The sequence below is a fragment of the Diceros bicornis genome, chromosome X (assembly GCF_020826845.1).
Source record: "Diceros bicornis minor isolate mBicDic1 chromosome X, mDicBic1.mat.cur, whole genome shotgun sequence".
NCBI classification, from domain to species: Eukaryota; Metazoa; Chordata; class Mammalia; order Perissodactyla; family Rhinocerotidae; genus Diceros; species Diceros bicornis.
Genome location: NC_080781.1, coordinates 121,444,999 through 121,589,177, shown reverse-complemented (window position 1 = coordinate 121,589,177; position 144,179 = coordinate 121,444,999). Strand labels below are relative to the sequence as shown.

General features: G+C 41.5%; 2 protein-coding genes and 1 long non-coding RNA gene across 3 annotated transcripts; all 3 read left to right on the top strand.

Annotated features, from left to right (window-relative positions):
* Nucleotides 1-5,057: 5,057 nt before the first annotated feature.
* On the top strand, nucleotides 5,058-5,429 carry LOC131401445 (small ribosomal subunit protein eS12-like). The gene has a single exon (XM_058536776.1). The coding sequence runs from the start codon at nucleotides 5,058-5,060 to the stop codon at nucleotides 5,427-5,429; it is 372 nt and encodes a 123-aa protein (XP_058392759.1).
* Nucleotides 5,430-32,164: 26,735 nt separating this feature from the next.
* GPC4 (glypican 4) lies at nucleotides 32,165-138,635 on the top strand. Its single transcript, XM_058536775.1, has 9 exons — nucleotides 32,165-32,838; nucleotides 104,518-104,676; nucleotides 117,675-118,066; nucleotides 128,960-129,125; nucleotides 134,218-134,348; nucleotides 134,441-134,587; nucleotides 135,462-135,598; nucleotides 136,289-136,464; nucleotides 136,559-138,635. The coding sequence occupies exons 1-9, from the start codon at nucleotides 32,679-32,681 to the stop codon at nucleotides 136,759-136,761; spliced, it is 1,671 nt and encodes a 556-aa protein (XP_058392758.1). The 5' UTR covers nucleotides 32,165-32,678; the 3' UTR covers nucleotides 136,762-138,635.
* Nucleotides 95,077-101,249, top strand: LOC131401446 (uncharacterized). The gene is made up of 3 exons (XR_009217680.1): nucleotides 95,077-95,740; nucleotides 100,513-100,790; nucleotides 101,020-101,249. It is a non-coding gene; the product is annotated as an uncharacterized LOC131401446 (long non-coding RNA).
* Nucleotides 138,636-144,179: the final 5,544 nt, after the last annotated feature.

The following is a 144,179-nucleotide window of genomic DNA, read 5'->3' as shown; positions in this document are numbered from 1 at the left end:
TATTGAATAGACAGTTCACACAGTATCAGTAAAGCCATAAGCAGTTTCCTACTATTAAAGACATGGTTAGTCTCCCTTCTTCTTCACTGTAAATACATGGAGGCTTTAACCAGTGTGGCTGAGGGAGGTGTCTCAGAGCCGGTCCCCAATGGATCATATCATATGTGCCTCAGGGAGGTCTTGCTTCGTGATGATGTCTGATTTGTACTGGAATGGTGACTTCTCAGGGCCATTTTTTACTAAAGATTAAATTTTGCTTTTGTGCTTGTCCATAAGGGGTACACGTGGACCCCTGGACACCCATAAATGTCTAGATTTATCTAGGTTTTAACATATGAATTACAGAGAGAACTCAAATTAAATGTGTCTGTTAAATTTTATTGAATTCAAAAGGAAGAAATAAAAAATATGATGAGAATATTTGAAAACAATTACAAAAATACTTTTAAAACAATACTGAGAGAATTGTGGTTAAAATGTTACCTCTATACAACGTTAATGGAAATTGGTTTAACCTTCTTGACAAGCAAAATGTTATCAAGAACTAAAAAAAATGTTCATCCCACTCTTGGAAATTTCATTCATTGAAAAAAGTCACAAGAAGCCCTGCATATGAAGGTACTCAAGTCAGTCTAATTGTGAATAGTGTGGGGCCGAAAACAACCATTCCCAATAAGAGGAGAATGATTAACCAAAAAACTGTCTGTTAATGGAATAGAATATTAGGAAACTATTGAAATATATTATGTGAAAAATAAATAATAGTATGTAAAAATGTGCATACTCTGATGCTCAGTAACAAAAGCAAATTACAAAATTACATATTTATCATAGATTATGACTATGCACATACATGTATTAATTCATCTCAGAAACCCTGTTGAACACTTACTATGTACCAGGTGTTGTGCTATGTAGAGGAGACACAAAGGTGAAAAGATATGGTCCCCTGCTCTGGAGGAGGTTCAGTCCAAGTGGAAGTCATATAAACAAACTAAAAGGTGTTGTAATTCACAAAATGCTTTTGGAGGTCTGAAGGAAAACTAAAGCCTGCTGAAGATGTAAGAAAAGACTTCACAAAGGGGCTAAGACATATGTGGACAATAATGAAAGGGAATATGAAGAAAAGAAATCAGTTGTATTAGGGTAGAGAGATTGAGTCATTTATCTTGGCACTTTCAAACTTCTTATAATGTTAAATGTCTTGATAATAAAAAATTGAAGATGTAAAAGTGAAATCTTCTATATCTGGCCACTGTGGGAAAGCTTTATGTGAAATAAACCACAAATATACTGTGAAAATAAAGAAAGTTAATTTTAAAGGAAAATTTAAAAGGCTCTCTGGACATCCTCTCCCCCTCTCACTTCACTTAGGGACGGGCCAGGCAGCTCCCCTGAGTGGGCAGCAGCATCTCCTGGCCCCCAGCATGGCACCACACTTAAAATAACCAGCCCAGAAGATGGCTGACTTACCCCCTTGCGCTGGGATTATTATTGAAGGTCTGGAGTCTTTTTTTTTTTTTTTAACCTAATGCTAGGAAGTGGCCATGCTAGCAGAACTCCCTAGATTCCATGGAGGAATACCACTTTAGTGGGTTGAATGGTGGCTTCCAAAAACATATATATCCATATCCTAACATCCAGAAACTGTGATTGTGACCTTATATGGAAAAAGGGTCTTTGCAGATGTAACTAGGCTAAGGAACTTGAAATGGAATCATCCTAGATTTAGGGTGGTTCCTAAATCCAATGACAGGCGGCTTTACAAGAGAAAGGCAGAGGGAGATTTGGGACACAGACACATAGGGGAGAAAGCCACGTGGAAATGGAGGCAAAGATTAGAATCACGTACCCCCAAGACAAGGAACACCTGAAGCCATCAGAAGCTGGAAGAGGCAAGAAAGGCATGATGGTTAACTCCATGTGTCAACTTCGCTGGGACATAGGATGCCCAGATATCTGGTCGAACATTATTCTGAGTGTTTTTGTAAGGTTGTTTTGGCTGATATTTTTAAATCAGTGGGCTTTGAGTAAAGAGGAGTGCCCTCCATAATTTAGGTGGGTTTCATTCAATCAGTTGAAGGTCTATATAGAACAAAAAGACCGGCCTCCCCCAAGCAAGAGGGAATCCTCCAGCACACGACCTTTGGACTTGATCTGAGACATTGGCTCTTCCTGGTTCTATAGCAGACTGCCTTCAGACGTGAACTTGAAGATTGACTCTCCTGGGTCTCCAGCCTGCTGGCCCACCCTGCAGATTTTGGACTTGCCAGCCTCCATATTCCTTATAATAAATCTCCTTATCCCTCTCTATATAAATCCTATTGGTTCTGTTTCTCTGGAGAAGGCTGACTTACACAGGATACTCCCCTAGAGGCTTCGGAGGAAGCACGGCCTTGCCAACACTGATTTCAGACTCCTGGCCTCCAGAACTGTGAGAAAATGTATTTCCATTGTTTTAAACCATCCAGTTTGTGGTAATTTCATACGGCAGCCCTAGGAAACTAAGACAGTCACCACGGCCTCTGATTTTCAAGGACCTAGGCCAGGGGGCCTTTGGAACATTTTCAGAAACATGGACTTCCCTGGGTATTTTTAAGCCCAACATTAGTCGGGGACATGTGCAGGAGTAAGAAAGCATAGTGTCGTGGAAACACCCACACAGATCTGGAGTCAGATTCTGGTTCTAGCACTTACTATCTGGGTGGACTCAACAATCTCCTTTAACCTCTATGAAGCTATGTCCTCATCTAAGCAATGAGGATACCTCCTATCTTTCTGGGGCCCTGTGAAGAATAGAGGTAATGTAGGTAAAGTGCCTGGCCCACAGTAGTAATGATCAATTGTGTCTCTTCCAATCCCATCTGGCCTGACATCCCTTTACTCCAGCCAGAATGCCTTAATCCATTTCTCCCAGCAAGCACAGCAGTGAGCACCCCATTCCTGCCTCAGTGTTTTGCACCCCTTTATCCCACCTACCAAAATCCTATTCTTCCTGAAAGGCATCGGTCATGCTCCCCTGCTCCAGGAAGTCTTCTGTCAACACCCAGCCCATGGTCCCCTCTCCCACTTCTGAGCTCCTATAACACATATTCTCTGAACAGTTCCTTTGACTCTTAGTAAGTACTACCTTACATTGCTTCTCTTCATCTCTGTGCAGCCAGTTCCCAGCACGCAATAAGACATTGTTTGGGAATTGGAAACCATTCCCCATAGAAACAATGTTATGGATGGCAGTCAGACTAGCAAAAAGTGTGCTCAATACTCTGTTGGGCTTTGAGCTTCTGGAAAGCAGGCCCCACATACATTCCAAATATTATAATTATGATCCATTATGCATAAGGAGAAGCAATATAGACGGCACCCCTCTGTTCTGGCTGCACCATCTTGCATAGCTGCCTCCTGGGCTAATATCCATGGTCCCAGCAAGGCTGACTGTTCTCCAGAGCCATGGGGCCCTCTGGGGGCCTGACTCACTGTGCTAGAAGGGCCTTCAGAGACTCACCAAAGCCAGTCCTCTGCTATCAGGCAGGTCCAGGACAAGACCACCCAGACAAGTGGCTAAAGCTGTCAAGAGAGAGGTCACCAGCCCAGCTGGGCTCCTGGCACAGAGCTGACCCAGCCTGACAGGCAGGAAGTGCTTCCCCAGATCCATCAGGGAGGAGTGGGCCTCCTAGCCCTTGTTTGTGGCCTGGGGGTAGTGGCATCAGGCTGCAGAGGGACTGGAAGCAGAGCGGGCCTGGCACCCATTGAGACCAAAGTGAGCCCGGGCATCTTTCCTGGGACAGGGCTGCCTTTTCAGCCTGGACCCAAGCCTGGACAAGCACTTGCCCTTTCCCTGGGGTGAGCTCAGAGATGGCCAATCCCTCCCTCTGCACCTCTGGTCTACAGGGAAATAAAGAGCAACTCAGCACTTTGCCTGGGACCGGATAGACACAACTGAAGTTTAGGTCAGGGTTAGCTCATTTAACTCCTTAGTGCCTGCTGCCCAAGCCTCAAACTAGCATTATCAGCATCACCTGAAAGCTTATTAGAACTGCAGACTCTCAGCCCCCACCTCCACACCTACTCATTCAGAATCTGCATTTTAATAAGACCCCCAGGTGATTCGTATGCGCATTAAAGTTTGAGAAGAACTGCTTTAATTGTTGAAGGCAGAATGGAATGAAACCTAGATTTGCAAGCTGATGATTTGGGACAGCCATGGTGGATTCCAGCCGTGGTCAGAGCATAAAAACTTCAGAGGCACGGCTGGTGTGGATAAAAGCCAAATTCCCGGCTGCCCAGCCTAGCCTTCCAAAACACCCAACAGGTGGAGTTTCCAGATGGGATACACAAGGGACTTCTGTCTGTGATGAGTGGCCATAAACCAGGGACTGGCTGCATTTGTATTATCTGTATCTGTGTTTGTATTATCTTAGCTTCTCAACTAGACTGTAAGTTTTAAAAGGCTAGGAATCATATTGAATATATATGAGTGTATACATTATGGGAGAAGAACAGTATATAATTAATGAGCACAAGGTCTGAAGTAGGCAGACCTGCCTTCTGAGCTGAGAATTTCCATTAACTTACTGTAAGTTTCCACTAATTTACCTGTGAAGTATGGTCTCTTGGAGCCTCAGTTTTCTCATCTGTATTATTAGTACTAGTGAAAACAAACCTCCCAGGATTGTTGGAGGATGAAAAGAGTAAACATCAAAAATGTACCTGGTAAATAACAGGCCCTCAATGAAACAGTCATGCCTTTCCCTTTGAATCTCCCCACCCCCCAGTGCCTAGCTCCAGGCCAGCACATTTTAAATGTGAAATAAAAATATGCCAGGTGATTGATGACCTTGATGGGCCTGAATAAAATGCATTTTAAATAAATAACTCTTACTGTTTACTTCTGTTTTTCCAAATATCAAAGCAAATCATTCTTGTTATGGAAATTTTTGGAAAACACAAGAAAGTATAATGAAAAATCTAGTTGTTTCTCTGCTGCTGCCGCCAAGTCACAGGGAGGTAGAAGCACGGGTGCATTCAAGATTGGGCTCCACCTGTAACCCACCGCCATGGCAGAGGAACACATTGCTGCTGGAGGTATAGTGGAAGTTAATACTGCTTTACAAGAGGTGCTGAAGACTGCCCTCATCCACGATGGCCTAGCACACGGAATTCGCAAAGCTGCCAAAGCCTTAGACAAGCGCCAAGCTCATCTTTGTATGCTTGCATCCAACTGTGATGAGCCTGTCTACGTCAAGTTGGCAGAGGCTCTTTGTACAAAACACCAAATCAACCTAATTAAGGTTGATGACAACAAGAAACTAGGAGAATGGGTAGGCCTCCATAAAACTGACAGAGAAGGAAAATCCTGCAAAGTGGTTGGTTGCAGTTGTGTGGTAGTTAAGGACCATGGCAGAGTCTCAGGCCAAGGATATCATTGAGGAGTACTTCAAATGCAAGAAGTGAAAAAATAAAAAACTTGGCTTTTGTTCCTCCAAAAAAAAAAATCTAAAAGATTTGCTATAATACCACCACCCAGCAACATAACATGTTGATGCTAACATTTTGGGGTTTTCCCTTCCATAAATAAGTAAGTAAATAAGTAAGTAAGTAAGTAAATAAATAAATAAATAAAATAGAATATGAATATGAAGACCATAATATTACTGTTGTTTTACACAAACGTTTGTTTGGTCTCTGAAGACAATGGGCCAGCTGGGTTTCCTTCCTTGCTGAGTGCTGAGTGTGGCAGTTCTGGAAACCCAGGCCTTGAAACCAGCCAAACGAAGACATTTCCCTGGTTCCATGGCTCTCCTCTGTTACTCAGATCTCCAAATGATGTGTGCTGCACAACCATACTTTTGAAAACTCTGTGCAGAATAGAAAGTGGTAAAATAGGAACACATTTGTATTGGTGACCAGTCAAACCATCTATGTTTCAAACCCGACAACATTTTTGAGTGAAATAACGAGTTGAAATAAGGGGCTAGGAGACACGTGCCTTTGAAAACTTAACCCTGGCTTTGTGTACCACAAACCCTCTATGCTCTGCAGAGTTCGCACTTTAACTGGGAGAGAGGAGGTACTGGAAATTGAGTAGGGGACACATTCGGTCATTGATTGAGGGGAGAGTAAAGCGTGTTTCAGCAATCTCACATTCACTATGCTGGTCCTAAGAGGAGATGGCATCCTGAACGAGACAGTGGCGAAGCTTTAAGAGACCCAGCCTTCAGACAACTGAGGATTTAGAAATCAGAATCCTTGTTAGGCCTTGCTCAGAGGCCTTCAGGGACAACCTATTCAAATTCAGGCTGGGATTCTGGCAGCCCTCAACCCCCACTCCCAAAAGAATTTGGGGATGTGGGGCATTGGTCCCTCTGGCCTTTCTCTGCCCAGGCCTGATCCCCAGGCTTTCATGATCTGGATAAATGCTGTTTCTCTTTCCTCCTTTATTCAAACCTTGTTCTTGATCCTGAAGGTGCTAGGTTTGAAGTAGGAAGGCATGGTTGCAAATCCTCGTTTCTGCCACTTGTAATACCCATAAGGACTTGGTTGCGACACTGAACCCCTTGGACACTCAGTTTCCACATCTGTAAAATGAAGATAATGATATTACGTCTCTCCTTGGGTTATTGTGAGGATTCCTTGAGACAGCCTCCAAAAAGTGTCTGGGCACAGGGAAAGCGTTCAATAAATGAGAGTCAGAGTGGAGGATTCCCTCCCCCCATACCTGATAGACTCTGTCATTTCTTTAACTAATCCAAAATTCACTTCTATTTCATCTCTTCGCCAAATCCTTGATGCTGGTTTCATGTCTGGAGTCCAGCCTCTTTTGCTTTCAATTGGTCCAAACCGCTGCTTCTAAGTACAGCTTTCTCACACCTGCAGCTTGGACCACATCAAGGGGCTTGGTTCCACCATTTAGCCCCTCCCAAACTCATCCCCTATTCCCCCTGTCCTTTCCTGTCCATGGAGAACTTTCATTCACTTCTTCCATTGCCATTTCTCCTTCAACATCGTTACTGGGACCACCTCCCAGTTTGTATTCACTAAGCCATCTTTCTTCATTCAAATCCCACTCACTTCAAAAGGCTTGCTTGAAAAAACAAAAATAGAAAAAACTAGTAATCAAACTCAAGGGCGGAAAAAAGTGTTCCTCTCACTATAAATCAAAGCATAGTTACCCTGAAAAAAACAGCCAGCATTTTTAAAAAGATGATAGCCTGCGCTGGGAAGGGTGTGATGAAAGGACGCTCACACCCACTGTAGGTAAGAGTGTAGATTGGTTCAACCCTTTGGAAAGCATCTGGGCAGGATTTATGGAACCATAAACATGTTCATACTCATTAACCCCATATTCCAATTTCTAGATGACTTTGTGGAAATAGTAAGAAATTTGAGTGAAAAGGCATTATGCTAATATATATTCATTGTAGTGTTAGTTACAAGAGAGAAACTTTAGAAACCACCTAAAGAGGCCCACAGCGAGAAAACTGTAAAATAAATGATACTGAATCTTCTAGATGTAGTCTGCAGTTACTAAAATAATAATAACTATTAAGTATCTACCCAGAAAAGTTTATAGTGTGGAAATCAAGGTACAAACAAGTGTGTGTGTGTGTAAACAAATACACAAAAGCATTGGGAACAAAACTAAAAAAAATAAAAACAGCAAAATACTCCAAGTGTCTGCATTTAGGAGTTGTCATTATGAATAGGGAGGGATTTTTCTTTTTCTCTACTTTTCAAAGCTTCTGTAATGTGGTTATATTACAGTTATAAATATATATAAATTATATACGTTACTTTTATAAATATATATCTGAAGCCTCCCTGGAATTAAGGAGTTCCCTTCCCAAAGAAGGGCCAGCACGCAGCAGCCCTTTACCCATGTCTCGTCAGGCAAACCACCAAGAAACCAACCCCCTAAGGGACCCTATTTTTGGACCCACTAATCCCAAAGCCAGAGCCTGGAAGATGGGCCGGGTCTGAGCTCTTCCTACGTGGGAAACACTGGCTAAATCTTGGGCTTGCAACGCAACACCTGGAGGAGCGGAAATGGGAGGCTGAGGGGAGCTCGGTCCTGGGGCAGTCCCTTTTGCCCTAAGCTTCGCTCCGCCACTGCCGGGGGAAGGGAAGCTGAAGTCGAGTCAGGGAAGAAAAAACTGTGGCTACACACTTGAAGAGATGGTGAATTGGGGCAAATACTTCCCAGGAAGAAAGTTTTAGTGGCAATTGGGAAAAAAAAAAAAATGAAAGAAGCAATTCAGGTGTGTGTGCTCCTGCGGTGATTGGGAATTAGAGGTTTTTCTAAGCCATGGACTGGATTTTGAAGACAAAGGAACTGGATTGGGGCCAGAGTGTTTTTGGGCTGGAAGAGATTTAAAAAGGAAGCCGGAAAGGAACTCAAGTTTCCTGAGCGCTGCCTACTATGTGCCAGACACTTTAAAAACACTATCCCTTTAATCCTCAGGACAGCTTAGTCAGGAAGGTATTATTTTCCTTGATTTTACAGGGGAGGGAACTGAGGCTCAGAAAATAACTGGCCAAGGTTACACACTGGCCAGTGGCAGAGCCAGGAGGCAGACCTCCAGCTGTCAGACTCCAGAGCAGTGCTTTTCCTCTAGGTCTAAGCCAACCCCTTTCTTTTGAAGATGAGGAAACTGAAAGCCGGGGAGGGGAAGTGTTTATACCTTGTTGCAGAGCTCATCAGAAAGAGGGTAGGACTTACAGCCTAGTCCTAGGATCCCCAGCCCAGTGCGCTTTCCACCACCCCCCAGGGGCAGCCGCCCACCTTTGCCAGGCGGCCTCTGCCCAACTTGCCAGTTCTATCAAGTTCCCTTTTCTGGGGCAACTCGTGGTTGACTCAGAAGCCTAGGTTGATGTTTCTCTGGGTTCTTTGCAATTTGGGACTCCTTGATACTAACATCACTATTATTTTTATTTCATTTGATTGTTCACTTCTGTATTTCCTCCCAAGCTGGGAGTTATTTGTGGAAAAACATTATCTGTGAAGTAAAGAACATGTAACTGAATACATAAAAGCTGTTTGCCCTGGGGCTTTATGTTTGAAACTGAAGTCGCCCCACCATTGAGTGTATTATCTGGATGATATCTAATACCACCACTTTAGAGTGTGAGAATGAACCCTTTTCTTAAAAGAAAAAAATCAGAAAAGAATATTGACCTTCCTAATGTTTCCCAGCACAAAGAAATCCATCTACTGTAGATTCCAAGACAGACCAGACCAATATGTTGACACGCTGGGCTCAGATTTCATTCCTGAAAATCTGGAACCTTATGCTGTATAAATAACATGATCTTTTCCTTCGTTCAAATCAAGGGGGAAAACAATTGCTGGCAGATCTCAGAGTCTGCTGTCCCCCCAACTGTCCCCACAAGTCCTAACTTGCTGCCCACAAGTCATGACTCGCATATTTTCATTTGAGGAGTTTTGAAATGTTCTGGAAATCATAGGGGGAAAGAGAACCAAATCCTCCTGAGAAATAGAGTAAGGGGAAAACTTTTTAAAAAATAAAAAAGAACATAAAAGAAAATGTCTTGCATATACAAGTGTATATTGAAATAGTTAATGGGACTTGATAGTAAACTTTCTAGCATAGCCTTGTCACATGTAGAAGCTCTGTTAGATCTGTCCTCATTTTTCAGAAAAACAAACTGATGTACAGAGAGGGGATATGCCCAAAGCCATAGAAGGGACTGCTAGCTTGGACTTCTGGTCGTGTTCTCACGTCTCTGGGCCAATCAGAAGATCTAAATATCATATTTTAGTCGTGGTAAAACAAATTTCCACCTAAACTCATATTATTTCCTTGTAGAAGGATTTTTATTAGCAAAGTTATTATTAGAAGTCGTTATATTTCTAAACATGTTGAGATGTCTTAGTGTTATATTCGCTACTGTTTAAATTACAGTCAAACCCTCTGATATATTTCTAGATTACTCAGAAAGCAGGAGAGTTGAGGGCAGTGGCCATGCCTTACTCTTCTTTATATTTCCTAGTACCGTGCCTTGCACCTTGTATCATTCATATAAACCAGTTAAATGAATGGAAATTAGCCCATTGGCTAATTCCTAGGCTGTTACCTGCCATATGTTCTCAGAGACAGTGGAATATACTGTAGAGACAGATAGAACTGGGTTGGAAGCTGAGTGACCTTGAGTGAGTGATTCAAGTAATCCCACGTAAGTGTCTTGGGAGTAGAAACAGGGCCTCTGGCACTCCACTGACTTTTTCCATCCAGACTTATTCCCCTCTAGTCTATCCTCTCCAGTATGCCTTCCAGTGTGTTCCCATGGTCATCAAGATCAAGTCAAAACTCCTCATAGTGTCCTCCGTAGCCTGGCATGCCAACCCAGTGACCCAGGTATCCTCTACTTCTACCCACCTCTGCTCTGTGCTGGAGCCACAGCAAACTGTTTTCAGTCTTTGCTCCTCCCACCCAAAGCCAGACTGGTAGATGCCTCCATGCTTCTCCCTTGAACACCCAACTATCACCCCTTCTTGGCTAGTGAACTTCTACTCATCCTTTACTGAGTCCTCATGTCATCTCCTCCAGGAATCTCCCCTTATTTCTGCATTCAGAGTGCGGCATTCCCTTTTCTATGCTCCCACAGCATCCTGTACATGTCTGCACATAGCACCTACACACTGGGATGAAATACATTGCTTAGATGTCTGTGTCCTCTTCTAAAGTGTCATCTCCTCGAGTGCAGGAACTGGACCTTACTCATTTCTGAGTCCATAGTGCCTAGCACAGGGCCTGGCCAAAGTAGCTTAGCCCTTTAATGATGTTTAAACTGCCCTAAGGAGTTTTAATGGGTGAGACCACAGCAAGAATCCAGTAAGGGTGTTCTCTCTTATTAGGGGAGGGGTCAGAGGGAAAGACTAGGATATCTGGGAGCTCCCAATCTCCTTATAAAGAGAATTTTTTTTTTATTTCATAGAAGCATTAAGATAATAGTCAAATCCCTCTGTTGCCTGGGCTTCTCCCTACTTCCCACCCCTCCACTCCACCTCCACTCTGCCCCATACCCCAACTCCCCACTATAAGGCCTAGTTTTCTGTGAGCAAGGTGTGGGGGCAACAACTAGCTTTGGAATCCTATCAGGCATTTCAAGATTTACCAGATCTCACCCATCCTGCAAAATAGCAGCCTCGCAAATGGACTGGTTGTCTAAAGGAATGATGGTGAAAGCTGGAGTCCAGAAGGATGAGCCAAGATCATTTACTACCTTAAAAGCAGTCATATCATGCTTTCAGGAATTATGGTTTTATTACTTTCAGTCGCGCAATAATAGTAACAGCTAACAAAGTGTTGCCCAAAGAGGTTGAGTTTACCTCTTTGAATGAATATAAGAAAATAAAGTAGAACAATCACATTACCATAAGCAAAGGATTCCAAGTAGGTGCTTTAAAGACATTTGGTCTCTTTAGTAGGGCTAGTATACCATTAGCACACCTTTGATATGACTTTAGCTTTCAAACTTATTTTCATAGATGTTTCAAAGCAGCACTATCCGGTAGAACTTGCTGAGATGATAGAGAAATTCTATATCTGTGCTGTCCAACATGGTAGCCACTAGCACATGTGGCTGTTAAGCACTTGAAATGTGGCTAATGCAATTGATGAACTGAATTTTTAATTTTTCTTAATTTCAATTTAATTTACATTTAAACAGCTACATGTGGCTAGTGGTTAGCATATTGGACAGTACAATTCCAAAGTAAACCTCAGCCCAGTCAAGGCCCCAGTCACCTTGTTGCCTATAGATCCTGGCCCCTGGCAAACTTTCTTCTGGCAAAGCAATTGTTAGAAAAATTAATATAGCCACCTTCCTGAAAAGTTGGAAAATAAGGAAAAGGGAAAAACTTCACTATCCCTAATCTCTGGTTTGTTACAACCACTGATACATTTTGGTGCATTTTTTTCCCACTCTGCCCTGCTTGCTCATTAGGTTCTTGGGCCTTTTGCTGTCAGGTCTTTGCAGGGCAACAATAGACTTGTGCTCTTCAGTGGGCCCCAGGGAGCCTCAGGGGCAGCCATAGCTGGTTATCTGTGGCCTCACATGAGTGCTTCAGGAGGGCTGAGCGGTGGGGATGAGGCTGCTCATCATGACAGCAGCAACCACCATGGTGTCCCAGTTTTGACTCACCAGGGAGAAGAGTCTTCTGTGTGTTCCAGTCTCATGTTCTGTCCTATCTTTTAACTTCTAGAAACTCTCCTCCGGAGGTATGTTTTGGAATATTGAAGCTGAAAAGGTCCCTAGCAATGAGCTAGTCCAACCCACTTAGAGTATAAATGAAGAAAGACACAGGGCCAGAGACTGGAAGAGACTGGATGCCTAACTCTTGACTGCTAGTCCAGTGCTCCTTCTCCTCAATCACTGATCCTTTCAGCAGCCTCCCAGGTCCAGTGACCAGGACTCACTCCTCCTCCTCCTGGTACTGCCATACCACAGCTGCTCTGGAAAGGCAAGAGAGGGGCAGAATGTGATACACTTTCCCTCTCCCAGTTCTACTCCTCTGTTTCATTTGCTCAGCAAAGTAGGAGCAAATGCCCATAACTCTACCTGGCCTATGTCCTTCGGGAAGCCCCAGCCAGATAGGGAGGCCGCCATTGCCTCTTCTTGTGCCTGCCACCATTACAAAAGGCCCTGGTTGCTTGTTCCCACCATTCCCTTCTTTCTGGGCCTTCTCAGAAAGGCCTGGTTGAAACCTGAGTCCAGTTCTTTCCCTCACAGGAAAGAAAGGTTCCCACAATGGAGGCAACCTTTTTAAAGGCTCCCATGGCACGCCAGAGGGAGGGCCACATTCCTCCAGGTGGCTGTCCTGGTCCCAGGTAGGGTAATTTGCCCACACTTTCCTGCCTCTTGGGGGAATCCCTCTGGTTAGGGCACACCTGCACGACTCTCCTCTCTATGCCCTCTTAGTTTCTCTAAGAGCCCTGGCCACCACATGGTCTCCAGTAACTTGGAAGTCTGGACCCTATTGCTACTTTCCAAATCCCCCAGCCCCATTTGCTCCCAGTAAATTTAAACAACTGCATGAGTGGGTCTAAACTCCCCTTTGTGCTATAATTAGTCTGGAACAAGGCTCACCCCAGGACAGAAATACTGTATGGGCCGGGTTATAGACTGCTGCTGGTCCCCACAGTAGGGAAGTAGCGACCTTTTGAATAGGAGGATTAACACATTAGCACATAGATTCCTGCTTCCGGGGAGGGTTGAATTCTAGGATAAGAGCTCCAGCTTGTACGAGAGGGGGGAGGGGAAGGGGGAGCCACGCACACTAAAGACTGTGTGTTCCTGGGGTGCCTGGGGGGTCAACACAGGAAGAAGTGGGCAAGCACCAATCAGAGGAGCAGAGCAGCTCCAGACCATGGCTGTCTGGGTGTTGTGCATGGAAACTGCAGAAACCTGGGAAGGAAAAGCATCTCCTGTCATCTCCTGTCTCCTCTCCTTCCTCCCTCTTCCTTGTTGGATAGTGTTGGGGCAGCTGGCATGCTGCAGCAAAGCCCAGAGAACACGAGCGCTGAAGTTCCACACACAGGAGTATCCAGAGAGGCAGCTGTGTGACCTTGGGCAGGTGCCTGCCCCTCTCAGGGCCTCTGTTTCTTCATCTGTACAATAGGGGTAGTAACATCTATCTCATGAGGTTGCTAGGAGGAGTAAATGAGATAATGTAAGAAAGCACCTAGAAGCAAGTAGCACCTAGCAGGCCCTCACCAACTGGTGATGCCTCACTCGCAAACATCCTCTCGGTCACTCACATTGGCAAGAATTTCCTCAGTAGATTCTCCTTCTTTTTTTTTTTTTTTTGCAAGAAAATCTCAAATTTTATTTGTCAAGTTTACTATTAGTGGTAATGTTGATGTTATTAGTTTGAAATAATTTAATGCATTTTTTTTTTAATTTTTTGTTTATTGCAGTAACATTGGTTTACAACATTGTAAAAATTTAAGGTGTACATCACTACACCTCCACTTCTGCACAGATTACATCATGTTCACCACCAAAACACCAACTACAACCCATCACCACACACATGTACCGAACCATCCCCTGCACCCCCTTCCCTCCCCCTCTCCCCCCCGGCAACCGCCAATCCAATCTCTGTCCCTATGTGTTTGTTTATTGTTGTTATTATCTGCTACTTAATGAAGGAAATCATACGGTATTTGACCTTCCCCTCTGACTTATTTCACTTTGCATTATACCCTCAATGTCCATCCATGTTGTCACAAATGGCTGGATTTCATCGTTTCTTATGGCTGAGTAGTATTCCATTGTGTATATATACCACAGCTTCTTTATCCATTCGTCCCTTGATGGGCACTTAGGTTGCTTCCAAGTCTTGGCTATTGTGAATAACGCTGCAATGAACACAGGGGTGCATGTACCTTTACAAATTGGTGTTTTCAATTCCTTTGGAAGATTCTCCTTCTTGACTCTGTTTCCAGCTGTGCCCCAAGACAGCTGTCCCATTACTGTCCCCTCTCCTTGCCCATTAGTATATGGGGCAGGGTAGAAGTGGTTGTGGCCACCCTCCCAGCTCTCCTTCAAAGGGCTCAGCCCTGGGACGGGTTTGGCCTGAGTTGGTGATCAGCTTAGCCCTGCTACTCTCACAGGAACTCATGGAAAGGAAGCTCTTGATGTCCTCAAGGGCATTGCGAAGGTGGTGGTGGCTGGGAGGGGACCCACAGGGTCTTTGTACCCACTCATGGAAGTGCATTGAAGTGGGCCCTGACCCAGCAAGACAGGAAGTAAAAAATCAAGGGGCCTAGGTGACAGGTTTATTTAAAAGACAGCCAGAGAAGTTGGGACATTACCAGATTTAGAGTCTTCCCTCTTAAAAAAAAAAAAAAGAAGAAGAAAATCTTAAAAAAAAAAAAACTTAAAAAAAACCTTTAAAAATCAAAAAGAACCTGACAATAATATATATGCTTTCTCAAATCTAACAAGAACAGCAAAGAAACTCAGGAAAATATCTGGGTTATTGAGTTACTAAAATAACAAAAAGCAAAAAAAATAAAATAATGAAAAGCTTTTCCTTTACCTTTATGGTAAGATTTGAAGGTGGCAGAAGACGTTTCAGACTCCAAAATTCCTGGACAGCCACAAGCCTGTGGCTTAGATTTGAGGCAGGGTGCAAAACAATAGGAGGGGACTGTAGCGAAGCCTCATTTGCCCCCCAATGGATTTGCCTTATACAGAACAGCACGAGAGGCTAGCTCAATTTCATGGCTTCTGCTTTCTCTGTTTAGCTCAAGATTGGCAGATGAGGTGAGATGATGACTCAGTGAACATCCGTAGTCCTCAGTTTCCTCATCTGTAAACTGAGGGTGGACAATACCTAATCTACCTACACCTCAATGGGACAGTGGCATCTGAGTTTTCAGTTGAGATCTTAACATTCGTTGAGCACATATGTTCCAGGGGTGTGCTGAGTCTCTGCTCCTTTAAGTCCAGGTTCTTGAAAATGCTTTGTAAATTATAAATGGATACTTCCCCAAATGTAAAGTATTATTATTGAAAGTCACACTCAAATGTCTTGAATGCTTCCTTTAAAATGAGTATTCACTTAAGGGCTGAATACACTTAAAAGTTAGATGAAACTCCAGATTTAGCTCTAACTCTGCCTCTCAAAGGCACGTCTCCAGGTTGAGTCTATCTGGCCTGAATGGCTGAATTCGGCTTTGTGAATAGCCACTCTTTCAGGGAATGATGATTTTTGTAGGGTCAAAGGTCAAGAATGCTAATTTCATGTCTTTTACTGTTAGAGTACCTTTAGGGGACTGGCAGGCTAGTGAAAAATGGTTTGGAGTTTGTAAACGTTTTGCATTTACTTGCCAAGCTTGCTTGGTGGCAGCTCTTCCTTGGGGCAGAAGAACGGACTTGCCTCAGAGAGTGGCTGAACAGGTGGGATGCTACAGCTGTGCTTGGCCTGGCTGGCCCAGCCCCAGAGGGCCTGCCTGGCACCCGGGAAGCCCAACAACAGAAGGAAGGTCCAACACCTGGAGTGCCCAACTCCCTAAGGGTCAAAGTGAAACATCTTAACTCACCCCAGGAAGTGCTTGGTCTGGAGTCATGCCCCCTCCAGAAGACAGTCTTGGGGGACCCTACTTCGATTTCCAGGAGAAGAAATACTCATTTCAGATGGGACTGGCAGTGGCCCTGGACCTAACAGCCACTGAGGTTAGGATGCCAGGGTCTCATATTTAGTTACTTTAAATCAGGGGCAGTTAGGGCTTTGGTTTTGCAAATTTGGTCAGAGAAGCAGGATATGTGGTTAGGAGGACTAAATCAGAAACTTAAACACTTACCCACATGGAGAACTCATTACCTCAGCAGGCAACTCATTTAGATTTTAACAGCTCTAGTGGGTTAGACAGCTCTTTCTTATATAGAGAGTTGAAATCTGCTTCCTTATAACTTCTACCCTTTGTGCCCAGTTCCTCCTTAAGGAACCATGTGGATTAAATCTGCTCTCTTCTCCCAACAGGCCTTAGGGACATTGTTCCCCGACTCTCAGATTTGGCTATAGTGATATTTAGTCGGTTAGATGCCTTTCTATCCTATGATTCTATGTGGGGAGGAAATTGACCTTAAGAGGAGACACGACAGTCCCTAAGTCACATAGTATCTCAGTGGTTCCACTAGGAATCCGTCCTGACTCTAGGTATGCTCTCCTCTACCCCACAGAGACAAAAAGGCTGCCTTGAACTTCCATTATCAACCAGAATGTTGTGCTTTGGCTAATATGGTCAATGAATCCTTAGCCAACAGAAGCAAATGTCACACAAAACCCCATAGAGCTAGTGCCTTTGCTGTGGTGGTGGCAGTAGCAAGCAAAAGATATCAGATGTTTACAGTATTAAATATATCTTAAAAGGTCAGGCTTTTCAAAATATCCCCGCCCCCACTCCCGCCTCCAATCCCTTTGGCTTCTATCACTTTTAACAGGCAGTTTGCTGTCCAAGACTCAATTCTGCAGAAGGTATCTGGGCACATGTTGTAGAGGTAATTATATCCAATCTACTAAGGAGATGACTGAGCCACCCCGCTTTGCCACCTCCCCCACCCCCATCTGCTCGCAGCCTGGCTTTCTCCGCTGAACTGCCCTTGGCAAGTTTGCACTTTGTGGTTCCTTTTCCTCTGTCTGCGCCAGCCACCCAGCCAGCCAGCCACAGTCACCAGTGAATGCCACTTAACACAACTTAAGCTGGGGCTTCTAACTAGTCTGTTGACCATGTCCCCAAGGTCAGACAGTCAGCAACTTCTATTGAGGCTACGCCATGTGCTGAGTACTGTTCTAGTAGCCGTGAGAGGGAGAGGGAAATAAAAGAAATAAAAGCCAGGGGCCCTTGTCTCCGATAGGTTTACAGGCCTAATTAGCGATCTCCAAGCGACTCTCTTGAGAAAAGACTTAAGGACACTTCCAAAACAACATACAAGTGGGTATAATAGGGAGGGAAGTGAGCCAAGGGGAGATTCTAAGTTCCTTGAGGGGAGGGCCCTGGCTTTGTGCTCCCCCAGGAAGGGCCTCTCCACTTTCTCATTAACCTTTTGTTTGGAGCGATTAAAAAGAACTTGAGGCTGGCCAGCCCCCTCTCTCTCTCTGGTCTCAGGCTCAAGGATCAAGTTGACAACTATGGGGACTTCATTGACTTCAGATGGGGGTATTTCAATATCTTGCTGAGATGACTGAATAGGCCTTTGATGTAATGTATATCCATTTGGAACTCAGCATTCCATCAAGGAGAGGAATGATAAAGCTTTCCTCTGGAGTGTCTTCCCTTATCATCTCCTGCTTTATAATAATAATAGAAGTAATAATAATAATAGCAGCTGCTAATTATTGGATACCTACTCTATGCCAGCTACTTTACATATGTTATTTCATTTAATACAATAGAAATGATTATTAAGTTAAATGAAGACAATTAGTATTATCAGTCTTTTGTTTGTTCAGAAACATTAATCTGCCAAAACCAGGCATTCTTCCACCCCACATGGCACTGGCCACTTACTCAGAGGCCTGGGTCCAACTTGGAGCTCTTCAGCAGGATGGTGAAAAATAAATCTGAAGAAGACAAAGAAAAAAAGACATCGAAGGAATAAAAAGTTCTGAATATACAGATAAGATCCTACTATAAAACATGCCATCACAGCCATATCTCCCTATAGCAAAATGCTGGCTAAACCTCTAAACAGTGGTACATTTATTTAAAGCAATCTTTAGATAGATCAACAGAAATTGAGATAGATCCATGTTTTTCGAAATGGATTTTTTTAATCGGTATGGCACATCGAGGTAAAAAGTGAAGGGAACTAATATTTGTCATCTGTATATTAGGTTCAAGATATTTTTAATCTTCACAACCACCCCCTGAGGAAGGCACTATTTTTATTCCCATTTTCCAGATGAGGAAACTGAGGCCTAGAAAGATTAAATAACTTTCCTGAGATCACATATCAACAAAATGGCAGAGCAAGGATTCAAACACAAGTTTATCCAATTCCAAATCTAAGATTCTTTCCACTATATCATATTGCCCTCTAGCAATGAATGAGTTAACCCAGACCACCAGGAGACAACAGAGGACAAACCTCAGTTATGTCTATCCGGCCCCAGGCAAAGTGCTGAGCTGCTCTTTATTTCCCTGTAGACCAGAGGTGCAGAGGGAGGGATTGGCCATCTCTGAGCTCACCCCAGGGAAAGGGCAAGTGCTTGTCCAGGCTTGGGTCCAGGCTGAAAAGGCAGCCCTGTCCCAGGAAAGATGCCCGGGCTCACTTTGGTCTCAATGGGTGCCAGGCCCACTCTGCTTCCAGTCCCTCTGCAGCCTGATGCCACTACCCCCAGGCCACAAACAAGGGCTAGGAGGCCCGCTCCTCCCTGATGGATCTGGGGAAGCACTTCCTGGCTGTCAGGTTGGTTCAGCTCTGTGCCAGGAGATCAGCTGGGCTGGTGACCTCTCTCTTGACAGCTTTAGCCACTTGTCTGGGTGGTCTTGTCCTGGACCTGCCTGATAGCAGGGGACTGGCTTTGGTGAGTCTCTGAAGGCCCTTCTAGCACAGTGAGTCAGGCCCCCAGAGGGCCCCATGGCTCTGGAGAACAGGCAGCCTTGCTGGGACCATGGATATTAGCCCAGGAAGCAGCTATGCAAGATGGTGCAGCCAGAACAGAGGGGTGCCGTCTATATTGCTTCTCCTTATGCATAATGGATCATAATTATAATACTTGGAATGTATGTGGGGCCTGCTTTCCAGAAGCTCAAAGCCCAATAGAGTACTTTAGTTTTTCAGTCAGTCTCTCACACACAGAGGCGCACACACACACTTTAAAGAGCAGGCCAAAAAGTGTTATAAATAAAATTCTAGAACATGAGTGGGAGGAATAAACAGGAAAATTTCACTGTAAGAGTTGAAAATGCACCACTCCTTGCAGGATGGCTTCACTCTGACAACCCACAATTGTGCTATTAATCAGAAACTGGGCTAGATATATTGTTACTTTGCTCAGGGTTTTTCTTCTTCTCCTTGTCAATACATGTTAAAGATGGTATAAATACTGTCGGCTTTCAGGGTAAGGCTAAGATAAAGAAGACAGTCTTCATCAGTACAGTAAGAGACCATAACCTGATGGGTCACACTTACATTGCCCAGCATCCTTTCCTTCCAGCCAGACAGGGCTCCATGCTGTCAACCCTGTAGGTTCTGCTCACATGCTCCTCCCTACCTGTTTCCACTCTTCCCCTAAGCTGAAGTAGCTCCACTCTCCTCCCTCTGCCCATCCCCAAATGCCCCTCATCCTCTAGGCCTTTGTTCAAGGCATTCTGTTTATCTGACATGCCCTCCACCCTTCCCCTATCCCTTTGAGGTCTCTCCACTGTGGATATCTCTCCTTGCCCGGACCCACTCCCAGGAGGCCCAGTGACCTCATCCCTCCTCTGATCATGAGGACCACTGGCTATCCGGATCTATCACACACTGTCTGCCTTGCGAGTTAATATTTTGGTCCCTACCAACAGTGAATGCTCCTGGAAGGCAGGCCAGGTCTGTGGTTTATTCCCTGTTCCTAATACGTGGTTGACGCGTAACTCTTTTCAAAACTTTAAAAGCAGAGGAGTTGTCCAGTAGGTAGTCCTTGTTTTGATGACTTTAATCGAAACATAATTTACTTTACTAAATGGCCGCGTACATGATTCATAACTCCCGTGACAATTCCTCTATTGGCTCATTCTTCTCTTATTCCTCTCTTTCCTCTACATAACCTCTCCCTGCTCACATTTTTGGCTTAGTGTTTGTGATGGACTAATAATTCACATCTTTCAGGCCAAGGTTGTATTTTCTAAAATAACGCAGGAGCCAGCTCCATAGCTCTAGAATTTCTTTCAGCTCTTATATTCTAGAAGCCCAGGAAATACACACACAGAAGTTGCTAGGAAGTAGAGAGGCTTTTTCGTTGGGCCTCCATAAATTAGAAATTAAAAAGCCCATGGGAAAAGACTGGTGTTGAAAGGCTCGGAAGAACACTTAGTGAATCTGCTAAATAATATTTTTGTCTGCTGTTTGTAAATGTGACTCACTTTGAAACCATCTGTCATGCAGTCCTTTGGAGAGAGCTGAGGAGTATTTAAATCTGTGAAAATGAGTATATTTTTGTATATACCAAAGCAGTGTTTCAATAGGTCCCTGTTGCATGTTGTCCAGTGCATTCTTTGAAATATGATTTTATCCAATTGTCAACTAACATTTAAAATGGAATTCGGAGAAGGGACGTGGCAACGAATGGAGAGGCTGCAATGCAGGTGCTGGAGCAGTGTTTCTTCAATGGTCTGGGTAGTGGTGCAGTTTTTGCTGCTTTTCCTTCAGTTTAGAGAAGCAGCCATTCTCCAGGTTGGGGGAGGACTATGGCCAGCTGCTCCTCGTTTTCTAGTAAAGGGCTAGCTGTGTGCAGCCAGAATTGGGCATCGCTGACCGATCAGCACTTCAACCTTTATAACATTTCTGTTTTCACTGCTGCCCTTGGTCCCTATGGGTAACATCCCAACTTAGCAGTGTCTAAGACATTTAAATTACTGGCAGCAGCAGCAGCAGCTGTTGCAATAAGAAATTTGAAAATCATTGAAATGGCTTCCTCATGTTGGGTGGAGAAGGTAGACACAGAGAAAAACTCCTTTTTCCAAACACCTGTAAGACTAATTACTGGTATTTCACACAAGCTGTTGTGGATCATCAATTGTCTCTTGGGGGACATGTCTTGTTTGCTCAGTAAAACTGTAAGTTTCTTGAGGGCCAGGATCTTGTCTAAGGCAAAAATCAAGTATCAGAGCTGGAAGAAACTCCAGAGCTCAAATATCTGAGATGAGAAAATTGGAGTCAAGAAAGTGGTAAGTGGCAGATTTAGGACTCAATCAGAGGTCTCCGGATTCACAGCCCAATGACTTCTCACCATGCCATTCTTCAAGATCTGCCGAAGACAGACTACTCAACTACTGCCCCATGGAAGGCAACAGGATAGAAACTTCTCTCATAATACCTGTACATAATCTATGATAAAGAAAGTATGTCAACACCCAAAAGAATTGGTGACTGGTACTCAAATACACATGCGTGCATGTTCATAGCAGCGTTACTCACAACAGCTAAAAGGTGGGAACAGGATAAAGATCCATCAGAGGATGAATGGATTAACCAATTGTGGTATATACACACAGTGAATATCCTTATAACTAATTCTTTATGCATCTCCTTGGTTATTTCCTTATGATAAATTCCTGGGCATCTAAAAAATGCAAAAACCCAAATGTCCGTGAATTGATAAATGGATAAATAAAATGTGTATATCCATACAATGGAATATTATTCAGCCATAAAAAGGAATAAAGTATTGATACATGCTACAACATAGATGAACCTCAAAAACATTATGCTAAATGAAACGAGCCAGACACAAGAGGACCAATATTGTATGATTCCACTTATATGAAATGTCTGAATAGGCAAATTTATAGAGACAGGAAGTAGATTAGAGGTTCCCAGGGGCTGGTAGGAGGGGGAAATGGGGAGTTATTGCTTAATGGGTACAGAGTTTCTTTTGGGGGTGATGAAAAGTTTTAGACCTAATTAGAGGTGGTAGTTATACAACATTGTGAATGTACCAAATGCCACTCAATTGTTCACTTGAAAATGATTTTATGTCATGTGAATTTTGACTCAATTAAAAAAAAGGAGAGAAAGCATCTCAGCATCTTAGCTCATGGGTCTAGGCCATGACTGACTGCTGGCTGCCCGACACCAAACAGGGTCTCACTAGGATGCACATAATGTTGTACGGCAGGCATCATGGTCAAGAGCACAGGCTTTAGTATCAGAATCGTGCACAACTCTCAGCTCTGCCACTGACCATCTGGGTGCCCTTGGGCAAGTGATTTAATCTCCCTGAGCCTCAGTTTTCTCATCTGTGAAATGGGGATGCCTTTAGAAACTACCTCATGGGGTCGCCACAAAGATTAAATAACACATAGCAAGTGCTCAAAAGGTGATAAATAATATTTTTAGGGAGGGTATATAGATGAGAAGAGCTCAAAAAATAGTAGCTATTATCTGGTATAGTGCAGCAACCTCTTACACCAGCCAGAGAGAAATAACAAAGGAGCCAAGTGAGTATTGGGCCTTAAAAGTGCAACCTCTAATGGTATTCAGCTCAGAGTAGGTGATCATCTCACCCTATTACCTTTAAGCAGTCTGACAGCCAGGAATCCAGCTTCTCCTGACTAATAAAGATGGGCCATGCCCCTCAACAGAATTTGTAGCTTGTACTCTTGACTTTCCTGCCTAGTTTCCAACCAAGTTTTACACTTAAGTAGTTTCTACCTGGTTTTCCACTTTGGGCTCCATAGCTGGTAATGCCACCAGTTTGGCCCCATGATGCTTGTGTATATAGTCACTTCTCATTCTTGATCCTCAGATCTCCCCCCAGGACTTGGTTGCATTCACTCTTCCAGCTCTAGTAGCTTCTGAGCATCCTGAGCAGGCCTTGATAACTCAGCACTGCATTCTAATCATCACCCATACCCATGCCCACCTGAGAGCCTCCAAGGTGATGGATTTGGAGTATCTGCTTGGTAAATGTTTGGGAATAATGCAAGAAGAAAGAAGACTTTTGTTTAAGTGAGCTGAGATATGATGTAAGTAAAAGACAGGAAACATTAGGGAGGAAAGAAAAATGAGAGCTTCTCTTCACCAGTGAAGTTCATTTAAAAATATATATATTTATTATTTTTGAGACTGTGAAAGTCACATATATTGACTGTAAAATACAGAAAAGTCTCCAAATTTTATACACACACACATATATATATATACACACACACACATACATATGCATGCATGTGTATACACTACCCCTAACCCTTCTTCCACTGAAAAAAATCATAGTTGTGGTTTGTTGTATCCTCCCTTTTTGTATAACACACGTACAGTAAAATGTATAAATCTGAAGTATATAGCCTGATGAATTTTTATATATGTATACATCACATAACCACCACCTGGATCAAGATATAGAACATTCCAACACCCCATGGGGTTTTCTCAAATTCCTTTATTCATAGTAACTAAAATATTGACAAAAACAGCAAATTTTCAAAATCATATCATTTGTACATATTTATTAAAGGTAGACAAACTCATACGAATCCATAATTGAAAGGAAATAAATTTAGGAGTCACAGAAATTACACTAGAATCTTTAAAATCAGAAGTTTGACTTATGAAAAATTGTTCTTGATACGTTTTTTAGATGCCTCCTTACCTTCACCCTGAGAAGTCAAGAAAGAAAGGCAGGGTTCTCTTGGGGGTGGTGGAAGTAGGAGAGCAGGGAAGAGCCTCTTCCTCATTTCTGCCAACTTTTGTGCATCCTCCCCTGCCCCTCAAGCCTTGTGCATGCTGGAATAGAGCACTGCGTCCTCTGAGAATTAAGAAAATGTCGGTGAGAGTTATTGCAAGTCAGTCGGAGTAAGGGAAGCTTGTATATGTCAGCAGAGAGGGACATGGGAAAGGCCAAGCTCCCTGTGCTGTGTGTGCGGCCTGGATTCAGCTAGATGCTTGGAATGTCTGTCCAAGTTTCATAGTTTCTTTGCTCATTTGAATGTGTTATTGTTATAGCAGCAGTAACAGCAGCAGTTCCTTAGACATCGCCCATCAGTGGTTAGAAAATGACAAATGTCAAACTATGTCTGACCCTGACTCTCTTCAACTCTTTTTATCTGCGGTATCTCTTTGGAATAAAAATGCCTACTCCCTGCTGGGTCTTCTTAAAAATGCACATTGTCTTTTCACATAAAGGCAGGGATGATGGTGCTACGGCAAAAGAAGATGAAAAAGAAAAGGAGGAAGAGAAGAAAACAGAAGAAAAGGAATTCATCCCGACTTCTCAGGTTTGAAGTGCAAGTCCAAAAAGCTGTGGGGCTAAACCAGCACTTCATTAAGAACTTGCTTACATCAGTTAAAACTGTTCTGTCGCTTTCTAACTGGGCCTTGGTTTTGTAGCTCAGTTTCCTGATCCTCACAGAGGGGGAACAGGTTCCATAATGTTCAGGGCCAGAGTTGGGGAGGTGCCCTTCAGCTGCTTCAATCCCTGCAACAGTGAAGCTGCCACCAGACAGCTTGTGTGTTTTTCAAACAAGGTTAGAGAATGAATATGAAATGCAATATACAGTACCACCTGTCACTCGGTGTCTTTTGCAATCGTGAGCCACAATGTGCCTGACACCTAGGAGCTCTTGTTCTCAGGTGAAATCCTGAGTAAAGCAGCAAGGTTGGAGGACACCATTACTACTGTTACTGTTCTAGTCAGAACCTATGTTTTGCCTACACGGTCTTTCACATGCTTGAAATTTCAAACAAAAAAGGAAAGGTCAACTTGGAGGTGGATTGACTAGACAAATGCCACGGTCCCTTCCAGATCTCATGTTCTAGAAGCCTCTGCTCAGACAACGCTGGGTTCCCTGCCTCTACCCTGTTGTTTTGCCTGTGCAATTTTCTCATCAGCTAGTTGAGACAAAGAAGAGAAATATAAACATTTTTGAAAAAAATGAATGTTCCAGAAGTGCCTTCACAATCTAAGTGCCAAACACAAAGTTTCAATGTTTTCATTTAATCAAAAAGATAGGAAAAAATAATTTTCTTTCCGTGAATGAAGCATTTATGTCCAGCAGGCGAATTAGAGAAGGCACTATCTCCCAATTATACTGAAATGCACATTTTACATCTAAAGCTGTAGGTCAAATCATGTGCAACAAGCTAGAGTAATGAATAACTATGGCAACCGTTTTGCCATCACATAGAAGTGTACTCACTGAAAAGTGGGTTCTTTTTTTCAGTAATTAGAAATGTTCTTTATAAATTAGACTATAAATAAAAGCTTAGGTGTACAGAAGAATAATCAGCTCTCTTCTCATACTGCCTTTGGTTTTTGTTCTCCTATGAGCATGAGACATGAGTTGTAATTTTTTTTTTTTAAGTGAGGAAGACTTGCTCCGAGCTAACATCTGTTGCCAATCTCCCTTTATTTTATTTATTTTTTTTTGCTTGAGGAAGATTAGCCCTGAGCTAACATCTGTGCCAGTCTTCCTCTACTTTGTATGTAAGTTGCTGCCACAGCATGGCCCGATGTGTGGTGTAGGTCTGCGCCCGGGATCCGAACCCGCAAACCCAGGCCACCGAAGTGGAGATTGTGAACCTAACCACTACACTACCGGGCAGCCCCAATGACTTGTAATTTTTACAAAAGCTATGTACTGCATAACACTTTTGCCCCAGTAGTAAAGTATGAAAAAATATCAATACCAGTAGATATGTAATTATTGCATAGGAATGTCCATGTTACCCTTTGGGCCTCAGTTATCTCATCAGGAAAATGTGGATAATAAGAAATGCTTTCCCTGTAGTGAGAGAGCCATATTGTATGAAAGTAACTCAGATCCCTCCCTGTTCTACAACTTGTATAATTCTCTGCTGATTATGAACCAATACACATGTAATTCATGCATCCCAATGCAAAATTATTGGACCAATATACTATCACACGAAATAGCATTTCAGTGCTGGCAGGGCTGGGTTTGAGCAAATTGTGAAGTAGATGGAATTTATAATAACCATAATAACAATAGTATTAGCTAATATTTATTGAGCCCCAACTTTTAGGATCCATGAGAGAAGAGACATTGTTTTATTCATAACTATATTCCCAAAGCCTAAAAGATTGTTGATCCTCAATAAATATTTGAATGAAGGAATGAGTGAATGGATAAATAAACGAATGCTTTGTACCAGGCAGTATGCTAAGCGCTGTCTGATTACTTCAATATCTATGTATTTTCTCCTCCCTGCCTGGTGCTAAGGGCACAAAAAGGAATTCGACATGCTCCGGGCCAAGAAGAATGCTTTTCATATATCTTCTCTTGTAATCCTCATAGTGCAAGCATGTCACATGAGAAAAGGAAGGCTCAGGGAGGGTAAGTTACTTATCTAAGGACACACAGGCAGTAAAAGGCAGAGCTAAGATTGAATTCTCCATCTGCCTGACCCCATAGCCTAGCCCCTCCACTGGGAAACCCTGCCTTTCTTCTTTCTGTCTGTCATTTATTTATTTTCTGCTCCTCATACAGAATCCCCGGATGAAGAAATGTTGGGCCTTCATCACTTTGTTGAGAAGACTGCAGTGGCCTAACTTGCCTCTTTTCAGTCCATCCAATGCCTCCTCACCTCCCCAGGTCATCCTTTCTAATGCACTGCTTTCATCTTTTCACTCTCTGCTGATAAATCTTCATGTTGACAGGATCAAGATGGCACTGCCATCCCAGGTTAACATGCCCCCATTATCCAGCACCTTATTTCATGATAGTCTCCCAGATGAACCTGTACTCAGTTAAGAGTGTCTTCACTGGCTTACAGTGACCTCACACATTCCCGCTCCTTCTCTCTGCCTAGTGATTCCTCCCCATCCTTAACGTCCCAAAGAAAGTCCTACCTTCTCCACTCCTTTATCCATCAGTCTTGCACTGTCTTTGAAGTTTTCCTGGGCATGTTTTGGGCTTGGGGCATAGTGAGAAGTGGCTGTGTCATTGAACTTGGACTCAGAGGGCCTCAATTTAAGACTCTGAACCAGTTTCCTCACCCATAAATTATGGAAAATAACACATACTTCACAGATAATACATGTGGAAGCAATTCCTAAACTCTGCGGTACTAAACAAATATCAGTTATTACTGTGAGATTGTCTTCCCATGGAAGATTTTTTAACCAAGGAGTGTGACACTTGCAAATGATGCTATAGGAAGATTGATTTTGTGACAGTCCCTGCATGAATGGATGGAGAGAGAAGTTGGAGGCCAGAAGACCTGTTAGGAGGTTGGCTCTACAGTCCAGACAAGAGGTAATGCAACCTAGACAAGGACTGATGGTCACAGAGTGGAAAGGAGGACTCAATCTGTCCAGGTGATTAATGAAGAGAGAGGGAGTATGGCAGCTATGGCCCTGGGAGAACAGTGGACAACAATGGCACAAAAAGGAAGTATGGTGGCTGGTGCCTGGAGCTGGTGGTTAAAGCTGTGGACACACACGAGCTCTCTGAAGGAAAAGGAAAGATAAGGCAAACTTAAGGCATTAGAGAAAGAATACTATGGAATTAGGAGACAGGAACAGACTACCCACATCAACTCCTTCGAAGTGGCTAATCCTTCAATTACTGGTACTTCTGTAACAATTTCCAGAAGGACAAAGAGAAGACTGGCAACTATGAAACAAAGAGCAAACTGGAATGACTGTCCTGGGGGACACGCATTGCCTTGTGTTATCTTTGCCAGTATCTTTCTCCACGTCCATATGGATCCTACCTCCCCAAGCAGGTTGTCAGATCCTCAAAGGGCTCTGGTCATTCAAGTTTCTAGGGCCTTCACAGAACCAAACTTTGTACACAGCAAGTGGTTAGAAGACACTGCTTGCTTGGTTGCTTATAAAGGAGAGGCATGGGGTGAGAGAGGAAAGTTACTGGGTGAAATCTAGGCTGAAGACAAGCTGAGTTTGTTCAGTAAACTTTTAAGAATGCTGAAGTAGTCACTAATATTTAAAAATCAGGAAATTTCAGATACTAATCTAGGTCTTTTATTCCCCTGGGAAACTGCCCATTGAGTGAACGTGTACTCTTGCTGGCACTAGGTATGCAAATAAAAATAAGGCTAAAAGAGCTCTTGGGGGCTAGGGTGCAGGAATCCTCAGAGTAAGCATGACCTCTGCTGTGGGGCAAGTGTGGTAGCCATTTTGTGCAGACACTGCTTTGGAGACCTAGAAGCAGGAGCCATTAGCTTTGCTTGGTGGAATCCAGGAAGGTTTCCCAGAAGAGGTGATATCTCAGCTGAGTCTTGAAGGATGAGTATGAAGTTGTCCAAGGAATGGAGGGGAATGAAAAGGTATTCCTAGCAGGGGCAGGGTAAGGGTGCAAGGAAGTCCATGGCATGATGGAGAATGATGACGTGTTCTTATGGGGCCAGACAGAAGATACATGGTTGGGAAAGGCCTGTAAGAAAGCTGGTAATGTAGACTATATCCTGATAGCAAAGATCCAGATCTGTTGAACGAGTCGGGAACTGATCTGGAAAGCAATGGGGTGCCACGGGAGAGGGAGGCAGGGTTAAACAGGGGAGGGACATTGTTCAGGTGATGTCAAAGGCTCACTCTGGTGGCTTATGGGAGGCATGGATTGGGTGTAGGGAGAGACAAGAGGGCTGCAGGCCAACCACCTCTCCTAAGGGAGGAAGTCACGTTCTACTCCTCATCGCCATATTTGGCAACCAAAGTAGTTCCCCAGCAGGCCAAGAGTAGTGCCTCTAAAGCTGAGAGAGTGCACCTGATTTAACTAGGTCTTGGCTTGGAGGACAGCAGCAGTGAGTGCATACTTTGTTCCCTCTGCCCACCAGCGAATGTACCCCAGTGCTGCATCAGGAGAAAGGCCTCACCTGGGAAAACCAAGTATACCGCAAATGCATTCTATCCAAGCAAGCCTTTGCATACAGGTCTTACCCACTACCTTAAACTGTAAACTCCTTTTGGCTTGTGCATCGTCCTTCCCTCTAGGGCTGAGCAGCATCCGACACATAGTAAGTGCTCAATGAACATTTATTAATCTGAAGCAGGGACACTTCTACAAGATCTGGGCAGTTGCACATTCACTGCTGACCCCAAGTGAGACCCAGAATATTGTGTTTTCTAACAAAAAATTACATGAGATTTAGTCAGAGGTCTTAAATTTATCAATCTTGGTTCAGCCACTCAAGAGCTCTGTGTCTGTGGACAAGCCACATAACTTCACTGAGACTCAGTTTGCTTATGTATTTTTAAAAAACACTAAAATTTTCTAGGAGTATGAGAGAGTACCTGGAAGCACTTTGCAAACTGTAAAGTACTCAATGACCAAAAGTTGTATATCCATACAATGGAATACTATTCAGCCATAGAAAGGAAGTACTGATACATGCTACCACATGGACAGATCTTAAAAGCATGATGCTAAGTGAAAGAAGCCGGACAGAAAAGGCCATACATGGAATGATTCCATTTATATGAAATGTCCAGAACAGGCAAATCTATAGAGACGGAAAGCAGATTAGTGGTTTCCAGAGGCAGAGGAGAGAAGGGAATGGACTTTGATTGCTTAATGGGTATGGGGTTTCCTTTTGGGATGATGAAAATATTCTGAAACTAGATAGTGGTGATGGTTGTACACCATTGTGAATGTACTTAATGCCAGAGAATTGTACACTTTAAAATGGTAAATTTTATGTTTGTGTATTTTACCACAATAAAAAAAAGCCAAAAATAAAGTGCTATATGCGAGTTGATCATCGTGAGGAGTTGTCGATTCTTGCATTCTATGTGCAGCCCCCGATCCACTTTTTGGCGTTCAGATAATTTACAGAATAGGTGCATCTCCACTAAGGAGCCTCTTTGGAAGAGAAGAGCTGGAGTAGGGTTGGGAGGTGGGAAGGAGGAGCTGCAGGCCATCTGAAAAGGGAAGCTGGATGGTATTTGTTTCGTAGATTGCCAGTTGTTCACCCTGTTTGTATTTAAATGAAAGGAGGCTTTGAAGTGGGAGCCGCCTCTGAGCAGGGCTTGGGGTGCCTGCCTGGTGTGGTAAAGTTCAGACTTGTCCAGATCCGTTTCTAGCCAGAGGTTACTGTTTCTTGTGGAAAAGCCTCAAGTTTTGGTTAATAATACATGAACAGGAAGAGCCGGAGTAAATTGGGGGGCAAGGAATGAGTTTCCCCCCGGACGTGGTGTGAAAAGAAGCTTTCTGATTTGGGCCTCACGTTTTGGGAGTATCTTTTTCTTGCTATGGTCACTGGATTTCATTTTATTATTAATGCTGGTTGCATCTCAGATCATATTCTCTTTGGTAAAGAACATCTTTAAGTAAATGCATCAATCAATGAAAGTTAAAGGTGCTGGACTAAGCCCTAGCAATGCTTTGAGGACATGATGATTATCAGTTTCGAGAATACCTGGACTATTTAAAAGTCCCTCAAAAATGGCAGAAAATTCATTTGTTGTTGAATTTGCATATTTAGAAAAACTCCTCTCCTAGTTAGAGTTAAATGTTCTGCCAACCCACAGAAGTTCCACGTCCCACTTATAGATGGGTCGCAATTTGTCTGTTTATCCTGATGATCTCCAAGAGTTAATAAAATGTAGAAGAGTCTGCAGTGGGCATTCAAAACAACAGCTACGCTAGTTTCTATGGCTCCTCAGTAAAGGACGTCTCAACAAACCCTATGAGGGCGATAATTGTAGTGATGGTTCATATCTTCACCCTATGTAATTTTATGGGAATTGAGAGTCTTGCCAAATAATAAGTTCCAGCCCCTTTTATCTGCCCAGTTCCCAGCACACTCCCGAGGTGTCTGAGGCACTTCTCACCCTAACCTCTTAAAGCAGATTGTAACAATAACAACGGTAATGACAAGTTTCCAATCTGCACAGTTCCCTTCATTAAAGGAGCCCGGGGAGCTTCAAAAACACTCATTAATGGAATCTGACAAAGCTTGGAAGGTGGGAAGACTCGCCCATTTCCAGTTTTCTGGTGGCTAAGTAGAGTCTGGGTCCCAGGGAGGTGTCTCTCTCAAGAGGCTTGAGGGTGGAGGGGAATTGAGGGTCCTGGGCTACCATTATTCCATGTGATGGGGGAGTAAAGTTCCGGGTTCTGGACCGACCCCCCCTAGCTGCGTGCTATTAGCAAGTCACTTCCCTTCTCTGGGCCTCAGTTTCCCTACATGCAGGAGGGTTTGGGCCAGAAGGTCTCCAAGGGCAACCCTGACTTGGTCCCATCGCCTCGTGGTTGAGGGGTTTCTCCTGCTTCAGGGTTTGGTTAGAATGGAAGCTGAACCAGGCGGGGGAGGGGGTGTTGGAGGGGGAAAGCGGGGGAGGAGAAAGCCTGCTAGGGATCCGAATAAGTCGGCGCTCCATGAGCACCGTTTGCTGGGAAGCAGGTCTGAGGAGGCCAGGTGAGGCCCTAGAGGGCCAGCTGGGAATCCCAAGTCCCCATGGTGCCTGCAGCGAAACAATGCGAGTAATGCCAGCGCCTTCCCCTCCGAGCCCAGGAGCTGGCGGTTAGGAGCGTCCTCCGGGCTGCGGGACGGCAGTGGGGGAGCAGGTACTGAGGCGGGAGGGCTCTGCCCGGCTTAGGCCGGCGGGCAGCGGGTCAGGTGGCCGCGCGCAGAAGGCCTATAACTCGGACGTGGGCTTCAGGACAAGTTCCAAGGCGCTCGGTCCCCCAAGACTTGGGCCCTTCGCCCCAGAGAAGTTAGCCTTTCCTCCCCCGATGGGGGGCGGCGGGCAGGCTCCCCGCCTCCCCGGAGGAGGGGAGAAGGGAGGAGCCCAGCGGGGCGTGTCGCGCGAGGGAGCGCCCGCGCGCCCGGTGCGGCCCCCTAGGAAGTGGATTTGGCCGCTCCGGATCCAACCCCGCTTCCAGGTTTTCTCCCGTCCCGGCTCTGCGTGCTCCCGCCTGTCTCCTGCCCCCCCGCCGCCTCCCCCTGAGTGCCGCCCGCTGGGCCAAGTTTGTCGAGCGTCGCCGCGCACGCCGGCCAGTCAATCAGCCGCAGAGCTGAGGAGGGTACAGCCGCGCGGCCGAGGGCAGAGTGAGCGGAGTCTAGTCGAGCCGGGGGAGCGGAGCAGCGCCGGGCAGCCCCAGCAGCGCGCAGCGAGCGCCCGCCGCCGCCCACACCCTCCGCGGCCCCCGCGGCGCCTGCCACCTTCCCCTCCTTCCTCGCGCCCCTGTCCCGCCGGCCGGCCAGCTTGCCTCGTTCGCTGCCCCCGTGGAGCCCCGAGGTCACCGGCCCGGCCTCCGCTCCCTGGGGCCGCGCACCGCCTCCACGCCCTCCTCCTCGTCCTCTCCCGGCCGGGCGCCTGGCACCGGGGACCGTTGGCTGACGCTCGAGGCCCAGCTCCACTTTTCGCCCCGCGTCTCATCCTGCTGCTCTCCTCCTCCAACTCCAGCTCCCTCGCCCTCTCGCTCCACTCTCGAGCCCTCGACTCCGCGCCCCTCGGCCCACGCCCGCAACTTTCCGTCCGTCGCAAAGGTGGGAGCGCGTCCGCCCCGGCCCGCACCATGGCACGGTTCGGCTTGCCCGCGCTTCTCTGCACCCTGGCCGCGCTCAGCGCCGCGCTGCTGGCTGCCGAGCTCAAGTCGAAAAGTTGTTCGGAAGTGCGACGTCTCTACGTGTCCAAAGGTTTCGACAAGAACGATGCCCCTACGCACGAGATCAACGGTAGGTGGGAGCCCCCGGGAGGCGAGCGCAGAGACTGGCACCCCGGAGAAGGGGCCGCGGAACCCCTCTCGCCCCGCCGCCCCCCGCGCCGCACGCAGGTACCCAAGAGAGAAATGGGCAGGCGAGCGAGACAGGGAGCGCGAGAGTGAGCCCCCGCGCAGAACGTTCCCCGCGGACGCGGCGGCCCCTGGCGCGCTGCGAGTTGCCCGGTGCCACTCCCGCGCTCTGCTACCACCGCCCCCCTTCCCCCCCGCGGTCTGCCCGGTCCCAGGAAGCCCCAGAGGACTCTGGCCCGCAAAGTGCGTGTCACTGGCTCCCTCGCCTTTTCCGGGTTGAACTCCTTACTGGGCTCCCCGCTTTGTTGCGTGGGTGACGAGAGGCCGGGTGGGGGTGGGGGGTTGCCAGTGGGGTGGGGGAACCTTCTAGAGCTTGCCAGATTCCGGGGGACGCAAAACGTGGAACATGAATTGATGTTTCATTGATGTTCTTTAAAAACCCTCTCTCTGCCTCTCTTCCAACCGCTGACACGGATTAGGAATTTTAGTAGCTACAGCGGCTTTAGAAGTCGCCTTTAAAAAGCAAAACGACTCTCCACTCCTCCAAACCCTGACTTTTGGGAACTCTCCTGCTTTCCGGAAGGTGTTGGATGAGAAGGGTATTTTTTCCCCCCTTTTTTCTCACCTCATTTTAAGGGTTAATTGCACGTTCAATTACAAACCTTTGAAAGGACTGATTACAGGAAACCTGAATCTCGGTTTGGAGATGGTTATGCAAATGCAGACGGCTTAACCTGTGAAAGAGTTCACCGGATTTTGGTGCTGGCGGGTGCGTGGGGTATTTGTGAGAGCCCTTATTGCATCGTTGGGGAGGCAGCTTTCCGGCAGGCGCTCTTCGCTCCTCCCCTCGAGGCCGGCGGCGGTGGCCGGGCCGGTCCCCTCCAGGTCGCACTCTCCCGTTCGCAGAGGCCAACTGTTGCGCGCAGCCCCGCGGGCCGTGCTGGGGCCAGCGGCAGCGCAGGTAGCCCGTTCGCCCCGAGGGTTCAAAAAGAACCACGGATGGAGCTGGCTGGTGGCCAGCAAAACCTAACAGTGAAGTGAGCGATTCGAGCCCCGGGGGCCAAGCCTCCATTCCGAACCTTTCATGGAAGTGAGCGGAGCGCGCCTTTGCCTCGCGGTGTTGGTCACACGGGTGGGGCGGGCGGGGGGCCGGCAGCCAGCAAAGGAAATACTGTAATTTCAACCAGGCGCTTCCAAAGGCTTAGGAAGACTTGGGGGTCATTTTTTGGAAGGGCTATTAATAACCTTGGAGATTAAGTGCAGTCATTACATGTAAATTACAAAAGTAAATTGAGGGAAGTTGCTGGGCACTTTCTGACTGTAACCGGCATCTGTCTAGAAATAGAGCCGAAGAAATTGTTGGAGCAGCCTAGCAGCCCACTGCACCTTGGCAGTTACCAAATAACTCGCACACTACTGATTAGAGACTGTTTGCCCTTGAGCTGCCTGTCTTTTTGGGAGCTCAAGTATGTCCTCACAGCAGTACGATTTTATTGGTTGTAGAGCCCTGAAAAGCCCTCTTTCTTTCCCTCTCCCTCCTGCCCCGCCAGAAGAAGTGAAGTGAACCAGCAACCACTGAAGCTTGGGGGCTCCGCGGGTCAGACCTGCGGTCTTTGTGCCCTGCACGGTTTGGGCCTGGGCCCAGGGGAGATGATTGGCGTGAAGGTTACAGTTGTCATTCCCACATTTTGAAGGGATAGCTGCAGCGATGCCCTTAATGGGGATGTGACAAGTTTTCATCTTCTGCTCATGCAAACAATATGTGCCTTTGAGATGAACTAGAGGCATTCAGGGAGTAGGTTGTGAAATTGCCCTCCCCACTTTCTCCAACTTTACTGTGGCCAGGCTCACAATGGCGGGACATCTTCCCCAGCCAGCATCTCAGGAGAAAGGAAGTTTGAAGAGTGCTCAAGGACTGTGCTAGGTGTTCCCTTGGATTGCCATGGTTCCCAGAAAACACCTGAGGAATATTTTTGCATAAATGTCTATCTGGACATTTCCCCCCCAAAGATAGGAGAGTTATTAGTGACCAGCAGCAGGAAATGGAAGCTAATGTGCTCACACCCAAAACATTTTATTCTTTTTGTCTTGTCCTTCATCTCCCTCCCAGGGCTGCTGCTTTTATTTCCCCTTTTGAATGACCTACTGGACTGCATTCTCCTGAGGAACAAAGGAAGTGCCTTTTTAGCTGGAATCCTTGGAGGACCACCAAGGACTTTAGCTCATGCAGTGCAATTTCGCACCACTTTCAACAATAACAAAAATGCATGACTGAAGGGCTCAAAAATGTGGAGCGTTAGAGGCATTCATTGGAGTCTAGGACACTGTCACAACACAGACAGACCCAAGTAAATACCTTTAGACGGCCAGTATAGAAACAGGGGTAATCTTTACCATCACCCTGGCCTCTCCAGATGCATACATTAGCCTTGTCTTCCTTGGGCTACGCTCAGATAATTTTGGTCATTTTGGGAAGCATAGTCAATATATAGTGACTTGTATTCAGCCTGTGTCTGAATGAATTAATTGCCAGGCCCTTTCCCTGGTGGGAGGGATATACTTTTTTAAATGCAAAAAGTCCAGGATTGTTTTCCAGGCAAAGGGTCACAGGCTTAGCCCAAGTTGAAGGTTTTATTCCTGATGGCCTTGCACTTGCCTTCTAGAGGTTTGAACAGGCTTTAAGAATACTCTTCGTTCTTGAGGAGTCTCAGTCTTTTTAGATCATAATGAAGATAATTTGATGTGCTCTCAAGGGTGTCTGGGAGTACATCATGCTGACAGGGCTTCCAACTGAGGTCCTGCATTGCCTATCCGCTTGACCCCTATACTTATGAAATAATGGGTAGCCCAGATGCCCTGATCAAAAGGGATCTTTAACACAAAGGATAGGTTTTTGTTTAGCTTTCAATGGGCATATCATTTTGGAGTGCCTACTATGTGCAATATTCTGTGCTCAGCATTGTGGAGGCAGCAAGAAGGGCAGGAGGGGCCTCTGCCACCAGGACCTTTCCAGGTAGTAGATAAGCTGTGCGCACACATAATTGTAATACAACATGGTGTGTGATAAGTACCGTATGAGTGATACAACTGAGGAGAGAGGAGAGCCTAAGGAGTTCCAAGGGAGAAGGGCTTGGAGACTAGAGTGTGAACTAGGTAATGCTAGTTCACTAGTAAAAAAACAGTATTAATGATAATAAATTTAAAAATCTAACCGTTTTCATTGGGCCTCCCTGCATAAAGACAGGACAAAGGATATGCAACAATTGGCATTTTATTACTAATCTAATCTTTTCTGAAATTAAGAGTGAGGCAGTTGCTTAGAAACCTTCTTAAGCTTGCCAAAGGTCCCTTCGATAGTGACATTGAATGATACCAAGGAGAACTTGGTGTCATAGTTGTGATTTTGGAGTTTTTGTTTCCTGTTCCCATTTATGTTCAGGAGCAATGCATTTGCGAGCATGCATGCAGGTGCGTGCACACACACGTGCACATATGTGTACCTCAAAGGATTCTGGGAATTACATAAGCTATGTTAGGATTACATGGAAGAAAGTATATGTGTGTGTTGGAGAGGTAGGAATACTTTCTGATATTGAGTTGATTATTGTATGTAAGAGACACAGCATATAAGATTTGTATTCCCTCTTCCCCACTTAAAGTAGATGGGTTGGATTTTGCAGAGAACTGGTGATCTTCTATTCTGTTGGAATCATTAGTTTGGCTCCCTGTGTTTCAGTTGAGAAGAGGGTCTAATTAAGCCACAGGGCCAGTTGGTACAGCAATTGTCCCAAGTAGTGTAGGAACTATCTCCTGGACATGCTCAGAAAAGAACTTAGTAAAAGTTCTGGCTACTGCAGCTCAATCTCTAGTTAGAACATACAAATATAAAATGTTTGATTCAGCATAATTACTATTTTCCTTTTTTATTTGACTCACAGTGGGTTGCGTGCAATTTCGGGATTAGCTGGAGACTAGACTGAGGAATGAAAAAGGAAGGTTTTTGTTGCCTCTACAAGGGATACAGCATCAGTGTTAATCTAAATCAATTGGAAGTGAGTCTCTGGCTCCTCAGTAACATTAACTGTTTTGGCACTGAGGTGGTTCCCATATATGTTCACAAAAAATGCATTTTGTCTTCATGAAAAAAGCTACTGAATGCTTTCTCTGGGCCTGGTCCTAAACTGAGGGCTTTACGTGATTGTCTCATTTAAAGTCCACAACAAACATATGAAGTCAGAATTATTATTATCTTCATCATCCCCGTTTTATAGACAAGGAAACTGAGATTCAAAGGGATTTAGAAATATATTCACAGTCTCACAACTAGGGAATGGTAGAGGTGGGATTTGAACCCAGGTCTTATCTGACCCAGAGCATAGTCTCTGCTGTGTTGTACAGATAGTAAGACAAGAAAGTACCTTCCCAACTCCCAGAGAGGGCTGGTTTTAGAAATATAAGCTATGAGAGGACCATCAACTAACTAGTAAAAGACCATCATCACAGCACTATTCTGATGCTGTAGTTGAGAGGATCCAATCATGTCCTTTGCAGGTAAAGTGTTACACCTGGACATAGACAATCTAGTGTTAACAGTGGAAGGAATATAAATTGTATTTCCTGGGCCATGGGAAGCCGGTGATGGTTTCTGAGAAGAGGAATGTCATTAGTCAAGCTGTTTAAGGAAGGTAACTAGTGGCACTTGGAGTGAAAGGTTGGCAAGGCAAGGGGAATAAAGGCAGGGAGAGCTGTTAAGGGCCGTTTTAAATAGTTCTTGACTGGTCGACCTGACTCTCTTTTGTTACCCTCCCATTCCACCCTGAACATTGCCGGCTTCATTCCCTTACAGCAGTGCTTTGAATGGAGTTCGTCTACTTTGAGCTTTAGTGGCTCCAAGTATCTCAAATGATACTTTCATTTAGTCACTTCTGAACTCCCCAAGGTTATGTGCCCTCTTCCTCCTAATTCCTTGCTTGAATCAGATCCCTGGTCTTTGCACATAGCTGTCTTGTATTATAGTTACAGGTGCGTCTTCTCCCTTCAACCGTAAGCAACCTGAGGACAGAGATGACAGCTCCTGGTGTTTTGTGTGCCCAACAGTACCAAGTGTGATAGTTCAATGCAATGTGTTAACCAAGTAGGGGGATGACATAGACAATTCTGTCGCATTCTCTGCCAGGACACCAGTGCTATATATAATGGAATTATACTGCCTTGATGATAGATTGTCATCCCATGGTCTCTTGCTCTCCTGGGGATTTTTTGGATCTAAGCATTCTCAAGTGAAATAAATTTTGAGTAAATCTCCATGATATGTCAGTACAACTTGGAGAATGCTTTTATTCTTTTGGGGGAGTACTTGTCTTTACTGCTTCATTAATAACTGAGTGCTATAGGAATTTTTCAGAAAGATTCAGAATTCGCTTTTTCTTCCCGCTTCGAGATATACTTTAAGGAACAATTGAGACTTTCGTGATTAGGCAATTTAGAGCAAATTTAGAAGAGTAATTTAACACGTTAGATTCAGCATATAGAGTTGTTCGATGCACATCAGTTACCTTTTAAAAAAATAAAATCTTAAGTTTATTGTCTTTACGAAGCAAAAGAACACAAGCTTAAGGATATCAGAATATTTTATATAAGCAGACACACTAACATAGGAACAGGAAGAACTAAAGTTTTTAATTCCACTTGGTTAAACATCTGTTGCTTACTATAGAGAACATGCAAGTGCAGAAAATTCATGAAGCGATTCCATCCTGGAGGTAATTTGAAATATATTTAAGTTCTGATGCATTTAATTCAGCAATCTGGTAGGAGAGAAAAATCAAAGAGATCCATCAGCCAGGTATTCAACTTTTGAAAAAGAAACTCTAACAAATGTTAGAAATTAGGAAAAAAATTGAATGGAAGAGTTAAAAAAGTCAATAACCTCCAGGAAGGCTGGAAACTATGTAAAAACATCTTATTGGAAGCCCAGATAAATGTGTGCCAGACATCAAAAAGACCAGCTGCTTGGGGGAAGAAAAAAAAGAACCCGGCATGACTAACTGGCAGAGTAAAAGAGGCTGCTTCAGGGAAAAAGGCATCTTTCACAAAATGGAGAGTTTACGCCAGGAGAAGAGGGAAGTCCATGAGGTATGGCAGGGCAGGTACAAACTAGAAATTAAATGAGCTGAAAGAGAATTGGAGGTGAACCTTGCAAGGGATTTGAAAGGCGGCCCATGTGATGATAATGGTGAAAAGGGTGGGCTGAGTCCAGCCTATCAGAGGAAAAGCAATATGGCTGCTTTAAGGGGAAACCATGCTTGAGTAACCTCCCAGAGTTCTTTGAGAGAAAAGAAGCAAGTGGATACAGGGAAACAGACATCCTTGAGGTTTTCAAGAATTATGCAATGGGATTCCAAGGCAAAGAATATTCAGAAAATGCATTTACTTTGGGATAAGTGGGCATGTTGGTTTATTGAGGGGAGAAAATAATAGAGGGGAGAAACTCCACTGTCCTGGATGGGTTTTTTTGGAAAGACCAGTTCTAGCCTAGGTCTGTGACAAATTAGTTGTCTGATACCTTTGGTGAGGTTCTTTTTCTTTTGTCTGAAAAATGGGAGTGGGGGTGTTAGAATGCTGGGTTAGATCAGGGATTCTCAACCCTGGCTACACATTAGAACCACCTGGAGAGCTTTTAAAATCTAATGCCTTGGCACCACCCCAGACCAATTAAATCATACTTTCTGGCAGTGGGGCTAGGTCATGGTAATTTTTTAAAAGCTCCCAGTGGTTCTAATGAGCAGCCATGTTTGAGAACCACTGCCCTAGATGATCTCTGAGGTCCCTTGCATCTCTAGATCCTATGATTCTAAATTGTCTAGTGAAGTTCATCACAAAGTGTTGTCTCAGAAGAGAGCTTTAAGTTAGACTCAGTGCATGCTTGTTTTAATTTTGGCTAACTTGAATTTAAGAGGAAGGTCTGTTAAACTTGGAAAAATATTTTTTTTTTTTGGTGAGGAGATCAGCCCTGTGCTAACATCTGCCAATCCTCCTCTTTTTTTGCTGAGGAAGACGGCCCTGGGCTAACATCTGTGCCCATCTTCCTCCACTTTATATGGGACGCCGCCACAGCATGGCTTGCCAAGCAGTGCGTCGGTGCGCGCCCGGGATCCGAACCAGCGAACCCCGGGCCGCCGCAGCGGAGCGCGCGCACTTAACCGCTTGCGCCACCGGGCCAGCCCCGGAAAAATATTTTTTAATCAAGATGCAAGTATATGCCATAACCAGTGATGCTTTGCTGAGAGTAGAGAGGTAAGATGAGGACGTTGAGAGTACTTTGGAGAGAATTAGAAAGGAATCCAGCCTTGTTGTCATTTATTGATTAAGTGTCAGTGTGCTAGGTGATATTTCTTCCCTCTCTCTATTGGTAAAATTAAAAAAAAATCTTTATCCCTTACTTTAATGTTCTTTTTGTCATGTGTTTATTCTCTTCAAGTATCTTATCAAGAAATAGAAGTACAGTAAATCCCTAGGCTTCTGGCCTGCACAGCTATCCAGAACACAGCTGGGAATGTGGAAGTAAGCAGAAAAGCTAAATGATAGAAACAGCTGTCATAAAGCCCATGCATTCTACCTAGAGAAAAGGCCTTCTGAAATTTATCATCGGCAATCATTGATTGAATAGCTTTCCTATGAAGAGCAGAATGCTAGGTGTTGGGAATTCAAAGAGGTTTAAAACAGAAATCAAGCTTTTGAGGCGCTTACACTCCAATTATGAGTAGATAGGATTTAAACGTGAGATGCTTTGGTTATCTGGCTTCCCAGTCCAGGGCTGATTAGAAGTAGCAAGTGGTGCTGGTTGGGGAGTAGAGAGGTCAGAGGAAGGGATGGCTTTAGAGGCAGGCAAGACTTGACATCTGGGAGAAGTGAGAGATGACAGTGTGAAACAGGGTGAGGAGGCCAGAAGCTGAACAGTAGACCCAGCACTTGCTGATCTTGGCAGTTGGAGACCTTTTAGGATGGGGTGAATGCCCAGAGGCATCTCTGTAACCCTTGAGGGCACTAGTATATTTCAGGGCAGTAATTTGGAATATTCTGATTTAAAAGTTCAGAAAGTATATTTTAGAAAGAGTGTATTAAAAATACAGAAATTGGGGGCCGGCCCAGTGGCGCAAGCGGTTAAGTGCGCGCGCTCCGCTGCGGCGGCCCGGGGTTCGCCGGTTCGGATCCCGGGCGCGCACCGACGCACTGCTTGGCAAGCCATTCTGTGGCGGCGTCCCATATAAAGTGGAGGAAGATGGGCACGGATGTTAGCCCAGGGCCAGTCTTCCTCAGCCAAAAAAGAGGAGGATTGGCAGATGTTAGCACAGGGATGATCTCCTCACACACACACACACACACACACAAAAATACAGAAATTGCACTTGAAAAAGAGGAAAATATGGGGTTGGGGGCAGGCGAAATAGATGAAGGGGTTAAGGGGTACAAACTTCCAGTTATAAAATAAATAAGTCATGGGAATGTAATGTATAGCTTAGGAATATAGTCAATAATATTGTAATAACTTTGGTGACAGATGGTAACTAGACTTGTGATCATTTTGTAATGTATATAAATATCGAATCACTATGACATACACCTAAAACTAATAGGACATTGTATGTCAGCTATTCTTCAATTAAAAAAGAAAGAGAGAAAATTTCAGTTAACTTACACATTCACGTTTTCAGAGCACCTAGCTTCCCAACAGTGCTGCTTCAGTAAGGAGTCAATTCTGTGTGTCACTTTGTCTTTTTCTTAAAAAAATAGGTTAAAGACTATATATTATTAATTCAGTGGTTTATGGACTTCAGAGCTTTGGGTTAGTGATTTTGTGCCTCTGCACCTCCTCTTCTAAGCCCTCGAGAACATCCAAGTTAGATTTGGTTTCTAATACTGTTAGTGCCTGCTGTGCTCAGCTTGGGAAACTGACATTCTGACCTGAAGCCACAAAGGCAAGAGTTGGTTTTTAGTTAGAGGTGACAGGTTCAAATATTTGAATACTGGTTTTCCTTTTAAACATTTACCAAACTAAGTAAATGTATAGTCATAATTAAAGAAACACTAGAAGTTAAGGATGGGAGTGCTGTATTAAGAATGAGGACACATTTGATGGTCCTTATCTCTGACCATGTGACTATTTGAACCTTAAAAAAGAAGCCCTTCTTGTCCGATCATGCCTGATCTGAGAGACCATGTATCTCCGGTTTCTGTCACACTGCATGGCACATGATAGGTGTGCAAGAAATGTTTGTCGTTCAAAAATAAGTTCAAGCATGATTTTTGACTTTTGTATTCTTTCTAGGAATGAATATTTTATTCATCCCTTTTTAATTCAATTAATTCATTTTAAGCTACTTAATTTATTTTAAAATTTCTAACATATTCAGTCCTAGATGCCTAAGTAAGAAAGGGAAAAAGTAAGAAGAAATATATATATATTAGATATTTTTAACCTAGAATGTAGTGTTATTTCGTGGCTTGCTTGGAGGTGGGAGCTGAGTATTTCATGTGGTTTGTTTTAATCCTGATAGGCAAATGATTGCTTCTTATGTTGTCTATTCCAGCCATTAACAGGAACTCAGCTGTACCTGCAGAGGTGCTTTTAGAAAAGAGAGGCTACCTTTGTTCCTGTTTCTTGCTGCGGGCTTTCTACCAGGTGCTCCCTTCCCTCTTCTTCCTCTGGAAGCTCAGGTTGGGCCCCTGGCAGGATTGCTGTCTTTGTCTAGTCTAGCTCAAGGTCACCTGCTCTCCACTTCATCCCAGCCATTCTTTTCATGCCAGTCCTTTCTTCTCACAGCTACTTTGTCAGTTGGCATTCACCAGCCTCTTCAAACCTGGCTTCTTTCTTATATGTTGGGCTTCTGTCTACTTGAGCAGACTGGAAGTGGTTTCTTTTGGACTGCAGAGGTTTCCTTAGCTCTCCAAACCCTTGAACGTCAGCATCCCAGCAAGCATTAAGCCACAGAATGTTTTTCCCTTCAGTTATTGTTGCTATTTCACCACAGGGTTTGTCTCCATTGAGTTTTCAGTCTGGTGTTTGGTTAGAGATGAAAACAAAGCTCTGTGTCCTTGCAAACTGCAGTGTAAAGCATGTGGTTAACAGTTACTACTTGCAATGGTCCAGTCTAAGTGGGAGTATCATTTTTCTTGGCAGTCACTTCACAGAAAGGCCTGTTTCTTTCATGCCAGAATAAGCAGTCATTACATTCCTTACAATTTATAGTCAAATTATTATCTACCATTGTTAAAATTGCCTTGATTATAGACTATTTCCCCATGCTAAGATTTTAAAAAGCAAAACAAGACAATTTTTCACTATTGTACTTTAGAAATAGTCCTTAAAAATCACTCCCTGACTATGATGTTAGAGGCTGTGATGAGGAATAGTTTTTTGTGTTTATGGGGGAGAATTTTTTTAAGGGGAGGAGTGCAGTGGGTTCACTTTAAACGGAATTTGAACTAAATGCCCCCAGCTGACTGATTGGTTAATATTATACCTTGTTTATCCCCAGTTTGGAACTAACTTTTTTTTTTCCTGCCCCTTCAGGTCCAATGGACCTGGACACACTCTGGGAAGAAGGCTCTACTGGCGGAAGGTTGATTGATCATTAAGCATTCTGGCAGTCTTAGGAGATGGTCTTGTACCTTTCAAGTTGTAGGGCAAATGAAAAAATGACAACCTTCCAAAATAAAGGACTTATTTTTCCAAAATAAGATCATTTTGATTTGAACAAAGATTTAGGTGACTGGATGGGAGATGTTTCTGTTTCGACGTTCTTTCATAATCTCTACCTTTGGGCTCTGCTTTCAAGATGTATCCGCAATCTGTCTTCCTCTTACCACCTTGACAACTACCACCCTGGTCTCATCCCCCATCCCCCATCCCCTCTTACCTGGATTACTGCAGTTGCTCCTAACTAGCCTCTCTCTCTGCTCTAGCTTCTTCACCTCCCTACCAGTCTATTCTCAGCACATCAGCCAGTGCGATCCTATTCTGTTAAACCTAACTCACATCACGTCACTTCTCGGCCCAAAACGCTCCAGTGGCTCCCCTTGCCATCCAGAGTGAAAGGCTGAGCTTATGAGACCTTACAGGATCTGCCCATTGTCTCCTCCCGTGCCAGTCCACACCGTCTTCTCTTCTGTCTTTCTTTCCTGGTCCACGCCACATGTTGGTCTCTCTGTTGTTCCTCAAGCACACCAGGCACACTCAGAGGGGCCTTTGTACTTATTCTCAGCACCTAGAACACTCTGCTCCCAGATTGCAGCACGGCTCACTCTCTCACATGTTTCAGGGCTTTGCTTACCTATCACCTTAATGGAGAAGTCTTTCCTGACTTCGATTATAAAGTTGAACACCCCACATGTACAGTTTGTCTCTCTTCCTCGCTGCTTTTTTCTTCTTCGCAGTTCTCACTATCCAACCTAAGGGCAAGGACTTTGCCTCTTTTATTCACTGCATTGCCTGGCTCTCAAAAATGTTTGTTGAATGAATGCACGAATGAGTACTCCTTGCAAATAGGATGTTTTTAGTTAGGAAAAAGCTTTCAGAGGACATAGTTGACTCTTCAGGACTTGTGAGTGTGAGGCTGCACATCTGAACTCCCATCTGTAGAAAGGGGCGCCTAGGTTGAAGATTCATTCATTCATTCATTCAGCAACTATTTACTGAGTGCCTAGTGATTGACAGGCATTGTGCTCGGCACTAGGGATAATGCAGTGAACAAAAAGGACGTGGGCCAGGCCTTGCACTCATGGAGCTCACAGTCTAAATGATGAGACAGATACTGACTTGGAAATTCTACAAATCATTGTTGAGTTATAGGTGTGATAACTACTTCCAGGGAGAAGCCCTTGGTCTTGGGTGAAGGATGATCAGGGTGAAGCATGATTTTCTTCAACATTTAGATTACACATTTAGGCCCATGGGGCTCTTCTTATTTCCCAGGAGTAGAGGGGCCTTACAAAAGGGCCCGTCTAGATACTTGAATGGCCAGGTTCTGTTTCTCTCAGTGGGTTCTGAGGCAAATTCTGGAGTACTTGGTAGAGAGAGCAGTGCAGGGGAGATGGGCCTAAGTTAGCAAGGCTTACATGGAGCAGTCTTCTCTGGTTATATACCTTGGCCATCATTTTAGGGATTGGATTTACATGGGCACTAGAAAATGCAAAGTGAACTCTTGTGTCACTTCGCACTGTTGTTTTCTCTTCTCGGAGTGGTCTGCAGGGAACCCATCCCAGTACTATGAGTACTAAGGCCTTCAGGTTTCTGTGAAAGGTTGGTGTCTAATTTTATTCCCATAGAGGCCACAGAAATACTAGTTCTTTTGAATGGTGAGTGGGTGAAAGCGAAGCCCACTGGCCCAGAAATGATTGTTACAGTAGAACTCTGGTTCAGCAAAATATGGACCAGATGCACCTATCAGTTGGTAACAGGATTCCTTCCCTCCCCAAGCCTTTATTAATGGCGACCAAGTGTGGTGGTTGCCAAGAAGAGAGGAGGACCCTGCCTGTGGGGAGCCAGTGCAGAGGCTGGCCAGGGAGATGGCATTGTAAGCAAATGCACCCTGCGTGATAAGTGTTCCAGCAGTTATCATAACAGGATAGGAAGGAGCACCCCCGCCATATACTGTGGCTCTGAGAACAGGGTTTTCTCCGTTTCAAGAAAGATTGTTTTCAGATTGTTTTATTTTTTAAAATTGAGATATAAGTGATATTTTTCAGAATTTTAGATAAGTACCGTGGATAAAATAGTACCCTATTTTTGTTAGTTTGTTCAGAAATTCAAAGCCTTATTGAGGAACTCGGAGGCTTGGACTATATACAGGCATGACCTCACGTGCCTGGTAGCCTCATGCCTGAGATCCCAGTTTCCTGGTTACATCCGGCATTTTTAGCCATCTTCTAATCCAGACCCCTCCTGTTACGAAGGGCAGACTACCTTTTAATGGCCAAGGCTGAAGCCCCAAGCTCCCCATTTAATGCAGTGAACTGACTGCATTGTAGTAAATTGGGTACATATGTTTATATGCAAGGGCCAAGTCTTGCTTGGATATGCAGATTAAGGTGTGCCCTATTTTAAATATGAATTTAAATATGGAGATTATGGCATATGCCCGATTTTATTTTTTTTAATTTATTTTTCTGAGGAGATCAGCCCTGTGCTAACATCTGCCAATCCTCTCTCTTTTTTTTTTTTTTTGCCGAGGAAGACTGACCCTGGGCTAACATCCATGCCTATCTTCCTCTACTTTATATGGGACGCCGCCACAGCATGGTTCGACAAGCAGTGCGTTGGTGCGCGCCCGGCATCCAAACCGGCAAACCCCGGGCCGCCACAGCGGAGTGCGCGCACTTAACCGCTTGCGCCGCCGGGCCGGCCCCCGCCCTATTTTAAATACTATAGGCTTGCTATTATTATAAGGAAAAGTTGCCCGGGGGCAAAAGGGGTAAAGGGGCACATATGTACGGTGACGCATGGAAGCTAGACTTCTGGTGGTGAACACGATGCGTCTATACAGAAGCCGAAAGATAATGATGTACACCTGAAATTTATATAATGTTATAAATCAGTGACCTCAATAAAATAAGAAATAAAATAAAAAGAAAAGAATAGAAATAAGCATTTTGTTTTTTGCTGTCTAATAGATCAAATGGTCCATATGCTCTGAAGTACTCAGGTGTGGGCTAAGATTTGTGAGTTCGTGATAGGGCAAACCAGTCCATAGCTATTTAAACATATCTTTGTGTTTAGGGAGAAGTTATTAATTGTCTCTGCTTTTATTTTTGAAACAGACACAGCATGTACCGTTTTTACCAATAATCTCTTAGTGTTTCTCTTGGAGCCCTGAGATTTTCTTGGTTGCTTTTAAGCTCAAGAATGAAGTAAAATACAATGAGATTCTGGGATAATGGAGGCTTAGGCTGAGCTAGTTTATCTCTGCTGAGTCTGTAATAAAATGGTTTGCTAAGCAAATGAATGGTGTCATTATGGTACTAGGAGATGTTTAACACCTACATAGGGGAGGAGAGTATTTCTAAACACCTCAGGAACAGCCATTTTAATTGAAACCATTGTGTTAACTGTAAATATATCTCTATTAAAGTAGATCTCTAAGTGGCTTTAGTTTCCAATACTTCCTAGGGGGGGGGGTCACTTTGTGTTTGAAAATGGTAAGTCTGCATTTCTTTAAAAATATTGTATAATTCAGCACGTATTCCCTCTAATTAGTCAAATTTATAGAAGGCATTTCTGTAATTGACCATATTAACATGAGAGACTCATGGCAGCTCTGCTGTTAGGACAGAATATTTGTTTTCCTTCTTGAAGTCGCAGCAGCTGTTGTATCGTCATATTTTGCAGAAAGGAAAAACAACCAAAAAAATTGAGATGTGTTTTTAATGTGAGAGGAATACAAGCTGAACGCTAAGAATAAAGGGAAATGATTGCATTTGGCACAGTTATTAATTTCAGAGATGTCTTGGAATCTGTGCTGTATGCTTAAGTGTTATGCCAATGCTTTGTGGCTTCCTGGGGTGACATTTAAGAAATGTAGATTTAGATCCCACAATTTGCCAAATATAAATTGCCTCAAGTGTTAAGTATTTTTCTTAACAAAAATTGGTCATAAAGGAAGTTTTCACCATTTTCAACAGTTACTTGATGTGTGATCAGAGAGTTATGTCAAACCTTAAATTTTTATAATATTGTATATTTAGTAGTGTATGCTCTTGTCGAAGAAAGTATAACCCCAACTGCAGGCAGTTCCCAAGGGACCATTAAAATAGACTGCAAGTACTTCAGTTGTGATAGTCATCCTTTGAGATGAAGGAAAATTTTGACCATTAATTTCAATGAGGAAGAATAGCAGGGCATTTTACTCCAGGTAAATGTAAAATGTTGGAGATTTCTTCAAATACCGCACAACTTAAGTATGTTTCTTAGTTGTATTGAATTTTATCCACAGCACTTGACTTTGTGCTCATGTTCCTTTTTAAACGATTGTAACCTTGACCGGGCCTTTCTCATCTCTTCTTCTCTTCCTTTCCTAATATTTGTTTTGTTTAATCAGTCAATGTTGATAATGTTTTTTTCCATTAAAAAAAAACAACTAAGAGACTAACATGATTTCATCAGCCCTCTAATTGCTTTCCTAATGGAAATCTGTTGGGCCCTTAAACATCAAGGGCGCAGTTTTAAAAGGAACTAGTGACCGATTCTTCAACCATATGTCTTTAATTTTTTTAAATCTGGCAGGGCCTCAAACTTTAAGAAGTCACGTCATTTTCTTCCAAGGTTTTTAAAATTTAATTTTAGTATAAACCCTACCTACTTAAAATCATTTAATCCATATTCAGTAAGATTCCTACAGTCATAGTCATAATTGTTATTAATTATTATTTTAATAACGATAGCGTTTAATGAGCACTCACTATGGGTCTTTTTTTAATGCATCATGTAGATTATCTGATTTTACATAAACAGAAAATAAAAAGGTACGTGGAAGGAGGATGGAATAAAGAATTTTAAAAGCAAGGCTATTACAGTGAATGAGCCATCATCACTTGACCAGTAGGCTTCCAGATGGCTGAAGTAAAACAGGATACCAAACTGGTTATACATTTTTCATTTATCTGATAAAAAGTAACAGAACAATTCTTCAGGCAAGATGTTTTCTTGTTGTTGCTAAATCTAGAAAGAATATATAGGCTCTTATGTAAGACATTAAACAGTGTAATAATCATTGTCGTTAACCTGATTTCATTTCTTGTACTGATCTCCCATAAAACCCAAAGAAACAACATTCGTGAAATTCAGGCAGGCTTTCAGGTCCATGGTATTGTTTTCAGACTGAAGAATCAAACTCTCCTATCTTTATCGGTAACTGCTTCCTTTTTGTGTATGAATTCATATCTCTCGGTCTCTGAGTCAGAGCTCTCCTGATCTGTAGCTGACACCACCATGCTGACAGCAAATATAGCTATCTGCAGTAGCCAGGAAACCAGAGAGTTATACACCAGGGGAGATGAGGGCCTGTGGGCTGAAGCCACTTTAGATCTAGGAATTGAAACTGCTTTGGGGATCTGGACAGCATCTTCTCTGCTTCTTGAGCCATTTTTCTTCTGCCTGCCCTGACTAACTCTGCTCTCAGGACTTTGTACTTGGCACTCAGAATTGGCACAGTGTCATTCGGCCTCCAGAGATTATGGTTTATGGTAGGTTAAATTTTTTCCAATTGAAAAGATGATATAACAACAATAATGAAGAGTAACCTCTATTCATTTGCATATCACAGTCCAATCCCTATTCACATGTATACATTTTTATGTGGTTTAAATTTTAGTACATACTAATTGGTATATCCACTATTTTTAATATAACATGAAATTATAAAAATGCTTCTGTAGTTCTATAGTTCTATGCTTATGTAGTTTTCAAATGGCTGCATAATATTCCCTAAAGTTGATGCACTGTAGTCTATTATATGCACCCCATGTGGATGTTTAGGTTATTTTTGTTGATTTGTAGATGTGCGTGTTTGTGTGCATGTTTGTTTTTTTGCTTTATTTTTTTCTATTGAAGTATAATTAACATACAATATTATATTAGTTTCAGTACGACATGATTTGATATTTTTATACATTATGAAATGATTACCTCGATATGTCTAATTACCATCTGTCACCATAGAAAGTCATTACATTATTGTTGACTATATTCCCTATGCCATATATTACATCCTCGTGACTTTTTTATTTTATGACTAGAAGTTTGTATCTCAATCCCCTTTACCTATTTCACCCGTCCCTCCACCCTCCTCCCCTCTGGTGACCACTAGTTTGTTCTCTATATCTGTGAGTCTGTTTCTATTTTGTTTGTTTTTTTAGATTCCACATAGAAGTGAAATCATGTGGTATTTATCTTTCTCCATCTGACTTATTTCACTTAGTATAATACCCTCTAGGTCCATCTGTGTTGTCACAAGTGGCAAGATTTCATTCTTTTTATGGCTAACATTCCATTTTATATATATATAAATATATATCTTCTTTATCCATTCATCTGTCAGCGGGCACTTAGGTTGTTTCCATATCTTGGCTATTGTAAATAATGCTGCAATAAACATAAGGGTGCAGATATCTTTTCAAATTAGTGTTTTTGTTTTCTTGAATATATACCCATAAGTGGATTCCTGGATTGTATGGTAGTTCTGTTTTTAATTTTTTGAGGAACCTCTGTGCTCTTTTCCATAGTGGCTGCACCAATTTATATTCCCACCAACGGTGCACGAGAGTTCCTGTGTTTGGTTTTATATTGAGCACAACAATGATCATCTTCATTTCTATGTGGTTGGCTTTTGTTGAATAACTTCCTTAAGTTAAATTTGATAAGTTTCTTGGTTTGGGGTTTTTTTTAACCTTTAGAAGTTTTAAAAGAAGAAAACATTCCCCTTGTGCCTAAAGCCTGGTCTAACTGCAGCACATGCCAGGCTCCTCTCTTGCAGGTATGCTGGGAAGGGAAAGGGGAGGAAATCTGAGGAAATTAACCCAGGGAGCTGGTCAGCTTTATTTTTTATTTTATTTTTTTAAACGTCATTTTAATAAGTTTTTTATTTTATTTATTTATTTTCCCCCCAAAGCCCCAGTAGATAGTTGTACATCATAGTTGCACATCCTTCTAGTTGCTGTATGTGGGACACGGCCTCAGCATGGCCGGAGAAGCGGTGCGTCGGTGCGCGCCCGGGATCCGAACCCCGGCTGCCAGCAGCGGAGCGCGCGCACTTAACCGCTAAGCCACGGGGCCGGCCCGCTGGTCAGCTTTAACAGTCTCGTTTTTCCCCCCAGCATTTCCCAGATACACCCTCTCTGAGCTCTTGCCAAGAACCTGCATCTACTTTGGTTCCTACAAACCTAGTTCAGCAATATTCCCAGAAACGGCTAAAATGTTGGCTAGTAGGAGGGGGGATTAAATCTGAGGGCAGTACAAATTAGTTAGGGCATTGCCTTTTTCTGTGGTTCTTCTGCCCTTTGATTGGAGGAGAGTTTCCCACATGTCCCCGTGTCTCACTTTAAAAAACAAAGAGGAAAAAACCCAAACAAAACCCGCCCTAAAACGTTTGTCACCTGAACAGAACTTCCTAGAAAGCAGTGTCATTGTTTCTAAAAGGAGAAGCTCGTAATAACCCTCCATTCTCCCTCCTCTCCCACTTTTTTACAATGAAATGATTTTATGACTATTAGTTGTGAAATGGCTTAATTGAGCTTCTTATTCTTTATGGAAAATAACTCTGCTATGCCTAATGTCTGTCTCTGGTCAAAGGGCGTTTCCTGTGTCATTGGCTTCCACGGTTTGTCTGCTTTCAGCTTTGTGATCCAGAGGGTACAGTCTCGCCTTTTAAATTGTCTGCTTCATCTTTTATCTTTCAACAGGTCCTGGAAAGAAATCGTCCAACGGCTTCTTTCCACTGTCAGTTTTTGAAAGATCCGTGGCTTGCTTTATTTTGACAGGTGGCTGGTGAAAGAGGTGCTTAAAGGGTGTGGGGTAAAGGAGGAGGGGCATATAAGTGCAGGGAGAGGAGTGAGGTTAGCTGCTTCTTTTGGGCTTGACAAATGGTGAGTGATTATTATGCTCTTTTTCCTCAATGGGGCCTTGAAAGAGGAGTTTTCCAACAAGGCCTGCAGTTGGAAGACAGCTGTACCCTTTTTAGGACCATTTCTGGGTCTTTGCCTTTTACTGGGGCACCGTCTGTGGGAAGAGAATTAGGATATAGAAGACGCAATTGTGTAGATTAATTTCCTGTAAGGAACAGGAGTGATAAATCATTCAAAAGCTAGGTGTTTTTATCAGGAGGAGCTGTCCCTTTGAATCAGCCACAGAGTCCAGGCCAGTATGGTGTCTCAGATGGTCCCAGGGACCCTGGTGTTCAGGGATATCTCCCAATAGCCTTGATTTGCTTTCTGTACCTTATACTGCTACTTGGGATAGCAAATTGACTGTTGACTGCCTGTTGGATAAGCTAGTGCTTCTTTGTTATAACTCAAATAACTCCCCACCTCTTTTAACCTTTGGTTGTTAGTAGCTTCCTGAGATTATCACTTCTAGGGTTAATGGGCCTTTATGATGTCATAAGAGTTAGAACTAAGTATGTATCCCTTTAAATCTTCTCTCCTGTACCAGACTCCCTTCACTGCTCATCCCACCTACCTCCTGACTCTCCATAATTTCATCTGCCCTCTCCTGAGCCTTCAGTTCAATTTCTGTCTTGCTTTATGTGCGCAATCCAGAATTAGACAACAATATTCCAGGTGGTTGGAAGAAAGGTGGGAGAATGTTTTCTGACTCCCTTGTCCTCCCTCTGTACATGAACAATTTTTTTTGGTATTGCCAACTACAGTACATTTAACAGAGTAAAGCCTGTTAATAATTAAGAACAAGATGTGAGGTTCAAACCGATTTAAAGAATCAACCAGTAGAAAGAACCAAAGCTCCGATAGTACAGAACTGAAAGGCTTTGGGATCTAGGCAGTTCCTTTCCAGAGCCTCTTTTCTTGCTCTGTCCCAGCCCTGGCTTACAGGTGGCCTCTTGGGAGGAAGCGGAGTAGTCAGTAAGGGGGAAAGCAGGGAGCAGAAAGTAGTCCACATTGCCTTTTTGTACTAGAACTCTGTTGTAACAAAGACGGCTTGGAAAGAGGGCCATCTGCTGAGGCAGAGAAAGCTTTTTGTCATGAAGGGGTGCTTGTTGCATGGTGTTTGAGGAATTCACTCGAACTTATAGAGCCGCAGTATTAAAGATGTCTCGGGCTCATAAGTGAAGGCACATGATGGCAATAATAACAATAAAAATTTGATTAGGGAGGGGTTTCTAGAAACTTGATAGTATACATAATTTTTAATTGTTTTTACTGACCTTTTCAGAAGTTCTAAGTTACTTTCCAGTTTGATATTATTAGATTTCAATATTTACATTAGACTCTAAGCCAATTTGTTTTGTTTTGTTCATCTGTTCTTTAAGTGGACACAACTATAACATAAGCATGTAAACATATCACTGCCAGGCAGGAGAAAGAGCCTTGGACTGTGAGTCAGGAAACCTGGAGGCTGCTCACTGCTCTGCCACTGACCAGTTGGGTGATGGGCATTCAGTAAGTCATCGTATCAAGGCATTGTTTCTAGTGTTCATAAAATGAGAGCGTTGAACTAGATTATCACTAAGATCCTTTCTAGCACTGAAATTCTGTGTTTCACTGCAAATGTATTGAGAGCTGATGAGATGATCTGGAAAGATAAGGGAAATATGAGCAAAGCCCTCTCTTCATTGCATATGTATTCTTGAATACAATAAAACCTTGAAATGAGCAGTTCTGGGTAACTGAACTTTCTGAATGGTTTTTGTCTCCTTCCTTGCTGTCAGCTGTCATTCTGTACTGCTGTCAGCATGCCCGCTTTTAGCAACTCCTGTCCTTCCTTCTTGGCTGCTTCCCTTGTGGTCTTTGAAACCGTGGCATTAAGCTCATCAGAACTCTCTGCCAAGTGAATGTACATAAGTTGTGAGGGGAGCGCCTCTCCTATGACTCCAGCCCGTGAACTTTGGCTTATCAGAGCCTTTGGGGGCTTATTTTTAGGTCCCAGATAGGTGATGTGTCACTGTATCCCCGTTTGTCTTAGGCTGAACATTAGTGTGGTTAATAAATACATTTTTTTCTCTATGCTAATTAATTAGCAAAGAAGAGTAGGTGGATGAGAGGAGGGCAGGACGCACTTAGACTGTGGAGGGGGCTGGGGAGGCAGTATACATCCCAGGGTCTAGCTGAACAGCTAGACATGTGTCAGAAGAAACCTCATTTCATAAAAGATCAAAAAGAGCAGTTTGAGGGGAAGAGCTAGGCTAAGGAGCTGTTTGAGAAAGCTGGAGTCACACTTGTAGCTTGGATTCTCAAGAGAAACCTGGCTGGGGTGTGCCTCTCTGCTTGAAGTAGGGTGCTGGGAAGTACAAGCGGCCACACTCAGCCAGCATGTGTATGTTTGTGGTTTGCTTGTCTGGCTGGTGCCTGGAATGTCACACACGTACTTCTGAAAGGCCACGGAGACCCTGCTCCCCTTGTCTCAGTGCAGAGACCCAGAGTGGGAATTGGAACCAAGCTCTTCTTCCTTCAGAAAGTTAAATGGCAAGGGATATGCTTCCTTATTCCATATTTTCCTTAAATTACTCCTGCACAAAATATAACTCAAATGATCAATCATTATGTTCAGAATAGTCTCTCTGGCCATCAGACCAATAGCAGTACATACCCACAGTCCATGGCCCTGACCACATATGTATCTTGTGGTCACAACACTGTCATCTGGGGTGGAGGCCCTTTATGCACCCCGCCATCTTTCTGCCTTGCTGATTTTGTGTCCTCCTCTTTCCACACCCTGTGCTCTGTGTACACAGCAAAATCAGACTACTCATTCCCCAAGAACAGCCAGGACTGTCATGTCCCCCCTGACCTTTGCACGTGTGTTCTTCCTTCTGCCCAAAATTGTCCGTCCATACTTCTGCCAATTAAAAATTCTGCTCATCTCTCATAGACCTTTGCATCCATTTTCTCTGATACCCATAGTTGGACATCTCCGCTTCTTCTTCCCTGTAGCATTTTTCTATGAATGAATAAATGGATGAATGAATGGACATTAGAATAGTGAATTGTTCATTCATGTATTCTGTAACCATTTAGTAAACATCTTCTATGTGCCCAGCTAAGTGTCAGTTTCTAGGGATAGAAAAATGAATAAGACAGACAGTCTAGTCCTCAAAGAAATAATAGCTTATATTAAAATTGGCTATTGGTTTTATTACCCCTACAATGTTGTAAGCTCCCTGATGTTAGGCATCACGTCTAGCTCAGTTTTATAATCCCCCATCATGCCTTGCACACAGTACAGGGGCTCAATAAATGTTTATTAGCTTGATTTGAAAAACAACCAACTTCTTTCCCATGGAAAAAAGGGCATACATTCCCAGAAGCCTTTCCAAAGCATCGTCTTTGGTGTAGCGCTTTGATCTAACAACAGTGAGGATGTTAGACTTTGAAGCACATTCTTTCCTCGACATCAAGTGGAGTAAAAACACAGAGGGTTAAGACTGGTCACCGCCTGGTACAGGAAGGGTCTTCTTTTCACTGTGAAGCCTCAAAAGTAAGAACTTCTGCCCATTTGTGCTCCTGGATAAGTGCACATTCCAGCCTGCCACCTATCTTGTTATGCCTAGAGTTGCTAAAGTGCCTTTAGCTACAAACCTGTGTCTCGACTGAAAAGATTTGATGCCATCTACTAGCTCTAGGGGAGCCCAGAAGAATTGTTCCAGGAAGAAGAAGGCTCTTAGACCACACAGAGGTGTTGGGGAAAACAGCTTTTGATCTTCTAGTTCTTGAGCTTCAGTCTAACATGAAAATAATATAGCTAGGGATAATTTACACTGAGTGTAAATGGATGTTCAAAGTTAGAAACCGAAACTTATTGGCGGCACTCAGTTCAAGCATTTGAGCCCTTATGTATCAGTGCTGCACTCGAGTTAGGAAAATAAAGGGCTGCAACCTCACAGGTCCGACAGACCATGTGATTAATAATCAACAAACATTTCGAAGTTCAATGATAAAATTAAATCCAGCTCTCATTTACAGGAAACCCTGCCTCTAGTACAAATTACAGACTTATTAGGTTTATCTGGCAATGCCTGTCTTTTAAGTGCTATATAATTGTGCCTAAACTTTTTTTTAAACTTTTCAGGAAAGAATTTGAGAATATTTTTAAACCCATAAGCTATAATTCACTAACAAGGTGGAAATCTCATTTAGTCTTCTGTGCACTTTTATTTATTTATTTGATGTTCAAAAATTAACCTTTACTCACCAGGATTGCTTCCAATTCTCTGCTGTTTCCACTCTGGCAGACAACTATAAATAACAAGGAATTAATATCACTACAGAATGCTTCAGGACAATTATTTGCAGCATATAATTGAAACCCACTGCTGTCTTTCATGCAGCATTACTACAATAACAGGAAATACTTGGAGACCAAAGGAGAGACTTTCGGCTCACCCCAAGGATAACTGTAGGCCTTTGTCCATAAAGCCACTTTGCTCTTGTGAACTGAGGCTAAGTGGTATGGCCACGTAAGATTTAGTGGACATATGTGAAAACAGGATCCTGTCAGGATACAGCTGATCGTAAGTCATAGCGCAGATTTAAATAGCCCGTTCAGGTATTTCTCCTTTATGTACTGCAGAGTCCTACTTCTGCTACCACCAACGTGCTGGGTTGCATGAAATCCCCGATTGAACTCTCAGAGGTAGGGACTGGGGTCTTCTGGCTGCTGCCACCCTCAAGTATTAAGACAGAATCTGGTCTCTAATGGCCATGAGAATTGGCTTGGGGTTCAGAAGCACGGGTGGATTAACTTGTGAGTTATTATTTCTGAAATTAATTCTGCATAAAATTAGCTCTAGTCTCAAAAACATAAACTAAACGGACTAGAAACTGGAGGGGGCGTCCTTTGTACTCAGAGAATAGGTACTTTTACTTCAAGTGTGTCAGAGCCAATTAGGACTATTAATGCTTTAACAACTCTGCTAGTTATTGAGCTGGTCCTTAAAACAAGGGAGGCGAGGGGGGCTCTGAATAGACAGATCTCTGACTTAATAGCCACTTCTCAGGTTGTCCTTTAGTCTCTGAGTATATGCACCTGCCTCCCATTTCCATTAATGTCGTTAAGAGCTGCATATCGTGTGTAATACCGGATCATCAGGGTCTTTATTGCTGTTCTTTGAAAGAGAATAAAATCATGTCCCTTTCATTCTCTCTGAAACATTAGGTGTTAAAATTAAGAGCCCTTGTGTGTTGCCCAATTACTTTCCAGATAAAGTTTCTTGATAATGTGCCTAGAAGTAATTTTAATTTGAACAAACAAATATGTATTCTTTGTTTGAACATTTTCCAGTTCCATTTGTGTCCCTGGTAGAATCCTCTGAAAGAGCTGCTTCGATTTGAAAAAAGCACAAAAAACAAAAAAAAAAACAAGTAAAATAGACTCTAGTGCCCTTACTGCTATTTAACAGCCTCCCCTTCCCCCCGCAAGGCCCCCACATAGGGAAGCTGCCGCACAAAAAACAAGTACCAGCCCTCAACAAAGCCGAAATCCCAGTCTGTCCCTTTGCCAAACTGCTGTTATTTTAGGGATGTTCTTTAATTTTAGCATTAGCTTAATAATACATACACATTTATAATCCATCCACAAATCAAACGTCAGTTTTGGCTGCCTCCCTTTTCTGGATGTAAATGTGGGGCAGCAGAAGGAGCTCAGCAGTTAGAGGACCTGCATTTTAACTAGTACTGGAGGGCCTGTGCTGGGGTAAGGTTGGGGCCAGGCACTTCAAGTATTTCTCTCAGTGAATCTTTTATCAAATTCACAAGCATCTTGGAAGAGGATTTTTATCTTCATTTTTCTGATCAGAAACTGAGCCTCAGTTTCTATAAGCATTAAATAGGATGATACCTTCAGGGCTTATGGTGAGGACAAAATAAAATAATACACGTGAGGGTGCTTTAAGCACCATATAGTATGTAAGGCGTTGTCATTACTAACACAATTACTTCTGTTCTGATTATAAATGCTTTCAAGTAAAAATCAAAACCAAATGAGCCCACGGGCCAGCCCCGTGGCTTACCGGTTAAGTGCGCGCTCCGCTACTGGTGGCCCGGGTTCGGATCCCGGGCGCGCACCGACGCACCGCTTCTCCGGCCATGCTGAGGCCGCATCCCACATACAGCAACTAGAAGGATGTGCAACTATGACATACAACTATCTACTGGGGCTTTGGGGAAAAAAAAGGAGGAGGATTGGCAATAGATGTGAGCTCAGAGACCGGGTCTTCCTCAGCAAAAAGAGGAGGATTGTCATGGATGTTAGCTCAGGGCTGATCTTCCTCACACACACACACACAAAAAACCAAATGAGCCCAATCTTATGACCGTTCCTGATGTTTAATAACTGAATTCTTTAGTGTTTCTGACATTTCTCCTGAGACTATCTTGATTATAAACCTTTTTTTGCTCCTTTTCCCATGACCTACCACCCCAAAAAATTGATTTGCAAACATCACTGCAGGTCATCCTGTTTGTAAGTACTGAGTCCTTGAACTAAATGGTCTACTACAAAGTCAAAAAGGACATGTTCCTGTAGGCAGAGGCTGTGTTGCCCATAAATACATTTACTTGATCCACCCACAAGTTGGAAAGGTGCAGGGAAGTGGTAAGGAGGTAGTAGTAGGCTCTTGGAGGCATCAATTACCTGTAATAAGATGCATTTTAATATTTCTGTGCAAACAGGTGTGATTTATTTTGAGTCCTGGGGCTTGGGGTTGTCTGGCCGTGGTCTGAGGCCTCTGATTTCAAAAGAGCTTCTGGGGGGATCCTGAACAGCAGTGCTTCCCAGCAGGATTAAAGACTGTGTAGAGAGGGCCTTCATTTTCAAGCTGAGTCCAGATATTCCTTCTGTTTTGTTGGGAACTGGTGGCAGGTCAGAAAGGGTAATACTGGCTAGTAAGAGATTTGCAGGGGTAGTGGGGATGGGTGTGCCTGAGATCTGACATCTGTGCTGATAGCTCTTTAGGGCTCCTGTTTACTCTTAAGGTGTTTGATACCCTTGGGGAGTGATGCCTGACCTGGACCTTTCAAGGTCCCTGCTTGTACGGGTAGTTCTGTAACCCAAGGTCTGAAGCCTTCCGGAAACACTTTACATGTGCCAAAGACAATGCCCAGAGTCTGCTTTTGGCTTGGGCCCTCACTCCTACTCAGGTAATTGTGCATCCTTACGTAACCTTTCAAACTGAAGGCTGAGACATTTATAGCAACCCTAAAGTTCCTCTCATCTCCTCTTTCTTTCCCCTTTCAAAGTTTGAACTTTGAGATCCTCAGGAAAAAAACTTTTTTTTTTTTTTTTTTAAAGAAATGACTTTAATTCACTGCAGATTTAACAACAGGGTATGGCCCGTTCCCGTCTTCAGCTGAAGGACACAGCTTTGTTTGACAGAAACCCTTGAGACATTAACTTTTAAAAAGTTGATAGCACTAGTCCTTCCAGGAAAAAAGAAGAAAGATTGTATGTCTCCTTTTTATAAAGGAGTCAAAATTGTCACAATTAGTTAGGCCTTTTACATTTTTATCTTGTCCATGGCCGTTTGCTCTGGGTAGTGGGTTCATTTGGACACATTAAAGTGCAATTCTTTGTGCATTTTTAGTTTTCTGAAGAAAATTCCCATGTTGCATTGTCATAGTAATAAGCATAAATGTTTTTAAAGGGCCTTTAAATTTTGATTTAAGAAACTACTCGTAATATTTTTTGTTGATATTGTCGTTGAGGAAGATTAACCCTGAACTAACATCCGTTGCCAATCCTCCTCTTTTTGCTTGAGGAAGATTCATCCTGAGCTAACATCTGTGCCCATCCTCCTCTATTTTGTATATGGGACACCGCCACAGCATGGCTGACAAGTGGTGTAGGTCTGCGCCCGGGATCCAAATCCGTGATTCTGGGCTGCCGAAGCAGATCGTGCCTAACTTAACCACTATGCCACGGGGCTTGCCCCTTAATATTTTTTAATAGACTTTATTTTTTAGAGCAATTTTAGATTCACAGCAAATTTGAGCAGAAAGTACAGAGTTTCCATATACCTCCTGCCCCCATACACACAGCCTCCCGCATTATCAACATCCCACCCCAGAGTGGTACATTTGTTACAGTTGATGAACCTACATTGACATATCATTATCACCCAAAGACCATTGTTTACATTAGGGTTCACTCTTGGTGTTGTACATTCTGTGGGTTTTGACAAATGTATAGTGACATGTATCTACCATTATAGTATCATACAGAGTATTTTCACTGCTCTAAAAATCCTCTATGCTCTCTGCCTATTCATCCCTCCCTCTCCCCTAGCCCCCAGCAACCACTGACCTTTTTGTCTCCATAGTTTTGTCATTTCCAGAATGTTATATGGTTGGAATCATAGAGTGTGTAGCCTTTTCCGATTGGCTTCTTTCACTTAGTAATATGCATCTAAGCTTCCTCCATGTCTTTTCATGGCTTGGTAGCTCATTTCTTTTTAGCACTGAATAGTATTTCATTGTCTGCATGTGCTACAGTTTATGTATCCATTCCCCTACTGAAGGACACCTTGGCTGCTTCCAGGTTTTGGTAATTATGAGTAAAACTTCTGTAAACATCCGTGTGCAGGTTTTTTGTCGACATAAATTTTCAGGTCACTTGGATAAATACCAAGGAGCATGAGTTTGTTTAGTTTTGTAACAAATTTCCAAACTGTCTTCCAAAGTGGCAATGCCGTGTTGCATCCCACCAGCAATGAATGTTGTCAGTGTTTTGTATTTTGGCCATTCTAATAGGTGTGTGGTTATATCTCATTGTTTTTAATTTGCAATTCCCCAGTCACATATGATGTGGAGGTTTTTTTGTTGTTGTTGTTGTTGAGGAAGATTAGCCCTGAGCTAACATCTGCTGCCAATCCTCCTCTTTTTGCTGAGGAAGATTGGCCCTGGGCTAACATCCATGCCCATCTTCCTCTACTTGATACGCGGGCTGCCTGCCACAGCATGGCTTGATAAGTGGTGCATAGGTCCACACCTGGGATCCGAACCTGTGAACCCTTGGTTGCCTAAGCGGAGCACATGAACTTAACCACTACGCCACTGGGCCGGCCCCTGGAGTATTTTTTCATGTGCTTATTTGCCATCTGTATATTTTCTTTGGTGAGATGTCTACTCAAGTCTTTGCCCATTTTTTAATCGAGTTGTTTGCTTTCTTATTATTAATATTTTTTAATCCTATGGCAGATGTTAATTTGGTCTCTTGTAACTAGCAACTAGACATTTCGATTTGGGTTACGTATTCCGCTCAGGTATGTAGATTTTAAGGCAGATCCTGCCCGGTATATGTGTTCCCCTGGGATTGCTGAAGGATTCACTTCTATTAACACGATTCTGGTGAAAGAGCAAGTAAAAAGTTAGTGATCAGCTAAATGCCTAGCTGCCAATTAACCTGTTGAATGTTCAAACCTTGCAGGAAAGTAGTCAGTTCTCCTACAACACACGATACTTATTCCTAAAAACAAAATCACTGTGTTGTGCAAAATCGTGTAGTAAAACCACATGCCTTATGGGAACATTGGGATTAGGGCACAACACTAAAAACTTTAGCCAGTGCCGCATTAAAAAAGTAAGGAACCTAAGAAAAACAATAGCACTGTACTAAATGGTTAAGAAATATATAAATTGTGCAATAAATATGGCACTTTACCTTAAAAAACACCTGAAGTTTGCAGACATGGGGGTTAGAAGGGTTGCGGCTTGTGAGTTATTGTGAAGCGGTGGAAGGAAGGTTATCTGAAATCAAATGGAAAATTGTTAATACTAAATATGAATGGGGAGGGAGCTGGTAGATGTTTGGTGTGTGTGTGTCTGTGTATGTTTTGTGTATTCCCACATGGTTCGTTTCAGCCGGTTGCAGTTTTCTGCTTTCTGCAGTGTTTCTTGAAGAAGAAATCACAAGTGAATGTGAAATTCACCTTAGTGTCATATTGCTTCCTGATATATCAGTCACATTGGAACAAATTCACATTTTCAAAATAAGTGTTATAGCTTAGCAGACTGTAATTAATATCCTTAGTTGCGTTCTTGAGCGTAGGTTCTTTTCATCCTCACAATGGGACCTCCTTTGTATGTGCTGCCCAGAAGTGCTGCTGTTGAGGGCCCGCTGACCAGGGCTCTTAACCACTAGTCCGTCCCTCCAGCCAGGGGCCTCTTGTGCTGCTTGGGAGGGCCAGTTAGCATGCAAAGAGTTGACTTGTGGTTTTATATTGAGGGGGGAGTGTTAGGTTGTTTCAGACTTATTGCGTACTCAAAACAGCTGGTATAGATGAAGCATTGGCCAGTGCTGAGTGGCAAGAAGGCTTCCCTGGAGCCAGTCTAACTGGGGCTGGCTGCATATTTGAGCCCTGAAATGGACTGTCTTCATAGAGTAATTAAAAGCATATTGGACGCAGGTCTTCTTTCCAGTCTCTGGCAGGGATCTTAGGCCTGGATTCAGTTGTGTCTGCATCTCTTTTCTGCACTTTTCCCCTTATGGATTACAGAAACCGTCTCTTGCTGGGGAAACTTTCGATCATGTTAAAGACTTGTTTTCAAAGGGAAAACAACACTTTAGAGAGGAATTCATTTTCAAAAATAGACATTCACATTGCATATAAATATATAGGCAAGTGCTCCAACAACAACAAAATGCTGCCCTTCTGTTCTAGGAAGTAAATACCTTATTTTCAGTTGGGAGGGAGGGATTCTTCACAAAATACAAATGCTCTGCTCTATGTATATCATTGTCTATAATCCCCCTCACTAAAGATCTTTGGACTCAGAGTGGCTCTATTATTCTTGGAAAGCTTTGGGTTTTTCTGTAGATTGGCTGAGATGGATCTTTAGCCTAAGACTTCTTGCCATCCAAGAACTGCATCACATTTATGGGGCTGCCATGCTTGATTGGGAATGGGTCATTGGAATTAGGATCTGACATTTTAAAGAGGTTTCGTAACGAAAATTCAGGCCTCTCCAATATCCAGTTCAAAGGAGTCCAGTTTTCATGGAACCCCAGATTTCTCGGTTGTTATTTGCTATTTAGGACCACTCTCTTGGCTACAGAAACGTCACTGTCTCAGGTAGAGGATGGGAGTTGGTACCCTTGCTTAGAGAGTGAGGGCAGTGATTTCGATCCTTGGCTCACTGATTGTGTCTCTTACTTGAGAACTTCCTATGTGCCATCACTGATTTTCATGTATCTCCTTTAATCCTTTCAAAACTTTGTCACATTACTTGCCCCTCGCCCACTTAAGGGAACTGAGACTTCTCTAAGTCACTTGCACGGGATCAAGCAGCATGCAATGTGAACCTAGATCTTTTTTTAATAACTCTTATTTTATTGAGGTAAATTTCATGTAACAGAAAATTTACCATTTTAACCATTTTAAAAATATGCAATTACTACTACTAGGAATGTAAATTGGTGCGGCCACCATGGGAAACAGTATGGAGATTCCTCAACAAATCAGAACTACCATATGATCCAGCTATTCTACTTCTGGGTGTTAATCCAAAGAACACGAAAACACTAATTCAAAAAGATATCTGCACACCTATGTTCATTGCAGCATTATTCACAATAAGCAAGACTTGGAAACAACCTAAGTGCCCATCGATGGATGAACGGATAAAGAAGATGTGGTATACACACACACACACACACACACACACACACACACACACAATGGAATACTACTCAGCTGTACAAAAGATGAAATCTTGCCACAAAATGGATGGACCTTGGGGGTGTTATTCTAAGTGAAATAAGTCAGACGGAGAAAGACAATTACCATATGATTTCACTCATATGTGGATGATAAAGAAATACACACATAGATACAGAGAACAGATTGGTGGTTACCAGAGGGGAATGGGGGTGGGGGGAGGTCAAAAGGATTAAAGGGGCACATATGTATGGTGACAGATGGAAACTAGACTTGGGGTGGTGAACACGATGTAGTCTATACAGAAGTCAAAATATAATAAGGTACCCCTGAAAAAAAAAGTGTACAATTCAGTGGCATTTAGTACAGTCACAATATTGTGCAACCATCAACACTCTAATTCTAAAACATTTTCATCATCTCAAAAATAAAATCCTCTACTTATTAAGTCACCACTCCTCATCTTCTGCTGCCCCCTAGGCCTTGGCAATCATTAATATGCTTTCTATCTCTGGATTTTGCCTATTTTGTATATTTCATATACATGGACTCATACAGTATCTGATTTTTTGTGTCTGGCTTTTTTCACTTAGCATGATGTTTGCAAGGTTTATCCTCATTGTTGTGTCTATTGGCACTTTATTTTTTATGGCTGAATAATATTCCATTGTATGGACATACCACATATTTTTAATCCATTTGTCATTTGGTGGACATTTGGGTTGTTTCCACCTTTTGGCTATTGTGAATAGTGCTGCTATGAACATTCGTGTGCAAGTTTTTGTCTGAACACCTGTTTTCAATTTTCTTGAATTTCAATTTTCTTGAGATATATATCTAGGAGTGGAGTTGCTGGGTCATATGATAATTCTATGTTTAGCTTTTTGAGGAACTGCTAAACAGTTTCCCATGGTGGCTGCACCATTTTACAATTACCATCAGCATTGTGTGAGGTGGACACAGGTCTTTCTGACTCCAGAAGCTGTGCTCATTTTCTTAGGCCATGCTGTCTCCTAATAAATCCCCAAAGGCTCCAGCAACCCTCCAGCCAACAACAGAAGCACGTTGCAGGGTGTCTCATGTTGCAAGGGGAAGTTGTTGGTAATAATGACTTTGGCTTGGGGAAAGAACAGGTGTTTGAGATTTGTCAATGGACATCCTCCTCTTCCTCAATGTCAGGTAGTAGTTAAGAGTATAGGCTCTGCAAGCACATAGTATATGATTCAAATTCTATGAAATGTCCAGAATGGGCAAATTCATAGAGAGAAAGATCAGTGGCCGCCTAGGACATAAGGAGTGCTGACTAAGGTATGGGGTCTCTTTGGGGGTAATGAAAATGTTCTAATATTGGTTGTGATTGCACAACTTTGAATATACTAAAAACCATTGTGTGGTACACTTTGTGTGGGCAAATTGTATGGTATGTGAATTATATCTCACTAAGACATTAAAAACAGTGTAGGCTCTGGAGCCTTACTGCAACTTATTAGCTCTGACCTTGGACAAGTTCCTTAGTGACTCTGCTCCAGTGTTCATATATGTAAAAGGGGGTAAAGTAATAGTTCTGTACCTACCTCATAGAGTTCTGAAGATCAAAGGAGCCAATAGAGATAATATAGTGCTTGGCATGGTGCCTGACACGTAGCAAATACTCAGTGCATGTTTCTAAGTATTAATATTAGCATCATAAAATAGTTTTTGAAGATGCAACTGATAGATGGTAATCATGATAGGGCAATGAAGACAAGAAATAGGTAGAATTCCTCTTAAAATTTAAATTCTTAGTTCAGCGAGGGAAATGAGCAATACAGGCCAATGTAATGAGGCAATAATTTGGATTGTAATGGGAGATGAGGCCATGTGTCAGGGGGTGTTGGGTAGACCTAGGGGCTAGAAAAAGAATATTGGTGCTGATGTGGGAGAGGAAATTGTATTAAAAACGCTGCTCTGCCCTCAGTGACAACAGATGTTGGGAGGTCTTCAGCTCTGGGCTTCAGGGCTTCTGACTCCCTTGAAATTCTCTCCGGTTCCTTTGGAGGTCATGATCCCACAGTGGAAGAGTCCTGGTGTAGATTAGTTTCCTTGGATATGTTTTCCTCTTTCTTTCCTTAATGCCTCCCATCCCCATGGTCTCCAGGAACCTGGAGGTAGGTGCTCATACTAGTAAAGTAACCAGCAGCTTTTCAAGGGAAAAGGAGGAAAAATCTGGGATGGGATGGAGGGCAGGAGTCTTAAAGACACGGATCTATGAATTAAAGGAAAGTAGAACAAAACACTGAGCTGCTCTGCTTGCCCAGTTGCTCTCAGGTTGAAGGCCCTCCAGAAAAAGCGTCCCTGCTGTTGTCTGTGTTCATAGTTGTAGGTTCCAGGCGTTGAGCATCTGCCAGTGCCCAGCGCCTCCCAGTCAATGTCCTCTGTGAGGAGCAGACAGAAGCAAAGATGGTCAGCCTCCCTCCCCCCAGTTACTTCAGGAGACAGACCCAAAACAAACATATGAAGGGACTGCAGAACACTTGCAGAGAACAAGCTTGCAAGCGCAAGTGGACAGGCTGTAAGCCAAGTGTGTAAAGTGCCGAGGCAATATGGTTCATGGTTTATTTTCACAGAGTGCTTTTCTGCTGTCTCTGCGCTTCCTTTCAAAACCTAGCGTAGTGTGTGGACTGATTCTGTTTTACAGCTGGGAAAACCCTGAGCTACCAACATGTTAAGTAGTTTGTCACTGAGAGAACGTTTAGCATTGATGTCTGCTTCTGCAAGGATGTTTGTGTTGGATTCCATCATGGAGGTAGGAATGCTTCTGTTAGCCGAAGCCGCACACGCGCACGCCGTGCCCGAGCTCATGCCTGGGCAATCGTGTCAGATACGGGGATTTCATTGCCAGAAGTCCGGCGAGTGTGAAATGCCAGTGGCAAGGACTGGGGGCCGGAGTGGGCAGCCGTGTTGCCCTGCAGAGGTTTTTCTGGGCAGAGGAGAGAGCCTGGGGTCAGATGTGCGGCTTCTCCCTGTCCGTCCCCAGCCTCTGCTGTCTGTCCATCAGCTGCAGGGCTGTTGGCCTGAATACATGGGCTGCTCCTTGGCTTTCAGCCAGTGGCGAGCTGGGAGCCTGTGACTTTGAGACTTGGCCCTTTTCAGTTCTCTTTGTTCAGAAAAAAGTTTCATCCTGGCTCTCTTCAGTGGCTGCCGAGGATTATGAGAACCCCGGGGAGACTTGGCTATAGGACAGCTCTCAAAGCTGTGCTGGGAAATTTGAAGAGGGGCCATTTCTCTCTGTCTTATTTCAAGTTACATTCTTCTCTCCCTTCCTAAACGAGTTTTTACTGTTGCAAACCCTACGGCATAATCCCCTAGTGTACTTTTGTGATTGATTCTGCAGCTATAGAGGGGATTAGACCACTATCTGGACCAATAAAATATTTTAAGGACCGTTGAAATGGACAATATGAAGGAAAGTTCAAATCTAGGTGCTTGTTTTTAATAGTTGCTCCAGTTAGAGCCACTATTTGCTTTCCTGGTTAGCATTTCTCATGCTTTGAAAAAAAACGTCTGCTTTTCAGTGGTTGGAAAGAAAAAGAAAGAAGGGAGTCTTTGCTCTCCTGAACAGAGCTTGAGAACTGGATTGCTAAAACGGCCAAGGGCTGTGGTATTCCCAAGTACAAGTGAGCCATTTCAAGAATGTGTAACTATTTGTTGTTTCTCCAGTTTAATATTCTTAAGAAATGGAAATTGCCTCAGTGGTAAAGTGGTTTCCCATTAAGCTTTTTTTTTAGTGTCAATGGCTTTTACCTTTAAAAACTATTGATTCCATGATTATGAATAAATTATTTTTGAGAATCTGATTATTACAATAGATGAACAGATTTTTACATTTTCTTTAAACCGCCCTTTGGTGTAAATCTACAAAAATGCCTCTATCCATCTTGTTACCATGTTTTTTTTTTTTTTTTTGGTACTTGGGGAGAACTTTACTGTGAACTGCTTCCATTAGAATTATTTCCTTGGGAACACATTAACAAATCAAAAAACTGTAGACTACTACATATACACATACCGGGGGTGCATAGTTCAGTTTCTGTAATCCCACAATACAGAAATCTTGGCAGAATTTCAGTGATTGTATTAATCCTGTGAGATACTTTGTCATGCATGATAGATAATATTTACAAATTGAGGTCTGAAATGGCCAGAAGCTTTGAAGATGCTTTATTATGCAGTATGTGGAAGTGGAAGTGTTTATATTACTTGTTTTAGACTATATTGGCCAACCAGGCAGCAAAAAATATACAGTCTCATAATAGGCTGCAACAATTGCATAACAAACCTGAAGGTTCCTGGGGAGTTTTTACAGCCTAAACCAACAAGGTTTTATCAAAGGTTTTGCCAAGGTCTTAAAACCCTATGGGTACTCGGAGGGTTTTGGTATCTCATGTGAAATGCTAGTGCATTTATATGTCATCCACATACCTGTTGAATGACTTTTCTTAGTAAATTTCTGTATTGTGAACTCAGAGCGGAATGTGATAGCCCTGCTCTGAGGCGCTGGTGGTTCTTGAAGGGCTCCACTTGATTAATGAGAGAGGATTTGAGCATAATTAGGAATCACATTGCGTTTGAAGACTGCAAGTGAAAGCCCAGGAAGGGTCACTGATTTGCTCAAGGTCATAGAGGCAGATTGACTCACTAGCCTTGTTTCCTCTCAACATGTGTAACAGACTGCAGGCTGCTTTTGCCCTCCGCCCTCCCAATTGGATACCTTTCAGCTTTTAGAGGTTTCCATAATCAAAGAAGTTCTTGGTTTGCCCTGGCCATACTCTTTGTGACTTTGCACATTTCCCTTTTCTTTCTCCCACCTACCTTCCACCTTTAGTCTCTTTCTCCCACTGGGCTTCTCCCTTCCTGCTCCTTTCCTTTTTTTTTATTTTTTCTTTTTTGCTGCCCTTCTCCAGAAGGTCTCTTCATAGTGTTCATGAGCTTTAGAATAGAAAGTGATATTCTAGGCACAAGTGAATTACCCTTTTGTGTAAAGAGTAGGGCTTGTTTTTCCTTTGGTGGCTTTGGGGGGAGTGTTTTGGTTTCTCAAACCCTTCCCCATGATGCCAAACACTTGCAGCCACAGCAGTATCATGGATTGGAGTCTTTTTTTCCCAGCTTTATTGAGATATAAGTAGTATACTACGAAACTGACCCTGTTAAAGTATATAATTCAGTTGTTTTTAGTATATTTATATTCAGAGTTGTGCCACCATCACCACCGTCTGTTTTAGACACTTTTGTCACCCCTAAGAGAAACCCTGTACCTTTTAGCAGTGTTGTGAACTGCTAAAAGTCTCCCCTCACCATGCCCCACCCCCAGCCCTAGGCAACCACTAATCTGCTTTCTTGTACAGATTGATGTCTTGAGGGCCCAGTCTACAGTCACTTCCCTGTGATAAGAGGAGTCATGTGCCTGCTCACTTACCCACCTTGACAGTGGCCTTCCTGATTTTTGCACATTTTCCCTCATTAGCTTGACATGTCACTAACTGCTGTAGAGTCAAGTCAACTTAGAGATGAGTGTACTCTACACTCCCATTCCTGTTCTATAGACTCCAGAGTGGGACCTTGAAGAACTTCTAGGTGAGCTCCCTTTCTGATATCTGACCTCCTGCAACTTCATTTTTGTCAGATGATTGCCTCCTTTGCCCCTGAGTCCTGGTGATGGGAAATCCCAAGACTGGAAGCTTCCTCAGGGCAGAGATTTTGTAACCCCACCTCTGAACCCAGTGCCTACCTGCCACATAGTGGACATTCGGTGTTCGTTGAAGAAGTGAATTTACACACTGACATTAATGGAGGTTAAATTACCCAGGCTTTTTGACACATACCTGTCACTGCTAATTAATAGAGCTCATTTATGCTGTTGTATTTTTCTTTCTTTCTTTGTTTTTTTAATAACCCAACCATAGAATCATTTTAAAAACAGCACATCAAGCTGATGTCAGAATAAATTCTGGGTGTATCTCATTTTGTATACTAATCAGAAATGTATGCTTTTCTCTTTTTTTGTATTGTTTTGTTTTTTGAGGAAGATTGGCCCTGAGCTAACATCTTTTGCCAATCTTCCTCCTTTTTTCCTTATTTTCTCCCCAAAGCCCCAGTAGATAGTTGTATGTCATAGTTGTACATCCTTCTAGTTGCTGTATGTGGGACGCAACCACAGCGTGGCTTGATGAGTGATGTGTAAGTCCATGCCCAGGATCCGAACAGGCGAACGAACCCTAGGTCGCCGAAGTGGAACACGCTAACATAACCGCTACACCACCAAGCTGGCCCTTATGCTTTTCTCTTTACCTTTCGTTTCATGTCTTGTGAGTCTGGTTCCTATCCAGGAAACAACAACATGATGATGCTCTGTTTGTTTTAATGGAAAAAAATAAAAGGTTTAGAGGGCATAGTTATGTTTCTTCTTTCCTACTAATGCTATAGAAATCAGTACTCCAGGTAGCTGCTTTGATTCTTTTTAGCTCTTTCTTCATCTGAGGATGAGCATCTGGTAAGGAATGCTTTTACTTGCAATTTAGTACACGCTTGTTGTACAGTCAGAAAGTAAGTGGGAGTGAAGAGATTCTATCTCAGATTCCTCTGATTGCCATAACAGAGGGCCTGGTGTAGAAGTTGAGAAAGTGTCAATAAAATGGTAATGGGGATACTCAAGGAGTGCAGGGCGTTTTGAGGAACAGCACATGTTCACATCCCTCTAGTATCAGCAAAAATTCAAAAGTGAAGCCTGTAGCGTCGTTTGGTCTTAATGTTGTCCAGCAATAGGACATTAAAAGCCACACACTAAGGATCAGAATATTGAAATTTTCCATATTGAGCATTCAAAGCTTCCTGTCTAAAATATCCTGGCAACTTTCAATAAGTGATAAGCAGGAAGTGCAACAGTTTGTAAGACATGTGCTTGCTCTTAAGCAAATGCCTAAAATGCTCCTAATTTGTACCAGACACCTTATCAAAGGGCTTTGCAAAACTTCTAGTTCGGCAATTATGAGCATTAGTTGAGCTTAACCTCTGAGTCATAGGGTGGGGAGCAGGGAATTATTATTTCATTCTACTTTCAGCTATCAAGGCAGGTGGACCTTTCTAAGGGCAGACGGTGGGACTAGTGGAAAAGGAACTGATAGGAAAATGGAGGGGATTTGCGAGGATCCTCTTTTCTGAGCTGGCACGAATTTCTCTTCAAGAGCACTGTCCCCTGTAGACAGGAGAGCTTGTAATCAAAATGTTAATCCCATTGGTGAAAACTGGCTTCATGTTAAGCTTTGGACTTTTGCTGCTCCCACCCTCAGGCCCCATTTAGCTATGATACAACTAGGAATCAAGCCTTTTTTAAAAATTGCTTTCATTGTTAATTTTATCAAAGACTTTTTAACGGTCCAGAAGACAAATTCCGTGTTAGCAAAATAAGTGACACATATCTGGGTGTCTGTGACCTATAAGTAATAACTCCTTTTCCTAGAATTAGGATGTGTGTTTCTTGAGGAGAAGTTTTTAAGTAGATTGTAAAAAAACAAGTCAAGGGAATATTTTAGGAGATGCAAAGTATCTAACTTTATAAATATAACTGTCAGAAACCAGAATTTTTAAATAATGCCATCTTCCTCAGGAAAGATGAAGGATAGTGGTTTCTTTATCAGTAAGTGGAAACCACAGCTGTTTTTCTCTAACATGTGGCAATGGAGTAAAAATCTTTTACTATATTTTGGCATTTAGGAAAACTGTTATAATTTACTTTTGGGTGGAGGCTGTGTGTGTGTGTGAGAGAGAGAGGGAGAGGGAGAGAGAGAGAACATATTCACCTTTATGTTATGTGTCTTGATTTTTAATCATTTCCAGAAAATGTAAGAAACTGGAAAATTCTGAAGGATCCAGTAAGTAGATGTTCTTATTGAACCAGAAACTACATTTTCTGGTATTTTCTCTGAACATCTCAGAGTTGTGGTTGTCAGGACTAACCCTGAAGCTGATTGGCTGTGGGGGTCCTTGGTCACAAGGAGGTGTAGATGACTCTGGAGAGAGGGCTCTAAGTGTTAAGCTTTAGAATCAGTCAGGAGATTTTCTTCTAGAAAATGAATACCAGCATGTTATGATTACCCTTAATTTATGCCCTTGGGGCTTCTTCCTAAAACAAAAAGACTTTCTGAAATTTAAAAGCAAAATTTGGGTTTCGAGTAAGCTCTTGCAAGGTGTTGAGCCAGAGTCTGGGTGGAGTGGCTTGGTGTTTGGGCTAGGTGATGAAAGAATGAACGTGCTCATTTAGGGTAGGAGCAGCCCTCATTTCTATGAAATCACCTGCAGCCAGCCTTAGCTCAATTTTAGAATGATTTTTAGAATGTCCTGGAAAGTAAATTGCTTATCTTGGGGCCCCAGTTTCTGTTGGGTAAGTTAATTGCCTCTCCCTGTGAGAAACATCATGACTGGTATAATGGCCTAAGGTTTCTTATATTTATATTAACCAATTTGGAAAAAGAGAAATCAACTCAAGCATATTTTTTTCTGTCAAAGAAATGGTATACCCATTAAGGACAAGCTTCATGTATAAAGATGGCTTTATTTATATTTAGAAATGATGGCTGCAGGCTTTTATTTGATGAGTTTGTTTAGATTACAAAACCTGAGCATATTTCAGCCTTGGGGCAGGGAGGCTGCTGACTTCCTCCTAAAGACAACAGTGATTTGAGTAAAACAAAAGAGTTTATAGTAACATATGTGTTGAGTTTTTCGTCCTGAAACTGAAAGTAATTTAAAATAATGAACACCATGATTCAAAGGACTGTATATTTGCCTTAGGAATATAACTGAGTATGAGTTGCTTCTTAGCAATTTGCAGTTATACTCTGTCTTGTTTGTTCCAGTGGTTACTGACAGACTTTGAGAGAAGAGAGATTGAGTCTAGGCTAGGTCTAAAAGTCAAGAATTAAAGTAGGCTTTTAATTAGCAGTTTTTAAATTTGCCATAGTTTCCAATTACATTTATATTTGACCAAAAAGAAGGCTTATGACTTTTCTTAATTTCCTAACAGTGCTCATAAAACACACTGAATGAGAATTGGCTTAAAGACTAATTTCATATGTGTGTATGCACACACATACACACATCCAGACACCGCAACTAAATTGGGATGCTGTAATTTGATGAATTTTTCAAATATTTTCGCAAAGGTTTCAGAGTGCTCACGAAACAAGCATTAAGGATTGCTTGTCATAGCTAATAAAGTTTGCTTGGATCTCACTTAATTTTTCTGCTTCACTTCACAAAGTAATTGAAACTTCCTTTTTGCTTCGAGCTTTTCTTTTCCCCCTCCCAAGAGCTACAGTCTTAAAAGAACATCTCTTTTGGTTAGCAATGCTATGGAATTTTTCTGAATGTAGAACTAGATCCTCAAATAGTTATTGAGCTAGTGGGTCATTCAGTCCTTGGAAGGGTAATTAGCTAAATCTGTAGGTGGCTTCTGGAGGCTGAAGAACATCCAAGGAGAAAAAAGGCTTATTACAACTGGAGCGTTTAAAGCATCTCTTGGGTAAGCCTGGAAATGTAATCCACATTGAAAAGTAGAGATGATGGAACTGTCCCCCTGGAACAGTGAAGGTATGAAAAAATAATTTCCAATCGACAAAAAAATTGAAGAACTTTATAGGTATAGGAACAGTCAATTGATGCAGGTTACCCAAAATGATGAGCTTTCCCAATGCTCCATGGCTATTGTTGGCTTCTTTATTTCAAGTGGTTCTTTAGAAAATTGCTTTTTTCCATCAAAGAAAACAATCCCAGAACTCTTAACCAACTCTTGCGAAATAGCTCCCCCCACCTCTCTTCCAACCATGTTTTGTTTTTGGTTAACAGTAAAAGACAAAACAGATAGTTAACTTGACCAGAAAATTTTGGGGACAGATTTTGCTGCCATGACTGCTGAGGTGAACAAAAACCTCAGATTGCATATCCCCTATTCTCAGGGCAAAAACTTATTTTTGGAGCGATGTGGGTGGGTTTTGAGGAAGTCGGCTGTTTTTGTTTTAAAGCATTTGGTAAGAAGACACTTGACTTTGAAATTTTATTTTCATATATACTGGCTTGAGAGATCTGACCTCCCACCTCCACTCAATCTACCTTGTCAACTTTCATTTTTAACTAAGTAATCAGCTAGTTGATATAACTTGCTTGTTTTAAAAGCAATCATATGGGAGTAATTTGGCCTTTTTTTTATCAAGTTGAGTGTTAATTATTTTGATCTGCCTCTTGAATGGTGGGTTGCTAATAGTAATATTAGTCACAGCTGGGCAGTGAGTGCCCAACTCCAGATTCCTTGGTTGAATGTTTCGTAGGTCACTAAACAATTTTCTAATGAAAATAATTTATTTGAACCTTAATTCTCAACCTCTGTCTTCCGTCAGTCCCTTAGGATAATTAAATGCCCAGTACTGTACCTCTAACTAGTTACTTGCAGTTCAAGAATCCTCATTTAAGTGTTCATATCGTATGCAGAAAGAATTAATTTATCCTGGAAAGAAACCTTTGTAAAGACTGAAGTGTTTAGTTCAATTTAAATTCATTTTGAAGAGAATAGTACCATGGATTGAGTGACTGCATTATAATTCACTGTGCATGCAAAGCATTTGAAAAATATTTTGACATTCTTGACTAAGTTTTCATGTCATTCTTTATCAAGTGCATCGAAATAGTATATTAGGTTTCTTTGCTTGGTTCACATTGTCTAATGGGTACAGGTTTAACATCGTTTAAGATATACTCTAGTTCTCTCATGTAAGTGACAGTGGTTCTCTGAGAACTATAACTTAACAGAAATATAAGAAAAACAGGAACTAAGGTCAAAAGCCCCGAGGGGTATAAAAGGGTCATAACCTTTCAGAGGAGGCTAACTTAACTGATATACTAGTTTTTAAAGAGCACTTGATTGCATGAAAGAATGCAGTAACAGGATTGAAAGCAAACATATAGCACTAATAAGGATTAAATTAATTGTGCGTCCTGCTTTGGGGGGGAATTAAAGGATGTGGTTTTATATAAAATTATTTAGTTGTAAGTAGGATAAAATTAATTTCCTGGTTTTGCATATCATAATTTATGACATCTTTCATGTTTACATCTATGTATAAGGTAGGATCTACACTTGGACGTATGAACAAAATCAAGAAGCCATGTCAAAGTATAAAAATGTGTCACCCAATCTTATGTTACTTTATATTGAACTAATTTTCTCAATATTTTCTTAGATGGAAAAATTACTATGCTCTTAAAATCTTGAGAGAGTGAAGCTCTAAATGAATCAGTAAGATCTTTTAGATGATATGTCATGAGAGTAAAAAACACATGGAAAGATGGTTCATTTTATTAACAGTGCTTTTATGGATTGAAAGCCTCCTGTTAGACTTTGGTGTGGAGTATGGGAAGACTGAGGTCTCCAGTCAATGTGGGTGTTCGGAGTACTGTAAAATATGCTGCATTGCCATCTCCAGGATGTCTTGTTCAGGGAGGCCTGCATCCTTGTTGAAGGGCCTAGATTGGCCATCCAGATAATTGAAAATAAAGTAGGACTTTATCTGCTGCCAGGAAGAAAAAAATAGCACATCTAATTCATCTCCGGTACTGTTTCAAGATGATTCACAGTTGGAGGATAAATGGCATGGAATTTAACAATTATACATCTTTTTTACCCTTTTATTTGAAAGAATCTCAGCAAATAGATACTTGACTTGAAAGATTTTAGGTAAAGATGGGGCTCCTTGCTCCAGTTTGCCCAGCACAGTCCTGGTTCACACCTGTTGTCCCAGCATCATTGTTAATAGTGCCTCCTTTCACTCTCAAATGTGTCCTGGTGTGGACTGTAATTTATGGTCACCCTAAGGACAGGAAACAGTATGCTCGCAAAAAGAACATGATAATTAAAAATGATTTAAAATAGTTTTGCTTCAAAAAAAGGTTAAGCGGACTTTAAATTCTTTGCTAGATATTACTTAGCCTAAGGTTGAGGAATGAGGCACCATCAGGTTGATCTTCTGGCTAAGCAGGTTATGCATACATGGGAAGAGCACTTTTCAAAGAGTCAAGAAAGGGGGCTGGCCTGGTGGTGTAGTGGTTAAGTTGGCACACTCCACTTCGTTGGCCTGGGGTTCGCGGGTTTGGATCCCAGGCACGGACCTATGCACCGCTTATCAAGCCATGCTGTGACAGGCGTCCCACATACAACGTAGAGGAAAGTAGGCACAGATGTTAGCCCAGGGCCAATCTTCCTCAGCAAAAAGAGGAGGATTGGCAACGGATGTTAGCTCAGGGCTAATTTTCCTCACAAAAAAAAAAAAAAAGAGGCAAGAGCCGTATATACCGTTGTCTAAAAAGAATCATGCAGAGTAGAAGTGCGTCTGATTCTGATGGCACCTCAGGGCCATCGTTTGTGAATATCACTCCTCATTACCCTGGCTACATGTGCAGATGCGCAGGAGTTTTGTGGACTAACTCTCAAATATCTGCTTTCCTCCACATAGCTTTGCGTGAAAGTTGAACGCAGAGTATGAAACTGCATTCCTCGTGGGCCTGTCACTATTTTTGTATTTGAAATGACAGATAAAGCGAATCTTTTATTCTTTGTGAACCTCTTCCCAGGGAGCAACAAACTGCAGCAAAGCAGCGCTCTTTTCTGTTTTATTTTGTGCATTTTGTTTTTTTAAACTGGTTGCAGTGCTGTAGGCTAAAGTATGAATTATGGTTTTGTGTGCAGTGATCAGATATCATCAGCCTAGGGAACACCATAATACCCAAGTTGTACAGAGCTGTCCAAATAGAGTAGAATAGGTGTTTTGGAATCAGATTTATGTGTTTATTATTATGGCATGTGGTTTAGTGGACTTGGAGCTAGGAGACTGATTCCTGGGCTATATTGGATGACCTTGGATAAGTCACTTAATCCTTCTGTGCCTTAGGTCCCTTTTCTACTTTCTGAGGCTTAACAACCTACGGAAATCCTCTTCTGGGGTTAAAGAAGTGGATTGCTTGCTTCCAGGAGATGTATTCACTCACTCAGCCTTGTGTCTCACTTGCTAAAGTAGGAGAGGTCATGGGACTTTATAATTGCCTTCAGCTCCGGCCCTTGCCCCAAGCATAATGAGGTTTAGAATGTGGAGGCGAGTTTCTGACAAGAATGTGCAGCCTAAGTGTGGTGGGAGGTAAGAAGGCCTGAACGCTTGCTCTTCGGGGCTGGAGCTGGCCACCCTGCAGGCCTGCAGGATTATTTTTAGTTCCGAGGGCACTATGGTGGGTCAGCTCCCTTTTGACAGCCGTGTTTTAAACTGGAACCTTGAGTGGCAGGCCCCTCTGGTGAAGCTTTAAGTCAGGCCAGGATGGGGTCCCAGTCCAACCCTGGCTGATTATAGTAAAACCTAGTTATTTGGGTACTAGTGGGTAGGACAGTTAAAAGTTACTTACCAGTAGAATATCTGAGTTGAGATAACTGGATTACCTTGTAGCAGTTGTTACGTGCTTCTTAACCAAGCTGGTTCAGAGAGACCATGGTAGAGAGGAGAATAGGGCAAGTAGCAAGGATGGAACCACAGATCCTCATGTTTTGAAAGTACCTAAGCTTATAAAGTCTCGATTCGGTACCTAGAAGTTTCTGGACCATCTCAGCATGCTTTCCGTGGAACCCTGTGCTCTTGTAGTCCATGGTCAGAGGGCTTCAAGTGTGGACGTTTATGGTAATGTGAACAGATTATGCTAGTCTTGCTGACTTTAAGTTTCAGTGCCTATTAGAATGGTTATTGCTTACTATTTTATTACCTTAATCAATTGCAAGTGATTTTCCCCGGATTTTTTTAAATGAAAAATTAAATAGAGAAAGACCATAGTACATTAGAGCTGGAAGTAGCCTATGAGACATCCAGTTTGATAGGGGAAACTGAGACCCCAAAAGGTAAGTGCTTTGCTTGGATACAATTTATGAAGTTGCTCCTATGGACTTACCTCTATCCTTCTAGGCTTGTGCTGAGGGTAGGTTAGTCTGGCCCTGGCCCTGGGAAGGATATTTTGCTTTAATTCGTTACTGCTTTTCAGGCCTTCACCCTCTGATAGAGTGAGAATCATATTCTGTCAGTGGTGTAAGTTTAAATTGGCTTCCAAAGGCAAAGACTGCAGAGGGGCCCCGTTTATTATCTCTAGAAATGTCCCTCCATTAGCCTTGGCAGGCCTCCAGCCCTGCAGATGTAATGGACTGAAAACTCTGCTGGTTCCCAGCTTTTGGCATTCATAGATTGGAATGCACAAACTGAACCACCCTGCAGAGGTAGACATAGCGTTATTCTCAGAATTTATAAAAATACAGCTACCCTATTTGGCCTGCTACTAACTGCAGAATGTAGGCATCACCATTGAATTTGGAGAGGCAGGGTTAGGCAAGAGAAAAGTGCACTGCAGAAGGAATCACAAATGATCAGAAGATCTTCCTAAGAACCTCTAAGGACCTCAGTTGACTAAGAAATGAGTTGGGTCTACATCGGTTGCTCTGAAGGCCCTTTCCAGCCTTCACATTCCTCCGACAACACATTCATCTGACAAGTATTTATTGAGAGGAACTTCAGCCAAGCACTATGGCTCTGAGGATGCTCAGGTGAATAAAATAAACATGGCTACTGGAGGAGCACCCAGTCTAGGAACTCACTCGGGGGCTGACGTTTGTCAGCTCTGCCCTCCCACAGGAGGTCCCTGGGTGCACCTGAGAAACAGAATCATGGGAACATAGGATCTTAGAGCTCCTGTGAATGTTGGAGCCAGAGGAGAGCTCAGAAGTCATTTTACAGATGAGATCATTGAGACCCAGAGAGGAGGATGCTTGCCCCAAATCACCCAGCTGCTTTGTGGCAGAGTCACATTGAGAACCAAGGTTTCTAATCTTCAGCATTGCTCTTTAAATGACATTGTGCGGCGTTGTACTCTTTCTTTTTGGCCCCAACAGAATATTGGTTTGATGTCATCTATGGTGACCATTTGCTGAGTGCGTAAGCGAGAAGGGTTCAACCATTGTGATAATTTGTCTTAAGTGCACCAGCTCACTGAGGTTTACCTGCCACTTTTCCTGCCCAGACAGTTTCGTGAACTGGCCTATGTTCTATTCCCTGGTGATTCCATGCACAGTAGTGCTTAGTGTTGGCTGCAGTGCATCCCAACCTTTTGTAGTCTGAGAAAACTGGCCTGTGTTCTCTAAGTGAGGGAGTATTCACTGTGCAGAAAGCACTTGGCAGACCTACAAATCCATAGACTTTTGGAAATATCTCTAAGACTCAGGTTGGGAATCACTGAACTGAACCATTGAAAACATATGTGCTTGCTTTTGTGTAATGATAACATTTGGAGCTTTGGTCTTGAAACTTGATACTATGATCTGAAATGCTTTTAAACTTGAATCATCTCAGTGCATACCTGATTTGTGCCTCATTACATACTTTTGGCCTGAAATCCCTGAAGCCGATAAGGACTTGAGAAGGCGGCTCTGATAGCGTGTAAGCACTTGTAGCGCTGATGAATGTCCTGCTATATAGTATCATGTCCTTTCTGTCCAGTTCTTGAGGGATTGCTTATTAACATTTCATTATTCAGTCATTTGCCATTTCTGATCTTAGTGTCTAAAAAGTATGCCCTCTAACCTAACATCCAGTACCATCTAGGATATTGCTCCATCTTTTTACAGAATAAAACATGTGAAACAGCTGCAAGTATTTAGGAAAGATGAGTAATGCAGAAAATAGTTCATATTTGCAGGTTTTAGAAGGCTTATTTCCTTTTCTACCAAAAAATAAAGAAAAAATCATAGTCTATAGGTTTGGAAGACCTTTGAAGATAAAATCACTCTAACTTTGGTTTATTAAATGAGAGTGGAGATTTTTAAGATTTTCATGTTCTGAATAGATGTCCCTATCAATACTTGTATCCAGCTTCAGAATAAAAATTGAGTAATTTCAGTATGACAGAGGCTGTTAGTCATAAGGTCTCCAAGGAACAGGGAAGGTCAAGATAACCAGATCTAAAACTCAACACAGGACCTCAGAAAGATAGTTTTGACATGGAAGCTTGGTAAGGTATTGTCATAACTGGGATGAAAATGGAAATTGGAAGGAGTGGGTTGGTGGAATAATTCATACTAGACTCCAAGCTCCTTGAGGGCAGAGAGTGTGCTCATTTTTTATCCTCAGCATTTGGCACCATGCCTGACGTAGACTTGGTACCCAATAAATGGTCATTGAGTGACTAGAGAAAGAAAAGATAGTTGGTAGGGATAAAGGGAGAGCAATTTTGGTGGTGGTGAAAGGTTAATGAAATTGGGATAAAAAGATGAAGTTTTAAAAATTGATTGGAAACCACAGGGTGTATTTATAGTCAGCCACCAAAACTATAGTTGAAATAGAATAAAACATTAATAAAAATGAAATTGGGGAAGTTGTAAAAAAAAAAGTTACTTATTTGGCTTTTTTTTAAATAATTTTATTTATTTCCCCCCCCTCAAAGTCCCAGTAGATAGTTGTATGTCATAGCTGCACATTCTTCTAGTTGCTGTATGTGGGACGCAGCCTTAGCGTGGCCAGAGAAGTGGTGTGTCGGTGCACGCCCGGGATCCGAACCCGGGCCACCAGCAGCGGAGCACGCGCACTTAACCGCTAAGCCACGGGACCGGCCCCTATTTATTTGGCTTTGGGGCTAAAGTTTTGTAGCTGCGATCAGGGAAAATACTCTGCCCAGTAGCCTGAGTAATGAATAAAAAGAATTTTCAGAATGGAAAGGAATAAACAAGCTCTGTGACTCTCTACAGAAAGGCCAGTTGCTGCCTCCCACCATCTTTGACAAGAATGACATTTTACCCACCCAAGCCATTTTCCTAAAATGAGGTGATAATGTTTGCATTAGTAGGGTATCTTGATAGAGAATGAGACTGTCTTAAATTTCTTTTTTTTTTTTTTTAATTTTATTTATTTTTTCCCCCAAAGCCCCATCAGATAGTTGTAGGTCATAGCTGCACATCCTTCTAGTTGCTGTATGTGGGACGCGGCCTCAGCATGGCCGGAAAAGCGGTGTGTCGTTGCACGCCCGGGATCGAACCCCGGGCCGCCAGCAGTGGAGCGCGTGCACTTAACCGCTAAGCCACGGGGCGGCCTGTCTGTCTTAAATTTCTTACTCACTCTAGGAAGCACATTTTTTGGTTATGTTAGGCACAGTGGATATTCTTAGATTTTTCAGGAGCATTCATACCTAGATATCTTTGGGATAATTTGTTGTGTTCTGATCCAGAAAGTTGATTATGTATTCCTTTTACCATTTCTGAAAGATGTAATTCACAGGAGAGTTATTAAAGAAAAGGAGTATCTGATTCTTATTTACTTTTTCATTCCACTTTTATAATTATGTGTGTATTGAAGTTCAGAATGCCTTGTCTAAATTTTAGAATGAAAACAGGAAGTAGTGACTAAATTTAAGTGTTTTTTTATTTGAGGGATTAAAACCCATGTTTGGAGTTTGTTTTGTTTTGGTCATCACTCCCAATTTAAATTGGGAGCACTATATGTTCCATATAGTGGAAGATTATACAGCCATAAAGAGGAATGAAACACTGATAACATGCTACAGTGTGGATGAACCAGGAAAACTTTATGCTTCACGAAAAAACATTAGTACAGAAAGAGTACATATCGTATGATTCCTTTTATATGAAATGTCCAGAATAGGCAAATCCGTAGGGACAGAAAATAGATTACTCGTTGCCTAGGGCTGACGTGTGTGGGCAAGTGGAGGCGAGGGAGTGATGGTGACTGCTAATAGATAAGAAATTTCTTTTTGGGCTGATGGAAGTGTTCTAGAATTAGATAGTGGTGATGGTTGCACAACTCTGTGAATATACTAAAACCCAATGAATTGTACACTTTAAATGGGTGAATTGTTTGTTATGTGAAGTGTATTCTGATTAAAAACAGTTGGGGAAAAATGTCTATGCGGGATGGGGGTAGGAAGCAGAATGTCTAGCAGCGTGTAAGTCTCATTTCCGATTTCTAGTTCTCCAATGGCTAATGTCAGTGTTCACCTGACTGAAGAGAGAGAGAAGAATCACAAGCTGGACCACAGGAGACCAGGGTTCTAGTCCTGACCAAATAAGTTACTACTGTGCCACCTTGGACAAGTTCACCTACGTTTGCAGGGATCTTCATCTCCCCTTCTCTAGACTGAAATTATTGATCTCAAGATCGTTAAGTTCCTTCCAGTTCTTAGTGGTTGGAAACTTTGATAGCATTTACTTACATGCAACTTTTATCATTTACTTACCGGCAACCTTATTTCACTGTTTTCCATCCCCAGAGAATGAAGGGTGATGTTGGGAGGTGAGGAGTGGGAAAAATGGCACATCCTTTTCGTCACACAAGGATTGAGGAGGGGTCGGCCCGGTGGTTTAGCAGTTGGGTTCATGCACTTCGCTTCACCAGTTCTGATCTTGGGTGTGCACCTGTGCACTGCTCATCAAGCCATGCTGAGGTGGCATCCCACATAGAGCAATTAGGATGTACAACTATGACGTACAACTATCTACTGGGGCTTTGGGAAGGAAAAAAAAAGGAAAAAAGGAGGAAGATTGGCAACAGATGCTAGCTCAGGGCCAATCTTCTTCAAAAAAAAAAAGAGAAGAGAGATTAGAAAAAAGGATTGAGGCTATTTGGGAAAGGGTGAGAGAAAAAGGAGCTTGTCTTAGTCAATTTGGGCTGCTATAAGAAAAACATCATAGACTGGGTTGCTTAAACAACAGAAATTTATTTCTCACATTTTTCTAAAGGCTGGGAAGTCCAAGATCAAGGTGCAGGCAGATTCAGTGTCTGGTGAGAGCTCTCTGGGCGCCTCTTTTATAAGGGCACTAATCCCTCATCACCTAATCACTTCCAAAGGTCCTACCTCCTAATACCATCACATTGGGGATTAAGTTTCAACGTGAATTTGGTGAGTACAGCACAAACATTCGGTCTGTAGCAGAGCTATATGTTTGAAAACAAATATTATTTCTCAGATCATTGGGCGAAGGCATGCATGTGTGGTTAATTCCTATTACTGAACCAGGCTGGGTATTGACAGTGACTTACCCAGGCGGCCGCCCTTGACCTCTCTGCCATGGCATATTCCAGCTCTTGGTCGTGCCCTAGCTTTCTGACAGAAAGCAAACCATCACCACCATTTGTTTTACCAAAAGGAACATCATCCCCCCTTCCTTTCTGTCCTTAGTCTGGCTGTCCTGACTTGACTTACCTGTTCTTTGTAGTGGGAGACAGCTGTGCAATGGATGGGAGCTTGAGGGGGTCCCGAACCACAGCAGTATTCCTTCGTCACTCTGAGAGGAAACAAGGGGTTTACAAGCTTTCACTGAAAAGTCATCGTTGTGTAGGTTTTCATGAAGTAAAGATTGTGTGAACCATCGCAGAGGGCTGTTTTCAGGACAACCCTCAGAGAGGATGTTTGTTCCTCTCAGAAATGCTGGCAATATTGTAAGCTTTTCATCCCTTCTTTAGCAAGGCATTACTCTGGTGCTTTTAGTGTCTGATCCTGCTAAGAAGTAGGAAATGTTAAGAGGGCATTGTTCTAAAGAAACAATCTCTGAATATCAGTGCTAAGTGCCATCGATGACCACACACGTGTCTATTTATAAAATGCCCCACGAGACTGGGTGCAGTGATGGGCTTATATCAAAGTTCGATCTCCAAATCAAGGCCATTTAAAATTGTAAAACCACTGTTAATTTGTTCTTTTAAACGTAGAACATTTGTATTGTGTTTGTGTTACACGTAGGGTACAGATATGGCATGTGACATTTGGTACGCTGGCATTTTTAGAATGAAAAAGAGTGAGCTGCTGTTTTTTCCTGCCTCTTCTCTACCCTTCTCTGTCTGTTTTCTCCAAGGTCTTTGTTTCCATTATTGTATTTAATTTGTCTTGGGGTCTTTTCCTTACTCAGAGTCCTGCCTTGTTACTTTTTCTCTTTTGTGAGACATGAGCAACTTTTGTACTTGGGTGCTCTAATATACAGGAGAATGCATGATAGAATTTATGCAATTTTAATTGTTTTCCTGAAAATTTTGTTATTTTGGCCCTCAATATTACCCAGGTTTTGTTCCGTTTCATTTCCCTGGAGCACTTAAGACCAGCAATGGTGCTTTTCTGGTGTGCGCAGTGGCTTGTTCTAAGGCATGTGGTTTGAGAGTTAGCTCTACTTAAGCGTCTTATTTTTGCTTTCTTTTGGATGTTTCAGATCTATTTCCTTCACCAAGCCCAAGTTGTGTGAAATGCAGTTAGCCGAGTCTCTCTTCCCAAATGGGAAAATATGTGTTTGAAAAAATAAATAAGCCCATTCTAAGAAAGAAACCTTATTTTCATGTTTACTTAAATCCTTTCTTCTAAATCTCCTGGGATTTATATTTTTGGTAATATGAATCAGCTGTTTGATGTCCTTTGAAAGGGAAATAGCCCTTGCTGCTTGGGTCAGTTGTGTCTCTGGCAAGGACACTACACTTAGGTGGAAGGAAAATGAATGTTCTTTTTTGGAACACAAATTCAAAAGATCTAAATGTATGCAAAACAAGGCAGTTTTCCTTAATTAATCACACCATTGATCGGCTCTCTCTGAATACATCTAGAACTTTTGTGAAGCTCTTGAGTTGCAATCTGTAACAACTGTTGACCTTACACTTGTGGCTTTAAAATAACATCTTAGTTATCTTGCTCCATCTGAAAAGGAAATATTTGGAGTAAGAGATTTTTCCAGATAATTGTCCTTTTATGTATCAAACAAACTTTTTAAAATGTTCTAAACATTTCAATGAAAATATTTCCAAAATATTTATTCCCCCGCCTTATTAAACAGAAGGATAAAAACCACAATTAATCGGTTTAAAGAATGCCCAGGGTCGTCATTGTGAAAATCATTTAATAAATAGTGCTCTAATGCAGTAATGTCCTTAGGGCTCTTTGAAGTATGAGGAACTATTTGCCCCTAAGCTAAATGGCCCCAGACTGTTCTGCCTCTGTTGCTTCTGCCTCCCTTTTCAGCTGTCACTTCTGCTGTCATTGATTTGGGTTCACTCTTTGTTCTTTTTAACCCAGGGCAGAACTGAATGTCTAGAAATCAGACAGCAGAGTTGGTTAAATATGCAACTGGAGTATTTGTGTGCAAAATAAAGGCTATGTTCCAGAGGGAGGCTCCCATATTCTATAGTAAATTCACAGACTTAAAATGTTTCTTTTTTTTTTCTTCTCCCTTTTTTTTTTTTTTTGTTATTAGACCACGGCTTCCCTTGCTTATTGGATTGTCCCAAAAGTTGAAACGGTGTATAAGTGAGCCGTTGCTATACTTCTAGGGTTGTTTATTGAATAAGTTTAGTGTATCAAGAGGCTGTAAAAAGAATACTTTTAAAGCTTCTCCATATGTTTAATTAAAAGAAATAGTCCCATCTTTCCGCACTGAACCTTTCCACACTGAACCTTAATTTATTTTCTTTCATTTCCCCCACCTCCCAGATAATTGTTCCAGTCTTTTTATTTAACTTCAGAAGTTTGCTTATCTCCTTTGTATCTTTTAAGATTCAATGCCAGTACACAGAAGCACAGATACGTGATGATACTTTCTGTTGTGCTTTTACCACCCTCCATAAATTGTATCTTCAGGGTCCCCTGTATTCAAATGCATATTCTCCTTGTACCACCCGCCCCATTAGCTCTGGTTTATTAGATGAACATGATTTTTCTCCTTTGCCAAAATATTTGGTTTCTCTCTCCCCTGTAGGCTTTATGTTTGTAAATGTGCAGTGATTTCACCTTTGTTGTAAAGTTGGCCAGCCTACTTGGTATGGAAATGAGTCTTACTGGTTTCTGCTTCCCAGGGTCCCTTCTGGAACCCTTGTTATGAATAGGAATCGCATTGACAAGCACCAGTCTCTCGGCCACAGTGACTGTTTGTAAAGAAGGCCTATACATGTTGGCCAAAACAATTTCACCCTTGAGTTGCTTCAAAACTAACTGGTGGATGCCATCTGGTCCCAGTGATTTATCTACTCCTGGTTTGTTGATTAGATGCAGAGCATCGTGTTTACCACTATTTGATCTAGTACCTCTGACCTGCCGAGATCAGTGTTCTGGTTTGGGAATGCGAATCTCCTTACAAGACAAAGAATTCATTCAGTCTATCGACCATCTCCTTTTTAGCCCTGTGACTGTGATTAAGTGGGTCCTTGGATGCCCTAAATGGCTTCCTTCCTTTGATAGAGCGAAAGAGCCTCTTACTCTGTTGGCTTTGCAATATCTTGCAAGTTGCTCCTGCCTAGTTTTTATTTTGTGTCTAGCCCGCTATGCCTTATGGGCTTTTCTCTCTTCCCAGTCTGGACTAGCTTCTCATTTCATCAAAGATGCCTTCACTTCTTTTCACTCTGCCTTTTAGCTACACTGAAGGTTCTCTTCTCTCTTTCCAGTCCTCTCCTCAAAATCTAAGTACTTGGGAGCACTTACTCTGAGGTAACAATAGGTAAGGTTTTTCTTTTTCTCTGTCTATTTTTAAACCAGTCTCCAGGCATCTTGCGTGTTGTTTACTTTTTGAACTTTTTCTTTCTCCCTCAATAATGCCTGGTTTTCTGATAGCTTCTTACTTTAAAATAGGAAAAACACATGTTAATGGGTTTTGAACTTTTCTTTTCCTCGAGCATCATGTTGTTGAATTTAATAGTGCTGTGATCACCATTACATACTTGTTTATGCAGTTACTTGGTGCCCTAAGTCCTATATACTAATCAGGACCAAGGCCAGGGTATCTCCCAAGCACCTCTTCCTCCCTCCCTCCCTGCACCCCGCCCCCCATAGAAGCCCTTATTCAGGAAGCAGTCATTTTTCATCTTTCCAAATCTTGCCTACACATCTTGGCAGATAAGTATTATGCTGATGAATTTTCTTTTTCTCATTCGTGTATGTGAATCTCATGCACAATTTTAAGGGGCTAATGGAGAGAAATCTAAGGTACCAGTTGGAAACATAGTAAAGGAAGACCTATTTGACAGAAATATTTAAGAAATAAAGAGAGTATAAGGAAGTGATCCTGGTGATAAACTGAGAGATGCTCAGACGCTCTGAGGTCGATACACTCTCCTCAGCAACATCAAAAAATCAGCACTTAAATGCATCACAATTGTGCACGGAGCTGTCATTTCCATCTTTGTTCTCCCTTCCTTTGATGTGATAGGGAACAAATTCCCTTCATCTCAGGGTGAGGTTTTTTTTTTATTTGACATGCATTTATCCTTAGATCTTCTAAATTTCCCAACCATCCACTTGCATTTTATAGAGCAGAGTGTTCTTTCAACAAAATGATTGGCTATTAGGAAGGAGCTAATCATTTGTCAGGATAGTACAATTGACATAGTGCGTACTCTAGGCACACAAATTTTTTAAAAAGTAAGATGCATATGTACAAATAGCAGTGTTTCATTTCAGTCTTTTGAATTGTATTCATGAGTGCAGGAATTCTAGAAGGCAAAGGATTCATAGTTTATATGTAGAAATATTTGGATGTTGATGCAAAGTTGACCCCTCAAAATATTAGGCCAGACTATGTGAAATTGCTAATATTTGACCTTTTTGCCCTAAAATAATGGCAATTTCATATGCGTCAACCTTTGCTATTTTGTTTTCCATTAATGTCCAAGGTCACAGAGCCGTTTCAAAACTAAAGAAAAGATTCTCTAGCCTGTGATTCCCGAGTAATATTGCTATAGCCTGCATTTTTACCAAAGGATAGTTTGTCTTTTGACTAAATAAAGCTAAATTGCCATTTGGTTTGTAATTTTTAGAAATAAATCCTTCCCAAGACTAATAATAAAAATAGTACTAGTAGTAGTAATAATAACAACAACAAGAAAACAAAATACTTCTCCTTTGATTAAATATAGTTGAACCCTGAAGCGTAGAAAGGATCCCCCTTCTGAGGAATATATAGTATCTTCTGATGTCACTCTTCATCATAATAGCTACTATTGAGTGGGGCATTATATACATTCAATGCTTCCAACGACTCTATGAGGTAGATTCTGTTTTTGTGCCCATTTTACAGAAGACAGAGTAGTCTCAGAAGTGAAGAGACTGACCCGGTGTTGCACAGCCAGTAAGCAACAGAGTTCGGTTCAAACTCAGGCCTGTTTAACTCCAAAGTCCTTATGCTTTCCATATAACATGGTGCCTCCCTGCCTCAAAGACTCAGAACAAGGACTGTGTGTAGTAGGCTTTTCTGTTCTCTTTATTTATTGAGTTACCTGCTTGTTGTAACTTTATTCATTTGTTTTGTACTGAACTGGTCTGACTGAGGAACCTTAGTGATGCTGAATAAGCTGAGAGTCTTGATTCTTGAAGAGCCTGACCTTTCCTTTTCTGAGTATTCACTGGTGGGATAAAAGGAAGCTTGGGTTCTGACCTGTTATCCCAAGGCTACCGAATTTGTCAGTGCTATGATAAGAGTTTTAATAAATAAGCAAAATGCATCATGATTTTTTTCTTAACATTTTGTGATACTCCCTGACATAATTTCTGTTTATGTTTGCAGCCACAAATCATGGATTCATGAAGGTTCATCTCACAATAATGAAATAATGTCTTTTTATAAGAGTATGCTCCGCACTTACCCATACCCACCCGGTCATTAGGCCAAATGGAAGCTCAGACTTGTGCCACTGAGCATCACCCGGAGTGTATGTTTATGAAACTTGAGATTGAACTATGGTTTTTGTCCGAGCTTATTTAATTGTAGTACTGTCATTCCATATGATTGAACTTATTATAGTAGAGTTAAGCTGGGGTTACGTTAGTTGGTCTTTTTTGTGTAGGACTGTGTTCATTGTCATACATTAAAAATAGAAACACCCGTGAGCAAAAACGTAAATATTTTTTCCTGATAGCCTGGTTGGACTCATTCTGACTTAGGAAGTTCATTTGCAAAAATCAGGACTTATAATGCTGGACATTTAGTTTTGCATGAGCTTTTGAAATGGACTTTTTTCCCCACATTGAAACTGATTCCAGAATATGATTTAAAATCTTGCACTGTGGTAATGTATGTGCTCTTGTAACGTTGGCTATAATATGGTACTGTGCTGCCTTGACTCAGAGTTAAAACATAGGATTAGGTAGATTAAGAAAATAAAATAGGGGCCGACCCCGTGGCGTAGTGGTTATGTGCGCGCGCTCAGCTGCTGGCGGCCCGGGTTCGGATCCCGGGCGCGCACCGACACACCGCTTGTCAGGCAATGCTGTGGCGGCGTCCCACATAAAGTGGAGGAAAATGGGCAGGGATGTTAGCTCAGGGCTAATCTTCCTTAGCAAAAAGAGGAAGATTGGCATGGATGTTAGCTCAGGGCTGATCTTCCTCACACACAAAAAAAAAAAAAGAAAGAAAAGAAAATAGGGGCCAGCCTCGTGGTGTAGTGGTTAAGTTTGGCGGGTTCCACTTCAGCAGCCTGGGTTCACAGGTTCGGGTCCCGGGCGTGGACCTAGACCACTCATTGGGGGCCATGCTGTGGCGGCATCCCACATACAAAATAGAAGAAGATTGGCACAGGTGTTAGCTCAGGGGGAATCTTCCTCAAGCAAAAAAAGAGGAAGATTGGCAACAGATGTTAGCTCAGGGCAAATCTTCCTCAGCAAAAATAAATAAATAAATAAAAATAAAATAAAATGTGACCTTGCATGGTTTATGATCCTGTGAAAGACAAAGAGAACAAAGTGAGCTATTTTCTGTTCTTTCATATTTCTAGTTACCAATATTCATTGAACAGTACACTAAAATATTTACTGTTTCAAACAGATAAGCACAACACTGCCAAGTGTTATCTTTAAAACAAGACCGACATTTAATGTCACTTGTCATTTGTTCTCATTCTTGAAGACAGTTTAAAAAATTGCCTCTCGTTGGTTACTATGGGATCAGGAAAAACTAGGAGCTTGTGCAAATGTATGTATGTCTGCAAAGAGAAGGTTACTTTATTTTTTATTTTCCTTTGAAGTACCTTTAAGTATCCTCTTAAAATATATCCTGAACCACATACCATTATTCATTTTCCACATAGGATAAAACATCTTCAAGAAGAGGAGCCGAAAACAAGTATATTAAAGTGACTTATTCTTTTCTGGCAGAAGGTCCTGGTATGAAATTGGGTCCTTGAATTTTCCAAAGGAGGCTGAATTTATTGCTCTTCTTTTCTAAGAAGGGCCATTTTAATAATTTTTGCTATCACATCAAAGACTTTTCATGATAATTATAGTCAATAATTGCAGTAGTAATGCTGTATGCCATCTGCAGGCTCTGTGTAATGGAAACTAGAGAAAAAAACATGTCCCTCTGCTTGATGGGAGTTACCATGGAACCTGAGACCCTGCTGCCAGATTGCCACCCACATCAGTTTTAGATGGCCCTCTCACTACTCAGCCTTGGGTCATATACTATCTTGCTTTTCTTTCTCTCTCTCTTGGCCCTTGTTTCTTCAGTTCTTTCTCATTCCTGCCCCTTAATAGCTGCAGTCCTGAACCCCGCTCCCCATGGTTGTTTCGCATCCTAAGGTAGCTTGATGGGTCTTGATGATGGGTCACGTTCTGGGACTAGAGGAGTAATTGGAATTTCTTGGAGATCAGATATTTGACCAAATTAATTGCTTTATGAGTGAGCAGTTGGTCCATGACCCAAGAGATTTATGAAAGGCAAGTTGGATATTGAAATAATGAAACAAGCACCCAGTTGTTCCAGGCCATAGAAAGCTGTGTGATGCTTTGAATTTGTGAACATCAGGTCTCAAGCTTGTCTGTTGGCCAGATTTCTGAAGCTCTGGTGCCTCTCTCAGGTTCTGTGACAGACAACACCCTTCTACAGTAACTCCAATATCAGCTCTATGGAAGCAACCTTCATTTCTTCTTAGAAGTTCAAGTTAGAATGGCCTCTCTCCTTTCATTCCTGCCCAAAGCAAAAACGGAAATAGGCAGCCCCTTCGTTCTTGGTTATCTGACAGTTCTGCGATGAAGAGTGCCAGGGCACCTCCAATGCACTAGTTGCTTTTTGGAACATTCCGGTCTATCTCTGTGGCCTTGGGGTGACTAAGAGGCCTCTGATCTGGCAGGCCTGTATCTGAGGATGATGAGAAATTGAATAGGCCTGTAGGGACTTGAATGAAGAGCAAATGACTGGTTTCTCTTTTTGCCTTGTCACTTGCTGGCAAAGAAGCAATCACTTTTCCATCTTCTTCTGTAAGGAAGTAAGATTTTTTGTGTCATAAATATGTAACCACATTAATATTTTAATTTAGTACCCAAGATCTGCCTTTATTATTCCCTCTGTGATACTTAAGAAACCAGAGGAAAATGGTAGGTGGCTGGCATGACAGCCCAGCTGAAGAATTTCCTAATTGATACCTTACATTTGACTTCAAGCAGCTTTTTATTGGAGTTTCAGAGCCCAGAACAAACAGGATTATTCCTAATGTGGTAGAGAGGAGCTATGTGGTATCTCAATTCCTTCACTGTTTTTTGTGTCGGTCACTTGAGGGCATAGAAGCTTTTCTCCTGAGACCTCAGCTGCAAAAATTGAATGGAGCTATGCCGGTGAATATAAGTTTAAGGAAGCTCGTCATCAAGTGACCAGATTTAGACTTTAAAAAAATCAAAGCATTAACATCATCTGAAAGGTAGTTCTTTTAAAAATTAATTTGAATGTTTAGTGACCTGATTTGTCAAGCCAAATAACTAAATAACATTTGTGTGAGAAGTTTTTGCTTTGTAGATTTTGCTTTGTTGACTCAGAAAGGCAGCAGAACTGGGTCCCCAGCGAGTTTGCTTATTCGCCTCATTGCAGGATTGTGCTTTGAGTCCAAGCTAATACCTTCTATAGTTTGGGATGACTCAAAAAATGGACACGGCATCTCTGGCAATGTATAGATTACATTTCAGCGTGTGAATCTCTCCCAGTTTGACCAAAGGCACCTCCTAAGGCACATCTATTGAAGCGCCAACTTGAGAAGCATGAGTTGAGTGGATTTGCCTGGCATAGTATCACCTCTCCTCCTGTCTTTTGAACTTGAGTAGTTCCCAGATAAGATCAGAGGACCTCAGAGATCTTTGTAGGGGTGAGGAATTCAGGTTATAGCCTAAGAAGGAGAGAGTGAAAGCCTATAGAGCAACAATAAAATCCATGTCTGTTCATCTTGTAACTTTTTCAAGAGAGCAGAGTTCAAGCCTTTTGTATTTTCTGCACTGATAGATGGCATCTGGCATGTGAGAGGCACTTGATAAATACTCCATTAAGCACCAACAATGTTTTTGTGTTGCCAAATTGAGTCAAAGGTTAGTTTGGGAGAAGTGAATGAATTCTTTGATTTAGACTTGGGAAAAATTTTAGGGTCGAGTTCCATTCCCAGATCATCCCTTGAGGTGGACTGGTTGAAGTAACTAGGTCAAGAAGTGGTAAATATACTGGCTTTTCTAATCCTAATGGACAAATAAAATGTAATTAATCAACAGATCTGATCCTAAAGAAAAGATTCTGAAAGGTGAGATTGGGGAATTGAATGGTGCCAAGGAGCTAGTAGATTGCCATTAGGATAAATCTCAGTCAGATCTGAGATGCCTCGTTCATAAAGGCAAGCTGGTAGAATCTATAATAAAGAGTGGGAACACTGAAAACTTAAGCAAACTCAATCTTGAGGGAAAGGCAATATCATTTCTATTAGGGGAATCTGTTCTTGGCTCATGGCCTTGTGCTTTTCAAGAGACTAAAGCATATGTGGATAAAGGGAAACCAGTGAATATAATCTATTTAGGCGTTCAAAAAGCTCTTTGTGGGATTGCACGCCAGGCCAAGGAAACTTAAAATAATTGGCATCGCCACAGAAATGTGGGGCTGTTCCATCAAATATTAAGATTGACTTTGAGGCAGGAAGCAAAGGGTAGGGTTAAATAGATAATTCTCTGGCTAGCAACATTAACAGTGGCGTTCTCTCCAAATCAGGATTGAGACAAATTTTACTTAAAGCTCCAGTAAATGACCTTAGAGAGGAAGCATACATTGAAAACCTTGCTTTTGTCAACAAAGTTTTCTAAATAGCAAAGAGCTGATTGGATGGGAATAAATTTTAGGGTGTATGCCCCAAGGGTGGCGGGCCCAGGTGGTAGGGTACTAGATAGTGGTGAGGAGGGACTTTTTCAAGGTTGGGGACACTCAGCCTTGCAAAATGAGGACTCTGCCCCTCCTCCATCTGCCTGTGCTAAGGTTCAGAAGAATTTTTCTCTCATGTTATAAAAATTAACCCCGGTTCAACTGTGGCTCATGTCCATGTCCATGGGAACTGAGACTAATTAAGAGTCATTCAGTGCAGATTAGTATTAGAGTAAGCTATAACTCACTGTGACCTTTAACAAGAACTTTGTGGAAGGAGATTGTAAGGGATGTAATTAAGTACAAATATTGAAAATGAACGTTTCTTTCCCCTTCATCATTTCATTGATGCCTGGCTAGGTTTAAAGAATGGTGTGTAATGGCTTGAAATCTGATATTAGAGAATCATTTTTCTTTTTTTTCTTCAATTATTTTATTGAGATCATATTGGTTTATAACATTGTGTAATTTCAGGTGTACGTTATTATATATCAGTTTCTGTATAGACTGCATCATGCTCACCACCAATAGTCTAGTTTTTATCTGTCACCGTACGTATGTGCCCCTTTATCCCTTTCGCCCATGCCCCCACACCCCTTCCCCTCTAGTAACCACTAATGTGTTAGAGAATCATTTTTCTTTATGTGAAGCAGTAGACTTTGCTATCAGTGTAAAAGCTTTCTAGATAACCATTTGCAGAAATATCTTTGGGAGAATACATGATGAATGAATATGTTCTTTTAGGTATATTTTTCCTAGAAAGTAGATTTACTGAAAACCTATTCATTCTCACACTATATTTTGGAGGGAAGAATTTTAGGTATGTCGTGAAAGGAAGAGTAAAGAGAAGTACTATGAAAAAAAGAGAAAATAATTTTAAAAATGTTCATGACCCACACAACCCATGAAATGTATGTAAAATGAAGGATATTAATATTTATATTAGAGCAAGTGTCTGATATCTGTAAGCCTCCCCACCCACCGACTGCATTTTCTTCTACGCTTGTGGTAAACTCGGTGCTCAGCTGCTCACCCTTTCTGATCTTGCTGTGAAGCCTAAATGGCTGTGGCAGGTTATCTGAGAATGGGCTTCCGGGGGGGTTCTTTAGGGATTATTTAGAAATAATAAGGAAAACCACTGCCTGTTGGATGTCTGGGGTTCAGTCTGGGGGGAGGAGGAAAGGAGTGTCTTCAGTATTTTTCTGAGGATAGCTTCCTCCTGTTGCTTTCTCTGAGGTCTTATGTGATCTCCCACAGGAGACTGCTCACAGGGGCAGTCATGAGACCAGCACACTTAAGGGTGCAGAGACAGGGCAAGACGCTGGTGGCCAGCATTCCCCCACCCTGGGAATCCCTATGACCCTCTGAGCCTGGTCTATTAGCTGTGTTAGATGGCCCTACCAAAACCTTGGTCTACACCTGGCTTGGGTACATAGGTTCCAGAAGTACTTATTGGGCACCAAAGAAAAAAATGTCCTAGCTGATGGTGTTTCCTGTCTAGGATACTTTTTTGTGTGTGTGTATGTGAGGAGATCAGCCCTGTGCTAACATCTGCCAATCCTCCTCTTTTTTGCTGAGGAAGACTGGCCCTGGGCTAACATCCGTGCCCATCTTCCTCCACTTTATATGGGACGCTGCCACAGCATGGCTTGACAAGCAGTGCGTCGATGCGCGCTTGAGATCCAAACTGGCGAACCCCGGGCCGCCACAGCAGAGGGTGCGCGGTTAACCGCTTGTGCCACCGGGCCGGCCCCTAGGCTACTTTTTATTTGTAGTAAATATGTAACTGAGGCATTTGGAATCATTTATTTATCCCCAGGCATTCCGTTAAATTATGATCCCAATGAAAATCATAAATTAGTATTTGAGAGAAACTCTCAAATACTACGTACTACGTACGCTTGAATCATTGACAGAAAGGAACTTCTCTTTTGTTAGTTGTAAAACAAGAGAGCTCCCCATCTTTTCCCACCTGCCTCTAGCTACCTCCCAAGGACCTCCAGCACATTTCCCTGAGCCTTTTATTAGCACTGACTGCTTAGGTGTATAGTAGTCCCCCCTTATCCTTGGTTTCACTTACCCATGGTCAGCCACAGTCTGAAAATATTAAATGGAAAATTCTAGAAATAAACAATTCGTAAGTTTTAAATTGTGCACCATTCTGAGTAGTGATGAAATCTCGCACTGTCCTGCTGCTCTGTCTTGCCTGGAATGTGAATCATCGCTTTGTCCAACGAATCCACATTGTATACACTACCTGCCCGTTGGTCACCTAGTAGCCATCTCGGTTATCAGATCAACTTTTGTGGTATCGCAGTGCTTGTGTTCAAGTCATCCTTATTTTACTTAATAAAGACCCCAAAGCACAAGAGCAGTGATGCCGGCAATTCAGATATGCCAAAGACAAGCCGTAAGGTGCTTCGGTTAAGTGAAAAGATGAAAGCTCTCGACTTAAGAAGAAAGAAAAAAAATCGTATGCTGAAGTTGCTAAGATCTATGGTAACTGTTATTACAATATATTGTTATAATTGTTCTATTTTATTATTAGTTATTGTTAATCTCTTACTGTGCTTAATTTATAAATTAAATGTTATCATAGGTATGTATGTATAGGAAAAAACATAGTATAGTATAGTATCGCCCATGGATGGGGGGACTACTATTTTTATTGGATCTTCAGAATTGTTGAAGAGTTTGGGGTTAATCACCAGTATTATTATTCCTGTTGAGTCCTGGACCTAGACAAAGTGGTTGTAAATGTGCACAATGGGTGCAGTTGCTCTAGCTGCTCTCAAGTGATGGTAACATAAGGTCAAAGTGTGCATTTAAGGCCATTCCCTTAGTTTGATTAATGTGCTTTGCTTTAGTAAACCTTTGGTGCAGTTAAATGGGGTTCTAAGATTGTCAGATATAAACATTGGTTCATAATTTACTTATCATTTAAAAAGCAATAAAAAGCCCTGTTTAACTTCTATCTGGAGTGGATTTTAAAGCTGTTGCAAGCTTACTGAAATGAAGTGTGGAGTTTTAAAGTAGCAACCATAACTCTTCTAACTATACTTACACGAAGGTATTCTTAGAAAAATATAAAACTGATTTTTGAATTGTATGTGTTTCTGATTGGCCTTCTCTATCCTACCTTGCAGGATTAGTGGACCTGAAAATAATTGGCAGTCTTAAGCCCTCCAGAGCTATATTTTGGCAAGGTTTTACAAAATGCTAACTACCTGCATTTCTCTTCCTGATTGGTAGGTGATCTCAAATCTGCATAATGACTGTAATTTGTGTCCTTTATTATTAAAGTTTAGGTCAAATGACTTGAGGCTTTCGATGTGCATAGCACATTATATGCAGTAATTTCACTCCTTTTTGTAAGGGGGAGGATGGATTAATGTATACGTTCCCCCACCCCCCCTGGGATTATTAAAAACCTTTAGAGATTTTCTTTCTTTGTTCTCATGAAGTAGAGCGTTGTATATTCCTCCTGGGGTTCTTAGGTATCTCAGAAGGGCTGGCGTTATACAGCAAACTGCATTTCAGCTCACTTTGTGGCTACGTGAATTTAGATCTAGAAAGTGAACAGAGACTATTTTGATAACTCTTTAGACCAATCAATGGCAAGAAATTGTTTTACTTTCAGAACAAATAAAAATTAGGAAAAGACTGAAGTAGCAGTTGAGGGATTAGGAAAATTACAGGGCAAATAATAGCTGAATGTAGCTCCCCAATATTAGGATTACAAGTATTTATATTTTTTAAAAGCCTGATGAAAGTCTCCTCCCCCTCTTGCACACGTATTTATCCTTTTTACTTTGAAAACTGAAGCTTGCTTTTTTTTTTTTTTTTTGTGAGGAAGATCAGCCCTGAGCTAACATCCATGCCAATCCTCCTCTTTTTGTAGAGGAAGACTGTCCCTGAGCTGACATCTATTGCCAATCCCCTCTTTTTTTTTCCCTTTTTCTCCCCAAAGCCCCAGTAGATAGTTGCATGTCATAGTTGCACATCCTTCTAGTTGCTGTATGTGGGACGCCACCTCAGCATGGCCGGGGAAGCAGTGCGTCGGTGCGCACCTGGGATCCGAACCTGGGTGGCCAGCAGCGGAGGGCACTCACTTAACCGCTAAGCCATGGGGCCAGCCCCAAAGCTTGCTTTTTAAAAAAAATAAAATAAAACTTTATCCTAGAAGAGTTAGAGTTACAGAGGTTGGGAGGAAAGCACAGAGTTTTCCTATACCCCACACCCAGTTTTCTCTGTTATTAACATCTTACATTAGTGTAGTACATTGTCACAATTAATAAAGCAATATTGATGCATTGTTATTCACTAAAGTCCATACCTTATGCTGATTTCCTTAGTTTTTTTTTTTGCTAACAGTTTTATTGAGATATCATTAATTTCCCAAACTAGTCACCCATGTAAAGTATACATTGGCTTTTAATATACTTACAGAATTGTGCATCCATCACCAAAATCAATTTTAGAACATTTTCGTCATTCCAGAAAGAAATCCCCTAGCTTTTAGCTGTAACCCTTCTTAACTTTCCATTTCCCCACCCCACATCTTCCCCCCTCATCCCCAGTCAACCACTAATTCAATTTCTGTCTCTATAGATTGACATATGCTAGATATTTTGTAAAAATGGAATCATACAATATGAGGACTTTTGTGACTGGCTCTTTCACTTAACATAGTGTTTTTGAGATTTCAGCCATGTTGTAACACATATCAGAACTTCATTCCTTCTATGACTGAATAATATTCCGTTGTATGGTTATATACCACATTTTGTTTATCGATCTGTTGATGGACATCTGGCTATTACGAATAATGCTGCTATGAACATTTGCATGTAAGTTTTTGTGTGATTTCCTTAGTTTTCCCCAGTGTCTTTTTCTGTTCCAGGATCCCATCCAGGATACCACATTATATTTCATCATCATATCTCCTTAGGCTCTCAAGGCTTTGCTTTTGATGGCCTGTTAGATAATTGTCTGTGCTTAATTGTCATCAGTTTACCATCACTTAAGCATGCCACTCAACTCCTAAGTGATAATACTCTATTTTCTGACTATCTTGACTCCCCTAAATTCCACCTCTAATAAGAAATTTTTCTGAAGTAGCTGGAAGAGAGAAGGTGCTGCTCTCTTGGCTCCTGTCCTTAACCTAGTACAAGTGTCAGAAAAGTCTCTTCATGGAGAACTTCAGTAGCTTACTGGAGTATAGTAGAGGTTCTTCATTTCTGTCTTTGTTTTGTAGTTGCACTGTTTTACATTTGCATAATGCTTCCTTGTTTACAAAGGGCTTTTTTAGGCTCCAGTGCGTAAGTGAGTTCCCCAAGAGCCTACAGTGAATCACGTAGAGCTGTGACTCCAACCCATATTCCCGACTCTCCAGGTCAGTCTTCTTATCCCTAGACTACCATTAGCCCTGCAGAATGAAAGATCCAAGTAGAGCTAAGCATTTGGAACCTTTTAAATTCACTTAAAACCCCCTCGTAAAGAGCCAAGTTTTCTTCAAACCCCAAGTGTGGTACTCAGTTTCTGCAAGAAAGGCTAATGCAAAATCGTAGTCTCTTACATTTGCAATTTACAAAGTGCTTTCCAGACTGTTCTTCTCAAATGTTCGTCACTGCAGCCCCTTACCCTTAGGATGCAGCTTCTGTCTCTTTTATTTAACAAAGGCATTTGGTTGCTTTATTGGTAAAATCAGGTGGGGTACAGAGACTGTCTGCCTTACAAAGCATGCTGGTGCAGGCAAGCCTGTGTTGTCTGCCTCTGTGTCCCCTAAAGGTTTTTGGCTGTTGTGTCCTCCATTTAGGACTCTGAGGGAGTGATCACTAGAGATTTACTTTACTTCCTACAAGTACAGAGAGCTAACACCTTGGTGGTAACTATAAGTCTTCCTCTATCACCATCCCCCTAAAAATGTGTGAGAATCTGAGAGACATTTTCTTGGCATCTAGTTAGACTTCAAAATGAACTTTCCAAGAGAGATGTGGAAAAAGGTTGTAAGATATAGTTAACAACAGTCAAGTTGATAGTAAATAAGCTGAAGGCTGGCCTGAGAACCTAGCCACCATTTATAACATTTTCTATGGGAAGGTGGGTTATGAGCAACTGGAAATAAATGGACATTAGCTGCACCCCATTTGTGCATCAGAGCCCGCCTTTGGTGAGAGGAGTAAATGAGATAAAATGAGAGAGCCCAGTTCCAAAGACGGTTGGCCATGGAGCCCTGCTAAAGGACGGAATAGATTTCTCATATTCAGTGCCTGCTTCTTTCACCATTGATTTGAAAAAAAGAACCAATACACACTCGGCAGGATTGAGTAGTAATTTATTGTGATTGTCTTTGTTTAGCTTTGAAAACTAAAGCATTGATATTAAGACTAAAGAGAATTTACATAGAGCTGGTGTGATTGAAAAAAGTTTGGCACTTTTGAGTGATTTTTTTTGTTTCTAATGCCATAGAGTTAAGCTTTAAAAGCATGCTTCGTTGAATCTCATCCGAGCCTCCTAGGACAGGGCTAGGGGACCTTTTTTCTTTTGAGGGCCACTGACCCACAAAGAAAAAAACTAATCAAGAGCCATATACAAAAAGCAACTTAATTTAGGTGCTTCTTTAGAAAACCATAAAGCATTCAATTCACCTGCTTTTTAAATTAAGAACAGGGAACTCTCAACAAGTACAACAAATAAAAATTTTCTTTGGTTCCGTGTTATGTGCAGTTAAAAGAGGTGGAGTGGGGTAAGAACGAACAATATGGGCAAAGTAAACGGGTGGAAAGCAGACAGGAGAGTTTTAAGGGACAAGGAGAGAGACCTGGAGAAGAACCTATACATAACAGGGCTTTGGGAAGCAGGAGGTTGAGTTAGGGAAATAGAGGAGACAAATCACAGTTGTGAATCATAACTCACTGTTCACTTGAGCTGTTGGATTAACTGGTTAACTACTATTCCCAGCTCTTCTGCAGCTCTAATGCTTGAGCCTTTCAAGTAATAATTCTTAATTTTTTTTTTATTGAGGTCACATCAAGTAATCATTTTTAAGGAAGGATATGTATCAGAATCACCTAGGGCCCCTTTAAAAAAATTTACCTGCCCAGTGCTACCCCTGCAGTGGCTGTCTACCTGTCCCCTGTTGGATTCTGTTATCCCTGTGCTCAACTCGCAGTCTAAAGAAAAAATTGTGACATCTTTCTTAGAAGTATATGGGATCACCAAGTTTGGAAAGGAGATGTCCAGAAAAGAAGATGTTTCTCATTTGGAAGCAGCATTTTAGAAGCAATTTCAAACAGCCAAAATAGAATGTTTTTCAAATAATCTATATGCCCTAGCTTTGAATGATATAAACCATTTTTGGTACTTAAAGTAGAAATAGTCAAGTTTTAAAAATCAAATGAGTTGCTCGAGTTTTAACCAGACCGTTGAGCTCTAATTCCATTTTCACATGTGCCAAGACTGTCCCCCTTTCCTCCTTGTGCTTCTCATCAGCAGAAACTGGTTATGGCACTGAATCCCCAGTAGCCTGAGTATGTCTGGGGATTTAATTCTCAAGTGTGTCTTGGACCGCATGTGTCTCAGGCAGGGCTTTTGGCAAGAATGTCAAATTACGTTTTTAAGTAATGCTTTTTAGAAATGCAGACAGAGTAAGTGGTGCGTTCAAGGCTATATGGGCTAGAGTGGCATGTTGGAATGGGCTTGTTTGTACTGCGGGGAAGAGGACTCTGCCAGCAGAAACATTAGCCAAGTATCTACCCTGTTGTCATCCTTTACACAAGGCAAGCCTTTTACCATTGGACAAAGTCTTCCTGGAAAGATCTCTCTGAAATGAAAGTTGACTCTTTTTCTTTTTTGTTATGTATTGCCAAAACAAAGATATACTCCAGTGTTCAGGTATAAGCAGGTCTCTGTGAGGTCCTGCTCAGGGCCCCTGGTGGATATGAAGTGGGCGGAGTATATGGGCCATGCTGGGCCTTTTATACATGCCAGTGTAAACGCTGCTGTCTACTTTCTGCAGGTTACCAGTAAAACTTTTATTGCTGTTACCCATTTTTGATGGGTGTCTCCTCAATGTAAGATTCCTGTGGGTAAGTTTAAACCCCTCAACGTCTAGCACCTTCTTAAATGTAGAAAATTATTTTTTCTTGCTGTCTCTTTGAATTTTCTGGCTTCTGTTGTCTGTGTGTCTGTGCACATGTGCATTGGGGGTGCTTTTCCTTAGACTTAGAAGCCTATTTTGACAGGATGCAATAAGTGGCCCTTTAATTTATTATGTGTGAAGTCAGTTAAGATTAGGTGAACGGGCCAGCCCCGTGGCTTAGCGGTTAAGTGCGTGCGCTCCGCTGCTGGCGGCCCGGGTTCGGATCCCGGGTGTGCACAGACGCACCACTTCTCTGGCCACGTTGAGGCTGTGTCCCACATACAGCAACTAGAGGGTTGTGCAGCTATGACATACAACTATCTACTGGGGCTTTGGGGGGAAAAATAAATAAATAAAATCTTTAAAAAAAAAAAAAAAGATTAGGTGAACGTAGATTATTTTCCAAACTCGTGAGTTGTTTTGCCTTGGAAATTCAATGCATACCACAATGGAATCTTTGCAGGGGCTTGAAAACCAGCCTGTGATGAATTTTAGCTTGTGACAACCTTAAAAAGTAGCTGCTCCCTTAGTATACTTCATTTAAATAGCCCTGCGTGTCTTAAATTCTCATTCTGAGCATTCCAGTTAATTTTCTGTGTGGGGTGTGAGTGTGATATGGATTATTTATTTATTTATTTTTTAGTCTTTTTTTTTAATTTTTTGTTTATTGCAGTAACATTGGTTTATAACGGTGTATAAATTTCAGGTGTACATCATTATGCTTCTGTTTCTGCATAGATTACATCATGTTCATGACCCAAATACTAATTACAACCCATCACCACACACATGTGCCGAGTTATCCCTTTCGCCCTCCTCCCTCCCCCCTTCCCCTCTGGTAACCACCAATCCAATCTCTGTCTCTATGTGTTTGTTTATTGTTCTTATTATCTACTAATTAATGAAGGAAATCATACGGTATTTGACCTTCTCCCTCTGACTTATTTCACTTTGCATTATACCCTCAATGTCCATCCATGTTGTCACAAATGGCTGGATTTCATCGTTTCTTATGGCTGAGTAGTATTCCATTGTGTATATACCACATCTTTATCCATTCGTCCCTTGATGGGCACTTAGGTTGCTTCTAAGTCTTGGCTATTGTGAATAACACTGCAATGAACACAGGGGTGCATGTATCTTTACGCGTTGGTGTTTTCACCTTCTTTGGATAAATACCCAGCAGTGGAATAGGTGGATCATATGGTAGTTCTATCCTTGATTTTTTGAGGAATCTCCATACTGTTTTCCATAGTGGCTGGACCAGTTTGCACTCCCACCAGCAGTGTATGAGAGTTCCCTTCTCTCCACATCCTCTCCAACACTTGTTGTTTCCTGTCTTGTTAATTATAGCCATTCTGACGGGCGTGAGGTGATATCTCATTGTAGTTTTGATTTGCATTTCCCTGATAGTTAATGATTTTGAACATCTTTTCATGTGTCTCTTGGCCATCTGTGTATCTTCTTTGGAGAAATGTCTGTTCAGGTCTTTTGCCCATTTTTTAATTGGGTTAGTAGTTTTTTTGTTGTTGAGATGCATGAGTTCTTTGTATATTTTGGAGATTAAGCCCTTATCAGATGTATGGTTTGCAAATATCTTCTCCCAATTGTTAGGTTGTCTTTTCGTTTTGTTGATGGTTTCCTTTGCTGTCCAGAAGCTTATTAGTTTGATGTAGTCCCATTTGTTTATTTTTTCTATTGTTTCTCTTGCCCGGTCAGACATGGTGCTTGAAAATATGTTGCTAAGACCAATGTCGAAGAGCGTCCTGCCTATGTTTTCTTCTAGAAGTTTCATAGTTTCAGGTCTTACATTCAAGTCTTTAATCCATTTGGAGTTAATTTTTGTGTATGGTGTAAGGTAAGGGTCTACTTTCATTTTTTTGCATGTGGCTGATATGGATTATTTAATACAGCTACAACAAGCACTGTACTAGTTGGGGTCCTTCGTATTATTTGATATGTTAAACCTGTGTTGGGAGACATCCTCAACCCTGAATCCAGGAGACAACTGGATAGGTCTCTGTTAATTCTATGTCCCAGTTACTGAAGGCCTGCTGTAAACTTGTTAAGCCAGTGAAGAGGGAGTTTTGTTTTTGGTTGTAATGAAGGTGTTTCCAGAAAACTGAGCCTTAGCAGCCCGTCTTCTTTCACTAATGAGAGCTAAGATTCTGCAACTTCGCAGCTCCTAAACTCTTTTACACAACATTTTCCCCCTTTTTGTGTTAGAATTATCTGTTGACCAAGGGTTTCAAAAATGCCAAAAGAAACTTTTAGCAGTTTCTGGAAGAGGAAGGTATTTGAAGATTGTTTCCCTTTCCCCCCTTCCGTAGATAGTCCTTAGATGCTGCATGCCCCTTTTTGTCTGGCAGTAACACTCTCCCTACTTTTCAATTGCCAGAAAGCAAGAATGATCAGGAATATATATATATAATTATGTAATTATTTGCATATGTCCCGTTGATGATCCTAGTGTTAGTCAAATAAGTTGCCAACTCAATTTTATCTGAAATACCCACCCCTCCTCAAAGCCACTTTGGTATCTATCTCAGGTGAAGACTTATTTTCTCTAAGCACACACAACCAAGAAGCAGCAACGGCCAGCTCATGGCCCAGTGTATTTCTCAGGCTTAGTGTTGTTAGAAAGATTTGCTCTGCATTCTCCTCTCCTTTATTTATTTTACACGCTTACCGTTGATAGGTTCCTATGTCTTCAATATACTCAGTCCTGAGTTCCTGAGATCTTGATTCTTTTGAGACCTCTTTCATCTTACATGGAACACGGACAACAATAGCGGAAGGAACAGTGGAAGTGAATCCTTGTAAACGTGTACCCGGTTATACTAGGATACCTATACCACACCAGTTAATATTGGAGTGACTAAAGTGATAGCACCTAGTGGGGTTTATTTTTGAGTGGCACCGCATCATTATGAGGGAGAGGTATGGTCTCTTCAAAGCACAATATTTGTTCTGTGACAGCAGGAACAAGGTGTGGGTGAACTTTGGGATGTATTAAAAAAAAAAAAAGGAAGCCCTCTAAACCTTCACGTCCAAACCACAAGCAGTTGGTGTAGGGGAGGGAGATACTTCGTGGGCTGAGCTTCTGTGGGGTGACATGTCTTTGATTTCTCTTGACTCGTAGGGCTGCCTCACTACATAAAGATCACATTGATTGGAAGCCATTAGTCTATGTTGGGATGAGTGGCTACATTGCACAGAATCATGAAGTCTATACATTGTCTGACATCTGCACAGAAGGCACTGGACAAGAACATCTTAAAATTGAGGATCGTTTAATAACAACCTTTGTGACTTGTCACAAACTCAAATGATCCAGCATGAGCTCCTGTTGTTTCCTCTTGGATGACAATTCTGAAATGCACTTATCCCTTTGCTTCCCCACAGTGTAACTATCACTCATACATTTGTTCAGTGTTTGGTTGTTGTCACATATTTTGTAAATCATTCTTTGTTAAGGGTACACTCTCTTGGAATGTAAACTCTCAAAGCTAGAAAAACTATGTCTCATTTGTGTGTCTTGTACAGTATTTTGCATAGAATCTCAAAGAAATATAAAAGAGACTTGGGTTGATATTGAATGATGCTCTGTTTACTGGCTACACTGATTTTCCTATTGTGTAGCAGTCTTCCTGATTGGAAAGTTCTTTTATCTTTTGGAGGTGGCTTTATTATTTTATTTTTCCAAGAAGGGAATAAACGTTTTTAATTTAATGAAACTTTTCAGGTACACACGATGCCTAAACCTTTGCAGGAACCTCACGGATGGAAATGAAGCAGAGTGTGTGCACCTAAACCAAACTCTTCCTTCTTGGACTTGATGAATGATGATGGCGATTAATTGTCCTACATTTTATCTTCCAGGCGATCATTTGAAGATCTGTGCCCAGGGTCATACCTGCTGCTCTCAAGAGATGGAGGAGAGGTACAGCCTGCAAAGTAAAGATGATTTCACAAGTGTGGTCAGCGAACAGTGCAATCATTTGCAAGTCATCTTTGCTTCTCGTTACAAGAAGTTTGATGGTATGTATTAGAACTTTGGTCCAAGTAAGCATCAATATTTGCTTTGTCCTTGAATTTGTTTTATACCTTTTATTCAAGTCACATTTAAGAGCTGACAGTTAAGTTTGTACGGTTGCTTTTTCAGAACTCCTCTGTTCTCTCAGTTTTCTCCCAAGATATTTTCCTTGTCGGATCTCAGGGGCAAGTTAACCCCACAGCTTTATTGCTAGAATCCTTCCGGATGCACTAGACTCTGTATGGTAGGCATTATGGAAATATGGTCAAAGGAGCAAAAAATAGATTAAAGTAGTTTAAATGCTTTCATTTATTTTCTTGGGTAAACACGGAATAGTGTTGTTGACGTAAGTCACTAAAAAAAAAATCTTCCTAATAAAAAGCAGGCATCTGAAAACTTAGTCAAAATAACCATCGAGATTCTGCAGATGCTGGCCTTCAGATTAAATTTCAAAATGGATACCCCAAAGACAACTAGAACCCTAAAGCTCTGTAGAAGACAGACAGGATTAAAGCTCAGCTCTCCACTTTCCATGCAGCAGTGACCCGGAAGTAGCTACTATGCGATAGTCTTCCTTAAGCTGGGCTCCATCCCTGGCCTGATTTGAGCTGGGGCTCTGGCTTAGTCTATCCATGTAAAGCCATGACCAAACCCATTTCAATCCCCTGTGCCAAACATGGGTTCTCACATGCACACTTTCTTTAAATAGTGAAGAAATAGCAATATGAGCCAAACAAGAGGCACTTCAGTCATATCTGAAGCGATGTTACAGATAACAGACTAAAAACTAGAGTATGGGGTCCAAAACACCTCATGATTATTTTCTTTGGTGCTGTTCACTCAGTTTGAAGATTGTTATGAAGAAGATTTAATTTTAATAGGAATGATTTCCTTTGTGCCTGTTATAAAGGCCATTCTAATTACATAGTACCTTTGAAGCATGCTTTTCTTGACGTTATGTGTGGTGAAGAAGTACAAGGCAAATTTTCGAGATGTGAAATGTCTTTGAGTATTTCTGTGAAGGGCTCGTTACCATGGTAAGACCTTGGCTAAGTTAGATTTGATATAGCTGATAAGGCAGTCCACAGCTAAAGATCAGGTTGTATTTCAAATGTTGGCTTTGAGATTTGTTATTTGAAATGCATAACTGACTTAATAAGTTAGTTAGGTTCCCAGGCTATACCACGAAAGCATATTTAATTTTTAATGTAGTTGGACTAAAATTTTTTCTATGTAACGTACTATTTATCATACCCATTTTTTCCAACACTTTGTGTGCTTAATTGTGTTTAGTCTTAATTTTATCTCTTCCTTTCCTTGGATGGATAGAAATAATTTATATATCTATATGTCCTGTTTATGTTATTATCCCATACCCCCAACACACATGCTATAACTGTGAAAAGTATTTAACAGTATGTTAACACCACCTGAAGATAGGTGTTATTGGCAAAAGACATCATTAGACCATCTCTGTCTCTCTCGGTCACTAAATTATTAGTAGGATTATTAAAAAGAATGGTATTCTCTTGACTATGGCATTTCTCACTCAAGACAGTAACCAAAGCATTTTCTTTTACTTTGAGGAGAAAACTTAGAAAGATAATCAGATGGTCATCTTTGAAAACTTGAGATGCTATTTAAAAATTACCACTTGAGGGTTTAATAATGGAATTTACAAGGAAAAATCCTGCTTTTTTGAAATGGCTGCCTGCTGGTACCAAGATGGAGTGGAGGTAAAGCTGTTTCAAGTTCCAAGGCCACCTCCTCCAAGTTGCCCCATTTCTTGTTAGACATGCTTCCTTCTGGTGTGGAGCCCACAAACATTAGTGACCTCTCTTGCCTGCGGGCCTGCTGGTTTAGCTATTCTTTCCCCCTCTTGCTCCCCATGGTTTTATAGCATTACTCATGTGATTCCAATGTGTAGTTTTTAAAAAGCCATACAGAGAAACTTTATCAGTAAGTGTTAACATATGTTTTTTAAAAAAGGACAGAAAAACAGTTTCTCTTGCCCTTCCCTACCAGGCTTCACATTCAATAAATGTGTTAACACTGTTTCTTTATCAGTTTCAAGACTGGTCATGAAAAATGATTATGAAACTCCAGTTTGTTTCTTCTGACTTCAAATTAAAATGGCATAGACCATAAATGTCGTGAGCATAGATGAAATTTTTTTTTGAAGGAGTGGTAGCTGAAATGTGTTTGGTTTGGAGATCAGAACAGAACTAGGATCCTTTGCATATTTCCTCTAAGTTAGGTTTTCTGAGAAATTCAATGCTTTTATCTGATAAAACCTCAGTTGACTGTTATCCAACAAACTATAGTCCTCAAGTGGGTGCTACATTTATTGACTGACTGATTTTTAAGGATGGCAGTTAGGACCTGCCAACACATCTGAAGGCCTAAAGAGGATGTTGAGTGAAATTATATAGGGGCTATCTTGACTCTCAGAAATCCAAGGGTGGGGTGCTTTGGTCAAAGAATTATCCAAGCCATTATAAAAGCCAAACACTAGGTTGGCTTTTGATTGATGTGAATGGAAGAGAGGAAGTTGGGCAGAGTAACAAGATGGCAGCTGGAGAACCAAGATGAGGCAGTGAGGTGCCACAAAGAAGGCTGGGGACAAGTACTGAGGAGACAGCAAAGGGACACATGGAAACATGTCATCAAACAACTTCAAAGGAACATCTTTTGCCATCTCCAAGCTTACAGTATAAATTCGAAGTGGTGATCCTGAGCCCAGGGAACTTCTTCTGTCATCAAAACTTTAGTCATGTGTATGAGATACCTTCTAAGATGCCTTTCTAAGGCAGAAACAATTACTTTTTATAAACTTTTCAATAGAAATGAGGTTTGAAGGTTTTTAGGGAATTAGCCTTCTTTAACCAGAAATCATCCCATTGTCCTGGTTTTCCATCAGTCTGCCTCGATGAGCTCCAGTCAGAGTTGCATGCCAGCTCTGGCGGTTTGGAGCCAGTTCCCTCATCTTGAAGGTCCTTTTTTATTCTATGCATTTAATTTTCTATGGTTTGCACATCTAAAGAGACTATACAGTCTATAAATCGGTTTTTAAGTTGTAAACTGTGCGCGCGCACGCTTGTGTGTGTGTGTGTGTGTTCAGACCTGGGTGAAGTACAGAAGACCGCTTCCTTAGGCAGCACCCCTCCCCTCCCCCCACAAAATTCTCAAGTTTCCCTTGTTTTAAACCTGTCCCTCTGAGTTTAAGGACTCCCCTCTTTGTTTTCCTACACTGTAATTTTCTTTATCCACTCTTTAACTTAGAATGTTCGATACCAGAAATCTACCCACCTAGGCTCCAGATACAGAGCCAGAAAATGGTAGTGACAGAGCTAGCTGCTCCCCCTCTTGGCCACTTCTGGGAATTTTTTTTTTGGAAGTAGAACTGCTAATTAACATAACTGAATCAGTTCTCTCATGAATATGCTAATCAGATACTCAGTTCAGGGGGCTTTTGAAAGAATTGCTTGGCAAAGGGAATAGAAATAATAGAAGTAGGGCATAATCCGTGTTTTGGGACCACAACATAAAGACCCACCCCAAAATGTTGTATTTTGTGAGAGACTAGTTGTTTGTAAAAGAAGCATAGTTAAATCAAACAACCCAAATAGATTAAGAAGATTAGAGCTGCCATGTTTAATATATTTCTGAATTACACAGTAAAAATGAAGTAACAATTATGAACATAGGCTATTGCTTAACAACTCTCCAAATCAAATTGTTTGCTAGATATTTTTCGTGTTAGAAGAAATCTTAAGGAAATAGAGACGTTGTCTGATGCTAGTCCATTGGGAAAATTCCTTTCATTTGTCATTTAGAGCGAATGTAGCAACTCTGGACGGGTGGCAGACAGAGCACACTGAATTGTCAGCCTGGTTCTGCTGTGAACCCACTGTGACCTGGGGCAATTAACTGGGTCTCAGTTTTCCCGTCCATAAAATGAGGGGGTTGAGCTTAGATGCTCTCTAAAGACCCTTTCAATTCTAAAAATTCTGTGAATCTTCTAAACATGTGACTAGCCCAGCTGCTTTAGTGAAAGGTCTTACAAGATGTTAATTAGCCATCTGTATGGTACCCTCTGTTTTTCTCCTATCATTTCTGAACTGTCCGCTACTTTCACCAGGTCTTTGAAAACCCTCCCATAAGCCTGAAGCTTGTTAACTCGAATAATAGTAGAAATTTTCTGAATTAGCTTAAAAAGCACATAAAAGAAATAATTGTCGGTCCCATCTATCTGCATGGGCCAAGTGTAAATCAGAGTGGCCACCCTGCCCCTAAGCCCTCAAGCGCCCTTGTTTTCTATCATTTCACAAAGGCAGAACATGAAGCACTCTTCAGATTTAGCCAAATCTGTATTTTAATCACTGACTGAAAATTTTCCATCGTTTATGCTGCCCATTACTTCATTAGGCCCATAGGAAAACCAGTGTGGAGGCTCAGTGAGTTGAAGGCATTAGAATTTACATGCCCATGAAAGTAATGACCTCAGTTGGGAGTGAGCTGGCCACTCACCTTCAAAGACAAATAGATCCAGCTAAGCTTCATGGACATTAGCTAAGCTGAAATTTTTGAAATTTTCCTGACCCCTGATCTTAGGTATTTTTTAACTACATGGTTTTATTACTGTTCTTTGCATGGCCATACTGACTTATGAAAGACCTCCTGGGAGGTTTTTATGTTAAAAAAAAAAAGAAGTCTTAAACATCCTTAAAATACACGTGTCGTAGAAATGTATGACATACGTACAACATAGGATTGCCTTTTAATCCTCACCTCAGATTTTATTCATTAAGGCATTTTTTAAAAATTGGTTTCTTTTTTAAACCTCTTCTACCGTACAGCAGGCAGCATTGCATAGGATGAGTAGCTTCGAAACTATAGAGAAAGACGTATGAGGCCTTCTGGCCTTTCTGCAAATGCAGTATTCTTTCCAGATCACGCTAATGGTCTTTGATTTAGTTGGAAAGTACTGCTACTCTTTCCTTTACAATTTTTCCTTCCGTGTGAAGGAGACTAAAATGCCAGGTATTTTTGCTAATTCTTTTATAATCTCTCTGTGAAACTTGATGAGAATGAGCCACTGCCAGGCTTACTGTAATCAAATCAAGAGCTCATACCAAACGCACACATTTCTGTATTGACAAAGGTTTTCTGCCTTTGGAGTTGTTATCTGAAGTGTGACCAATTGTGGCTCTAGCCGAGGCTAGCTCATCTGATTGAAAGTGCTTGTGTAGCTTCCAGGGAGCCCTGAGCGCTTTCACTTTGGGCCTCTGCTATTGGCTTTGACTTGGTAAGAAGGCATGGCATCAGCAAGAAGCAGCTGATCTGTTTGGAAGCAAGTACATAAATGGAAGAGCTTCAGCTGGGCTGCTTTTATCTACTTCGTTGGTTCATTGCACTTTGAGCCTGGGAGTTGAGAATGTTGTTGTTCATCTCTGCCCACCCTCTTTCCATGTGTCTGTCCGTCCAGGCAAAGAAAAGGGCTTATTTGATCTAGCACTGACTCCAGTGGATTGACTGAGATAATTCCCAGGCCAGTAAGGCCTTTCTTGTGTATTGTCCCTGCCCATTTCCATCACCCTCTCTCTTGAAAGAATTAGCAGAACAATTGAAACTCTTCTAATAAATATGATTCGAACAGGGAGGGTGCTACATGGGCACACCTTTTCTGGAGGTTAATTTGGCAGTGTGTCAGAAGTTTTGAATACATTCATACCCTTTGATTCAGTAATTCTACTTCTAGGTATTTATCTCAAGGAAAGAAAGAGCTGCATATAGATTTATGTACAAGGATGTTCATCACAGCATTATTTATAATAATGAAAAAGAGGAAATCAGCCTAAATGTCCCATAATGATTATATTATTATCTGTCCATATGGTGTCATAGTATACAGTTGTTAAAAATGATGTTTCTGAAGAATTTTTAATCGCATAGGAAATGCTAGCCATACAGTGTTATGTGAGGACAGGGTATAAATACAGTATGATCTCAAACATGTGGCATACATATCTTCATAAGAAAAAGACAGGAAGGAAATTCGATAAACCATTGTTGCTCTTTTAATGGCAAGATTATGGGTGATTTATATATTCTTCATACCTTTCCATATTTTTCAAATTGCTACAATTTTGAAAGGAATACTTTATAGGAAAAAATGTATTTTTTATGAAAAATGTAAGAACTGCTTTGGTGGTGTTTTAAAAAATGTTTGGATTTTTTCCTTAAGTATCACAATGCTCACTGTATGTAGACAATTTGGAAAAAGTAGAAAAATGTATCAAAGTCTCCAACAATTAAGTTGAATGAATAGAATAAAGAGAAATAAAGTTATTTTTGAAAACATGAAAGTATATTATTTTTTTGATTATAATAAAATGTCACTGAAAAATTTGGGTGAACAAAGTTGAGAAACATATTGAGAAAGTCACCCAACACCCAACCATCACCGTTGTATGTACCTCATCTTTTTTTTGGTGCAGGTCTATAATGCATATACATACATGCAAATTGTAATCGTAACTGATTATGCTATTTTATGTCCTGATTTTTCTCTTGATATTAGATCATGAGCAGATAGACTGTATCATGAGATTTGTCTATGAGGCCATATCATAGATCCACATAGAGGTTAGTATATGGAACGCTTGGAATGGCTGCTCCAGCCCCCCCCCTAGCTTACTTAAACATCGCTCAGCCTTCTCTGGGCACTTCTGATTGAGAAGGAATATAGGTCTGCTAAAGTGAATTGGCTAGCTGGTGCTGGGAGTACTTTTAATAGAAATGGAATGGGGTCCAGTGGAAGGGACCTTACAGTACTGAGCCTGTGTCCCTGGCCACATTAGCAAGAGACAGGGGCCATGAGAAATAAACATTGTATTTACTTACTAGGAGCTTTAGCATTCAAAATGCATTAACTAATAAAGTTTACCTTGGGAAAAAAGGACTGTTCCTACTTGGGCAGGATCCCCTAACTCCCTTTGAATGTTCACAGCCCCCAGTAATGGCTGCAGCTGGCGATTTTGTCATCCCAGGAGAGGTCTATTGATGTGCTGTCAGTTGATGAACGTTCATCAAGTACATGTCCTTTTAGTACATCATGCCCTAGCAGGCACTCTTAAGGAGTGAGATTATGCCAAGATAGAGGAAAGTGCCTGTTAAAAACTGGTACAGACTTTACCAAAAAAGTAAGACAGAGGGGGAGATAGTTATAAACCAAAGTTTCGGTCAAGTAAAATGCTTGCTTAATTTCCTTTTTTTCTTACATTTATAGATGCTTATGTTAGCTGTTCTTAATTAAATACTTGATCTTGGGCGAAAGAATGGATGAGTATAATTCCTTGAGGTTTTTTTTAACAGTGTGAAAAGTATGATTTGTAGTGTTTACGAGGAAGCTTCTTTTCCTCAGGAATTTTGTTGATGTGGTAGCTTCATGTTTGCATGCCACACCAGGGCTGTGAAATACAGCCTTTACAGTAAAGAGGAAATGAATCCTTATATGTAAAAGGCAGCTTCCTAATAAGATAAATACAAGGTAGTAATTTATAGCGCTAAGCAAATGGATTGAATAGAAGGGGCTTCCAGTCTTGGAAGGTCATGGGTTAATTCTAGAATGCATTCTAGCTCATTAATCAATAGCCAGTCGATTGTTTATAAAGGAGTAACTAATGGCATTTAATAGCAGAACTGGGGGCTTTTTGAGCTGTTTCAAGAATTTTGAATGTTTATTTGATGCAAGACAAGTGGCCGGGGGTAGAAGTCCCAAAAGTACATGGTGTTCTTCTTCTTTTTTTAAAAGACAGGATATTTACATAGAAAACTTTTATATGGAAAAGTTTTGCCTTTTCCCTCTGGTTTTTCCCATGTTAAACTGGTGCTATTGACATTAAGAATAATCACATTTTAGAGCTGGAAAATACTTAAAATTCTCTAGCTCAACCCTTGTACTGAGCTGACTTCTGGCAAAGAAGGTAGTATGCAAATGAAGTACGTGGGGAGAGTTGGGTATTGATCTGCTGCTTAATTCTTAATTTTCCTTTCCCTAATTCTTTGCCTAATCCTTCACCCTGATCCTGTATACATGTGTGATGTGTATGCTCTTCTCTCTTTTAACATAATGTGAAATCTCTTCCCTAGGTTGAAGTTTCCTCACTCATGTTTTTCACTCAGTAGTCACTCCCACCCTCGTAGATGTCTGGCACATTTCACAGCATTGGAAGCTAGAGCCATTAAGCATTTCCTTTGGCTAAATTGTTCCCAGTTTTATAAGGCCTTGGGTCTTCTTAACCAAGCTCCAGCAGCTTTGGCTTAATGTTCCCCCAGATGGATAATATTTGACTCTGCCAGGAAAAATAAAAACCAGATTAAAAGAGTTTTTAAATGATTGTAGATGTAAAGAAACCTTATGAAGAAACTCTAAAGGTGACAATAACATCACCTCACATATTACGACTAGTTTTCATTTATTGAGCATCTATTATGTGCCAGGCATTATCCATATGAGGTGAGTGGTAATAGCCCCATTTTATGGATGAGACAACAGAGGCTCAGCGGGGTTAGATCTTTTGTCCAATCAAGGTCATATAGCTCATAAATGAGATAGCCTATGCTTTTCCCACTGTGTCATGCTGCTTTAGATAAGTAGCATGTCACAGTGTTTATTTCCATTCCTATGTTAAGTGGTCATTCATGACCCCTAGAAGTAGCAGTTGCTTGATCCTTAGAACATAAATACTTAAGCCTCCAAAGTGAAAATTGAAGGAGAAATAAACCCTGATCACAGACACCATATTTCAAATGCTTGTAAGCTATCTCCTTTCTGACTCTCTTTCAGACACCAGTGGCGTCACTTAAAACAGACTCCCTGAGCAGCATTTTTCATGAACACAAGCAGTTGCTGCAAGGAAGATCTAATTTCCAATTAGCTCAGCTTCTGATCATTGTGGAACTTTGGTTTACATTGCTCCTGGCTGGTTCTCTCTTGGCCACCAAGTGTATCATAATTGGCTTCAGGCATAATGATTATGAAGGGATGATTGCTAGGTGTCTCAAGCCTACACAGTTCTTCTTCAGCAGTTAAGATCTGACCTTGATCCTTAATTCTGAATAATGAGGAAAAAAAGTGGAGATGAGTGTTGAGTGATTAATGAAGTTGCTGTTGATGGCTGTGGACCAGGACCTGAATGTCTAACTTGTGTTCTATTCCTCATTGTAGAAGGATATGTCATAGGAAGAAAAGGGGGAGTGGGGATGTGAAAGAATTATACAAGAACATATGAGAGTGGCTAGTTTGATAGGAGGAACAGATGCAAGAGGTTTTTTTTTCCTTTTTTCCTTACAGCAAATTGTTATGCTTTGGTTGATATTGTACTCAATTGGTATGGAGTTTAGAATTTAAATTATGTCTGCCATCCTTAGAGGGTCTCTTTGAGGCAGAAAGCTTAGGTAGAATAATCCCATTTAACAGGGCCAATAAGACTAAGTATAAGGAGAAATGAGTTTGGGTCCTTTGGATCCCTTGACATTTGTTCTGTTGACTTCCATAGATGAATATTTAAAAACTTGCTGTATAAAATGAAAGATTAGGGATTTTATAGATGCTTTAAAAATCTCTGGTGCACTCATAAAACCATGTGTGGAGAGTGGAAGTACAGTAAAGGTGAATTAGAGGGAGGAAATTTGTCTTTCTAGAAATTTTCATTACAGTCTGATTGGGCAGGAAGGTTAAGATACATGGTAAAACTCTGTGCTTTGATTTGAGTCCATAATAGCCACTCAATGCATACTTGTCAAATTGCAAAGCAATTTGGAGAGATTAAATTATCAGATTTTACCTTGTTATATCAATTTTATAGAATTTCTGTATATAGCCCACTCAAACCATCTTTATATTTGCAACTTATATGGCCACACTAAAGAGTCTTTAAAAATGTGAAGGTCAAGAAAACAATTTTCTGAATGATTAAATGAATTAGAATTTAGTACGTACATAGCACCATGCTCTTAAAGTATAAACTAATGTGAAACACACACACACACACACACTCTCCCTAGACAGAATTTGATCATGAGAAACAAAGTAAGGTTCATAGTGGTGTTAGACAGAGGGCATGTTGGTTTGAAATCAGTCTTCCTCTTCATTAGATCATTTCACTTGTACTCCAAAGTAGCTACATTATAGACAAGCTACATCAACCCGTAGGCTCTTGACATGAATGAGGAACTCTAAGAATGTTTTATTTTTTCCATAAAATCTCCAGTGTCCTAGCATTTCTTTGACCTGGAGCACTTCAAAGCCTAAAAGGATGAACTCTGATATTTTATCAAAGTTTTAAATTAAAACTGAGCTTGCGATGCCACTCTGCCCCCACCCTTAGAGACAGCACAACTGTAGGTGCCATTCATTAGAAATGCAAGTGAGTCTTCAGAGTTACCTATTAAATGAATCATGAAAGCACAAGTCAAATAATTCTCAACATCCCCTTTCTAAACTAAATGATGTGTGCCAATTTTATGACCGATATAATAAAAATGCAATGTTGGGAAGGACCTATGGTTGCCTTTGGAATCTGGTCTTTTGGATTGTGAAATATTAATAGCACTGGATTGACACAAGGCTTGCATATTGATCTCAATGACCAGGCTTTATTTTTCCAATATGTGAGAGCTAAGTGTAAAACACACTGGATATGTAATAACACAACTCAGTGTGCCTTCTTTTATGTCCCCGATGAGCCAGCACTACTTGGCAAGGATGCTAGTGATTCAGGCAAGGTTCGGGAAGTGGACCAGATGATGTTTGAGGTCTCTTCTCACCCTAAAACTCCTCAACTTTGAATTCTAGAAAAGTGCTGCCTGCATCTTAACACTTAGTTGAGAGACACTTCCACACAAGAATATTTGTCCCCAAAACATCATAAAGAAATCACACCCAAGAATGCAGCAAAAATTTTTAAAAACCCAATTCATTAGAAAGACCTTTTCCCCTAATTAAAACATTAATGCTTACCCTGAATGCTTCGCATTCAACACAGTCCCTGAGTGGTAGTGATTGATAGTGAGAGGTAAAATGGTTCGAGAAGTTTCATTGGCTAGGGCAGTGGTTCTCAAACTTGAGAGTTCAGCAGAGTCTCAGATGGCTTGGCGCCAACCCTAGGGTTTCTGATCCAGTAGGTTTAGGGTGGGACCCAAGAACTTGATTTCTCACAAGTGACCTGGTGATGCTGATGCATGCCTGTCCTGGGGCCACACTTGAGAACCACTTGGAATTTTGGAGAGAATCAGAGGCCTTTCCAGGTACCTGATTGGAGTAACACTTTTCATATGGTTCCTCTAGCTCCTTGTGTACTTGCTGGCCTTCTCTCAGGGAGAGAACTTGGGTAAAAATTCTGGGCTCTGCACAAGGACTTAACTTGCATGTTTATTGACTCTTCAGAGGGAATCCATTTCCCTTTCTCTGTCTTACGAAAGCCCAGGAAATATAAAAGGCGAGTGGTAGTAGAAAGAAAATCTAGATAAAAGCGAAAGGAGAGAGCCCCCACCCCCAGGACGCGCACGCGCACACACACACACACACACACACACACACACACACAATTTGAAAAGCTGGAACCCAGAAGACTGTGGACTTTAGCCCCAAGCCTCAAGAAACCATGTGGTGATGAGTTAGGGCACAGGTATGGAATCTCTTGGAAAGTCGCACATATTCCCTCCAAAAGGCTTTAGTGTTTTCAGTCCAGGTTTTGAAAAGCTATTTGAAATGAGTTTTCAGCCTCTGATTTGTCCACCCGACATGAGAAGAGAATGGCTTTGTAGGGCTATTGCATATTGATGAGCTTGCTCATGTTCTTCTGGCTTTGAAGGAGGTATCATATTTTCTTTTCTGCTCCATGTTCCCTTGGAGGCAGTTTCTTATTTGATGTGGTCTTATGTTTTGCTTTGGTATTTATTATATTTCCTGCTTATAAATTTGATGTCATGAAGTGTTTATTTTTATACCAGACATAGATTCTTTAAGAATGATTAATTTTACAGATATATTGTTAGCTCATTAAACTGCCTGAGAAAACCTTCAGGAGAAACTAATTTGCCATTTGTACTTGAGAGTCAAATCTTTAACACTTAGGCTGTGGGTATATGTGGGTATATGGGTATATGTCCAAAAAGTAAATCTGAAATAACCGGGTATTCTTATATATTGTTTTCAGTTGTTTTTCTATGTTGTCTTATAAATATACCAAATCTATGGTTGAGTCTGTTATGTATTTCATTTCTCTCTCTCTCAAGTAACACTGGAAAGAATCTCATGTTACTGTATGAATCCTTTAGGAACCTGAGGTCAACTTGGATACCCCAATTTGTACTAGTTTCGTGGGGAACACCTGAGAACTTATTTTCAGAAAACTTATGTGCTTGCTTCTTGGGTGTTTCATTATGTTTCTTGGCCTCAAGCATTTCCCAGGCAGTTTTCTTGCATGTCATGTAGATGTAATGAGGAGAAAAGAAAAAAAAAATGTGTCCAAGTAAAACAACACCTTTTGAAAATACCTGTCCTGGTGTCAAGTTACAATTAGGAGACATTATTAACTTGGGTTTAGATTCTTGCAGTAAAAAGTTCTGGGAAACCTCATGTTTTAGACTTCTTGTACCCGTTTTTATCCATTTCTTCTGTATTTACCTTGTGACTGAGCGAGAGAGAGCGAGACTGTGTGTTTTATATTGACTCCTGAGAAGCTGTTGATTTAAAATCTCTTTTTTTCCCCCCCTCTTAGGTGCAGACACATGTGTAAGTGACTTTGTGACATAGGTTTCTTTTCATTGACAAATGATTGGTGATGCCAGATTCCCCAAAAGAAATCTACCCTATATACAAGCATGTTTTCCAATTTAATTTCATGATTTTTTTTGTTTGTTTTCAAATTTACCTGAAAAGCACTGTTATTTAATTACTGAAAACCTTTTCTTTCTTTTTTTATTTTGTTTTTAGAATTCTTCAAAGAACTACTTGAAAATGCAGAGAAATCCCTGAATGACATGTTTGTGAAGACATATGGCCGCTTATACATGCAAAATTCTGAGCTATTTAAAGATCTCTTCGTAGAGTTGAAGCGCTACTATGTGATGGGAAATGTGAACCTGGAAGAAATGCTCAATGACTTCTGGGCTCGCCTTCTGGAGCGGATGTTCCGCCTGGTGAACTCCCAGTACCACTTTACAGATGAGTATCTGGAATGCGTGAGCAAGTATACCGAGCAGCTGAAGCCCTTTGGAGATGTCCCTCGAAAATTGAAGCTGCAGGTCACTCGGGCATTTGTAGCAGCCCGTACTTTTGCTCAAGGCTTAGCAGTTGCGAGAGATGTAGTGAGCAAAGTCTCCGTGGTAAGTGCTGTTGGCGTTCTGTGTTTTTGTTTTGTTTTTCTTCGTTTTAAAAGAAAATTTGGGAGAGGTAAAAAAAAAATAAATCAGTAGAATTCTATTGGCTCAATAACAATCTTCTCTTCTTTCTCTTTTGTTCTCCTCTTTCTCTTGCATCTTCTTGCTCACACTTTGTCCTGATACATGTACAGTATGTGGTTATAAACAATACTATGATGAACATCTTCATATATCATTCTTCTTTTCAGTGGTTTCCTTGATAGCTATTCTTAAAAGTGGGATATATGTTCACTTTGGAATCTTAATTTTAAAAATGGGTTTAATACCTCTATACTCTTTTTCAGCTCCTATTTTACTTCCCCTCCAGAGAAAGAAACATACACACACAGACTCCACATTTGGTTGTTTTGAGTGACTATGTTTGAGCCTACTAGTTATAGACTGGAAAAGTATTTAACATCCATTACAGTATCTTTCCTCGTTATAAGTTGTACTCAGAGCTCTTTAGAAGACAGCTTTCTATGATGATTAATGTGGACCACCTGCTCTTGACTTAGGCCTTTGTTTATAGAATTACCAGTAGAGAGAATGAAACTGTAGTGTATGGGCAAAAGCAGATGAAATGAGCAACACTGTCCTCATTTGTAAATTAAAGGAATTGGACTAGACCAGTATTTTTGCAGACTATGTTCTTTAGAGCCAGCTGAGGAGGTACTTTAGGGCCTTCTTCGGGAGAGGCAAGGGAGACACAGGGGTCTTCTAGTGGGTGAGACTCAGCATCTGTGCCTTTACCTCCTGGCTGTGCCAGAGAAGCAGTGCTTTCCTCAGTTTTGTGTAGTGGGGTCTTGAGCAAGATTTCAAGGAGGAAAAGCTTCTATGGCTCCTTCACCACCAACCCCCCTTAAAAAATGAAATTTGGGGCCAACCCGGTGGCGGAAGTGGTTAAGTGCGCACACCCCGCTGCGGCAGCCCGGGGTTCGCTGGTTCGGATCCCGGGCGTGCACCGAGGCACCGCTTGTTAAGCCATGCTGTGGCTGCATCCCATATAAAGTAGAGGAAGATGGGTACGGATGTTAGCCCAGGGCCAGTCTTCCTCAGCAAAAAAGAGGAGCATTGGCATCAGTTGTTAGCTCAGGACTGGTCTTCCTCACAAAAAAAAAAAAAATGAAATTTGAAGACCTTTCCACCTCTATCCTTCCATGACTTGATACCAGTGAAGAAATAGAATAGTTTGGGACAAAGACTGATCTTAGAGTTGTTACCTTGAAGCCTTCAAAGGAAAAGCCAAATTTTAGTCCATTGCTAGAAATTCTGGAGACATAAGGACAGCAGCTTCTACTTCGGCCATTTGGTTGTTTTGAGGACTGAAAGAGTGGTCAAAGTAAAAACTGGACAGTGATACAAACACTAAAATATCAATCAGATTGCCTATCAGAGAGTTCATTTAGAGTTAGGGTGACCATATAATTTATTGTCCAAACTTAGATGCTTATTGTCCAAACCAGGAGGTGCTTATTAACAATCATACCCAAACAACATGTGTCATTAATTTTTAATAAGCAACCAGGACTGTGCTGGACAGACTGGGGTTCATGGTCAGCATAGTTAGAGAGAAAACTTACATTCACCAGAGTGAAGATAAAGATTCTAAAGAATTGTGTATTATAAAAATTAGGTGCTTGTAGAATATTTCATATTAGAATTGGGTGATATAAGGATTAGTTGATTGGTTGCATTCATTATTACAGTTTTGTTTGTTCTCTCTCTCATCTCCAGGCCATAACTGTCAGGAGACAATTCTTCCCAGCATGTTTTTGTTCACTTCTTTTCCTCCTGATATTTTCATTGCAAATTGCAAAAATTTGTTGGGGCGTATGAGGGTGGGTAGGAGCAAGTGGGGCGATGATGCTTATAATTAAAGGAATAATCTGATTCCTGAACTTCTGCCAACCTCAGCAACTATTATTAATCTTGGAGACGCTCATGTCAGAGTCCCTAAACAATGCACAGTTAATCCAGATCAAAGTTATTTACATTGTAGTTCGCCCAACACATTTGCCCTCCTTCCACAAGTCCTTGTGTTTATCCTAATCTGAATAGGCAGAAAGGCACTGCTGTGTGGTTTGAATGTATCTGTGTGTGTGCATGTATGTGCTGAAGAGGAAGGCAAGGAGTAGAAAACCTTTTGCAAGTGTTTGAAAAGTGGTTTCTTTCCATTAATCATCTCCCCTTCTTTTGAATGGATTCTTGGGAGGAAGGACCAGGCTGACAAAAGCCTTCCTTGGTATTAGCCTCACTTTGATGGGAGCCCTTAGAGAACTGAGATTCCAGAACCCCCAGCTTAGAGTGGAGGGCAGTGGATGAAACAAGGAAGTGATTTAGAGACAATTCATTGGAGGTTAGAAGATTGAGGGCTAGAAGGCTTACCATGATCCACATCACCCTCCCTCCCAGGGTAGGGAGAAGTAAACAAGTGTGGCTTCCCTATGTTGCATTCTTCTTGACATGGTTCTCAGAATTAACTATAGGAAATCAATAAGATTGACTTTTATGTTTAAGATTCACACACCCTGACCTATGCAATAAAGAGTATGTGACCCAAAATGAAATAGTCACAATCAATTTCTGATGTTGCTTTTGGTATGAATTTTTTTTTCAAAGCAAGAAAGAGATTTCCTGTGTACCTTAGTATTGTTAAGTTGTTTGAGTACTTTCTAAATATAACCCTAAAATTTTTTTAGAATCGATCTCTGTTCTTTATTCATTGTATTCTCATATCTACCTAAGAGATATTTGCGTAGTTATGAGAACACAATGAATACAAGCTATAGGGTTTAATTTACTTTGAGTGCCAATTGTTTAGTTGAAAATATTGTTTTATAACTACTTTTAAAAATGTTGTGTTTATAATTGGCAACTTTTTAAAATAATGTTTTACTTCACTGCTGAGCTTCTTCCAGACTTAAGGATTGACTTGAAATCAAACCCTTCAGTGAAGTCGGATTATATTATCTAAATTACATAGGAAGATACTCAGGCATCAAATCAGTTTCTAAAAGTGCTAAAACACAGATTATGTAAAAATCTATCATCTATGTAATGTTTCTCTTTAGAAGCACGCAAGGAATACTTGCACATTTGAGGAAATATTCGTTACCTTAATTTTGGGAGTAAAACTACCAGTTAAACAGATTTTAAATTTAAGGTACAGTGTCTGGGGAAGACAATAAATGATCTGTCTATTAAAAACATATTTCAGATTGAACATGTTAAAAAATCTACATTTGATTAATAAAATAAGGAAGCTTCTCTACCAGTTTGGGTACCCAAGCAATGTTCCTTCATATGGATTCCCACCCTGCCAACCGCTGTCCAAGTGCAGTTTACACGTGGGACTAGAGCAACCCACGAAATAAAAATTCCTTCTTTTGATGTCCGGTAGAATTAATTACCTTGGGCCTGAACGAGACCTTTCAGAGTGGAGAATATATTTCCTAATTAAAGAGAGCCACCTGACTCACTTCATCTACAAAGAGGTCTTTAAAGTCAGATATGAAAAGCATCATGGTCTTGGAGCTAGTTCTTGCATACTTAATTCAGAGATATTCCCACTTTCTCTTCATGGGCGGATGCCTTGCTTTTCCAGTTTACTTTTGCAACAAAAGGGATGTGGTTATACGTTGAGCAATGGTTTGATTTTCACTAAGCCTTTTAAAGGCCATTAACACCAGCAAGCTTAACTTACTTCAAGAGAAAGTCACTTCTTAGTTGAAGTATACTTGCCTTGCTTCAGTTTTTCTGGGCCCAAGCATCCAGTGATTTCAGCTTATTCCATTGAGCTTTACAATTCAAACTTCAGAAAAGTCCTTTAATTAGTAACAGATGGCTCAAGAATACCCTGGTGCTATACATCTTTGTATTACTTATTCCATCTTTACTTGTCACGGTTCATGATACATTTCTTGCTTACCTGCTTGTAGCAGCAGTTTTGCCTGGAAGGGTGAAGTTGTGGTCTTTCAGAAATGCACAAGTGGTTACATGCACCATGAAAATTAATAGCTCCTATGCCAAAGAGAGTTGCATTCTCATGGTTTCAATTAACACTGACATAATGGGACTATGTCTATACCCCCCCGACTCCAAACTACAGAAACTATAATTAGAAATCGGTGCCTTACCATTGCGATGTCTAAATGACTGTCCTGCCTTGAAAACAGTTTCCATTGCTACCCTTCATTTCTGTCTATTCACAATGCCCCAACACCTACAAGAGTATTACACAAATTATTTTGCCATTTCCCTCAATCAGTATAAATGTAAACTTAAAAATGGTCAATATGGAAAGCTTTTAAGAAGCAAAATGTAGACATTTATTCAACCCTTAATATTGTTTTTCACTCACAACCTTAAAGACTAGAATTGCAAAGAAGATGATGGGACTCTAGGTATAGTGGAGGCAGAGATGGGGATGGTAGGAGTGTGGGAAGTGTCAAGGACTGAATAAATTGAGATCACATACTCTCAAAACAAAAATAGAGCCCTCTACAAGGGGGTTAATACAATGATTCTTTGACTTACAGGTCATAACTGAGTCTAATAATTTAAAACAAAACAAAACATACTTTCAAGTATTTATGCAGCTTCAATTTTATCTACAATGTATCTACAACTATTCCTCAATGAATCCTAGTTTATTCCATATATTTCGTTATGACTTTAAAATTCTATCATCAGGGAAATAGTTAGGAACGTCTCATCCTCCTTTCTTCTGCGTGTGCGCATTGAATTCAAGACGAGTTAGGAAGTTGTTGAATAAACTCATCACATCTCACGGCATGTTTAGCTTCCCTATCTCTTTCTTTTACCATAATTTTGGGAAATATTTCCTGTTATTTTTATTGGGTGCTTATGTTACCAAACAACAGATAAAATCGAGACCTTTTCCGTTTGTTTGGTACTATTGGCTGTGCAGAAAAAAAATGTTGCTGCGAATGTACGTTAGGAACTGGAATAAACTAAAAGGAAATGTGTTTCTAACTTCAGTGCAGCATGTTGACTGCCATCTCTGTGTAATGTGGCTTAAGGCTCATTCTGAATTACTGAAATCAAATCCAGGCTGCATGAAGAGTTCTGCTCCAGCATTTTTCTTTTTTTAGGGTGCTTGCAGTAGTTTTTAATGTGGTGTTTGGAAAAAGCAGGTTATTTGGTAGAAAATCTCAATCTATATTAAAAGAGTCTTGGCAGAGAAGGAGACTTTTCTGCAAAGGCTTTTTATAGCAGAAATGGCATGAAGATGTAATGTATATCATGAGGAAGGCAGGAATGAGTATTTTTAAGAGTCTTTATAAATTAAAGAGGAAATGAGGATTCTTCCAACCACTGACTTTTACCATGAAACATAGACTAGCTCCTAAAATCTAAATTCTAAGGCGCTCCCTAGAGTTACCTTAACATTTACAAAGACCTTGGTCAGTCTTGAAGGATTTTATAAGACTTGGAAATTGGCTATTAATGTACTGTCGTTATGGATCAATAACTCAGATTGATTTTGATTTGAGTTAATAGAGAGGTATTGAGTCTAGATGATGTTCCCTTTCTATCATACTGGCCCCCAAAAGTAAACAAACCACTTCATTATTACATAAATAATGTCAAAACCTTTTTCTTATATAAATAATGTGAACACAAGGTGTTCCAGTAGAAATTGATAATCTCTGCTACCTTTAGCTGTAGTTCTTTCAAAATGTTAAAATTTTGGTAAAATACTTATTGTTTTCTGTTTCGTTCAAGTGAACTCTTTTCTCTCCATGTCCAGCAGTGTTTAATTGAACCTTTGAATTCTTTGTGAGCAGAGGCTGGTGAGTGATATATGTATTTCTCACCCCTATAGCATCTTGAACTGTTCTAAGGATATAGCGTTGGCTGAATAGTCGTTGTTTATTAAACAATATGTCGTCTCATCCAAGTGTCTAGTCAAATATGGTTCCATGTAGAACAGTTGCATCCTATCTTGCCCTCCAACATAAAAACTGGTTAATTTGGTCAGTAAATTTGAAAACTGCTAATTCTCACTAGAGAACATCCAGCCCCATCGCTGAGTGTTCACTGTGTATGGATACCTTGGACTAGGTCTGGGAGCTCTGGAGAAGGACCATCCTCATGTGCTGCCCTCAAGGTTCCTACAGTCTATTAACACATCAAGGAAGTCAAGTGTACCTTCTCTAGAAGCAAACTGCGTGATTCAAATCTTGGCCATTTACTGGAACATCTTGTGTGAATCCTTTAATCTCATTGGCCCTTTGCTTCTCATCTGTGAAATGAAATGATAATACTCATCTCATATGATTATTTTGAGGCTTAAATGAGTTAATACATGTACTTAGAACAGAGCCTGGCACATAGTACTCTATATCATAGAAATCAATAGAATCCAATAAAAGCTATCAGTAGAAAAGTAATTCTGACATAGAACAAAATATTTTTCTCTTGAATCTCGACATCAAGACCTTCATGGTCATGAAACCATAGAAACTAAATAAGCATTTTCTTTGAGACCATTAATCCATTCTTTGTGTTAGTGGTTCAAAGGGAAAAGGGAGGAGTGTACAGTTTTCCTTTTCCTGTTCTTTCTCAGAATCATTTTGAGAATTAACTATTTAATCTCTAAGAGATGTCTGAAAAATGTGACTTGTATAAAAGCAATCATAACCCTCACTGCAACTACTACCTCAGCCCCAGGGATTCCGGAAGTCACTGATATCTGGGCTCAATGATCCTTCTAACCAGAAGGAAAACACATCAATGTTAGTCAAGAGCTGTGACCCAAAGAAACAAACAGATTGATCATCATAAGTGGCATGCCATGCCATAGAGAATCAATACATGCCTGAGGATTAAAGGAATACCTTGGAGTATGGTTACCCCTTATGTTAATCCCCATGTGGTGGCATCTACCACTTGGTCTTGGGTCTTCTGGAGTAAATCTACTTCAGTAAATAAACTTTTGGGGGACTCAAGAGAAGTAATTGATTTTGAGTGTTACAAGAGAGTAGAATGTGAATGAACTTGAATTTCTTTTCAAAATTAGTAAATCTGCAGAACAAAGTATGACTTAGTCCACTATTACATTTGCTTAGGGGTGAAAGGTTTGCCCCTGGTATGGTGGCGAGGCCATTGAAAGCTTGTGAAGGATCACTCACCAGGGCCGGATATATCACGACAACATGACAGCAAGAGCCACGACTAGATCAAGCAGATGCTAGGCTTTCACCAGAAACTCCACAAGAGAGTTCAAATTCAAGTACTACATGCTGTTTGGCTTTTTCTTCCCAGTGGCAATGGTACCCCATTGGCTCTTTTACTGACTTACATGGCTTCTTACCAAGAACCCCTTGAAGATTCCAAAAGAGAGGCAGCCATTTTGTTTATCCACTGGGGTAGTCCAAAGTGAGAAGCTAGAGCTGGTCCTTGGCACTCTGGATTCACCATCCTGAGCGTGGTCAGGTTGGAGACCCAAAACCTGGGGAGTGGTCACATTATTGGCACTTCCTCTGGGGGAATGAGCATTGTTTCTTTAGGTTGCATGACTGTTTTAAAACCCCTCTTTATACTAGGGCCTCATCCCACACAAGGGGTTTGTTTCAGGTTCTGAATTCCCTTCATGTGTGGTGGTCTGATTAGTGGTTGTGAGACGAAAGACAGATTTTCTCTAACTTTAGTGTTTCATACGTCCTTTCTCATCCCAGTTTTCTTATAATTTCCCCATGTCTCTTTTCAGTTCTGGTACTATTTAGTGTTTCCCTAGCATGTTATAACCGAGTTCCTTGTGATCATTTTTAGTAGTTAAACAACAAATCATATGCAGAGCCTGAGCCAGTACTTAGCCAAAGAATGAAATGGAAAAAAACCCACCAAACCCAGCTTCATAATCTTCCTTTAATAAACTACTGTGTCATTTAGTTTGGTCTCTGTTTTTAAAATTTGAGCCTCCATCAACTTGTTTTAAGACAGTACTACCATGTCTACTGCATAAATGATTTGACTTAAAATTGAATTAAGACTACAGTGGACCACTTCCTAGAGTTAAAAAAGAAAAGGAATAGGAAAGGACTTCTTTAAAAAAAAATGTTTCTCAAATATAACTACTGAGTTTAAAATTTTTGCTTTCTTCCTAAAGGCCTCTATACCGTTTTGGAATTTCTTTGTGTTTTCTAGAACAGGTTCCATATTCTAACATGGAAATTTCTCCTTGCCTTGCTACCTAATCACATACATTCTAGAATAATCCCTGGCACATAGTAGGTGCTCAGTAACTATTGATATTTTAGCATTCTACATTTCTTCTTACTAGGGCATTGTTTCTTCTTAAGCATAATATTCAACAAATGCCACTTCTATTCCATGATTTTTCATAGGTATTTGCATAATAACTCTTTACCTCCCTAAAATCCAGCCATTTAGCAGTCTCACCAATGTGGAACCTAACTAAAAATGAAAAAGAAAACAACCAATGCCTAAGATTAGAGTTTCATGTATTCTGTTTAAGAAGGCAGGGAAACATGATATATCTGGGAAATCTTTTCATCACAAATGTTTGATAAGGTACAGTACTAGAATCAAATGTAGCAGGGTGACTGTCAGCAAGTCGATTAATCTCTTTGGCTTTGGTTGTCTTATCTCTTAAATGTGAAGGCTGTACTCAGTGATCTCTAAGGCCCCTCCCAACTCAAAGACTTCCATGATCCTATAATTCTCTGGCCATCTCCTCTCTCTAGTCCTGTTTGCTCATCTGTAAAATGAGAGGGTAGACAAGTATCAAAGTCCTAACTATCTGTGAGTTCAAAGGAATGCACTTTGAGCTATCCAGAAAATCTAGCTATCCAAAATGGTCATTCCTCCAGGGTATTGGTTAGCCAAGATTTCACTGTACATTTATACATAGTTAAAAGGAAGAATTTGGTGCCTAGGAAAACATTTGGGACTGGTTAAAGGTGTGGAAAAGTCCTAATTCTTCATAGGGAATGTTGACTTTAGTGTATACAATTACCATCTTGTTGTTGGATATTCCCCCTCCCCCCCCTTTTAGGCTAGGGTTCTGTTTGAGATAAGAGGGTGTGTGTGTGTGTGTGTGTGTGTGTGTACATCAGATCGGAGCCTAATACTGTTAAGTTTTTCTCCTGACAAAACTAATCCCCTGTTCCTGTTCCAAAGGGTACTGTTGGTAAGTGGTATCCAAAGTCACACTCCAGAGCAGGTGCCCTGCTGGACTGCCCTGCACCTCAGCATCTGTTCCCTGCGGTGGTATCTGCTTTCAAAAGTCTCTGTTTGCAGAACTGGTTGGTAGTGATAGAGAGGAATGCACTAATCCTCTGATATTGACTCCAAAAGAGGAGGGTGGGGCAGAGAGATTGAGAAGACAGGAACTGTTGATTAGCTACCAGCATGTGACACCTAGCCATGATCCTTTCTAAGCATTGATGGAAATGAGTGGCAGGATGGAATCAGCTCTTCTGTGCCGCAAAGAGTTTCACCTCATAGAAGTTGAAAGATGAAACCAAGCCTCATTTCTCTGCCAAGGACAGCCAGCGCAGTCTGAATTCAATACTGCTCTCATCCTTGTCACTTCTCTTCCTCATGAACTTTTAGTAGCCCCCTGTGTCCCGCCACATGGTGTCTTGGTTTCTGCCTGGTGTCTAAGCCCCTTTAAATTCTGGCCCCACACACACTCCTAGGCATCCAACCTTATTTCCCACAATTCCTCGACCCTATTCTAAGATGCCATGATATGCTCAGTACATTCTCTTACAGTTTTTGTTCATTTCATTCTCCCTAACTGGGATGTTCTGCCTTCATTTAACCACTTAAATCCAATCTCTTCTTCAAAATTTAACCGAAGTCTCCCCTCTTCCATCAAGTGTTCCCTGACCATTCCATGCTTTACTGCTCCTAAGCCTTGGAAGGTCTTCACATAACCCTAAATTTAAATTTATTCATATTCTTTCCTGTAGATTGCACCAATTTTCCCTTCTGCACCGCTATTGGCACAGAATGGAGTACACACTAGGTACTTTTCTTTTCTTTTTTTTTTTTGTGAGGAAGATCAGCCCTGAGCTAACATCCGCGCCAATCCTCCTCTTTTTGCTGAGGAAGACTGGCCCTGGGCTAACATCTGTGCCCATCGTCCTCCACTTCATATGGGACGCCGCCACAGCATGGCCTGACAAGCGGTGCATCGGTGCGCGCCAGGGATCCAAACCTGGGCCACCAGCGGCGGAGTGCACGCACTTAACGGCTACGCCACCGGGCGGGCCCCCGCCCAGGTACCCTTCTAAACCCTGAATGGAGGGTGAAGTTTCAAAGGGCAGTCTTGTAGTCAATGTGTTTGAAAAGAAGATGTGCTAGTGTTCCAGTCTGGCAAAGACAAACACAGTGATGGTAGAAGCCATAGCAGGCCATGTGTGATGGGCAAGTCAAGGTAGCCTCTGCTACTGTGTCTCATGGCTAATCCAGGAAATTTATTTGTGAAAGGACTTTGAAATAATTGAGCCGTTTAAAATGAGTGAGAGTGAAAGTGTGTGAGACAGACAGAGATTGAGAGACGGGGTGGGGGATGGAGGAAGAATGGGAGTTTATAGGGTGGGAGACACATGCAACTTGGTTATTTAAGGTCATGCAGTGTTCATCCCTGTCCCCCACCCCTTCTTCTCAGCACACACCCTTCCTTTATCTAATCTTATTGAATTCACCTCTTCAGGAAGTCGGCCAGGCCTGCTAAATGTGATCTCGTCACAACTCATTCTTAAGTTAAATTCATGGCCAAGCCTTCAACGTCAACTTGATAGACTTGTTTCTGGGTCTATCTTCACCCTACCATTATCTTTTTCTTCTCCCAATCAGGTAAATCCCACAGCCCAGTGTACCCACGCCCTGTTGAAGATGATCTACTGCTCCCACTGCCAGGGGCTCGTGACTGTGAAGCCGTGTTACAACTACTGCTCGAACATCATGAGAGGCTGTTTGGCCAACCAAGGGGATCTCGATTTTGAGTGGAACAATTTCATAGGTGAGTAAGCAATTATGTATTTGTGTCACTGGAGCTAGCTCCGCTTCCAGCCACAAGGAATGGTGTAATTGTCAGCTATGAGATTTCTGTTCGTTGTTTAGTGTTTGCCAGAGTTCTAACTGTACTCAGAGTTCAGACCATTTTATAAGTAAATGTTCCCTTGAACTAATGGCGGCATTTCTGAAGACATTAGACACAGTGAATACCAAGTTTTAGTAAGAAGAAAGTGACTTTTTGATATTTCTCCCCTAAAGGTCAGCTTTAGTTATGCATCATAGGCTTGTATCTGTGTCAATGCTGGAGTACAGCCCTCACTGAGTTGTGAAAGTGGCTTTTAAAATGTTACATGTGTTACACTGCAACCTGATCTTCTGCAAACTGGCTGAATACTCGCTGGATATCTGGATCAGGTGAAATCTGATTGTGGAAAATTAAGGATTCTGTTTCTGTGGAGGATTGAACAATAACAGACTACTCTAGTAAGAATAGAAGGACTTTTGTCCTGATAATTTTAGAGATAAGTGTTCTCGCGTTTACCTTCAATGTAGAAAACCATTACTGGAACCCAGACAGCAACGTGAGTGAAGTGACCGGTTTCTGAGAGGGTTAATTATGATTTTGTGGGACAGGACAAATTACGGATAATTTAAATGTCCAATGATCAACTCCTTTGATGTCTCCTTAATGCATATGTTAGTCCTGAAACATCAGTGACAGTGTTAGATCTCCTGATGCTGAGTGCTAGCGGGGCCACGCACACGTAACAACAGCTCACAAAAACAAACTCAGATTTTTTTACTATCCCCCACTCACATTTGCATAATTGCAGAATTTGAGTGTCTTTATAATATAAGCACCTGTTTTTCAGTTATTCGTTTGCATCATGGGAACATGTATGCAATTTGCTGGCTTTTTTTTTGATTGGGGGATTGGAGTTGGGGAATGCTTTTTAGTTTGCATGAGAGCTAATTACCGTATTAACTCTGTTTGAAAGTGCATCAATAAATTGGCTCCAACAGATTCTTGAGAACACTGACACAGGAAGAAAAAAAGATGTGAATATTAAGCACCTCAGCACAATTGTAGCCTAAATAGCTCAAAGCTAGAAGACCTGAAAAAATCTTCTAAACACAGAAAAGCAGAATGTCATGAAAGGGAAGGCGTAAGAACAGCAAAGACACACATGCGCAAATGGCACATCATGCCCAGAATGAAGCCGTGGGAGAAATTGTTGCTTTAAAATATTTCCCATGGAAATAAAAGCTCATGGCATTTTGAGATCTAAAGTTGATGTTTTTTCTTTCTCTCTTTTTTTAATCCCACTCTCAACCCGACACCCAAATGTCAAGTTTGTAATTCACTTTTGCTAAATTCATTTAAAAATAAAGCTTTACCCTCTAACATCTAATGCACTAGTTCTCTGGACAAAAAAATGTGTGATGACAGTGATCTAGCTTTGCTAACTTTTCTACAGACGCATCAGGAATCAAGTGCCGAGGGGCATGTCCCTTGCACTAGTCTGTTATTCTAACGTGTCTGGCAGAAACTGTAGCTCATATCCTTGTACTAAAATACAAATTCTTCTACATATTTTTCCAAGAGTTTGCAAGTCCATATGAAATTAAAACCATACTCTGGCTTGCTTAATTAATGTTTTCAACCAGGTACTCTAAAACAAGGAAAACTTAAGTTGCTGTTATTATTCTTATTATGTGTTTTAAAAATTACATGTGTTACCTTTCAAGAAACAAAATTAAACCGAAGTGGAAATTGATAGGATTTCTGAATCAGTTTTCCTGTTTTCTGAATCAATTTTCCTGTTATTTTAAGTGATGCTTTTTGGAGGGATGAGGCATATAATTGTATCTAAACTTCATTTTTAATGGGTGTTATATTTTTATTTCTAACACTCTGATATAAGAGGCCAAGAGTAATAGACATTGTTAATCTCCCGTGCTTTTTCATGAATTTTCACAAGGGTTTAATTAATTTGCTCTGTGGTTGTAGAATTCAGTCCTAATTTACATGCCTCTGCTATAAGTTTTTTTTTTTTTTTTTTTTTTTCTTAGCAAGGAATTTTTCTTTCTCCTTTAAATGACTGCAGTTAATGAATGGTCATGGGCACCCCCCGCCCCACACTTCTTTAAATCAGATCTTGAGGTTAAGTCGGGAAACTGCCTTTTGTTCTTCCAGTCAGATTGTGAGTCTGACGATGTGGGTTTCTGATTATTGGCGGCACAGTACAAAAGGAATCACTTTCCCTAGTGAGAAGGAGATCCTTTGTTCCTGCGGTGGGGGTAGGGGCTCAATGCTAATATCTTGAGCACTGAAATCCTGCAGTTGGACTAGACCCTTTAAGAAACTAAGGATGGGGCCGGCCTGGTGGCGCAAGTGGTTAAGTGCGCGCGCTCCGCTGCAGCGGCCCAGGGTTCGCAGGTTCGGATCCCGGGCGCGCACCAATGTGCCGCTTGGCAAGCCATGCTGTGGTGGCGTCCCATATAAAGTGGAGGAAGATGGGGATGGATCTTAGCCCAGGGTCAGTCTTCCTCAGCAAAAAGAAAGAATAATTAAAAAAGCAAATAAACAGAGAGACTAAGGATGAGTTTTCCAAATCTGCCTTCTTGCTGCCATGCCCTCCCTTTCCTCTCTTTAACTGCATCTATTAAAGTGTTATCAACCTTTATCATCAAGGTAGATCCAAATAGTTGGAACACCTTGGACTTGGTTTTGTAAGAGATTAGTTACATGAAACCTTCAGTTTGAAAAATAAACCAAATACCACCACCCCCCGAAAGTCAGTTTCTGAAGAATCATAAATTATGCTTAGGTGCAACTTATTCTCCATCCCAGACTGTAATTTTGTTAAACATTCATTTGACTCATAGCCAACCTTATTAATGTCACATGTTGCTGACAGCAGGAATTTAGTATTGGAGTATCGGGATTGCTTGCAGGGACACCAGCCAGTTCCTGACAGGAGGCAAGAGCCGGTCAGATATCCAGTGAACAAGAGACCTGTGGCCTAGATCAACCAGAAGAAAACCAAACACCAAACCAACCATCTTTGGATTTCTCTTGGGGCTTCTAATCAGGGCTGGCTGCTTTTACGCAAGAACTCAACTGATAGTCAATCATGCCTTCCTCCAGGGGTCAGAGGCAGCTTGGGCTCCTAGGCTGCAGGCTACAGGCGGAATGCGGCCTCATTCGCATTCTTCAGCCGTGCAACACACAACGCCATGGCACCGGCCCCAACAAAGGCCCGGCTTCCTTCTCCATTCCCAGGCCCTTGTGTATGCCAGCCGCTGGCTCAGAGTTTACAAAGACGCCCAAAAGCTAGAAGAATTGGGGTTTATGTTTCCTTTCAGTCTTTCACAAACACATTAGTGATCTGGCCTTTCCTCGCCACTAGGGGAATAAGTAGTTACAAAATGTGCTGGGGTTTTTTGTTTGTTTGTTTGTTTTAACCTCTGCGTTTTGGATGTTTATTATCTGTCTATTCATAATATTTTTATTTGGAGCATGCTGTGACTTCTCAGCTGTGAAGGAATGTGCTTTCTGTACGTGGCAGCCCTGATGCTTTGACAACGATGAACACATTTAAGTTTTGCTCCGCTTGTTTACAAAAGTCTCCTTTTGCTAACACATCAAAAGCATTTTTCCTCTCCTCCAGTACAATGGTATATTCATGCTGGCAGCCTTTACTTAGAGGTTGGAAGCGTCACTTTATTGGCGCTTACCACAATGCAATCTGAAACTTCATTTGCTATTACTTTTTAAAAAAATTGCATTTCATGGAAATCTATTTGTGGTTTGTGACATCGGAATTGTAGTTTAGAGAAATGACCTTGTGCTTGAAAATATTGTGTTGCATTTGTTCTAGGTGGAAGGTGAAAGGTTGATGACCACATTTGATTTCATTGATATGCTGATACTGCGATTCCTTTCCACTAGAAAGCTTAGGTAGAAGTTCTGCTGTGGCCTGCAGCCTTCTTTGACAAGGACACACCATCTTCTGGAAACTAGCCCTTCGTTCTAGCAGCTGTCCTTGAACTTCCTGAGGGCTGTGGATAATGTGGGCCTAACTGTCATTTTCCTGCCATGCTTTAAGCGCTGTGGTGTAAAGGGGAGAGGACAAGTTGAAAAGCTCCCTGCTTGTCATGAATGAAGCATCCTTTTTCTCATTTGGAGATTACATTTCCAGTTTCTTCTAATTTTGCACAATAAGTATCAGGCAAAAATGCTGAATCTCATAATCCCAACAAATATGTATGGTAAGAAAACAAGTAAAGCATATTTTAAGAGATTCGATGTGTACTAAAAAACTCTAGACTCCTCCACAATGTAAAAGTGACTTGCAGAGTAATCAATGACGATACACACACTGTGAGCACATGGTTTCTGTGTACTGTGTCTTGTGTTGTCTTTTCACTAGGATAAAGAGGTCCATGCTTTGCTTTTAAAATAAATCAAGGCCCTTATATTTGAAGTAGGAAGTTTATCTTAATGCAAAAATTGCATTTTTCAAAATTTCATTATTTGAAAAGTCATTAGAATTCCTAGGAACACACTTTCATTTGTATTTTCCAACTGTGCACTCAAGGATCTGAAAGGGTTTCATTAAAAAATGAAAGAAGAGAATTGGTATGCCAGGATTTTAATTGATTTATGTTTTTGACTCTTGTAAATGGAACCTGAAATGAAAAGATCCCAGGAAGTCTGGGAGAACTGGCATGTTATTCTGCCTCCAGCCTTAAGTTTGTCAGCTGGGAGCTAGCTCAGAGCCTTACAGTTACAGCCACTGACATACGAAGGAAGAATCAGTGTAATAGAAGATTCCTGATTGGGTTTCCTTGCTGTGGAATAAAGCATTCACCTGGCCACTTCACACTTTAGAGAGCTCACAATACTTAGTGACTAAATGCAGTTTGGTGTAATAGAAATAGACACAAAAACATGAATTAATTATGATGCGTGCCATCCCCCCTACCCCCCACAGGAAACAAAGACAGTAAAATAATCAGACTGATTACCTAAGGCTGAACTAATGGTTTACTTTTTGTGCTGTATTGTTCTTCCCCAAACCTCATGTTAGATGCCATGCTGATGGTGGCGGAGAGGCTAGAGGGTCCTTTCAACATTGAATCAGTCATTGATCCCATCGATGTGAAGATTTCTGACGCTATTATGAACATGCAGGAAAATAGTGTGCAAGTGTCTCAGAAGGTAATGAAGGCAGGATACTGGAAAGGAGAGCTGGAACCCCCTTCAGCTTGTGATGTGACTTCCCTAACATGACCACGCTTGCTCCAATGCAGGTTTTCCAAGGATGTGGACCCCCCAAGCCCCTCCCAGCTGGACGAATTTCCCGTTCCATCTCCGAAAGTGCCTTCAGTGCTCGCTTCAGACCATATCACCCCGAGGAACGCCCGACCACAGCGGCTGGCACTAGTTTGGACCGACTGGTGAGCACTTTGGCAGGAATGGCCAAGTTTAATGACAAAGAACTGAAAACATTTGCTCAAAATGCATTTCTAGTTGGAGCGCTTACAAGTATGGGTCTTTCAGGTGAAACTTCGAGCAAATTGCATGTGGAAGTCAGTAAATCTGCCTTTCTCATCTTCTAGCTCAGAAAGTTCGTATGTAGTCTAGGAAATGTGATGCAGTCAGTGTGATCTCAAAACCTCCCTTTTGTTTCACCATGTATTTACTAAGCGTCACTGCTAGTTACAGGAAGGCTCAGAGGAATAAGACAGGTCCTTGTTGTCAAAAAGCCCCAACAAAGAGAGAGAAGCAGACGTCCCGGCCTACTAACTAAGGTGGTGTCTAGTAAATGGTAGGATGGGAGGAGGAGAAGAAAATAGAAGCGAACTGCTTTATACACAGCAACGTGCCAAATACAGTGGGAGGAGCAACATAGAAGAGGGAGCCTGAGGTGGCAGGGGTGGGTGGGGAGGGAGCACAATGACAGGCAGGTTTCAGAGTGGATGATATATAAGCTTGATCCTCATCAGTATAAAAGCCTTGCGAGAAGAGACTGTCTCTCACATCATTGTATCTCTAGGACACGGACCCTGGTGGGCCTGAGATGGTGGTTATAATGAAGGGTAGAGTGGACAATGGATCTAGCCAGCTCCTTCAGAGCATTTCAACTAGTAATTCATTTGAGTGGTTTTCTATTTCTAAGTATAAATTTGATCTGCATTTTTCTCTTGTGACTAAAGTGGAAAATGAATTGCATATCACTCTGGAGATACTTGAGAAATGAGCAAAAGACGCATCTATAAGGTAGTTTTGTGTTGTTTTACAGAGGTCTCCTTTTTTTTTTCTTTTAATTAGGTTACTGACGTCAAGGAGAAACTGAAGCAGGCCAAGAAGTTCTGGTCCTCTCTTCCTAGCAACGTTTGCAATGATGAGAGGATGGCTGCAGGAAATGGCAACGAGGATGACTGCTGGAATGGAAAAGGCAAAAGCAGGTTAGCCTCCCCTGAGTGGACGTGCAATCCCGCCCTTCCCACATGCCTGAGGACCCTTCAGGGAGGGTTTGCTGAGGTGTCAATTGAGGCATCATGAAGCAATTCCCGGTAGGTAGCAACAACATGGGAGGCTTCTAGACATTCTTAGGAATGGGGTTTGCTGTAGAAGTATTAAGAAGGCAGCTAGCTACTTGTAAAGAGTACTGGGGCAAAAGTTTGTGATAATAATGTTCTGGAATTAAGGCTGCAACCAGGGATCAAGCTGTTCCAATAGTGTCATTTTTAAAATATTTAATACCTGTGGTTCTTTGCCTAATGGCCTGGCCTCATAAAGCGCCATTTCTCAAAAGGTCTCGTTCTCTTATTTGATGATGCCCTGTCCCCCTCCCCTCCCCTCCCCCCCCACCCCCCACCCCCCCTACTCACACTCAGTAACTTAGATAAGTACCCACTCTATCGGCACTTTACTCTGACCCTCTGCAAAAGGGGTAGCTTTCCAAAAGGTCACAGTCAAATTAAGAAACAAGATGTATACCCAGGAAAAGGAGAAATTAGGGTTCACTAGAAATGGAAGAACTTCCAGTTAATTGCACTCAGTGCAAATACTAGAATCTAGGCAGAAATGTTTGATGATCCTCTGTAGCTTTTTCTTTTACTGATAATCTTAGTGGGGGTCATTTCTCATTTCAGATACCTGTTTGCAGTGACAGGAAATGGATTAGCCAACCAGGGCAATAATCCGGAGGTCCAGGTTGACACCAGCAAACCAGACATACTGATCCTTCGTCAAATCATGGCTCTAAGAGTTATGACCAGTAAAATGAAGAATGCTTACAATGGGAATGATGTGGACTTCTTTGATATCAGTAAGCATTTGTGGTTCTGAAGGACAAATTGTTCTGTGTGCCTTGTGACAAGAACAAGCAGAATGAAATCTCTATTCCATTTCTTTGAAAATAGGTGATGAAAGCAGTGGAGAAGGAAGTGGAAGCGGATGTGAGTATCAGCAGTGCCCTTCGGAGTTTGAGTATAACGCCACTGACCACTCTGGGAAGAATGCCAATGATAAAGCCGGCAGCGCTGGTGCCCATACTGGGGCACAGCCCTACCTCCTCACTGTCTTCTGCATCTTGTTCCTGGTTATGCAGAGAGAGTGGAGATAATTCTCAATCTTAGAGAAAAAGTGTTCATCATCAAAAAGTTAAAAAGGCACCGGTTATCACTTTTATACCATCCTAGTGACTTTGCTTTTTAAATGAATGGACAACGATGTACAGTTTTTACTATGTGGCCACTGGTTTAAAAAATACTGACTTTGTGTTTTCATTCAGTTTTGTGGGAAAAAGGGGCTTGTACGTAAAGTCAGTTCCTGCTCCCCCAGACTCGTGTTACACGTGGCTAACAGTGTAGGTACAGAACTGTAGTTAGTTGTGCATTTGTGATTTTATCACTCTCTTGTTTGTTTGTTTGTTTGTTTGTTTCTTTGTGGGGGTTTTTTCCTTCAATTATGAGCTCACCTTGTTTCTTACAAGAAAACCAGGGTCTTTTCTTGGCATGTAACATGTACGTATTTCTGAAATATTAAATAGCTGTACAGAAGCAGGTTTTATTTATCATGTTATCTTATTAAAAGAAAAAGCCCGACAAGCAGTAAAATTTCCATTTATACCTGTTGTTTTAGTTGCCTTATCTGGAGAGAAGTGGAGGTAACTTTTTTTTATTATTATTATTATTAAGTTAGGGCAGAATGTGAAGGCACGGGGGCCTTCTGAGCCACTTGTCAGGTTGTATGGAAGCATCAGTACAAGAAGCAAGTTATGCTTCCTTTAGAGCTGCTGACTGGAAGAGACTGCAGACTACCCATTTTGGTCGAGTTGAATTGCATAAACTAAGATCATATATGGGTCCATTCCTTGAGCCTGCTTATACTTAAAATGTAACCCATTTAGAAGAAGATTCTTGATACATTCTCCCTCGAAAGATATAAGGCATTCAGAATGTCCCAGTTATCACATGTTCATACTTAGTTTTGGGGGCGGGTTTTTTTTGTTTGTTTTTATCCCGGCAAGTTAGCAAGCCAATGTGTGCTGGTCTTCGTGTCCACGCTGACCCTCTTTCAATTGGTATCCCAATGTCAGAAATAAGTGACCAACAATGTCTTTTGGTCCCCCTTGTTACAGTGTTCCAGATTTCAAGCCCAGCCATAGAGAGGGAGCTATCTGGAGGCTAGCCAGAACTGGGGTAGAGCCTGGGCTCAGGGAGTAGCTGTCAACACTCAAGCAAAGTTTTTGTCTGTGCATGTGTATTTACATTTGTTTTGGGATCCCAGTTGTTTTAAAGCAATTCTGAAGTGTCTTATTTGAGTCTTTTTCTTGCCCAGCCCCCTCTGATCAGAAAGGCAAAGGACTTGCAGTGGTGCAGCTGTGTGCTAGCTACCCTATCAGCCAAGAAGCCCACTTGGGGAGATCTGGGTGTCCGGAGTTTTTTCGTGTGTTGTTGTTGTTGTTTTGGGGGGAGGTATGTAGAGCTGAGAAGGCTACATTTTAGCAGTGACCCTTAGCCACATGGGTGAACTGGCAAAAGCCATATCTGTTGTCCCAGGCCAAAGACTAACAACTGCCTTGGCCCCTTAGGAACCCCTTCCTTGTGTCCTTACCAAATGACAGCTCATAAAACTATGAGAATGTAACAGGTCACTTTCAAAGGAGTTCTCAACAGTCTTCAGAAAGAATAATTCTGCAAGTCTCTTCCTGCTTTAGACAGCCATTAAGATCCCAATTCTACAGAAGCTAAAACCCACAGAGAGGTTGTTTGTGTTATTGTTCAATCTTCAGTTGTAAGAGTAATTCTCTATTTTTATATTGAAACATAAGTACTTGATAGCTCAGGGTCTACATTTCATTCAACTTTTTACACCAAATTCTGCAGAATGGTCAAAATGGAATATTGGGGGCTGTTGTAAACAGAGGCTTAATTTTATTAGAAGTAGCCAGTTATTTATTAAAGCATGATGTTAATAAAATAGGCATATTCTGGCTGGTGTGTATAAGTGGTTTTTTTTTAAAAAAACAAATCAGGGGACATAAAATTGAAAAGGCGCTCCATTTATGTATGAGGAAAAATGGATTGTAAATAGCTAAGCTGCCTTGTGAGAATTTGGAAAATGTGCTGATACTTAGTAACTACCTCAGTTGTGAGGAATTTCCTTTTTAGCTTAGACTGCTATTACTTTGACTTGGTAGAAATGAATGTGGTCTCCAAAATGTGGCTCAAAGAGTTATCCCCATAGACCTTGTTAGATTGTTTTTAATTTAGAACCTTGAACTCTGCCCAGCTGTTTTCTTTCAGTCAAGTTCTCTAAACCAATAACATTTTCCGAATTAAATATTCTCGAAGGTTCTTCTGGACTCTTACTGATTTGTTTTCTTTCTTTGAATTTTCTCCTGTTACCCTTTTATTATTTAAATTGTCTCTTGCTTTTGAACTTGAACTAGGAAATAAACAAATCATAGCTTTTTCCTTTCAGATCTGACTGGATAACTCTTGGCTTCTAATCAGCTGGCAGACTCACACCCCCCCCCCCCACCTCCCTAAAAAGAAAATAAAGGCAAGTTGAATATTTTAAAACCTTAAGAGTTCAGAGTATGAGGTAGAATAAAAGCTTTTTTGGGAAACCTAACTTTTCCAAAGATTCAGTTAATAGCATGTGAAGGGTTCGTGTTTTACAAAGTCATTTATAAACTATTTTTCTTTCAAACACTTCACCCACTTTGTACCTTAAGAAAAAACATTTTACGACTCTTAGATTTATATTTTATTTCAAAAATAGCCAGTAATTAGCACCTATTATTTTGATAAAAGAAAAAGTACAAAGAAGTAACTTGAATTTTTAAACTTGAGTTTCTGAGTGTTAGAAACCTAACGGTTTACATGAAATAAAATTTATCCTTTGTGATTACAGAACCGAAATAAAAATAGATGTAGATGGTGCTACACAAAATTCTACTTCTACTTCTGTGTTGGCAGAATCTGTCTATTTGCGCAGCTAAAGGGTAGTAAGTTAATAACTACATCTACTACAGGAGGCCTGGGTGTGTCTTTTCACTCAAGAAAATGCCAAACTGCCAAATACGACTGTCTTTTTTGAAATAAGAAAAGAAACACTGAGAAAATTCTTTCAACTTAGAACTTAGTGGGAAAAATATAACTCGGCATTCTGTGATACACTTCACAAATTCAATTTTTACTTTTAAACTACCAATTATTTTCAGCTAAAAATCTCTTTTATATATGTGAAAAATATCTGAAAGATGACATGGTAATATAAGAATTCAAGTCCATCAGTAAGTCAAATACCATGTAATATTTACTTGCCTAATTTAGTTTTTAATTAGATAATATTGACAAGGTTTAAAAAGCAAAACATATATAGAGTGAGTTTCTCTCCCATTCCTGTATCCATCTGCCTAGTTACCCCCACACACTAGGTATACTTATCAGTTATATGTGTATATATCTTCCTCCAAAGTTTCTTTATACATATACAAGCAAATAGGAATAGAGATTTTTCTTTTTCCCTTTTTTTACATGAAAGGTAAATACATATTTACTTTTGTTTACATATTTACATATTATGCCCTATAGTGTCCTATTTTTTTAGGTTAATTTAAAAAGTATTGAGAGGAGGTGTCCCTAAAGATACAGATTCCTATTCTAAAGGTATGGCTTCTAGTGGTATCTCATTTTGGATTTTTACTGCATTTTGGCCAAGATTAATCTAGGTAATTTTTTGAAAACCAAACATTGAATTGAACGAGGAACAGTTTGGCAATATGGTGCTATAATCCTGAATGCACAATTAAGATGCTCTCTGTTCGTGTTGAGGTTCATTTTTGGTAGTTTGTTTCCATATCATCGCTAGTGAAGAAGACATTGGCCAAAGCAGCTGGGAAGATCCTCTTAGAACACAGCACATGAGTACCACTGTTAATGCTTGGGAATGGTTCAAAGGAAATGTGCCCTGGAATTTGCTCATATTCTATTAGAATAAAGAACTCTTAATATTTTCTGAAGCCCAAATGCCTTGAAGCAGCATCAACCACCACACAGGATAGAGATGAAAGTATTAGGAAAATATATAACTAGATCTTGGTTACTGCATGAATTATCTGCCCATTGGTCAAGAAGTCATTAGAATAGGTAAATAGTTGTCCAAGTTCAGTTTTCATGTAAGGTTGAATTTTTAGTCATCAATGTTTGAAGAGACTTCTAAATTCAGCATTAATCAGCAAAATCTACAGAAATCCATTTCTCTGCACGAGTGTCCACATGTGGAATTAAATGCACGTTTTACTCTACTTTTGACATTTCTTAAAGAAATGTTAGGAATTCTGGAAAAAAGCACAGGATTGTTGGAAAGAAAAAAAAGATTTTCATGCATCAGTCCTACCAGGTAAAAGCTAATGAAAGGTGACAGATAGGGTTAAAGACTAAAGATAAAGCACATGTGTGATGACCCAAGATGCTTTTCAAAAGGGTTTTATGGTCTTGTTCTCTGGGCTTTGGGGAAGTTTTGCAACACCTGCCTTGCTGCTCCGTGTTATTGTGTTTCTTAGATGATAGAGTTTGAAGACGTGTGTGTGTGTGTGTGTGTGTGTGTGTGTGTGTGTGTGTATACATGATCATACCTACACACAGATTTGTTTTGTGTATTTTCAAACACTTAATCCCAAGTAGACCTTACTCTGCCGCTATGGACTGCCTTCCCCCTGCTGTCAGTGGTGTGGGCTTGGGAAATGCAGACTTAATTTAACAATAGCCTAAGGGAGACATAATTAGGAAGGTAAGTCTCCTGCCAAGAAAAAGAAATACATGCACATATAAAATGCATTCCAGATAGCATTTCTGAGATTTACTGCTGCCTGGGATTTGCCTTACTGCATCACCATTGCTAACCTGAAGCTGACTGTAGCCCACTGTTCTTGGTAATGCACTCACTGCATGGGGCAGTTGGTGCCAGGTTGGCCACAAAGAAAGAATCTGGTCAGTGGGTGATTCCCTGAACACGCATTAGGATCTCAACCCTCTTTCACTGCTTTTGCCTTTAAAAGTCTTTAGTGCCCCTGCTCTCACTTCTTTTTTAAAATGTCATAAAAAATTGTTACTCTGCTATTTCAGTTCTGAATACTTTGCAACGAGCTCTGGCGGCAGCAGTGAACAGTTATTTGGACATATTTACTGTGAAAAGAAAGTCGTTATTTGCTGTTTATTCACCTGTAATATCCCAACTGAGCAGTGAGGCGGGACCAACCTGTGTGCCTGGCACTAAGGCTAGGCCATGTTGGTTATGTCACACAATCCTGCAGGGTCGAAGTTGCTCCATTTTGCAGATGTGTGAAAGGACTCAGGTTAGGTAACTTGTCCATAGGGGTGACAGGGAAGAAATGCAAGAAACAGATTTGGAACCAAAGTTGGTCTGCCACCAGAGCCTGTCTATTTCAAGTGCTACTTGTCCTTTGATTATCCTTTTTCCCAAACGTCATCTGAATCATCAGGAAGGGATGGGCCTTGTCAGGCTTGCTACAAATAGAGCTGTCCTGGCCCTGCAGAAGGGCCAGGTTTTTTAAAAGTCATGACAGACACCAGTGGCTCGGCTGACCGAAGTACAGGTGAAGGAGTCAAAGACCACCCGGAGACAAAATCTTGGTGATGAAAGATTTTCTAACCTCACAACAGTGGCTCCTTGCTCAGTGAACTTTAAAGCAGAAAGAGCTTGGATGATAATGCGTAGGGTTCATGTGGCCTCTATGTTCTAGTTCTGGAAGAACCGACATTAAGTCATGTGGTCCTGTCCATCCTCTCCAGGACAGCCTCATATGATCTTGTGTGAAAGGGCTCTGGGGTTGCCCTGGCAGCTGCATTGTTGGGAAGGGTCAACTTGCTGAACACTTAAGCAAACACAATCTGTTGAGAAAAGTACCATGGTTTACCTAGGGAAAATTCATACTTGCTTAATCAGCTAGAGCTTTATGAGGAAGTAAATGCATCTTGGGATAAATGGGGCCCAGTGAATATAATCTGGGTTTCTTTTTTTTTTCTGTGAGGAAGATCGGCCCTGTGCTAGCTAACATCTGACAATCCTCTTTTTTTTTTTTTTTTTTTGCTGAGGAAGACTGGCCCTGGGCTAACATCCATGCCCATCTTCTTCTACTTTATATGGGATGCCGCCACAGCATGGCTTGCCAAGCGGCGCGTCAGTGCACACCCAGGATCCGAACTGGCGAACCCTGGGCTGCTGCAGCGGAGCACGCGTGCTTAACCGCTTGCGCCACCGGGCCGGCTCCTGATCTGGGCTTCTTAAAGAGTCCTCGACAACATTCTACCTTAAAAATTACACGAGGGTTGGAGATTGGACACGCAGAAACAAGATAACAGGCACCACACAAGATGGGGAGTATAACAATAGGTTTTTCCTGCTGGACTGGTCTTGATGCACATAAGAAAAGACAACATCTAAAGACAACCTGTGCTTTAGGGACAAGAGATTTTGACTTGCCATTTCCTAGCCAGTGAAGGAACCTGGGAGCTTTCATTGGTTGTTTTCTCAACATATGTTGCAGCATGCCCATGAGACAGTACATGCTGGAAAAAAAAATGGAAAAGTCCTGAACTAGGAGCACTCAGACTCTAGTGTTTGACCTTAACCTTGATATAAGGTCCGTAGAGAAACAGCTAAGATCAGCAGGGACTGAGGGCTTGGCCTCCAAATGAAAGCCAAGTGATGCCTCACTAGTCCACAAAGGGAGGAGCTGAGAGGCAATGTAACAAACCTATGGAATCAGGGGCTGTGGGAAGGGTGAATTCCTAGAACTAAAGGCAAACTGCCCCCTTAGAATGAGCAAATGATGCGTTTTGAACAAAGAAGAGTTCTGCCCTACTCAGTGAGTAGTGACTCAGGTAATTGGTTAAACCAAAGATGCTGTAGGCTGATGGTGACCGGCTGATGATGAACAAAATCTGTGGACTCAAGAGGTGGAGCAGAGTGATATGGGAGAGGGAGGCAGCATCTGAGGTGGCTGTCAGAGGTTGGTATTACTCTTCAACTGCCCCTCGGACATTGGTCCACACACAAGTCGGGGCTGGATGGACCCTTATATGCCCCACATTGCATAATTTAAACAAGTTCCCTTTTGGAGACTATAATTTATGTCCATCCAAAGAATTTGAAGGTCCTTTCCGGATTGAAACAGACTCCAAAGATGAAGTACCTAGAGAGGCCAGTCCTTGGTTAGCAGAGATCTCTAATGGCAGTCACTCTGGCTCTAGATGTGCGGGCCTTCAAAACCACATGAAATTTGAGGCAGTAATATGATTTATGACAGATCTGACCTTGGGCTCTGCATGGGAGGAAAAGAGGAAGGATGTAAGTAAGATAAGGTCCTCATCCTCAGGAAGCTCCTAATTCCACTGGGGAGACAAGGCTCACCCAGGAAACATGCCAGTGAATAGATAAGATCTTAGATGTTTAGCAGGTCAAGGGAGAGCAGTGCACACTGCAATGGTAGGGTGACTTCCTGGGGGA

Excerpts from the sequence above, each read along its gene's own strand:
- LOC131401445 (XM_058536776.1), top strand. The coding sequence starts at position 5,058 with ATGGCAGAGGAACACATTGCTGCTGGAGGTATAGTGGAAGTTAATACT.
- GPC4 (XM_058536775.1), top strand. The coding sequence starts at position 32,679 with ATGGCACGGTTCGGCTTGCCCGCGCTTCTCTGCACCCTGGCCGCGCTC. Across the intron at positions 104,677-117,674 it reads TCGTTACAAGAAGTTTGATG|AATTCTTCAAAGAACTACTT; the intron begins GTATGTATTAGA and ends TTTTGTTTTTAG. Across the intron at positions 129,126-134,217 it reads TGAGTGGAACAATTTCATAG|ATGCCATGCTGATGGTGGCG; the intron begins GTGAGTAAGCAA and ends ACCTCATGTTAG.